Source organism: Mixophyes fleayi, chromosome 2, assembly GCF_038048845.1.
Source record: "Mixophyes fleayi isolate aMixFle1 chromosome 2, aMixFle1.hap1, whole genome shotgun sequence".
Classification (NCBI taxonomy): domain Eukaryota; kingdom Metazoa; phylum Chordata; class Amphibia; order Anura; family Limnodynastidae; genus Mixophyes; species Mixophyes fleayi.
In genome coordinates this window covers 95,516,123-95,660,301 of record NC_134403.1, presented here as the reverse complement: position 1 = coordinate 95,660,301, position 144,179 = coordinate 95,516,123, and the positions used below count along the sequence as shown (strand labels likewise).

The 144,179-nt window shown below is 38.9% G+C and overlaps 1 protein-coding gene across 1 annotated transcript; it reads right to left on the bottom strand.

Annotated features, from left to right (window-relative positions):
- Positions 1-34,066: 34,066 nt before the first annotated feature.
- SIAH3 (siah E3 ubiquitin protein ligase family member 3) lies at positions 34,067-98,639 on the bottom strand. Its single transcript, XM_075199730.1, has 2 exons — positions 97,988-98,639; positions 34,067-35,811 (listed from the first exon to the last, which is right to left on the bottom strand). Exons 1-2 carry the CDS (start codon positions 98,120-98,122, stop codon positions 35,224-35,226), a joined length of 723 nt encoding a protein of 240 aa, XP_075055831.1. The 5' UTR covers positions 98,123-98,639; the 3' UTR covers positions 34,067-35,223.
- Between the last annotated feature and the right edge of the window lie 45,540 nt (positions 98,640-144,179).

Below are 144,179 nucleotides of genomic sequence, written 5' to 3'. Positions count from 1 at the left end.
CGGCAGAGTTTGAAATCCCAGCAAATCGCAAGAGATGAAGGTGATTCTTAAGGTCAGAGTAAAAAAATGCAGCTTACTACATTTATGATTTGGGACTAAAATCGCAGCGATTTTTAATAGCGTGATACATTTACCCCTAAATGTTTATTCCATCTAGACTATGGTGCATTTTTAGTCTGGCGCCCCCAATTTGATTATATTCTCTTATGTTTAAATAGGTGAGATGGAATATTCTCCCTTTTGGGGAGCGACTTCCTTTAGATGCACACTTGGCTTTTATGTTTAATTCATTTTATATTATTTCTATTAGCGCCTAGAAGTATATCATGTTTTGTTATTAGATTTGGATAGATTGGGCACTAGACTACATCTTACTCCTGGATTGACATGATTTTAGGCTGTAGCTATTTAATTCTTCTCTCTAAGATGGACATATTTCCCAATCCTTGGTCAAATCATTTAGTTATTTGTGCCTCATTTGAGATTTTGAAAAATAGAAGGAGGTGTCTTTTTGAGTTAATGAAGCACTACTTAAAAAATCACACAATTGAAAGAAAAAATATCTGCCCAAATATGAGAATACTTTTGATTTAAACTTAAAACCTGATACCCAACTTTAGTAAGTTCACAAACCAGTTACTAGAGATGCAATAATTAAATACACTGTATATCGTTAAAAACAGCAGATAATAACGTTAGACTTTATAAACTCCAGATTACAGCAATTGAGCAGATTCACAAAAGTAATCATTCTGAGCATGTTTATAAACACATTTTGAACCTAAGAGTAAAGTCAATCAATTTGGCAGAAAAATTGAGCTTGCTGGCTCAATCAGAAATTCTATGAAAAAAGTAACAAAGCAAAAACAATGCTAGTGAATAAACTAAAAGTGGTCGTGAGGAATAAAAAGGGGAATTTTAGTTATGACATATCTGTAATAAATAAATTATTTTGTCAACGTTACAATTCTCTTAAATAATGATAGTTCCACTTTGCCTTCTTTGTTGTCAAGCAGCACCTTGATAGCTGTGACTTAAAACTAAATAAAGATTTTGCTCATAAACTAACTGTGGATATAACAGAAGAGGAGATAAAAGTGACAATTAAAACTCAGAATCCTCCAAAGCCCCTTGCCCTGATGGCTTCCCCATTTCATTTTACAAAGACTTCTTTCACATCCTAACATCACATTTGGCCTTGACCTTCAATCATATTATGAAAGGATAGAAATTTCACTCTGATACTACCCGTTTGTAACATTATAGTTATTTCCATGCCCAAAAACAGATGCTACTTGGTGTGCCAGTTATAAACCTATTCCTCTACTAAACACAAATATTAAGTTTTTTGCAATCGTTTTCGATAACAAACTCAACACGCATTTAACATAGTTGATTGTTCCGTACCAAGTTGTCTTTGTTCCTACAAGACAAGCCCATGACAATACTAAGAGAACAGTATATCTTTTTTCTCAATCGTTAAACTAACATTTTTCTGTCCGTAGATGCATAGAAAGGTTATTAACATTTATGTTTCAAATCTTTAAAAATGTTTAATTCTACTGTAAACTTTTACAGGCTATCTGTGTTTGGTTTGAGCAATGATACAAGACAAGGCTGCACCCTTTACCCATAGTATATGCCCTCTGCACTGAGCCATTGATTGGCAATATTACCTTGAAACCCAGAAGTAATATCTTCATGAAACCTGGGGCCCTTGGTATTTATACAATAATAAAACCCTTACAGGAACTTCATAAATATCTTTTTGTAAGACTTGGTAAGTTCCAAATAGTTTTCTTCAATGTGTACTTTAACCACTTCTACACCCCAGCTTATCAGTATTACTAAGAATTAGAGCACTATCCCTCTGACCATTCTTGACTGCAAACAGATGTCCTAGCTTACATACTCAGTTGTCATTACTAGTCAGCGGCACTTAGACTAAGCCTGTAGCTGGAGCAAGAGATACGACTGAAAAACAAGTACCTGAGAGAAGCCCAAGGCTTGAATCGTACACTGCTGTGTTTGCTCAAGCTTGGCACACTCTTACTGTACATTGACTATGGGCATATGCCCCTTCCCCACCCCTTTCCCTCCCTGAAATCGTAGGTGATTGTAAGTGCCCTTTGTGCTGAATTAAACATTGCTGCTTTCTGTGGCATATGGTCCGGTTCTGGGTATGCGCAGGGTAATTGGGCGTACTATACGCACAAACTCACCGGTTACATTTTTTAATGAATCAGGCCCTATGTATCATGAATATTAGTACCTTTTGACACTTTGTTTATGTGTTGTTTCTTTGGTTTGAATGTTAATGATAAATGCTATTGTATGGCGACCATAAAAGTGGAGATATTTTCATATTTGCTCTAGATGGCATATTTTTGTTGCCCGATTTACATCTTTGTGTGTAATAAACAATCAAGTTACTTATAAATTAGCTTTGTTAGCTAACGTAGATTAATTGAAGGTTCTGAATTTGTTTCTATTGCTAATTAGTAGAATTTGATCTCAGATGGGTTTATTTTGTACACAGGCTGTTTTTTTTTTTTATAAGGACATAAAAAGTGCGGTCTTTTAAATAGGGCCATGGTTTTGACGGTTAGTATTAATTGGGTATCTGCTTCTACACAATTTTCTTGAAGCCCGAAGGATGTTACTTACAAGTTAGCTTTATTAGCTAACAGATTAATTGAAGGTTTCAAATTAGTGTTTTGGTGGGAATTTTTTTAGTGCTCCAATGTTCTGGATTTTTTTTTATATATATTAATAACAAGTTTTATTTTTATTTTTTTAACATATATAAAGTTGAGCCCCATTTTCGTGTAGGTAGAAAATATTTTAATATAGTCATATGACCTGTTTATTAAAATCCCTTATAGGGGGGTAATTAATATTGTATTGTACTATATCAGGAGGCTTCATAAGCGTCATGTTGTTTACATTTCTGATTCACAGAATTTTATTGATCTGCATCTTGGATCATGTAGAGATGCCATTTTCTGGTTCCAGTAATAAGTGTTTGAGGAGTAAGAGCATCCAGATACTTGTAGTTGTAGGCAGCAACAAGTAGATCCAACTTATTCAAGTAGCATTACTTCTCTTGGCAACTATGGATTGCTCTACAGATCAGGAGCACCCCAGTACCAGTACTGGCAGTAATAGTACTTTTATTGTTATGACCTCTACTAGTGAAAAAGGTCATGCGTGAGAAAAGTATAAGAAAGCATCCACAAAATCCAAAGACTTTTCATCAAAGTCAAATTCAATCTCAAAGAAAACATAAGCTCTTGATGTAAGGAGGATTAAGAGAGAAGACCTTATAGCACTGAGTGACTCATCTATATAGATTTCTATCACCTTTTGACTGATAATATAAATACTTTTTTTAGGCTGATAATCATCAGCCGAATTTATATAAAAACAAGATATTGGAATACATAGAACTACAGCCACTGTGGATATTTCCTTGATATTATTGAACATACTTTGGCTAGACTGGAGTAAGCACAATGGATACAAGATACTAGGAGATACAACAATATTTGGGAATGTTCCTTGTTCAGATTAAATACTAACTATTTATGTTAAAGAACCCACACCAACATATACAACATATATATGATACATCTGTACTCCTATATATAAGATTAACCGGCTTCCCTAAAGGGTCTATTTTTATATCTCTGACACTGATTATTCACAACTTTATCACTTTCTTTATTTTTAATATTTTGTCGATCTTTTGGAACCTGGTTATTAGATTTTAATATGATCATTAATAAAATGTTGTTTTTATATTTGGACCGGAGTGCCTCATTAAACAACGTTGTTTGGGTGATTTCTGTCACCATTTGTCTCTTTTATTCATGTTTACATAATTGTGAGAGCACCCCCTCATAGTATACCTCTTATTTATTTGGTTAGATATATATTATTGAGGATAGTCCTATCCCTGGAGTGGATTAGGGTTTTTTTCTCTTTACCAGTTTTATTTAGTCACAGAGAAGCTGCAGAGTTGGCCACTCAGAGAAAACTTAAGTTGCTTGGTCTCACTGCTCCACATTTGAGACAAGAATGAATGGTGTGGACTGTGGAATTATACCCTTCTGTATGTTTTACTTGTAAAGCAATCAGTCTAGTTATTCAGTAGAACTTTTTGAGAATTGCAAAGTTTTTCACCACTGAACCACAAGTCTTGGTGAATGGAATCACAAGAGTTTACAATATATGAAACGTCAACATTTTCAAATAAAGCTTGGTGCACCTATGTATTATTTATTACCTGGGTAAAATAGAACACCTGGGGGTAAATGTATCAAGATGAGAGTTTTTTGGCGGGTTTGAAAAACCAATCACTTTCTAGCTATCATTTATTTAGTACATTCTACATAATGACAGCTAGAATTCGATTGGTTGCTATAGGCAACATCTCCACTTTTGAAACTTGCCGGAAAACTCTCAGCTTGATACATTTATCCCCTAGTGTCAGGTATGGTCCTTAATGACATCAGGGGCAAGATCATAAATACAGTATAATAAAAAGAACATTCTTTAAAAAATTATGTGTTTATGTTATGCTAGTAAAAGGTCATCAACATTTGTCCAGGGGACAAACAGTTTAGTTTTTGTAGACCTCAGAGAAATCATTCTCACCGATCTCTTGACACTGGCATAATATTTCAAATGACTTTTATTGATTGACACATTTTACACAGCTAGTTATGTGCTGTGGGAACAAACAAAGTGCGCACAGAAGCAGCTGTGCTTTGAGCTGAAACCTGTGTTTTTCTAACTCCAGGTTTGACTGCCTCAATAACTTTTCCAGGTTCTGTCAGGCAGAAGTGGTGTAATTGTTATACTGCAATATTACTGGATGTAACTTAGCTATGAACCTTTCATGTGAGGGGAGAAAACACCTAAAGATCAGGTACGGGACAAGTCATCCACCAGCTGTTGTTGAACTACAAGGCTCAGTATACTCTGTCAACTAATACTCCATCCACAGCCATGGAGCGCTGCTTGTTGGTCGGGGTAAGATTAAAAATAAATCACTGAGTGGTGAGTGATAGCATTCTGTAGATGTATTAAATAGAGAATAAGATTGGATGGGGTTAATGAGAAAAGGGATGAGTCATAGTATATAATAGGGCAGATATGTAGGTTGTACAGCTAGACACCCAAAAATAATTAATACATGAACAACAGCTAAAAACCAAATTAACTCAAAAACTAGATATCATAAAACAATACACAAGCTAACTTCAACTTCATAGGTATAATCACACTTACCACCCCTAAACGCAAAGGCAACATACAAAAAAATACTTTCAAGACTGGACACTAAATTGACAGGGAACTTAAAACACTTACACCAAACAGTATCAACACAGGCAAACTACTTCATTCCTACTGACATATATATACCACCATTATCCCCATCACTACCCTAAACATCTGATTATTATTGTGTCACAAAGCAATACCATTTGCCAAAAAGTACCCCACCATTAATATCCCAACATGCAACCATAACTCCCACAAAATATGTTCACACCATTAATACAGAAGTTATTCCATTGTCTTTATTAACACACTATCCAAACCACCTTTCTTCATCACCCATTGTTTTATTACGTTCCGACTATTACCCCTGTACATCTCAGAAAAGTATAATCTATAACCCAAAACATCACCCAGAAATTAAAACAATACAATTTCATATATTGGCCTATTCACATAAATATTCTTACTTTCCACAACCATATACTTTACCTTCATGCAGTTATTAGCTAGCTATCATTACATTCTATTATATATTTTACAGAAAAACAATTACCTCCCACCGATAATAAACCATATAGATATATGCAATTATTATTTTATTAACCGCCCTACCATCCAGTTTAATTTATAACCCAGCCTCTCCTGTTCTGCGACCCACCCATCAACATACGCATCCACTTGCCACATGTGTACTTCAACATTAACACCCTCATGGATGCTCATAATTCCACTATACATCCTAGCATCAAAGAGATATGTGCATATACCCCTCATACATGTTCTTTACAGAACAACCATGGATGCCCTTATATCCATTACATTGAGCAGAGTTGCGCATACAGGGCCTGATTCAAATTGGAACACAACTGTAACACTCCTAAAGATAGGTGTTATTAGACCATAGTACAGATCGTACCTGATATCTGGATACTCTTCTCTTGGTCACGGCACGGTAGTGGGACAGAGAACCCCTGAGTTCCTAATACAAATAAAACACTAAGGGCTAGATTTACTAAGCTGCGGGTTTGAAAAAGTGGGGATGTTGCCTATAGCAACCAATCAGATTCTAGCTGTCATTTTGTGGAATGTAGTAAATAAATGAAAGCTAGAATTTGATTGGTTGCGATAGGCAACATCCCCACTTTTTCAAACCCGCAGCTTAGTAAATTTAGCCCTCAATGTGTGAAGTGACATCAGATTTATTATACAGGAACAATGCGTCACTAAAATATTTCTTAACAAAGAATGATTAGCAATAAGTAAAATCTAAATACAGTATTCACAGGCCTGAGCTAATATAGGTGTCAGTCACTTTACCTTATAATGCATTAACTTGGCCGTTACTATGGACAACACTATCAGGCCTTAATTCAGAATAACAAAAGCAATAATAATATTCCTATATGTTATTACTTCTATAACGTAAAAATTTGGTTGCATATACTGTCTAAGAATTCAGTAATACAGTTCTAGTCCCTAATAACATATAGAAGAATAATTTCAAACAATATACCATTTAATATAACTTTTGTAAAGGTGCATGTTAGAACTGTATAGGAGGCACTATTATTAACATGGAGGCACACAATTATAATGGCAGTCTTGTAACTTCAACTATCAAAAATAGCAGTAACAGTCTCAGGTATGTACTGGGAGTTAGGATAATGTACTCCACATGTTAAGTAAATGTAGCTGTAAATCTAGCTCACAGCTCTTAAAATGCAGAATATACAGTGTAGTGTGTGAGAATACACAGTCAGTTTGATTACACAGATCTGTGTCCTGTTGTGTAGATAGTTGTCTGCTCCAATCTGACTGACTGGTATCAGCCCTTGTCTTCAAGTCTTTACAAATACAGGGTTCTGGCTGGCAAACACATCAGCCCTCTGCAGCAGTCTATCTCTTACTTTTACTCACCACTGTATAGCAGAAAAAGGTGTCTCTTTTCTCAAAATGTCTCCTCAGACTTTAATCACTCTCAGGGGTCTCCTCTCACCAGTCCCTGTCACAAAACTCTGGAGTTTTCCAGCAACCTTGGCTTTCCATGGGTCCTAGTATCTTTCCTGTTTTATGCTATGACAAAGTCCTGGCCCTGCAGTTTTCTGGGTATTACACAACTTGCACGAAAGTTTTTACAAAGAGCGATGAACTAGTGCACATTTACACAAGTAATTCACAACATGTAATTGTAGCATGAACACAATTGCAAATGAGGTTTTTTTGTTTTGTTTGGAGCAATTGCATTGTTTTTCCTACAGGGATATTTACTACTAATTCTCTGAATACATTTCCCTAATTGCACTTATAAGTCCTAAAACACTACTGGGCTTGAGTCATTAAGGAGAGCAAAGCATAAAAAAGGAGTAACTTTGCAACTGGGAAAAACTATGTTGCATATGTTTCATTGGAGGGGGAGGTAAATTTAAAATGTGAGGACAGATTTAAAGTTGGGATAGGGCATGGTCTATATCTACTTTAAATTTCAGTGTAAAAATAAAGCTATCACGTATTTGTGTGCTAGATGAAAAAACAGCCAGTATTTAACTTATGTGCAAAATAATAAACTAATCTGCACCCCTTACATTGTAACATGGTTTGTGCGGGAGTAAACTAACTCCTTTGTTGCTTTGCTCTCCTTAATGACTCAGGCCCTACTGTGTATTGACAATTAACTAATATTAACCCATTCACTGCATTAGCTCATTAACCTGCACAATTCCATGCTAACAATTACCTCTTTATCACATCTTTTATTAACAAATATGTCTCTTTAATATAAATTTGCTTTTCATGAATAAAACACACACAAATGATATTTTAAAACATATACAGTTCCTATAAACAAAAAACAACATTTAAACATTGAACACATTTTAATTACAAATAAAATGTATATATAATGCTATCTGATTAGTTCAACATATTTTGTTATTTTTTTTCTATTTTTTGAAGTAACATGTGCAGCACCAGCATTTTTTTTTTAAATACTATATTTAAATATTATTGCATGTTAGCACAATATCTTTCCTATATGGGTGTAGTTTGGTCCCATAATTCTGTAGATCTTCAGAGTTGATATGTGCTACATTATTATTAGCGATGTTCACTGACCCCCGTGTTCTGGTTTTGGTTTTGGATTTGGATTAACTTCGTGTTTTAGTTTTTGTTTTGACAAAACTGCCCTCACGTGTTTTGGTTTTGATTTTGGATCTGTATTTTTTTCCCAAATCCCTATTTTGTTTTGCTAAAATCACATAATTTTGGTCTGTTTTTCTCCTACATTATTATTAACCTCAATAACACTAATTTCAAGTCATTTGCTGTCAATTTTGACCATCTCCAGGTCACAATATTACTTTAATACACTTTTGGACAAAGACTGCAGCGAGCTGGTTGGATGGTAAGCAACAGAGCAATGGCACAAACACACGGCAGTTCATAGCACATCTAGGAAACATTACCACACAGCAGTGGCAGAAAAGAAAAGTGGTGCAAGATGGAATTGTCCTTGGGCCCTCCCAAACACCCTTATGTAAGATATTGAAAAGGACATGTACAGTTTAACAAATCAAGCACTCAAGCGACAAGCAGTGCCACTTTTGTGGCTGAAATGCTTGGTTTGTTTGGGCCCCCACAAAACAATCTAACAATAGCTTAGCTGCCTTAAGCCTAACAGTGCTGTCAATGAACTCTACATTATTAAACCATGTCTGATCGTGCTGCATGTTTAGTCTCCTTTTCCAATGTGGATACCTCCCTGTCATCCATGAAGAACTGCCAAACTTATGTAGACAGAGGAATGGATATTACAACTGGAGTGGTAATAGATCTGCTTCAGACAGACTGTGACACGGAACATGTGAGCAGCATGGAATCTGTCATGTTGGAATACGCGGCATTGAACAGAGATTTAAACCAATATACAGACGCAGTTGAGGAGGCCGTACTTGAATTAAAACGTGACCCACTGGCTGAAATCCTGGACTTAAGAGAGCTTGTACACGAGAAATACACTGCGCTTCAGAAGAATAATACAGAGGAGGCCCTGAGGCAGGACGACACATTTTAAAATTTAAAGAACAGCTAAGAGACCTGAGAAAACAAATGGGTCTGTCACTGACCCCTGCAGACTAAGCTTTGAAAGATGATGGCGAGGAGATCGCTGTCACCCTGAGCACATGGCAGCTACAGTGAAACTGAGAATGAATCATGAAATCAGTTATGGTTCATCTGATCGCTCCACCCATTACTTGGATAACTGTGGTAATTTTACAGCTAATACATGGACAGAGTGAAGCGGGCGATCATGTACAAGGAGCTTTTCAAAGGTGGGAAAGGGATCCCGGATATACCCAACATGCTGCGAGCCTTCTTTGTCTACAACTGCATCCGCAGAACTCTTATTGAAAAGAACATTTGTTCTGCTGGGAAGTCCATGTCTCACTTTTTCCTGCTGCCTCTTCGGAGAACCCTTGGTTGGGACAAGTGGGATAGCTCCTTCCCTTACAACTGGACTACACCTTTGTTTTTCCTGAATGTTGGACAATTTGTGAGGGAGCAGCATCTGGAGGGACTTAAACCAGACTTGTGTAAGCCAAAAACTGTCCACTATCCAGATATAGACCAAAACTGCCAGCCCTATTATTTGTATTATTATTTGTATTTCAGCAATGACAATTAGCAATGCAGTTCTCCTCTTTGTGTGTTACCTATATAACACAGTACAATGTGACTGCAGATTTAGAAGACCACGCCTGCCAGCCCTATTATTTCTATTTCAGCAATGACAATTAGCAATGGAGCAATGTAGCTCTTCTCTTTGTGTGTTACCTATATAACGCCGTACAATTTGACTGCAGATTAAGACCAAGACTGCCAGCCCTTTTATTTGTATTTCAGCAATGACAATTAGCGATGGAGCAAAGGAGCTCTCCTCTTTGTGTGTTACCTATATAACATAATACAATGTGACTGCAGATTTAGAAGACCAAGCCTGACAGCCCTATTATTTCTATTTCAGCAATGACAATTACCAATGGAGCAATGGAGCTCTCCTGAATGTTACTGGAGAACACTGCTACCCCTCCTCTTTCTTTTCTATCTATGACGCTCCCCAACTGCACTAGAGACTGCCAAGAACTGTGATACCCCTTCTGTGTCCCTCTGTAAAATGGCGCTGGATCGCCGTGGAGGGCGGTACTTATAGAATCCAAAACTCGCAAGATCCAACGACCTTACAATGATGTTTTGCCTTGTTTTCAATTCCAAGAGTGCGCAAAAGTACCGAGCCGACTCGGCTCGGTACTCGGATCTACTAACTTCGGGTGTGTTTGGTTCTCGGGGAACCTAGCCTGAGCATCTCTAATTATTATAGAGTTTTATATGAAATCATCTTTTTGTTAACAGAGTACTAGCCAGAGGACTGCATTTTGGAGGCACATGCAGATATAGTTTTGGTAGGGTTGTTTTACTTAAAGGCAGTTATTATTTCCATTAATTTATTAATTAAGGAATCAATAACAATAAACTTTTTGAGGCGTATACTTTTTTACACAAATAACAGTAAAATATACTAATGTATTCTGAAATCAAGATACTTACTTTCTTCTTCAGGGGCTGGGTATATGCTCCCCTCCTCCTCCTAGGTCTCATCATGGACCTCCTGGGGTTCCTCCAAGGCCTTCTCCTGGGGATCTTTCAGGGCCTCCTCCTGTTGTTTCTCCAGGGTCTCCTCCTCCCTGGCTTCTTCCCTCACCTCCAGTTGTTGGTGGCACTAGCAGTGTTCTGTAACAAAAAATAGTTACATATTATTATTGTAAGAAATATTATCTCATCTATCTATCTATCTATCTATCTATTTATCTATCTATCTATAGAAAATATCACATTTCTGGCAGCTCCCACGAAGGAACCACTTGACTGGGGTAGCTATCGGATACACTCCAAATCCGCCCAAGTTGATTAGTCTTAAGAAGACTGGTCATAAGATACAAGCTGAAGTGAAAGGATTTTAGAAGTTAGAATAGTGATAGATGAAGCCAAAGTCAGGGGATTGGAGAATACAGAATAGTGATGGATGAAACCAATGTCAAGGGATTGGAGAAAGCAGAATTCTGATGTACCACTCAGCAAAACAAGTATTGTTCAAAGCACAAGCAGAGAAATCCAAAACAAAACTTTTCTCCTGCAAAGGTGTGGTAGAACTGAGGGACAGGTGAGATAAATTGTTCTAATTGACTTGAATTTTTCACTGAAGGGCTGATTGCAGAGTAAAGAAAGCTGTACAGTAAGTGACAATCTAGATTGCTGTTCTTAGCAGTGTTTGTGGACTTAATCCAAGAGTACTCTTCAAGACCGGAGTCCTTCCAGTGCACCAGGTACTGTACTCCTCTCTCAGATCAGTGAGAGTTAAGGATCGACTAAAAAATATATATTTGGTGGCCCTCTACCTCCTCTGTGAGGAGAATCCACCACTCATCTAGGAAACTGATCCTTCACCGCCAGTTTCAGAAGGGGAAATGGGGAACACCGGATGGAGCCAAAAGGTAGCAATAGACTGTACGCTACTTACCTTCACGCTGATAAGGTATGGACCGATGTACCTAGGCCCCAATTAACCAACTTCAGGGCAATGTTTTGTGTGGAGATTCACACTTTATCACCCACTGAGAACACTGACCCATCCTGTCACTTCTGGTATGCAAATCTTTTTTTGTTAGCTACCACCAACTTTAATTGCTCTTGCAGCCTTTTCCACAGACCCGGAAATCCTGCACATGTTTGTCTGCTGAAGGAACCCCAGGGGTGGCATGTAAAAATGGAATGACTACCAGATGGAACTCATGGTTGACATATAGGGCACATAATCTCATGGAGTACTCATCTAGTTAGTTCTGTGAGAAGTCTGCCCAAACAAGCGATTGGGACCAGTCATCCTGGGCATCCAAGGCAAAACAATGCAGGAACTGTTTAAGGGATTGGTTAGCATGCTCTGTCTGTCCATTCAACTGGGGGTGGTACTGAAACAGCAATTCCCAGGCCATTGCAGAGGACCCTTCCAAACCTTGCCACAAAGTGACCACCTGTGTCTGATACTATCTCCATGATAAGTCCATGCAACTGGAAGACACTCTTGGTGATGATTTGGGAGAGTTGGAGTGCTGATGACAGATGCTCCAAGGCTGTGAAGTAGACTTGCTTGGAGAATCTTCCCATCTGGTGCCTTGGGTATATTGGTCAGTGCTGCCATTGTGACCTGGATCCTGTCCAGCAACTGCAAAGAAGTAGCTGCTCCCAGAATCAAGTCTGGAGCCAGGATGATGACTAGCAGCTCATAATTAATCACATCATAGTTGACCTCAGCAGAGGTGAACCTTTTAGAAAAAAAGAGCAGGGGCGGAAGATTGTCTTGTCTTAAGTCTGGGAGTGCAACTGAGGTCAGGATACTGGAGGATGAGAGCTGAGTTGAAGAGGTTATTTTAGGTTTTTATTTATCAAAATCCTGTTGAGCCTGGGGCGTCCATGTGCCCTTATTTAGTCAAAGCCGGGACTAGACTAATTTCTCTTGAAAATTTTGGATAAAATGTCTATAGTATATGCTAAACCCCATGAACCTCTGAATAGCCTTGCTCTCTCTGAGCACTGGACAAGAGTGTCTCCGGTTTCATTATTATGCCCTTTGCTGAGATAATGTGTCCCAGGATGCTCACTGTGGACTGGTTGAAGGAACATTTCTCCATTTTGACAAATAATTGACTGTGTAGTAGCCTTTGTAATTCCTCACGTGATTGTGATGTCCCTTAAGCGTACTAAAGAAGATAAGTATATCATCCATGTAGATCAAGAATGATGTTTCAGTAGGTCCATAAAGAAGGAATTCACATGGGTTTGGAAGACAGTTGGGGCATTACACAGGCGGAAAGGCATGACCTGGTATTCGTAGTGCCCATCCTTAGTGTTAAGTATTATCTTCCATTCATCTCCCACTCTAATGTGGATCAGTTTGCAAGGATCCATGCAGGTCCAGTTTGGTAAAGACAATGGCCTGTGAGAGCATCTCGAAGAGGTCTGAGATCAGTGGTGGGGGATACTAATTCTTGATTGCTATTTCATTGAGCCCCCGATAATCGATACAGGGTCTTGAGGATACATCCTTCTTTGCTATGAAAAAGAATCCTGGCTGATGATCTGAATTCCATAAAGGATTCTTACTCTAAGTTCTCCTATATATATATATGTGGTCATGGCTCTTGTTTTAGGTTCAGACAGCAGGTATTTCCTACCCCTCAGGGGCATTGTGTCAGACTGCAGGTCGATCGGGCAGTCCCATTCTCTAGGAGGTGTAAGTGCCTCTGCCTACTCTTAGCTGAAGACCCTGATGAAGAATTGGTACTAGTCTGGCAGCAACTTTGGTCCAGACTTAGTCTCCTCATCTAGTTTATACATTCCCTTGCCATTCTCTCTGGTTGTATACAAGTGTTCTGGCATGAGTCTTCCCACCCTTGTACCCTTTTGTCCTCAAATTGATCACTGGGTTGTAAATATAGAACCTGGGTTAACTCATGAGGATTGGGCTCCCAGGGGTGTAAATTGTGCTGAACGAGATCAAGTCCCGGTGATCAGAATTCACATACATCAGCACCTGGCTGGTCTTCTGGTTTACTGAAGCTGGGATTACCTGTCCATTTCTAATTGGATTCCTATTGGTTCCTGTGTTGGCTCCAGACTTGAAAAGGCAAACAAACAATGATCAGCCATGAACAGACCAAGATACAGGAATATAAAGCAGGGATGCAGATGCGGGAGGTGATTAAACCCCCACAAGTAAAAACTCCAGCATTTGCACAGATGAGGTACGCTAGGCCCAGGCATCTCATCTTGAGGCTGGGAATGCTCCTAATCACTTTTGTACAACCCTAATGGCGTTGATACGGTCCACTACTATCATTAAAGGGCATATGACAGTATAAACAAGAGAAATGAAAGTATATCCACCATTTTAGATCAGGTCTTGAAGAGATTATAGGAACTGTTAGAAGCTCTTCATCTAAGGTTCAAAGTGAGTGATTGGAAGTATAGAAAATTAGACGCTGCTTCAAGTTCCCAGGACCTGGTTGTGTAGAGCTTGGAATGTCAATAAGCCAACCTTCAAACAGATCACCATTTTACAGGCAGCCAGTGAAGGGAACAGGTGTTATTTATCAAAAATCGGTCTGTTTCGTTAACAGCCTGGCTGCTGCATTTTATTCCAGATGTAAGCGGTGCAATTATTTTCTGGGAGACCCAAGTACAGTGCATTACAGTTGTTCAAGTGTAAGGAAACAAAAGCATGTATAAGTGTAGCGAGATCTTCTTGCAAACTTATATGCTTGATTCTAGCTATGTTCTTCCAATGAAAGAATGAGGATTTGATCATGGCTGAAGCCTGATGTTCAAAAGCCACCATCAAGTACAACACCAAGATTCTGCACATAATCAGTTTTGCAATTCTTAACCCCCCTAGCTTAAGCCCAGTTGGGTGACCCAGCTGCAATCTTGTTATTTGGCATTGAGCTCCTAACATAAGAACCTTTGTGTTATCAGGATTCAATTTCATCCAACTGCCACTTATCCACTCCTGGAGCTCAGCTAAACATCCATATTGGAGGGTATTGGCTCCTCCTTACCATGAGAAAGGACAGGAATAGTTGAGCACAAGTTTTATCTTGGAGTCCTAATTGCTTTAAGAATTGTCTTTCCCGTGTTCATCCCCTGGCCTCTACTAGCATCTCGTCTGAGTCTCAATCCAGCTGCCTTCCCAGTCAGTATCTGTCATTTCGGGATGTGTTTGATAAGGCCAGATCTGAACATCTTCCTCCTCACCGAACATGGGATTGCTCAATTGACCTGTTACCTGATCAAGTCCCTCCGCGAGGTCGTGTGTATCCTTTATCCTTGCCAGAAACTCAAGCCATGTCCGAATATGTCCAAGAGAATCTTCTCCTTGGATTTATTAGACCTTCATCTTCTCCTGCTGGGGCCGGTTTCTTTTTTGTTAAAAAGAAGGATGGGTACCTTCGCCCATGTATTGACTACAGAGGTCTTAATGCCATCCCCATTAAGAACCGGTACCCTATTCCTCTCATCACTGAATTATTCGACCGTATAAAGGGGGCGAAGATTTTTACTAAACTAGACCTCAGGGGGAGCCTATAATCTCATCCGAATTAAAGCCGGCTATGAATGGAAAACAGCTTTCAACACTCGCGACGGTCACTATGAATGCCTAGTGATGCCCTTCGGTTTGTGTAACGCCCCTACGGTGTTTCAAAGTTCTGTTAATGAAATCTTCAGAGACCTCCTTTACGATTGTGTTGTTGCATATTTAGATGACATTTTGATTTTTTCTCAGGACATTCATTCTCATCGTCTTCATGTGGCAGAAGTTCTCTCACGTCTTCGCAAGAATCAACTTTTTTGCAAATTAGAGAAATGCTTATTCGAAAAGTCCCAAATGTCATTCCTGGGCTATATTGTGTCAGGCTCAAGATTGGAGATGGACCCCGAGAAGGTTCGAGCTATACTCGAGCGGCCTCTTCCCTTAGGATTGAAGCCTGTGCAACGCTTTTTAGGATTCTCTAATTATTATAGACGTTTCATCAAAGGATATTCCACTATCGTGGCACCTATTGTGGCTCTCACCCGGAAGGGTAGCAATCCCAAATCATGGCCGCCAGAGGCCTTAAAGGCTTTTGAATTTCTAAAAGAAGTATTCTCCTCGGCATCTATTCTTCAACAACCTAATATGTCTTTGCCATTTTTCCTCGAGATTGATGCTTCAAGTGTGGGAGTAGGGGATTTGTTATCACAAAAGTCTCATCTTAACCAGTTCCATCCCTGTGCATTTTTCTCCAGAAGATTTTTGCCCGCAGAGAAGAATTACGCCATTGGCGATAAAGAATTACTGGCCATTAAAATAGCATTGGAAGAGTGGCGCTATCGTCTAGAGAGAGCCAAATTCCCGGTTACCATCTTTACGGATCATAAAAATCTATTATATTTGTAATCCGCTCAATGCCTAAATCCAAGACAGGCTAGATGGTCTCTCTTCTTTTCTCGCTTCAACATTCGAATTACATTTAAACCTGGTGAGAAGAATAAATGTGCTGATGCTCTCTCTCGAACTTTTTCTTGTGATTCCAAGACCGAAGAGGTGAAACCTCATCCCATACTGGATCCCAAGTGTATATTTACTTCTATGTTGTCTCCTGCTCCTGCCTGTATTCCTCCTCCTGTGAAGACCTTTGTACCTCCAGATCTACAAAAGAAACTTCTGACTTGGTTCCACTCTACTTGTTTTGCTGGTCATACTGGTGTATGTAAAACCATTGAGTTGGTCTCCCGCAATTATTGGTGGCCAAAATTTCATCGTGACATTAAGGACTTTGTTGCTTCCTGTGAAATCTGTAGTCAGCACAAGTCATCTCATCAATCTCCTGCTGGACAACTGATTCCACTCCCTATTCCGGACAAGCCATGGACCCATTTGAGCATGGACTTTATCACAGATCTACCCCCTAACAAAAAATATAATACTATCTGGGTAGTGATAGATCGGTTCTCAAAAATGGCTCATTTTGTTCCACTTATTGGCCTACCATCCTCATCTGTCCTTGCTACATGCTTCGTCAAGGAGATATTCCGGTTGCATGGTTGTCCTGCAGAAATTGTGTCAGATCGTGTAGTTCTATTTGTGTCCAAATTTTGGCGAGCCTTATGTAAAATTCTTGGTATCCAGTTAAACTTTTCATCATCTTACCATCCCCAGTCTAATGGACAGACTGAACAGGTAAACCAAGATTTAGAGACTTTTATTAGAATGTTTTCTACTGCCAATCAGGACGATTGGGTGGATCTTCTACTGTGGCCAGAGTTTGTGCATAATAATGCCCTTCATGAGTCAACTTCTGCATCACCATTTTCTATCGTGTATGGGGCTCATCCATCCTTTCCCAAGTTTACCTCCCTCCCACCTACCCAGGTTCCTGCTGTTGATCTCATTTGACGAAGATTTGTTTCTATCTGGAATCAAGTAAGGAGCTGTCTTAAGAAATCTTCCAAACGCTACAAGTTTGCGGCGGATAGAAAACGTCGAGCCGTACCTGTCTTCAAGATAGGTGATAGAGTATGGCTTTCCACAAAGAATATCCATCTCAAGACTCCTTGTATGAATTTTGCTCCCCTCTTTATTGGTCCTTATACTATTTCTAAAATAAATAATCCAGCTTCTGTGAAATTGTCTTTACCAGCTGCTCTTCGGATCTCCAATTCGTTCCATGTCTCTTTGTTGAAACCATTAATCATCAACCGTTTTTCATCTACTCATACTTCTTCGACAACACCTAAAATTCATTTGGACCAGGAATTCAAGGTCAAACAAATCTTGGATTCAAAAATATCTAAAGGAAGTTTGAAGTAGTTAGTGGACTGGAAAGTCTTTGGTCTTGAGGAACGTTCCTGGATCCGCGCTGCGGATGTTCATGCTCCAGTTCTGGTTAAGAAGTTTCACAAGAACTTTCCATCCAAGCCGAATCCTAGGTGTGCGGTGCCTACCTTTAAAAGGGGGGGTACTGTCACACGCTGCTCATTCGGCTTCCATAGACCAAGACTGAGACACCCACAGGTGTCTCATTAACAGACTTCAAACCTCTAGTACTGATCTGCGCAAGTGCAGACTGATTACCTTTCCATTTCTAATCGGATTCCTATTGGTTCCTGTGTTGGCTCCAGACTTGAAAAGGCACTTCCTCCCTTTACTCTGGGCCTGTTGATCAAGTTACCTGTCTGGTTAGGTCTTTACCTATTCTATGAGCTCTCATCTGGATCGTCAGTGCCTCTGCTGTATCGTTACTCCGCGGTCTGTACCGCTCAAGCTGCACCTGTTTCCACTGTGTTGCTACTCCACGGATGATACCACTCAGCTGCACCTGTCTCTACTGTGTTGCCATTCCACGGGCTATACCGCTCAAGCTGCAACCACCTTTGCTGTGTGCTACACCATGGACTAACTCGCTTCAGCTGCACCCGTCTCTGCTGTGTTACTACGCTACTGGTTGTACCACTTAAGCCGCATCTATCTCTGCTGTGTTGCTATATCTCGGGCTATACTGCTCCAGCTGCACTTGTTTCTACTGTGTTGCTACTCTACGGGCTATACCGCTCAAGCTGCAACTACCTCCGCTGTGTGCTACTCTGTGAGTTATACCGCTCAAGCTGCAACCACCGTCGCTGTGTGCTACATCACGGGCTATATCACTCAAGCTACAACTACCTCCGCTGTGTGCAACTTCACGGGCTATACCGCTCAAGCTGCAAACCATCTCTACTGTGTGTGACGCCTCGGGCTATACTGCTCCAGCTGCATCTGCCCTTGATGTATTGTTGACCCTGGAACGGGACTGTTTAAACCACACCTGACTCTGTCAGGTTGCTCCTTCAAGTCATCTCTCGGAGCCGTTCTATCCAGCTTCATCTGTTCCGCATTGGTCACTCCGGCTCAGTGGCATTACAGGTCATATAACCAAGCTGCTTGTTGTCATCTTTCCTGGCTGAACTGTTCAAGTATCATTGAAAGTATTAAGGCACTATTGGTATCGGGCCTCTGCCGCATCTACTGTGTATCTACGGCTACCTGGACTGTTAATCTCTCCTTTGATGTGTGCTGTTCTATTGTGATACCATACACTTGTGCCTCATTCTTTCCACCCTATTGCTGGACTGTTCATTCAAAGCCATATCCATTTACTCATTGATTATTGATATTGTCTATGACATTTCCGGTGGCTCTGCCCACCTTGTACCACGTTTCTAGTGTATATACATCTACCAAGACTTTCCTGTATTTTCAGTCATCATTAAACCGCTGATTGTACTTTTATCCTGCATCTGTCATCTGTTTGAACCTCTGGGTACCATTACCACTTACCAGTGTATAGTTAGACTCTCCCTGAGGATCCGTTCTCACAACATCACTGAACGGATCGAGAGTCCAGAATACCAAACCGTGACACTTTGTGAATAATAATATATGTGTCATTCTCAAAACTTTTGGCTAGGACAGTATGTTTTGGAGTAAGAAGTGGATTTAATAGTATTCTCCCTCTGCATGGAAATCAGTGGGTGCCTTTATTCCCCATTGAATGTTTTTATGATGGTAGAGGGCAGAATACATTGTGAATGTACTCTGTATACTCTGGAGTGGAGAACTATTGCCAGTTGGCATGATGCCTACTGTTTCAGGGTGATGTCCTTACCACCATAATGTCAGTAGTTTATTTTCTGATGATCCCTTCTATTTGCTGCTCATCACCCACATGATATCTTTTCTATTTTGCAAAGAGTAGTTAATCAATACAATACAAGCAAATAATTAATCTTATTGAATGAAATGTAGATGTTTTGGATGTCGCTCCAGGCTAATATTTTTGTGCACTGTTTAAGTATGTGTTATTGACTTAGCATACAAAGCGACAGCAGTACATTTACAGCATAAATGTTATAATAGAGGTTGGCCTGAAGGACCCTATTACCACCCTTTACACAAAGCACAAAAAACAACAACCCCTGACCAACATTGCTGTGTGACTGGATCATCATCATCATTTATTTATATAGCGCCACTAATTCTGCAGCGCTGTACAGAGAACTCACTCACATCAGTCCCTGCCCCATTGGGGCTTACAGTCTAAATTCCCTAACATACACACACACATACACAGACGGAGACAGACTAAAGTCAATTTATTAGCAGCCAATTAACCTATCAGTATGTTTTTTTGGGAGTGTGGGAGGAAACCGGAGCACCCGCAAACATGGGGAGAACATACAATCTTCTTACAGATAAGGCCATGGTCGGGAATTGAACTCAAGACCCCAGTGCTGTAAGACAGAAGTGCTAACCACTACACCACCATGCTGATCACATAGCTTATTAATTACTTTTTACCTTAGCAATATGGCTGGACCAATATGCAATATGTAGATTAAACCTCATGTATCAGACTCCCATTGACCCATAGATTATAAGCTTGCAGGCAGGGCCCTATTACCTATCTGTCTGTTTTACCCAGTATTGTTTATTTATTGTGTTTGACCTCAGTTGTAAAGCAGTATGGAATTTGCTGGCGCTACATAAATAAATGATGGTGATGATGATGATGACATACTTACATATTACTTTAAATACATTGGTTAGAGATTTTCAGGTTTTCAGGTTAGACATAGATCGCTCCAGCCCACAGACCTAACATGAGTCCCACCCCCAGCCTGAATCGTGAATCATAAATGTAAACCCTTTAACAAATCATAATCCAAGCTCTACACCAAACCCTAACCCTAGTCAATTAATATAAAGGCAACATTATGTGCAAAGTAACATCAGATGCCATTTCTACAAGAAATTATTGAGAAAGCGGTGAGGATGGAACCCATAGCTAATATGGGTTGAGCACAGCTGTTATGGTTCGCCAATCTTATTAATTTGATTTTTTTGTTACAAAATAAGATTATACTATTCCAAATTTAAATGTCTACACAATATTGAGAAATAGGACAAATATACAATTATATTTTACATTTTAAATCAATGTGTATTTTAAAAAAAAAGTAAGCGAAGAGTGTAGCTATATTAATTACATTTACAAAACAATATTAGACTATTATAATAATATTCGCCATTTTAACTTGTTTTCCTCTAAGCCCTTTTGATAAGTTGAACTGAACACGACATAAACTGTATTTTCATCTACACAGATTCACAACCTAGATATTTATCAGACTCGACAGGAATCTCTTGAGAACAGACATTAGATTTGGTAGATTTAGCACCTTTATTGAATGCTGACATCTTGAAGTGATGTTGAGCTAGTTGTATCTGTTTTACTGATTCCTCACTCCATTAGCTACAGCACTCAGTGGCACAATACAACATAAAATCAAGATGCTATAATGTAAAAACACAAAATCATTTAGCTAAATTCCAAAAATGCTGAAGACGTGGGCAACAATCCAATTAATGTGTTATATGTCAGTTATGTTCCCTGTGGTGTCCAAACCATATTGTCCTTTCTCAATTTCAAAGGCATGCACAAATACAGTATGTATCAGGGGCGGATTGGCCATAGACCTTACAGGGAAGTTTCCCGGTAGGCCGATGGCCTAACGAGGCCACCTGGAGGCCACCTCAGATTTTCCCGGGGGGCGCGTTTGGATGTGGCGGGGGGAAGCACGTACAGGAAAGCAATCTAAAATATTGGTGTTCAGTGGGCAGCAACAGGCAGCCAATTGCTAGGCTCCCACAGTGCTGTTCGGCAGACAGGAAGTGTGACTTCACTTCCTGTCTGCCTGATGTGAGAAGAGACGCTGCTCAGAGCAACTGAAGGTAAGTGAGGGGGGCTTAGTATACTATACTATACTAAGAGGGGGAATCCTATACTATACTAAGGGGGACTACCTATACTATGCTATACTAAGGGGGGCTGCCTATACTATACTAAGGGGGGCTACCTATACTATACTAAGGGGGGCTACCTATACTATACTATTGGGGGGCTACCTATACTATACTAAGAGGGGGCTGCCTATAGTATACTATACATTTGCCCTGCATGGCTTTAGAGATGACCCACTGTGTGTAAAGTCATCACATCTAGGTTTTCGTAAATGTTACTACAACCAAATTCCTGTAGTTCTAAATCCCGCCTACTTTTGTGTTGGCTCCACCTACAGTTATTTTGGTCCCGCCGACATGAGGCCACTTCAATAATTTTTTACAGGGCCACTTTAAGTTCCCAATCCGCCCCTGGTATGTATATATGTGTGAATGTTCACTAAAAGTTCAACAACTAAAGAGATAAAAGAAGGGTAGTCCTATGATCAGACAGGCTACGGCAGTAACTGGAGGTAGATGAATTAATAGGGCAGGAAATTGGAGACAATCAATTTAGAGTGAATATTTTCTTCCATACTTTTTTGAATTGTTGTTTTGTCTCTAAGGGCCCTATTTATAAAGAATCTAAAAAGTATATTTTATTAAATTATTTTGTCTATTTAAGACCCACTGAAAAAATTTTCAGCAAAAACAAATGAAATGGTAAAAGTCCTTGAAGTCCTATGTGAATTAACGTTTCAACGTTCAGTGTAGTGTTAAGTCAAATCTTGATGGTGCATGGGTTTACAGAGAAAGATGAGAACACTTGCAGCGGAGTAGAAGTTTGCACAGGCTGAAGAGAGGAGTTAGGTGGAGTGATGTGAGCGAGAATGGAGTGAGTGGGCCTAGCATAGAGCACCAATGTCTTTTGTTTTGAAGAGTAGTGCAGGAGAATGAGATTATTATAATGTACTAAAGAGCTGAAGAAGGTACATGCTCTGGAACATTCCTTGTTATGTGCCCTCCAAACGGGCAATTGCAAAAATACTTCACTTTTCACTAACTCAGACGGTTGATCCTTTTCTATGCTTTTAATGGGACCCATGTTGTTGCACTTCAGCAAAGAAGCAATTTCCAGTTACAATCACAGCAAAGTAATAAACAACTTAATACACACACAACTGCTACATGTAATATTAGGCATGTTATTCTGATCTTGTCATAGGAAGTATACCATCAACAGAAGCTGTGATGCTGAATATTACTAGACCCTTTGACATCAACTGAGTTGATACCACAATTGGTTTTATTGCATGGGCAGCACAGTGGTCTAGTGGTATCACACAGCACTGGGGTCATGAGTTCGATTCCCGACCATAGCCTTATCTGTATGGAGTTTGTATGTTCTCCCTGTGTTTGCATGGGTTTCCTCCGGGTGCTCCGGTTTCCTCCCACACTCCAAAAACATACTGGTAGGTTAATTGACTGCTATCAAAATTTACCCTAGTCTCTTCCTTTCTGTCTTTCTGTCTCTCTGTCTGTCTGTCTGTCTGTGTGAGTGTGTGTCTATATTAGGGAATTTAGACTGTAAGCTCTAATGGGGCAGGGACTGAAGGGAATGAGTTCTCCGTTCAGTGCTGCGGAATTAGTGGCGCTATATGAAATAAATGATGATGATGATGATTCATCAGGTTACTGTTCTTTCTAGCAGTCCACACCTATGTGCCCCTTAGTGACTGCACTCCCTGCAGTGCCAGTAGTTACACCACTAGTGGCCATAATTAACAAAAACTACTGCAAAGTAAAGGTGAGTTCTGCAATAAAACCTGTTGGAGTAAAATTATAGTGTTTTGTTCTTATGCTGTAGGATCCACACACATAATGAGCTCCTCAATAAACTAAGACAGAATTGGCTAAATGAAAAGTTAATAGCCATGTTGGATCCAAATTATGTGGTCATGTGGTCATGTGCTTCTCCAGACAACCACTAGCTGGTTAAGTAGCCCAGACACTCTGAGATGCCAGGGAGAATCCTCTTCTCGTGCTCATTTTGAACAGGTTTGATATACTGTTATGACCTGGCACCCCTTTGGTAACTGTTGACATGTTTGCATTGCTTATGTTTTAATCCAATTTATGTTTGATACTTATTTGCAAGATAATACATGTATGATGGATGTAATTATGTATCCTGGAATTGCTCTAACCTGATTTCAAAGATACACTGTGATATCATCTCTGTTTTTCTCTATTTGTTGTTTTTAATTATATTTATTTGTTATAAGATTTTTCATTGTTAAGTTGGCTTAAAAAAATAAACAATTCGGAATTAAAGTAATTAACCCTTCTTTTCCTCTAGTCATCTTTTAAGCCAAGTTGTTGCCTGTTTCTTGTTCAGTAACTGCACTTCAAATCCATTTTCCAGAGTTTTGGGACTAAATACCAAAATAAATATTTTGTAAAATAACCTTTGATTCATGTAAGGATTTACACAATAATAAAGTGGACCTGTTAGGGCCCAGCTACTTACACAAGGGTCTGTGTATATGTAGGTAACAATTCTGGTAAAAATATAAAAAAGGGGAACTAAATGGCAATTTAGTGACAATTTTATGCTATAGATGAAAAATATGATTATGAGAAAGTGATGGGTTTAGCTTGTGTGGAAATCTACCAAGTAAATGTAAACGGTAAAATGTATTCATTATGGAGTCATTTACTGGTTGTACTGTGTCATTCATGTCACAGCGTGAATTTAAACAACATTTCTCAAATGCTCAAATGAAACCTGCCCAACTGAAATCCCAAACTGGTGAGAAGATCATTCTTATTCAGTGTTGTCTGTAGCTATGAAGAGACAGCAGCATGACCTGTAATTATATGCTGTTTATGTCCAAGGAAAGTCCAGCAGAATTTGAACTCCATTATCAAATTACAAAGCATGTCCTGAGTTCTGGAGTCAAAGGGCATCAGCTCCTGATTTCAAGAGGGTATCAGAAGCACATTAAACATGTGTTTGCATGTTTGCTGCCTGTGTGTGTTACCAAAGATGCTGCCATGCAGACAATAGATGTGGTGGGGGGGGGGGGGGGTAGGGTACCTCTTGTGTCAATGTCTCACATGTATATGTGTTTTTATTTATTCTTGTGCACTACATGGAGTCCTTACAACACTTTGCTGTGGGCACAATAATGGTTAGTTATGCCCCTGTGTTAATACAACACAATAGCATGCTCATGTATGCGACCTTTTATGTAAGCCATTTGGTGCAATGCTGATGTGGAAATGTCAGAGTAACACTTACTTAAGGGTATAGTGAACTTATGATGGGTCTGGATTGTACTCACTGTCTTTCGATTGCAACTTGACTTCGCTAGTATGTGTAGAGAATAAGATTACACAATACTATCCAGCCTACTGCCCCAATAATCCTAAACCTTTCCTTTATTAATAATGATAACTAATCCAGTGTAAGCTACATGGACAAAGGAAAACATTTAAAAATAACAACTACAATGGGTTGTAAAAAGATATCTTACTATTGCTCCACTGAAGTCAGACTCACCTCTTTCTGCTAACCTATGACCTCAAGATGATGATGAGCAGATTACTAAATATGCATAAGACCAGCGGTAAAAGTACCACCACTGGTTGGGGTGTGGCCACTTCAAAGCCCAGATGTGAGGGGGACCCAGTAATGCCCAGTCACCCTCCTGAGGCCCCTGCTCTGTGAAGAGTCGAGTGGGGGCATCTTCTGGACATATGTGCATCAGGACATGTTCAGTGAACCCCTAATCTCAGAAGAGCAAAACAGGTAACTGAGAGGATGGAGCAGCATCACCGGCCCGCCCCCAAATTGTGCCTTGGAGTCTGGCGATGCATCATGTTCTGCCACACCATAAGAGATAAACATATTTGTTATGTCCTCCTTCCCTGCTTCCATTAGAACTAGTTTTGTTTTATATTTGTAATCAGGGACAAACACAGGATTTCTAGATGCTGGTTATGTCCACCATAGTGGACATAACCAGCATGCTATGTTGGTTTCCAAACCTTTACCATACACTTCAAATACACGGACAATGCACTATTATTAGGTGCATGCAGATCCTATTTCATGAGCAAAGCAGGACAAAATCGGGACTGTCCCACCAGAGTCAGGACAACTAGTGGACTGTCCTGCTCTCTCCTACCTCTTCTTGCAGTTTTCACTGCTGCTTTTGTCTTAAGCTAAGTTGCTGCTTGCTTGGATCCTGGAATGTTGAGGCCCTGTTTGATAAATGAATTGAAGCATGAAATATGGACAGGCATCGTAGCAATGAGTGAACATTCTATGTCTCCCTTCCCCCAATCTGCCCTGCCAATAAATCAATAGCACTCACATTTAATACTTAGGTTCCAGCACCAACATAAAATATTGTTTACATTTAATAAGTAGCCCTCCATCTCTCCAAATTCAGCCCCACATTCAATTAATAACCCCCAAACCACATTAAATTAATAGTCCTGTCACCCCACTTAAAATAGTAGAGACAACACTATTGAATTAAATAGCTCCCACCATCAGAAACAGGTATGTATGCAGGTATGTAGATTCATTCCCATAGGCAGGGTCTTTTGCCGTAAACTTCAAAAGGTACAAGGAGGGAGCTTCCAAAACAACCATGACTGCTACGCTTGCTGGCATATCTTTCATGTCGCGCCTTAAGGGTGTAGCTGATGTCACTAAGAGCTTTGTAATTTTAAAAGCCTTAAAGGGATGGGATCAGGATAGGCCAGTACCAGAAGACTCTAGGCAACCAATTACAGTTCAAATCTTACATCAATTAGTCCAGGTGCTTCAAGTTGTAGCACATGACCAATACGAACGTCTGTTATTTCAAACTGCTTTTGCACTTGTGTTTTTTGGAGCTTTTAGGATTCCTGAATTGGTAGCTCAGTCTAAAGTTAGATGTCCACCATATTTCTGGGAATGAGGAGGTCTCTGGGCAATTTGAAACCCCCACTAAGTGCTCACCTGTGTATGTATATGCATATCATTCTTCTGTGTGTGTGTGTGTGTGTGTGTGTGTGTGTGTGTGTGTATATGTATGTATGTATGAATGTATGTATGTGCATATCATTCTCCCCTTTGTGTGTCTGTTTGTATGTGAATATATATATGTCCTCTTTGTGTGTGTGTGTGTGTGTGAGTGTGTGTTTGTGTTTGTTGTTGGTTATACCTTTTGATAAATAAATAAAGGTGTTCAGCGGTATTAATGTGGATGTTAAGCCACAACGCTTTTGCAACTTAAACAGGTTTCTGTTTATTAAAGATGATAACAACAGATGAATAAATGCAGCTACTCTCAGTTGGTAACTTGCAGTGCAGCAGTAGTTCAATAGTAGTAACAGTTGAATACAGTTGAAGTTTCATACTTGTATATACAGTATACAGATGTGGATGGAAATGCAGACGGGTTGGTAATATACTTGGTGGTTCTCTATCTGCACGTCTGTGTAAGCTATTGTGGGCATACAGACACCTCCCTTATATATATAAGTAGTGGGGAGCCTCCAGTCACCCTCTACCAGACTTTGAGGGATAAATATATATATATATATATATATATATATATATATATATATATATATATATATATAGATAGATAGATAGATAGATATACATGTATATATTGTGACAGAGTCACTGGAAGGAGCCTAGATACAGAGATATGTGTCCCAGGCTTCCAGCATTGTATACATAAGGCCCAGTCCGGGTCTTCTGTTCTATCAGTCTCTAACAGACTGATCAAGGGATGCACCTGTGAGGTGTTTGTAATAAGGCAGCTTTGCAGCCATATGCAGCCAGTGTCTCAGACCTGGGGGAGGTGAGTGCCTCCCAAGACACTCTGTTGAATATATATATATATATATATATATATATATATATATATATATACACACACACAGAGCGCAGCTAACAGTACTGCTTTAGTTATTTATACTTTTCAGACAGGAAGTGCCCCCCACTTCCTGTTTCTTCACTAGACCACAGGGGATCATGCTGCGGTTACCATAGCAACACAGCAGGGGAGATGGAGCAAAAGCGCTCCTACATACCAATACCCCCCCTCGCTTAGCAACGTCTCCTGTCACAAAGAAAAACAATTTAACTTTATCAAGCATTACATTTTTCCTGTAACAAGAAATCAAATGTTAATAAACAATACAAGTCATCAATTCTTGGAATTCTTTTGACTTTAGTCCAATGTCTCTTCTCAAGATTGATTGTAGATTGACTCACACGATTTACATCATATGTGACGTCTGGTTGAGTCTTAATACTTGCAAACATTAAGCTTCCAACAGCATTTCTGTAAGGGATTTTACTCATCTCCTCTATCTCTTCACTGCTTGTTGGTGACGTTTCCTTTGTCATTTTTAAGCTTTTATGCACAGGTGTACATTAGTTAGTTTTGCTTTAATCATTCCATACTTGGCAAGTTTATTTTCAATGTATGTCTGTTGATCATTTGTAACAATTCCATCATTTAAATTTTGCACGATCCTCATGCCTAACAGCTTGTTTGCAGGACTTAGATCTTTTAATTTGAATTTCTGTTTCAACAGGTACTTGGTACGTGAGATGTGTCTCTCTTGGCCTGCTAGTAACAGATCATCTACATACACAACGAAGAACATCTTTTCTTCTATGGTTTTGTGATATAAGTAATAATCAGTCTCTGACCTATTAAAGTCCATGTCTAGCAGTACAGCATCAAGTTTAATGTACCAACATTGGCCACTTTGTTTAAGACATTGAAGTGACTTCTTTACAGACACCGTTTACCTTAACACGCGATGCAGACTTTACCTTCTTGGTAGACACCCTTGCTGTAGTGTTCAGGTGGCTTCATGTAAATCTCCTCTAACAATTCTCCATTTAAGAATGCAGAGTCAATGTCAAGCTGATACAACAACAAATCATGGATAATGAAGATGGAAATCACTAACCTCGGGGGTGCTATATCTGGCAACAGGCGAGAATATCTCTCGGTAATTGTTCCCGGACCTTTGTGTGTAGCACTTGGCAGCAAGGTGGGCTTTATAGCGTGTAATGGTAGCATCTGCATTCACTTTCTTACAAAAGACCCATTTGTTCCTGATCGTTTTGCTGATACCATGACTTCAGAAAGTAGCAAGAAGGCTTTTGTGTAGAGGTTCATGTGTGTGTGTGTGGGGGGGGGGGGGGGGGCAAAACACAATGTTTGCCCACTCAACGGAAATCATGGGGGACAACTGCCCCCTGATTCCTATACCCCTGTGTGTGTGTATGTATGTATGTATATCATTCTCCCCTTTATGTATGTTTGTATGTGAATATATTACCCCTTTGTGTGTGTATAAATGTATGTGCATATCATTCTCCCCTTTGTGTTTGTATGTATGTATGTATGTGCATATCATTATCCCCTTGGTGTGTGTGTGTGTGTGTGTTTATGTATGTGAATATATATGCCCCCTTTGTGTGTGTATGTATGTATGTATATGCATACAGGGGCAAACGCAGGATTTGTAGAGGGGGGTTTCCACACCATTCCACCAGTGGGCGTGACCAGCATACATGGTGGTGTGGCTATAATATTAGACAGTGCTTGGCTGCTCTCCAACTCTTCCTATTCCTATAATATACATGGGCAATGCTGCGTGCACTACTGTTAGGTGCACGCAGCTCTCCCTTTTCAAGCAGAGCCGTGTGAAGCCGGAGCAGGGTCCAGCCACCTCAATTATACAGTGCCCCAGGCTTGGAGGGGGGTTTCCAGGCACTAGGAAACCTCCCTCCGGTTTGCCTATGGCATATAATTCTCCCCTTGGTGTGCATATGTTTGTATGTGCATATCATTCTCCAAAATTTAGACAGATTGTGCCGTTCTCTCTTATCTGTTCTTGTTGTTCTCTTTTGCTTGTTCCTAAAGCTTTGTTGTCATCTAGTTTCTGAAAAAGTTTGGGTCCTGTTTTAAAAATATGCAAAAATTGTATTATTGTAATATAAATTTTAAATGTTAAGAAACCCTGAATTCAGGGCCGTCTTTCCCATTGGGCACAATGGGCAGGTGCCCGGGGGCCCTGCAGCAAAGGGGGACCCGTTGGAGGCAGCAAAAAAAAAAAAAAAAAACCTGAAAAAAAAGAAGCAAATACTTACCTTGCGGTCAGCTGGCGATACGGCGCCCTCCCTGGTCTCCTCCTCCGTGCGGCGCTCGCAGTGCATGTCGGGCGTGACGTCATCATGCCCGCCAGACATCCATTGCGGAGCGTGACTGCAAGGTAAGTATTTTCTTCTTTTTTTTCAGTTTTTTTTTTTTTTTTTTTTTTTTGCTGCCTCCGACGGGCCCCCCTGGGCTGCAGGGCCCATATATATAATCATTTTTTATTTTTTTTGTATATATAGGGGCCCAAGATGTTCTTAAGAGGGCCCTGCCTGAATGATTAGACTCTTCAGTTCAAACACAACACTCCATTATGGCCAGATAAATCTATCCCATAGCACAGACATATATAAGCCATATTTGAACATTTGTGGAGCTATAATCAAATGCAAACAACTACATTGGCTGCTTGTGAGCAACTGCCTAATTCACTTCCCACTCTCTTCTGTTTGTAACAGTGCAATCACACTCCTCTTAAAGAAGAGGGAAAAGGGTGCTCTAACTGAGAGTAATAGGATAAATAGTGTTGGATCCACAGCCAGGAATTCAATCATGTATATGTAATAACAGGAAATGTTTTTTTGACAAACACATAATCAAGAAAACTGGTAAAATTCAATAAAAAGTCCTAGGATGTGCTGATAAATAATGAAGCAATGTTAGATCAAATTGTAATTCATATTTTATGGTCAACGATTCCAATTATCATGATTCTTGACCAGTGTAGACAGTTAAATGCCTGCCGGCTTAGTTATTAGATTATAACAATGTAGCACACATCCATACACAGTGAAATCAGCTCAACAGTGCTTCTCAAGAGCGAAAAACATTGAAGAATACCACAGGAATGGTGGATTATAATAAGCCTTTGTAGCGCTTCTTAGAAGCAATGAGAAATAAATCAATTTGACTGCTTTGTTTGCCACAGCACAGTCACCGCTAATAAAAATAGTTACTGTGCTCTGCAGAAAACATTTTCACAAGGCCTGGGACTTGTATTTACCACACGAATCCAAAGTGTGCACCACTCTCCTGTTATATACGCATGTTTAATGAAAGGTCACCAGTACAACACTTGCTTAATTAATGCAGGTTGCTGATTGGCAAGAAGCCCATTGAAACCAGCAGTTTGGACTATGGGAAATTAGCTTCTGAAGAAATCGCTATAGGTGATGAAACGCGTCAAGCTACTATATGAATATCCAAGGATTTTTGCACTATCCTTAAGAGACAATCAGGGAGAGAGAAAACTGTGCACGGTTATAAATAACTGTTTTCAGACTACTGCACGATCATACTGGGTTCTCATTACAGATGGGCTGATGAACCTTCACACTGGTGAGCATATGTAATAGACTTCTGGATATCAGGTAGTTACATTCTAAAGAGGAAGGATTAAAAGATGCTCATGTCAACACAATTATGTCTGTATAGGAAACAATATATCCAACAATATATCCAGATCCTTTATGTGCTGGATGATTAACAAATCTGAATAACAGCTCAATCTATATTATTATCTAGACTGACTTTTTCTGATATGAACTGGTGGTTTCATTTTGGCAGGGTAATTAACTTTTTCTCTTGATGACATTTGATACATAGTGTGAACCTACTGCTATATATTTTAGGAATGTTATCTTTTTATTCAGGTTTATAATTTATTTAATAAAATAGTATTTAGATTGTCTTATCTGATTTGAATTTAATGTTGTGAGTATACAGCGCCCAGAGTTATTTCTACTGTATGTTTAATGAATGGTCTCTCAGAACCCTAAGTCAGAAGTTTATTCACACATAATTTATTTATTTATTACATTTGTTTGACAGTACAGCACCATATTAGGGTTTTTTGTCTTTATAATAACAACTCTCCTGGATAACTGAATCAATAACATCTATGTTCTTACGCCTTTCTCCACATAGTAATATAGAGGGTTCTTCAAAGAGGTGCAGGGTGGTCAGCCCCATAATGGCCCACTACATAGTAGGGTGGTCAGTCCCCTTATGACCCAGTGCATATTAGGGTGGTTAGCCCTTAATGGTCCACTGCATACTAGGATGGTTAGCACCTTATTGCCCTATAGTCTGGTAAGGTAGTCAAACTTGAGTTTCTTACTACATACTAAGGTGGTCAGACCCCTGTGTTCCCCAATGCATACTAATGTGGTCAGATTGCTGGGTCACCTACTCATAATAAGGTGGTCAGACCTCTGTGTTCCCCAAAGCATACTAATGTGGTCAGATTGTTGGGTCACCTACTCATAATAAGGTGGTCAGACCTCTGTGTTCCCCAAAGCATACTAATGTGGTCAGACTCTTTGTGCCTTAATATATACTAAGGTAGTCAGACACCTTTCCCTCATGTAGAATAGAACATGTCAATGCTCCTGATATTAGGGCGGTCAGAAATACACATCTTAGCTCTTCCACAATGGGATAATGGAATGGTCAGTGTCATAGCATCAGATGGCAGGGGATCAGAGCCGAGCTGAAGGAAGGGTCTATTTCAACCTGTTGTGCCTCTCTAGAGGTAGCTCAGCAACATGTTGTTGATCTGCTGATTAGAGGCTCCAGATAACATGATGTGGCTCAACGATGCATTTTGGAGCTGATATTCAATATGATTTGCTGGACTAATACCTGCATTGTGGGAATGTCCCAATCACTTTACTGCACACCAGCTATAATTATAGTTGCTTTAGATTCTAACCGTGCACCCAGCCAATTCCCTCACTGTTCTCATGTCCCCCAGGAAGATCAATCCATTCTACTCCCTATCATGGTTCTCTTGGTACTTATCTTAGGGCTCCTATTTTTCTTTGTCTCTCTATTTGCAGTTGGCTTGGCTTCTCCAGTCTATTTTTAACAGGCAGCATCATAACATCATTTGTTTAAAAAGGCAGGGAACTGGGTACATCTCAATATTGTAAATGTATTGCATTGTCTTGGCTCCACCCCTCTATGGTATGGGGCAGGATCCTCAGGCAATGGGTTCAACCAGGGATTTCCCCAGTACCTCGGTGGGCTAGTCCGACTGCCCATAATCTTCATTACTACCTCCCTTTGTCTCATACATGTTGCTGGTTTTGTTTGTTTCATAAGTAACCTGTCCCCTTTATACATAACTTCGTCCAAAATAACTACTTCACCTCTTTTGGACCGCTCTACCTTTATGTCTTTGTATAGCGCTCTCTCTCTCTCTCCCTTTATGTCTTTTTATAACTCCCTCTCTGCCTTTATGTCTTTGTATAACTTGCTCTTTCCCTTTATGTCTTTGTAGAACTCTCTCTCCCCCCTTTATGTCTTTGTATATTGTATAACTCTCTCTCTCTCTCTCTTCCTTTATGTCATTGTATAACTTTCTCTCCCCCTTTATGTCTTTATCTAACTTTCTCTCCCTTTTATGTATGCGTATAACTCTTTCTCTCCCTTTATGTCTTTGTATAACTCTCTCCCCCCTTTATGTCTTTGTATATTGTATAACTCTCTCTCCCTCTCCCTCTCCCTCTCTCTCTTTCTCTCTCCCTTTATGTCTTTGTATATTGTATAACTCTCTCTCCCTCTCCCTCTCTCTCTTTCTCTCTCCCTTTATGTCTTTGTATAACTCTCCCTCCCCCTTTATGATTTTGTATAACTCTGCTTCCCTCTATATGTATGTCTATGTATAACACTCCCTCTCTGAGTATGTATATGTATATGTGTGTATATATATATATATATATATATATATATATATATATATATAATGTGTATGTGTGTGTGTGTGTGTGTGTATATATATATATATATATATATATATATATATATATATATATATATATATATATATATATATAACAGGGTGGTCCATTCCATAAGTGAGAAAATGAGAAAACACCCTTTTGTAACGGAAATGAGTAAGAAAATATTAATCCAGTGTTTACACATATGATCTGAGTGTGGTGGAAAACTTTTTAGGGTATGTGGTCAATATGGCGGCCTTCTTGGATGCAACTTTAATTTGTAATTTTTGTGAAAGGGTGTTTGCACTTTGATGAACCACCCTGTGTATGTTTGTATGTATATTTGTGTATATAGATAGATAGAACAATAAATAGATAGATGTGTGTGTAGAAATGTTACATTAAAAAACAAATTAAAATACTTTACTTCATTTCAAAATACAAAATGCAATTATTTATTGTGTTTTTTAGTTCTCTTTCTTTTGAATTCTCTGTATTCTCTTTATTTAATTAAGCTTCTCTATACAGAATGCATAAAAAAAACTAATGTTGACATTAGCTTGTAATATTGACATTATCCTAAACCAGTGAATAAATCATATGGTAATCTTAACACTATAGATATCCCAGCTAAATTATTGCCTAGTAATGTTGACTCTGGGCTGGTTCTTATATTACAGATGTTCATTTAACATTTACCATAATTAATATCCTATTGCTTAAAGACATATTTATACACCAACATAAAACAAGCTTACTCGAAAACACACATTTAATATTTATACTTATTATATTTTATCAGGTCTGTTTTTTTAGTATTTTTGTGTCTGTCAATCTGGGATGTGTCAAAAGGGTTGGTAAGTAAGAGAAAGAATGGTAAATAAGAGGGAGGGGAATATTTTTTTACTTCTTTGCCCACCAGTTATTAAAATAAAAATATATGTCCAGACAACATGGGAGAAGAATTACATTTTTAAACTCCTATGGGCATATTCAATCAGGTGCGGCATCATTGCAACGTACAGAGTGCGCATTACCGAGGGTAATACGGTACCGCAATAATGCGGATTTTACTTCGCAACCCTTTGAGGCGCTAAGAAAAATCTGCCTTATTGTGATTCTGCGGATTACCTCTGTGGGTCATTCCAATGCGTAGCCGCGATGACCACACCTAATTGATTATGCCTCTTAATCTCATATCTCTGAACTGTAGTAAAAAACAAACTAAAAAAACAATCTTAATTTCAACACTAGTCAGTGTATACAAGAAAATAAGCTGGTAAAAGTTCAACCTCCAATTGGCATTATCAACTGAATAGGGATAATGTTATTATTACATTTCTATCTGTAGAGATAACTACAGGCAAACATATATGTTTATGTATAAATATATACATAGGTACACGTGGAACATACAAATCTCAGCACAGGATATCATAATGCTGTTAGTTTCTTTTGAGTGAAAAAGTTGTCACCGAAATCTAAATACATGTAAAAAGATTGTTGCTCATAAATTTCTGCCTGAACAACACTTCTCCTATGTACAAGTGCTAGAAAGCCGAGGGAGCATAGAAAGACCAATAGTTTGGTTTTCCATACATAGATGTCCAAAATATTACATTTCAGGGTGAGTAGCACAAAGTTTGCTCGCAGTTATTGCTATTCCAATGGCCAGACTTCCATTATCAGCAAAGAGCTGAGCCACCGAGGCATTAAGCACAAGGCAATCACCATCTGTAATTACAGAGTCAACACAGTCTAAGACTGAGCGGGGACTGGATTCCCATGTCAGTCTTCTACGATTTCTGTTCAACTCCAGTTTATAGTTGAAATTCTCTGCCTGTGCCGGCGTGCCAATAAGCATCATTGTAGCAAAAAATTGTGGATATCCCTTATATTTTTCTTTCTTTCTGAGCACAAGTAAAAAGTGGTGGCCCAGACATGAATGTGCAATTATCCAATCCACCGGTGCTGGAAGATGCATGTCAGTAGCAAGAAAGACAATTTCTGTTCCATGCAGTATGTTAATTGTATGAGCTTGTGTCAAATGAGCAATAACCACCTCCAAATGACCTTTCCATTTACAGGCAAACAAAGGGCAAGTACAAGAAATCAGCTGTGGATCATGGATGGTTTCATGGTAATGATGATGTGTGGTTTGTTGAGAGGAATCTTCAGGGACTGCACATCTGTTTGAAGCATTCTGAAAGAGAAAGAAATTACTGTAGAAAATAGGCTATAGTACTCATCTTTTATGGAATCCCTGAGCACAGGAGCAATCGAACATAAAACATAACATGAACATAAAATGAATGATAATTGTTACATAAAGAGGTATAAAAGCAATAGTTGCAAGAAAACCAGCTCCTAGATCCCACAAAGGATGTAGTAAACTTGAATTTGTGCAATAAAGTCTCTGCTAATAATACTTTATATTTGGCTGTAGATATTTTAATTTATTTGTAACTGTATCTATTAGGAAATCATATGATGCATGACATAGCAATCAGTTTAATTGCACACTACAGCAGTATAGTCACACAAAGAACACATTAAACTGATGTTACAAAAACTTTCTAAAAAACAGATTGCAATCGTTTTTAAGGTTTTATTTCCTCCTTGTAAAGAAAAGCTTTATATTAAGTGGTATTTAACCCCTTAACAACTAAAAGTATTTTATACCTTGGTCATAAAACCAATGTTTACAATGTTAATATAGTGCTCCATTATGCCGGTGCTGCACCTCTTATTAGCCGTACTACCTCTCTCCTCAAGCTATAATTAGAGGCTATGCTCCTATTTGGCTATTTGTTGCCGTACATTGTCCTGTTTTGTCTATATCGTATTGGACTGTATTGTAATGTTAGGTTTTACACTTTTACTGCATGCTCTGTGTACGCTGCTGCGGGCCCTTTATGGCGCATGATAAAGAAAAGATAATAATAAGAATATATGGCAGTTAAAGTGGAAATAACTTTTTAACCACCTTGAGTACCCAAGTGAACAGTTGAAAACAATCTACACCTCTATAAATATATGTAATCCTAACGTAGTCCGGACAGGTAAGCTTACTGGTATCTCCCTGGTTTTCTTGTATCTGCTATTGTAGCAGTGTTTGGAAAAAATAAATGTGGATACCTCTTGTGAAAGTGCTTAATAATATGCAGTATAAAGGAAAGATTAATTTAAAATAGTAGTTGCATTATATTTCAAATATCTTCAATTGTGACAAAGTACAGATAGAGATGTACCTACTCATAATGCTAATTCCTTAAACCATAAACATCTGTACAGTAGTTATTTGCACTTGAAAAGACAAGTATTGCATATTTTAAGAAATAATTTATTATTAGACCTACCAACAAGGTTAATGCCACTAATTTAAATTATGCAGCAAGAATATTAACTCCATGCACTTTGCTGCCCACTAAAACTTGCTGCTGGATGTTGCCTCATTATAAGGTACAGGGTTATAGGTCATTTATAAACATAAATAAATGCAGTCTTGTTGTATTTCTAAAAATGTGCTACTTTAATACAAGCACATAATACAGTTAGGAGCACATCCAAAGCATATTGCAATGCAAGGGTTGCAAACGCACTGTGATTTTTAGTTCAGCAAGGATACCCCCCTCTCAACTCTAAATCTGTCAGCACATTTTTTATTTGTTCCCCCACCCCAGGTTTTGCCAAAGTGTAAAATTTCAAGTAGGAATTAGTCCTAACTCTAAATGAGGTCCTATGGTTTTTGCAACTGTCCCCATAAAAAAGCACTATGCAGCTTTTTGTTGGCAGCATGCACATGGGCACAAGTGCATGCTGTCACATGTAGTGCCACAAATATGTACTTTAAATGGTGCCCCCACCTGGAGATATTAAGTGTTGCCACATCAGAAAAAAAATATTATTGCCCCACTGGTAATGAAACAGTATGACACTATAATATAATAACAATTTTAAAAAAACTCCCTTACATATAATCATCAATTAAATTTGCCCCACTAATTTAATCATAATATAATTTGGCCTCCATAAGATAATTAATCATATTTTTTGCCCACATAAACAAGAAATTATGATTAAAACTTGTATTGTTCCTCCTGTTATGTTAACATTGGCCAGCAGTGGAAAGCAGATGTGTTTGCTAATCTCGCCTATCCAAAGCAGTGTGTTGATTCTGGCAATTTTCACAGCAATCTCAGGCGAGTTTGCAAAATCGCAACTTCATACATATGGCGACTTGTATTCTTAGAATGGCCAAAAGTAGGGACAGCGATTTGTAGCGTGTCAATTTTGGTTCCATCACTTTATTGGTGATATACTATCAACTTGCACATTCATACATCAGCGGGTTCAAACTTGTCCGCCCAAGAAAATCGCTGATAAAGACAATCGCAGCTTGATACATTTTGCCCCAGATATCTGATTCTGCAAAATTACATTTTGGTTTTGCTCATAGACCCAATACAGGATGTAGCTCTCAGCAAGTAATCCATCCAGCTTGTATCTTCAGAAGGAGCAACATTTTATCCCGATCTGCAGTCTCGCCCATCTTCACCTGCTAAGTATTATATTCTTCTATTCATAAAAAAATAAGTTTTAGGGGTCCCATGTTTTCCGAGGAGAGTCCCCTTTATCTACCCCTGAAAGTCTTACCCCAGAATTGGTTCCTACAACTGCACCTTATATGGGACTCAAAGAGATTTATGGAGCAAAATGCAAGTCACATGGGAATCACTGTTTCTCATGTCATCATTATAGGACACAAACATAACAGAATTTATGGTTCGTGCTGCTTCAGGATGTTGAGAATGAAGCATCCCACATCATTCCATATGGTCAAATAGAAACCCTGTCACTTCTAATTCACCTTCACAACTTCTCTTCTCTCTATTTCTAGCACAGAAACTAGCTAGGTTTATCCTTGTGGATATGTACAGTATGTCTGATCCATTGTACAAAACAAGTAATTGTGCATTTTGTTCATTTCATTCCCTGCATCCCTCCGCTTACCTTCTGCTTCATTGAATGTTCCTGTATTGTTAATAAAGTGGGCTTCATTTAGAGTTAAACATAAAAATGTGACTGCCTACACACACATAAATACACCAGTACATGTACATTTCTATGGCTGTATTGTGAGTTTCTCATATTTTAGGAGACATGCATTTTTAAATCTAGTGTATAGATGCACCCTGTGCAAACGCCTATCATCATCATCATCAACTAGGAAGCTTGTACCAGGGTTATGGGACATGCAAAGATGCGCCTCTAAATAGGCATATCTTAAAGTTACATAGAAGAATAAATGTGACTAATATCTAAGGGATGTGTTTGACTTGCATCTTGACACCCCTACTGCTATGAACTTCCATGTGAACGTCCCTGACCCACCTCTTCAAGCGCAAGGGACTGCAAGTATAAAATGCACTTAATTCAAAATACAGGATTAAGTTGCATTTGCAGTGCGACAAATTTTATGCAAGTCACATTTTTACGGCCAACTCTAAATCAGCCCCTATATATTAGTTTATAGTACAGGTACAGCGCTGAGGAACAAGCTGGTTAATAAAGGTAATAATAAAATGACATACTGATACCCCTGAACTGTGTTGTCAGAAGCCTGTGCCTTTCTAGTATGCTAAACAACATTTTAAAAGCGTAAGCGTAATTTGAATTTACATATACCTTTACCTCTAGCTTTTCACATATATAGCTATTATATAGCTATGCAATATAAACACAATCAACATGCACTTTCTTATAATAATGAGCTAGATTATTAACTACTTATTGGAATTTTAGAACTTCTTAGTTTACTTAAACCATATTAATGAATGTCTATGACTAAGCACATTGTCCAGTATTCAGAGCATAGAGTACCTGCTTTCACAATATAGAATTACTCATTTTATTAATCAACGCTGTTAAATACACACACCTCAACACAGCTAAATAACACCATCCAAGACATTCCCTAGATAAGAAAAACTTGCTGAAAATAAATTACTCTTTGCCTTCTTGGTGGGCATTGACAATATGATTAATTTAACACCCTTTGGTAAACAATGTAGTGTCTGCAAACCACCAGGGATATTTTCATCTCTGAAATTTGAATAATGTCAAAAGATGAATGCCAATACTCACATCTAATACACTTACTGTAATTACTTCCACTAACCAAACTCTTAATGCAACATTAGCAATTATACTAATTAAAAATAATGAACTTTCTCTTGCATTCTACTAAACCTCTTGGCATGAGTCAAGGTACTTAAGTTCTCTACGACTATAAATGTTTCTATTAGGAAGCTGATTTTAAAATACCCTTTAAAATGAATTTGAAAATTAGAATTGGAAATGTTAACTTCAATAGATTAGTTCTTTGGAGAAATGGAGATGATTCAACATTCACATTTAGTGAACCATTAAATCTGGTAATTACTTTAGCATAATTCATTAACCTTTAACAGGGGAGATAATAGCAAATAATGACAAGGTAAGACTTGTTTATCATTATTTTCTTAATGTCGAAAACTTCAAGCATGTGCTTATCTAGAGAAATATCTAGAGAACTGAAAACTAACACATGAAATATTGTAATATATGTAGCTAAGTACTTGCTTGATGCTACCAAAAAAGTAAAATAAATAATTCAATACATATGCTGAAAAAATATAATATATACTATAGGTCAGTGGCAATGCTTGATTTAAGTTGTAGTTGCCCTTTACAAGAAACTTTTGATTTCCCCGGCAATACTTTCACTAGTGGCCATGCTCGCAATGAGTGGAGTTATTCGTAAAATCAAGAGGAGATATAACCAAAATGAGTGTGTTGTTTTCAGAAAATTCAGGACATATTTATAAACTAAATGGATGGATGGAGTTATATACAAAGCTGAAAGATTTATTTATGACTGTGTGGAACATTTGATATGTGGATAGCAGGACTCAATTTCAGAGGTGGCTGATCTCTTTATTAAGGGTCCTAGGTTATATGATTGGGCTTAACACTCCTGGCATAAACAATCAAGATTAATAAAATGTCTGAATTCAGCTATCCCCTCACCCCTGGGGGGAGGAATAATCAATAGTCTGCCAGCCACATGTAGTCTAGCTCATATAGAGGATATATCCAAAAAATATGCGGTTTCACAAACTTAAAGTATATAAAAAATAAATGGAAAAGTAAAGATAAAAAATGAGTATAAATCACTACAACACATAACGTGAAAGCACTTCAAGAAAAGGCAAAACTCCTTAAGAATGCGCAGGGATTCCAATTTTGATCATTAAAAATAGATCCTAAGGTCTACAGCTAACCCTTTGAAAAGTCCAGTCGTTTGGGTAAATATAATAGTTGGGAGCCCTACATAGTGCAGTACACTTATTTTATTCAAACTTCTTATGACATAATCTAAATTCATACCTACTAAAATAAAATAAAATGCTTATCATTCCACTTTACAGTATCTGGTGGAAACCATACTGCTGGCATCACTATGCAGACGAGGATTAATGAGTCAGAACTTGTGCCAAGCCATGGCCCAATGCGTTTCATCCCAGAAGAACTTTGTCAGTGTGGTGTCCTGATGCTACTGGCAGTAAACATATACAAGAAGCAATAAGAGTTAATTCTCTCTACTGACCAGAGGGATGGGGTCATGAATTTCTAAGCCATAATCAAAGACATCCATTATCCAAGCAGAATCAAATCAGAGTGGCCATTTAAGCTTATCAGGGCATTGGAGTCCCACTGCAATATAATCTAACATAACTGTTCTATACACAATGCATAATGCAAACTGCCGATAAGAAGGTAATTTTTCGAAAAACAGAACCTCCAAAGAAATATAACACAAATTGCAGAGTTAAACTTTACTCACGGAGCTGAATAATGATGAGAAAGGAATGTGACACTTACAAAGTGAAGTCTCAGCTTAATAATATTCAAATAATTAATACAGATTGTTACATTTCATGATTATAAACCATTATAATCAATTTTAACCCTTTCAGTACAAAAACTCCCTCTATGTCAAGGAGAGAGAAATATGAACAACACTTATACCAATCTGAAAATGTAATGGCAAATGCACAACAATCTATTTTATATAGCTTATTTTAATATTCATATGGTAGCTGCAATCTAACTGTCCTTACACAGGTAAGCGTGTTGTGGCTGTTCATGTCACAAGCTATATAAAGACGTGACTGCCCTACAATAGGCTCAGCAGATGGAATAAAGGCTTTAAAGTCTGCAGCTGCTGCTTGAAATAAGTGTGTAAATACATGATTTTAGCCAAGTACTATAACTATAAGTAGAGCTTTCTGGCTCCCACCAGCCTTAATTCCAAATATATTCAATATATCTTCAGCTATATTAATCAGCTCCATTTTTCACCCTAGAACAGGCCTGTCCAACCTGCGGCCCTCCAGATGTGGTGAAACTACAAGTCCCAGCATGCCCTTCCAGCTATCAACTGGTTGTCTACTGGCAAAGCATGCTGGGGCTTGTAGTTTCACAACATCTGGAGGGCCGCAGGTTGGACAGGCCTGCCCTAGAATGTAGCTGAGAAACAATGGTTCTATATTTAAGCTGGTCACATAAGCTGCAATGTCACAGGGTATATCAGAGAATTGGTCCAATATGACTACATTATTATTCTGATTAAAAATGAATCAGAAGATTATTAGACCATTTCAGTCATGTGTGCATCTTAAATGCTAAGTCTGTCCAGTATAGTAGGTGAGGAAGATGTAAAAACCATACTAAACTAAACTATACAAACAACTATACAAAACAATTTAGCTCTCATGGTGTGTTTGTTAGAAAGGAGCACTACACTCCATTTCCTGTACTTGTTTCCCTGGTAATCTAATGTAGGAGGAAGTGGGGCAGGACGTCTATGTCTGATATGCACTACTGCACATGCACAGTCAGCACAAACCAGAAATTCAGCTTTCAAGACTAGTTTTCCGTCATAGACTTTAATAGAGAGGACACAGGTGAAGCTGCTGCGTACCTAATATCAGTAAAAGCCCTCAAACCATCAATAGAGTGACCGGAGGCTCCCACTGTGTACCCACATATTATAGGAAAGCTATGTTTCACCACAATAAGTGCTGCACAGACATGCAGAGTATATACACCAAACCTGCATCTGCATATAAGTGTATACTGCATACAACTGTTATTGCCTGTTGCTACTACAAGCTACAATTCTTAGTATCAGCATAAACTGTTTGTTACCAAGTTCAATAAAGGGCAACCAGGTAAGGTTAAAAGCATCTTTGTCTTCACATCCACCGATCACAGCTGACACCTTTCACAAACATCAAAAGGTATAACTAATAGTTTTTTGCATTTCAGACATTTTCACTATGAATCAGTGTTGGATGTATTTAACTTTTGACTTTTATGTAAATACCTGCCCAAGAATAATGAATAACAAATGTACCTGAAAGGCAGGTCTTCATTTAATCATTCTTTTAATTTATTTAAAACAAGCATTTGTTATTTATCTCCCCCAACCTTCAGTCCTTCAAATGCTCACTCAAAACTCACCTTGTCAAGCGCTCCTATCCTACCACCTCCTAACCATTCCATTCATCATCTCCTCTTCCTTTGCCTGCCAACTGTCTCTCACCACCCCTCCCTCTAGGATGTAAGCTCCCGTGGGCAGGGTCCTCTCTACCTATTGTCCTTTGACTGTCTACTGTCTGACTCCATTGTACGCCCTGTCACGTCTTTTGCTGCACTCTGTGTGAGTCCCCATAGCATTGCTCACACTTATGTGTGCTACTTATATGTATTACCTCATCTATTTGTTACTTGCTTCTGTACATGGCGCTACAGAATCTGTTGTGCCTTATAAATAAATAAATTAATTAATAATAATCATAATAATTAAAGTTTAAACATAAAAAATGAGTATGAGTATAGTTGTAAATCAGAGTATACGAAGGCACAAAAACAGAAAGAATGACCAGAGGTTTTTGTATTTCAAGTAGAAGGTAAAGTGAAGAGAAGGTGTGAAGGAAGAAAGACAGGATCGGAGTCAAACGGAAAGAGAAGAGGGAGAGAAGGAAAGAGCAGCTAAAACTGAAGGCCAATGCTCTCTGCTAATTCTCCTGGATCTCTCTGCTGCATTTGACACTATTGACAGCTCTCTCTTTATACAGACCTTACAATCCCTAGGTGTTCAAGACACTGTCCTATCCTGGTTCTCATCCTACCTTACTAATCACTCAGTGTTAATTTCTCTGGAACAACCTCCATTCTGCTTCCTTTATCAGTTGGAGTACCACAAGGCTCAGTCCTAGGTCCTCTGCTATTCTCTATCTATATCACTTCTCCTGGAAAACTAATAAGATCCTTTGGATTTCAGTATTATCTCAATGCGGATGAAACACAAATTTATCTATCCTCTCCTGATCTATCACCATCTGTGTTATCTCATGTTACTGACTGTCTTTCTGCCATTTCGTCTAGAATGTCCTCTCACCAACTCAAATTCAATCTTTCAAAAACAGAATTAATAATATTCCCACCCAAGAACAGAAACTTCCTGCCTGACATTTCTTTTTCTGTTGGCAACATGACCATAAATCCCACCCTGCAAGCTCGCTGCCTAAGAGTAATCCTTGACTCACAACTATCCTTTGTTCCCCACATCAACTCTATAATTACATCATGCTGCATACATCTAAAAAATATTTCCAGAATACGTACATATCTCACACAAGACACTGCAAAAACAGTAATTCATGCACTCATCATCTCCCACATTGACTATTGCAATTCCCACCTTACTGGTCTTCCCAAAATCAGACTCGAGCCCCTACAATCTATTTTGCACATAGCGGCTAGATTGATTTGTCTTGCAAATCGTTTTACTTCTGTTGTCTGAGTCACTCTGTCAGTCTCTACATTGGTTGCCTGTTTTCCAATGAATCCAATATAAAATTCTTCTACTAACCTACAAGGCTATCAACAAAATTGCACCAACATACATCTCCTCACTTGTCTCAAAATATCTCCAAAATCGACACCTCCATTCCCATAAGATCTGCGTCTCTGTTCTACTCTCATCACTTCCTACCGTTCTCGGTTACAGGACTTTTTTCGGGCTGCACCCACTTATAGAATTCACTCCCTCACACCACAAGACTTTCCTCTAGTCTTCAAACCTTCAAGCGCTCTCTGAAAACTAACCTCTTCAGACAAGCTTATAATATTCCTCTACCATCATCTTAATCTCCCTAGGTTACCCTATTACCACTCTCTACACAGCTAACACAAGACAACAACACTCTGACCAACATAGTTGTGTGACTGAGCACACAGCCCACTAAATACTTTGCAACCTTTGCATTCTAACTGGACAAATATTCAATATGATGTAGCACTTACCCTTGTGTATCAAAGCATTGTCCCATAGATGGTAAGCTTGCGAGCAGGGCCCCCTTACCTCTCTGTATGATGTATTACCCAGAATTGTTTGATTAATGTTTGTTACGAATTGTAAAGCACTACAGAATCTGCAGGTGCTATATAAATAAATGTTGATTATGATGATGATGAAGGAGAAGAGGCAAAAAAATGGGGAGAGAGGGCTGTGTGGCAGGAACTGCCATGGGAGAGAAGGGGGCTTAAGGATGGAGGAGGAGAGGGGGGTGTTTGCGCTAAGTGAAAGGGGAGCGGTATTGAAGGTTGGACATCCAGGGGTCCCACATCTTGTTGAAAGCTTTAGTGGAGCTGTTAATAATGCTGGTCATGAATTCCATGCGGTGGATATGCCATATTCAAGCAAAAACAGTGAAGAGAGAGATATTCTTTTTTATCATTCTTATACTGGAAACTGCCGTAAAACAACCCAAACCTATTTTTATTCTCATATATATTAGCCAAAAAATAAATTAACATATAATTAAACTAAATTAAGTAAAAATATCTTCTCTATTAAGTATGAACCAATTATATCAAGGAGTGCAAAAAATATCAAATAAAATAAAGGGAATACAATTAAAAGGAATTCTCCTTGCATTCCATCCGATTTAAAGGTCACAGCACCTGTAATAAGATATCACTAGTATAACAACCTTCTCCATTGTTCTACTTTAAGAAGAAAAATAAACTGTATCCCATATATTTATATAAACCATTTACCACACATGGTTCATGGAAACCTACTCTAAAGTATTCCTCTTTTTCATTCAATTTTCCAGAATTTCTAGAAACAGGCACATGTTAAACTGCATATTGTAACTATTAAACTTCAACAGCCATATTATAAATAATGAAATGAGAATGACAGGGCAATACATAGAAATCTTTAAAGAGAAATCCATTATTTTTTTTATGATCCTCGCCAGGTCCTGCAGTCTAATGATGGTCAAATGGTCACAGTTTATGTGTAAGAGAATCCCAATCCTGCAGTAGCTGGTCCGTGTGAGTTTCCGCTAATTCTAGAAATTCTATGGTGGAGATGGGGGAGGGAGGTTTTGTCCAAAAAAATTTTTTTATTCATGTACTTTTCCTGAAAAGATAACTGCAATCTTAAAGACAAAATTCAACTGCCAAGAAGTCTCCTTGTCGTTTCAAAAAAAAATATTTCTTTGATGTCTGGATTGACCACATGTGCTATGCAATTAAGATAATAATATGCTTTGGAATAGCATAGTAATACATTTATCACCATGAAGTGTAAAACTATAAACCTTTACAGATTGATTCTGCGATGCTACTGTGCTTTGGTTTTGCTAAATACATTCTAAATTGCTTTTAAAAGATTCCATTAGAGAGAAAAAAAAAACAACACAAATATAGGCTGTAGTTATTATTTGTAATAGATGACCTAAAACATTTTACGGTTAGTGTGGATGGGAGCAGAATACAGAGGTCCAGAGGGATACAAATAATTTGTAAGTTGATGTTAAAACTAAATGGTGGGTTGTACTGCTGTCAATACAAAGTAAATACAAGATCTACAGATCTTATTATTCAGCAAATATTAGTCCTAAGCTTCCAATATATAACATGGTGGAAGTCAAGAGAACTTTGAGAAACAGGAAACATGTTTATTAGCTACATTTATATTTCTTCATGTTGGAGTTTTGAGGAACAGCAGCGGACTCCCTAATATCTTGAATAGATACCATGTGACTTGCACAGTATAGGAAAGTATATTTGAAAGATTTTATTAGCTTGGACATTTCACTATATTGTAAAATAATCATCTACCATTTGCTATATTATGAAAATAGTGTATGTATAGGTTTCCTTCCATACAGAGCTACAGTATATATAACACCGCAATCTGACTGCCTCAATTCGAGAGGAGTTTCCCATTCTTACTCTGTGTTGTTATTAACATTATGGTGATTGGATTGCCTGAAATGCACGCATAGGAGTTGGCTATGCTACTGTTGTTCACAATCTACTCTTCTGATTGGCTCCCAGTTGTTTTATCCACTCCCACTTAATCTCCTGCATGACTGTGTGTCCCTAGTTGAAGATCAGGTGCTCTGATCCTGGTGAAACACCTAAAAGTTCTAAAGAACTGCTAAATATACTTTTACTAATTCTAACTGAGTTGACTGTAATATAACAAATTTAATGCATGTGCATAATCAATCAATTTTACTGAACCCATTACCTTCCCAGTAATATTAATTTGGTGGAAGTTCCTCCCCTGGGGATTTTAGTTGTATAAAAAATGTAGATCGTTTATGAAGTGCCAAAATAGAGCACAAAATAAGCCTTGGTCCTGTTGTGCACCTCAATTTATTATTATTATTATTATTATTATTAGTAGTAGTAGTAGTAGTAGTAGTAGTAGTAGTAGTAGTAGTAGTAGTAGGAGTATAGTAGTATAGTTGATTTGCTGTGCAGAGTGGCTTATGGCCATGAGAAAAAAACTCATCTGATACACTTAATGGAAACTATTTTGTACCTTTGTGTTGCACTTTGAGGGATTAAGGGTTATATTTACTAAGCTGCGGCTTTGAAAATGTGGGGATGTTGCCTATAGCAACCAATCAGATTCTAGCTTTCATTTTGTAGAAGGTACTAAATAAATGAAAGCTAGAATCTGATTGGTTGCTATAGGCAACATCCCCACTTTTTCAAACCTGCAGCTTAGTAAATCTAGCCCTAAGTGTATTTCTAAAAACAAAATCAAAAAGTAATAAAAAGCTTCACACAAAAAAAAATACAAGTAACAGCCCAATTGTCGACTCACATTCATAATTAATTTAATAAGGCAGAATTTTAGAAGAAAAGAGAAAAGTTTGGCTAATGATGTGATCTTACCCAATTTTTTGCATAGCACTCCTCTTCAGATTTTTCCACCTCTTTGCGACTTGGAACACTTCTAGTTTGTGGGAGAGTAGCTATGCATTTTACTATGCGCTGGACAGACCTCAAAGTGAAGAAATGCATAGCCAATGAGTTTTGCAGTATGCAATCAGTGCACTGTATCTGAGGCCCATGCAGCTGAAACAAAATCTTTGATTGGCTGATTGCAACTGCACCTCTCAAGCTGATAGGTGCTTCTTCCATTGATCATGCATATATTATAGATTTTATGGGCATAAATACATTTTCTACTGCTTTCATTTGTATGTGAGAAGGTGTATTATATCTGCTGTATTATATCATCCATATCAAATGTTTTCAATTTCACTATCAAAAGGAATGTAAACAATAGTTTCTTGTATTTGTTACTTGGCTGTGTTTATGGGTATAAGAATGTCTGATGTAAACCTGGTGCATATGCTACAGGTGCAGTGTTGAAATGGATCCGACTTGTTCATGTAAATACGTTATTTTTGCAAGTGGCTTTTTTGAAAGTAAACTATGACCAACATGCATCCAGCTCAGCATCAGGCCCTTTATATGTATTTTTCTAGTTGAATTGCAATATAATAAAATGAAGATATTCTCATCCTCACTGTGAAATGCTATGGTGATATTGTGGATATAAAACACTTACTTTCATATAGGCAATAAAACCTTTCTGTAAAGGCACACATTCATCATTGCATGCCAAATTCTGTTGTGTGTTATATTATTACCAAGCTGTGAAAAGTATCTTTCTGAAATCATTTGCATTATAGATACAGGATCTATTGCCGACAGTTGCATAACTTCCAGCAAGAACAAACCACATTTCATGCATAGAAGCCATATGCCCCATATCTAAAGCCAAATTCCTGCTAACACTTAATACAGCTCCCTGTTATAAATTCAAAGACAAGAAATATTAGTCCTTTTAATCTTTGCATTCATGTCTCACTTAGTATCTGTCCTGCAAATACTAATGAGACTTTGTGAAATCTCCTGGATTAAGAAAATCTCCTTGGCATAGAGTCAGTATCCACATCTGAAATTAAGTTATCAAAATGAAGCCACAGTGTGAGAGATTTACTAACACCAGGATCACAGGAATCGTTTTAATTATGTAGAGTGATTCTGAGGCTTAATTTAACAACATGTGAAAAATGGCATGATATTTCGGAAAAAGGGATGTGGGACACCGCTGTTAATCACAGCTTGTGACCAAATATTCAATTTTCATTGTTCTAACATTTACATGTATTTTCACTAATGAACTACACAAATATACTGGCTTAGAGAGACAATGGAGCAGATGGCAAGTATTTGTATTAGCTTCATCAGTGGTGTACTGAAAAATGATATTTACAGTCAGATATTATTATTATGGAAGTTCAGTTACATCAATATACTGTGTGTGTATATATATATATATATATATATATATATATATATATATATATATTCAATTTTGCTTTTGCTGTATCACAATATTTTGCTTTTTCTGTATCACAATAGTGTAAACGCACATAAATGTGTCCCTATATCTGAAGGGAAAGAGACGGCAGTGAGATGTCTAAGGCTGGGAACACACTACAGGGTTTTCAGCCAATTTTTGGGCTAATCACACAATAAATGACCGTTCAGCTCAATATCACATTAGTCTGTATACTCCAACGATGAACAATTATCGTTCCAAAGCACATCATATTGTTTCATTTTATTTTTAAACCAAACTAAAAATCTCATTCAACCATGGAACGATGACGTTCCAATCCAGCAGTGTGTGTGCACTCAGGGCCAGCAGTGTCTATAGATCTATATGGAATATGCAGAGTCATGATCTTCTCAGCCAATGGTTATGACAGATGAAGATCACAGATCTTAAGGTAAATCTTGTAATACGTGTATAGTGTGTACACATAAATTTGCATGCTGATCAGGACTAGTGTGTACCCAGCCCAAGTGCGAACTCCTGACCTCCAAACCTATAGGTTGGGTTTTGTTCTTAAGTGTGACAACATATTACTTGTGGATAAAATGGTATCCAGTGCACAGACCTAAACTAATCTGTCCTCATATCCAGAGATAAGCCTGGTAGATAAAGTTGATTGAATGTGGAGTTTTCCTCTAGGTAGGAGCATCATATTTCAAATATTTCAGGTAGCTCTTAGAACAAAAATGTTGCAACACAAATTCTCCATATTGCCTTAATATTTGTATTCTTTGCTGATTATTATATTTCTTGCCTTTTCCTTCTTTATGGAATATTCAAAAATAGTGTTCAATTCTTCATTCCGTACACTTGTAAAGTATAATTAAGGAAGTTAAACAGGGAACTTGGGTTTGTTTTAATGGTCTTATGCTAGGTGCACACTGAAGAATTTTCCGACCGATGTGTTATGTACAACGATTTTATTCTCGACTGAAGGTCCGATCGCTTGGGCTATTCATGCGTACACATTGACGCGATTTACCTTCAGATCTTTGCTCTTCATCTGGTCCTCTAGTCGTTGAGAGAATGACGGAACAATAGTCACTTATTCATTCATTCAAGTCACATGGATTAAAACTGCCTTGTTATATTCACATGTCCTTACGAATTCTATTAGCTTCTGTGACTCTGAAACAAAATTTTCAGTCTCAGAACGAACAAACAAACTATTCCATCTACAGCACTCTCTACATTTAAGTCACCGGGACATGTTCACTGCCGGCATCGGCTGAAAAGACCATTACTCTGTAAACTCTATGGAGATCGTGATCGCATACACACTGCATGGTCGATAGGTCATTGGAACAAGATTATTAAACAGTACGACCAACCAAATGAAATGACATCGGCACTTTGGAACGATTGTCGCTCATTGTGTGATTATACACACTAACACGATATGTGGCTGAGCTGTTGTTTATTTGGTGATTGACCCGATGATCAGCTGAAAAACCTTCAGGGTGTACCTAGCCCAAGGAAGGTATGAAAACGTTTACTGAAATGTGCACTAAAAACAAGCCTTTTTGTCATCTTATTTTTCCGCATTTTCTTTTATATTTGAGCTTTCTCCCAAAATCTCTGTAAACCAGCCAATGTATGACATACTTTACCAATAAACGTTATCAATTTCTGAGGCTTATCGGCCAGTCTGGCTTCATGCCAAAGAAGATACAACAGACACCGGTAACATTTATCAAAAATACATTTGATTTACCAAGACAAATATTGTATTACTTTGCAATTCTTCCATTACAAACAACCAGAAAATGCATTTGCTCCTATATTAAGCTATGGATATACTTCTATTTGCCGGGCATGTTACATTTTTCAGCTGCCGCCTTACAGACTTGTAGAGAAATTAAAATGATTTAGAGATTTTGCTTGTTATTGAAATTCACTTCCATCCCTTCTGCCGCATGAATGATTACTGACCTGTGATACTTATTACAGATTGCACAGGGGTCACCTCATTTGTTTTCTTAACACCAAAAATTAAAGGATGTTATAGTCCTGTCATTGGAACAGAATTTATAAGGAGGTAGTGTGTCATCTTTATTAGAAATGTTAGCACAGTGTGAGAGAATGGTGGCTGCTGTGATTAATGCCAACAACTGTTTCTGGAGATGAAATGCAGAGAACCAGAATTGACTAGGATCATAATTCAGTATACTCATTCTTTACTCATAATTACACAGTTTGATGCTATAAAATAAAATGTACAAACACTCAGGTGATTAAAAGAGGCTGCATATTATCATAGTGCAAACTATTAAGTAGTTTCCGTTATTAAAGGAGAATTAAATCTAATTTTTATTTATGCAAAAAATGCCTACTGCATTCATCTTATACATCTGCCTGTCAATATGTACAACTTACCTTGCCCACAAGCTGCATGACATAACGTCACCTGTAGATGGCATATTCTGGGGGCTTGTGCTTGAGTACTGTGGGGTTTTTAGATACAAACCAGAAGGTAAATACATGTTGTGCTAATTGCACTGCAGTTTTGTTAAGTTATAGAGAGATGAATAAAATAAAAGCTGAAACTGCAGTGATTATAACTATTGTAACATTGGACCTGCTACTTCGTATCAATCAACCAAGGGGATGGCTGGCAAATGTTAGCCCAGGGGCCAAGACTTGACTCAGCAGGCTATTAGGAACATTTTAAGAAAAAAAATGCATTTGGCCCAGTGACCCAGCCCAAGGTAGCCCAGTATGAGACTGACCCGGGGGGCATTTGCCCCCCTGGCCCCCAACCCAATCAGCTCCTGCAATTAACCAAGTCACACAGTGCATTTCAAGTCACTGTTGACCTGTCAAGTTAGAGAAACTCCTATTTCCTAACATGGCAACCTGTCTCGGAGCAGTGGAAGAGCATGGCGGCCATATTATGCATAGAAACACTCACATTATTTCAGGTACATTATTCAGCTGAATGATACAACACCTTTGATATTTTTTAATTTCAAATACTTTACTTCTCTTTAATGGAACACTATCAGAAAAACTGCATATTACATAACTGAATATTTAAACTTTTAATATATCCTTTAAAAGTATATAGTTATAGTTATTTTCTACCGATAAAACTTTGCTGAGGTTGATTCAGTGGTCTGCTACTATTCATAATGCTGCAAACAGCATGAGCTAATTAACACACACAGGGCCTGATTCAATTCCAGACATATGACCATTTGCTTAACATATCTTACTTGATTTCACACTGCGCATGTCCAGAAACTAAACTTATGTAGATAAACACAACACGCAACTGACACTTACGACCACATATAATCTGAGAGGTGAAACAGCAGAGAGAAGGCACAATAACGTAGCTCATGTACAGTAAGGGCGAGTTCATACACATGCAGCTAATTCAAATCCTGAGTTTATCATCAGTATACTTGTTTTAAGCTGTATCTTTTATACCTGCTTCAATAAAGGACAGATAATAGTGATGACTGACACGGGATAGTCTTTAAAAAGTTAGATGTATGCATATCGGTAGCTATCACTGAACAACTGAATGCAATTGAAAAGTATTTTAAGAACTCATTGTATGCACTGTATCCATTGAATAGTTAATTATTTAGTTATTTTAAAATCATCTATAAAACAAAAAAAGGATCTTATTTGAAATTTATTATATTATATGGTTAGCAGATACTATTTTGATTTACAATTAAATGAAAGTTATGTGCGTTCTAATGTTAAAATATTGTACATACAAATGTGTGTATATTTCAGTCTGTTATGAGTGTCTAGGAAAGTACTGTTTATACAGAGTGTATATCAACCTCTATGTTTTTACATGAATTTTTACAGGTTAGGACATGGATTTTCACAGGGCCAGCGGAACGCGGTAAGCAGGGTAAGCAAGGCGGGGGTGCGCTATGCTGGAGAGGCGCATCCCCCACCTGCATTCTCTACTGTCCACCGGCCCAGCTTAAAAAGTAAAAGGGCACAGCTCCCGGCGCCCCCCTCTCTTCTCCTGGATCCCTGCTTACTGACAGTGTCAGGAGTGATGTCATCACTGAGGAGGAGCTGCACAGGGAGCTGCACAGAAGATAAGAAGATAGAAGAGGAAGAAAAGGAGAAGATCATAGCAAGGTAAGTAAAAACGGACGGGACAGCGCAGTAATGAAGGGAGTGAGACAGTGCCGTAATAAAGGGGGTGAAAGAGTGCAGTAACAAAGGGAGTAAAAGAGTGCAGTAATGAAGGGGGTGAAAGAGGGCAGTAATGAAGGGGGTGAGACAGTGCAGTAATGAAGGGGGTGAGACAGTGCAGTAATTAAGGGGGTGAGAGAGTGCAGTAATGAAGGGGGTGAAAGAGGGCAGTAATGAAAGTGGGGTGAGACAGTACAGTAATGAAGTGGGTGAAAGAGGGCAATAATGAAAGTGGGGTGAGACAGTACAGTAATGAAGTGGGTGAAAGAGGGCAATAATGAAGGTGGGGTGAGACAGTATGATAATGAAGGGGGAAGGGGTGTGACAATGCGATAATGAATGGGGTGAAATAGTGTGATAATGAAGGGGGTGAAACTGTGATGATGAAGGGCAGAGAGTGATGATGAAGGTGGTGAAACAGTATGATGATGGAGATAACAGTGAAAAGACACAGTGTAATGAAAGAGTGGGCTACAGTGTGATGAAGGGACAAAAGTGTAATGAAGGAGGAGGGCACAGTGTGACTAAAGAGGTGACACAGTGTGATGATAGAGGAGGGCACAGTGTGACGAAAGAGGAGGCACAGTGTGATGATAGAGGAGGGCACAGTGTGACGAAAGAGGAGGCACAGTGGGACCAAGGGGGTGAGTGTGATGAAGAAAGGGGATTTTTTTTCTCTTCTATACTTCTTACCAAATTAATTTGCCAAAAATGTAAAATTTTATTACAAAGAATATATATTCTTCATTTATATTATTCATATAAAAATAAATGTTCACTGTTTAATGTATTTATTTCAATTATTCTCTTTATTAAACTTTATTCTATGATTTGTATTAAAAGAAAAGCATTGTTGAATGAACAAATAATTTATAAAGGAGGATGGCGCAAAATTTATTTTGTTAAAGGAGGCGCCAGACATGCTAGCAGCGGCCCTGATTTTCAGGTAGATGAGGTCTGCATCTGAGGTGCAAAAGTTCATACCACCTTATGGGTGGTATTTGGCAGTTTAGAGGGATTCATTGATAAGTAATGATTAGGCACATGAGTGTTCCTACTTTCTCCTGCACATGGAAAAATTGAGACAAGATTATTTAAATTAGATAAAAGAATGGGGAGCAGATGGCTTCTTATCCTGTACTTTCAATGGGATTCATTGTGTGCCTTCCAGTTGAATGTTTGTGGAAAAGACCATTCCTAGATGAAATTCAACAAATGTAATATAATCTTCAAATACACAGTGACATGTAATAAAGACTGTCATTATGTCCTCTGATTTTCAAAAAGTTGAACTTATACAGCTTTTACAGTGGTAAGAAGTTGGATTTTAAGTGACTTTTCACTCTTTCTGTGTGTGTATTTTTAGGTGGATCCACAAACCTGAAACTAAGTGCAGTTTGTAGTCATGGTGATTTCAACACGATGCTCAGGCTCGGTTCTCCAAGAACTGAAAGCAAAATTGTAATAATAGGGCTGGCAGTGGAATTAAGTCTCCAGTGACATTGTACTGTGCCATAGCTCACCCAAAAACAGAAGAGGTGGCAGTTTTCAGTGCTAAAAGGAAAATTGTAATAATAGGGCAGGCAGTGTTTTTAAAAGTTTCCAGTGATATTCTACTGTGCCATAGCTCATACAGAAACAGGAGGGGTGGCAGCATCCTTGTCACTCTCCAGTCACATTGCTCTGTGCCATAGCTCATACAGAAACAGGAGGGGTGGCAGCATCCTTGTCACTCTCCAGTCACATTGCTCTGTGCCATTGCTCATACAGAAACAGGAGGGGTGGCAGTGTTCTTGTCACTCTCCAGTCTTCAGTCACATTGTTCTTGTCACTCTCCAGTGTCAGTCATGATTATACTAATCTTTCTACGTCATGTGCTAAAGCCTATGTTAAAGTGCATAGTGGTTTTAAGTCAGGGAAACAAAAATGTAAAAAAGCATCTTTAATCCTGGCAAAGTTAAGTGCTGAAAAAAATAAAATTGTCAACATGCCATTCTACACACGCAGTGGCAAGGAAAGAATGAGGCCTTCGCCTTTCTATATGAGAGATAGTTCTACAACTATCAGTGAGCCATCTTCTTGTAAGGTCAGTCAAGTCCTTGTCATTCTGACTCAAAAAGTGATGCCCAAATACTTTTATGTGTAAAAGTCATGCTGGAAGAAAACAGTAAGGCAGTCAACAATTCATATTTCAACAGTATTATTAGGTCGCTAATTCATATGGTGCACAGTATGATTAGGTAGATTATTCAAATGTGGACAGTATTATTATAGGGCTAGGGATATGGTTAAGGACAGGCCTAGGGAAAGGGATAAGGACAGGTTTAGGAATAGGGATAGGGACAGGTCTAGGATAGGGACAGGGTTAGAGTTAGGGACAATACTGTCTACATTTGAATTATCAACCTAATAAATACTGACTACATTGCAATTGATGCTCTAATAATACTGATGATGTCATTATATTGTCGACTTTATAACCTCGTCTACTATGCTGCCCATCAATCATATTATGTCATTCCAACATAAAGGTGGATGGAAGTTTCAAAGGACAATTCCATCTTGCACCACTTTTCTTTTCTAACCCTGCTGTGTTGCAATGTTTCCTAAATGTGCTATGAACTGCCATGAGTTTGTGCTGATACTAATCGACAGAGCAACCAGGCAGCTTGCTGCAATCTTAGAGTTCATTGACAGCACTGTTAGCTTAGCTGACTTAAGCCCATTATTAGCTTGTTTTGTGGAGGCCCAAACAAACCAAGCACTTCAGCCAAAACAGTGCCACTGATTGTCGCTGGAGTGCTTGGTTGGTTAAACTGTACATATCCTTTTCAATATCTTACATAAGGGTGGGTGGGAGGGCCCAAGGACAATTTCATCTTGCACCACTTTTCTTTTTTTTCTGCCACTGCTGTGTTCAATGTTTCCTAGATGTGCAATGAACTGCCGTGTGTTTGTGTGCCACTAAGCATCCAGTTTGCTGCAGTCTTTGTCCGAAAGTGTATGAAAATAATATTGTGACCTCTGAGGTGGTCAGAAATGACTGTAAATTGGTGTTATTGTGGTTAATAATAATGTAGGAGCAAAAAAGAGCAAAATTATGTGATTTTAGCATATTTTAGCAATTTTTTAAAAAAATACAGATCCAAAACCAAAACACGCAAGGGCGGCTTTGCCAAAACCAAAACTAAAGCACAAAGTTAATCCAGATCTAAAACCAATACCAAAACATGGTGGTTAGTGAGCATCTCTAGTTTGGAGCTGCATAAAAATTAATGTACAACCGCGTGAATTTAGTGATCCTCAAAATATAACATATTTGCGCCTGTTTGTGTCTAATAATAGCAACACAAATTTATGTCATCATAAGACAAAAACTTAAGTAACTTAAGTTACCCAATTACTGAACCCATGCAACACGGCACTGCAAAAACTTTCTAACACCAGTTGCAGAGACCGTGGGACTGATGCACCGTGTGTAGTACGTCAGTTTGCATAGCGTTTCTTGTGCGAAATAGCTCTGTGGATGTCCAGAAAGTTGCGCACACGTGATTCTGCCACTTATGCCAGATGCAGGACATGCTATTCTTATTCAGGCTGAGTACAATACGCGTTTTTATGTATATATAATTATATATATATATATATATATATATATATATATATATATATATATATTGTAACAAAACCGCACCCTTCTCATGGTACTTTTGTCACCTTCTGTTGCAAGAACACCCAGCAGATATCAGCAACACAAAACTTCTTCTTTTAAATCAAATATATTTATTGCTTGCATCACAATAAATAACACTTCTTCTGTCAGGATGACACCAGCAAGCAACTACCTTTGCTTGCACCTCCTGGTGACCCTACTGCTTACTAGACACAGTTCAGCTCACTACTGACTGGCCAACTAGATCAGCATCAGTCACCTCTAACAATAGCACAACTCAGGATTAAATACACATGTCTCCTCCCACAGGCTTGGATGACTGACAGGCGACACTCCCACCTTGTCTTTAAAGGATGGCTCCTCGGGTGTTCTGTAACGCCTAATCAGCACAGCCACCCCTATCGGCTCTGTGGATACAAACACGTTAAAGCATGCAAGTAAATCTCTTTTTTATATTTACTTTACCACATGTCTCTGACCTGTACATTACTGAACTTAAGTACAGTGCTACACCTGTATATAACTTGGTCTGCAGCCTTTTACCTGCAGACAGTTAGCACCATAGCTAATTCCACTATTAGAGGCCTGTGGCACACCACTCCCATTGCCACAATATATATATATGTATATATATATATATATATATATATATATATATATATGTGTGTGTATATGAATGTTGTATTAGCAGTGGGTGTTCAGAAACAGGTGATGATAGCACATGATGATTGTGCTAGTCTCTGGCACTGGTGAACTGCTTATGCTACGCTGTTTGCGATTGCATGGCTGAAGCTGATAGGTGCTTTCTTTGACACTTTTGCATATATTATGCCTTTGTGCGCACTTTTAAGCAAAAACATTTTTTATCTACACAAGATGGGAAGTTCCTGCTGTATTAGAGAGTTTTAATAATGCTTAATAGCGAATGTATTTGTTGCACATAACACAAATGAATAAAAACATGGGCACAAGTGTTTGAGACGTGTGTAAACTGATTGTGTGTGCTACCCGTGTCAAGCTACATGGATCTTAAATAACTGCATGACATTGCTAATTGCATGCCACTTCTGAACAAGACTCTTCTCACTGTAACAGAACATAGCAATAATTGCTTTTCTTACAAACGCATGGTAAGTTTCCTGCAAAGTTCTGTTTTTAATGAAATATATGTCTCATGTATTTGCATTCCACAAAAACAAGATTGCGCATTAGAATAAAATCACATTTTTGTCTTCTCATTCAGCAGCTCATCAATCATAATATAACTGTAATGCATTTTAGTCCATATTTCTGTCATTTTGCTTTTTAAAGTCAGAATGTACTTATCTGTACTGCTGTCACTCCACATAGATGGACAGCTCTCTGTTGTGCTAGTTCCACACTGCCAGCCAAGAGATGTAGCTTAAGATGAACCGACGAGGCAGAACGAAAATATCAGCCTCAGCAGTGCCAAGATCTAAAGTCTTTCTCAAAAGTTATTCTGATTACATCCAAGGTTGTGATGGCTGGTACCATCTCCTCCTAAATGGAACTGGCAGAGCAAAGAGGGGGCAGGGTTGGACTTGTAAACAAACTGTCATGCCTCAAGTCATCCATAAAGCAAAGCAGCCATTAATATGAATGCCATATTTTATAGTAGGTCAATACAGAAAACATATTTATTGCAAATATATCTAGTGGAAAATTTGTGCAAATCTAAACTACATAATAATGCTTAGTAACTGTTAGTGCACCTTATTTTCCTTATTTTCCTTTCTGTATAAATGAATTTTAATTTCACAAATATAGACAGATGAGTAGGTTCACACTATTCCTATGAACATGCAGAAATAGAAGCTTGCTAAATAAACGTACATATAGATATAACCATACTGTTAGGAAAATTCACAGAGAAGGTGCATCCAGAATATTTCCATGTTTTCTGGTGCCTGCTGGATCATTGCAATGCCAGAAGGAAGATAAGTAGACCTTTTGTATTTTAGTGGGGTTGACTAAGCTAAGGGGCATATTCAATGAGGTCCCGGGATCGCGGTAACACGCCGGAACAGGGCGCAAAGTTAGTCCGCGGCACTGCAATTACTTTGATTTTCCTTCGCACCCCATAGGGATGTGAAGGAAAATCTGTGTACCGTATTACCTTCAGTAATGCGCACTCCACGCATTACAGCGATCACGGATATGCCCCTAAGGGGTATATTCAATTAGGGTTCCGGTCCGCGGTAACGCGCGTTACCATGGAAAGTGCGCATTATTGCCGGTAATACGGTACCGCAATAGCGCGGATTTTGTTACGCAGCGAACGAAAACCCACGTTATTGTGGTACCGTGGATTAAGTATGCGGACCGTGCCGGCGCGATCCCGCGGACAGGATTTGAATGGAAGTCTTCCGTAATTTCCAACAAAATAACATTTATAAGCCTTTAATTTCAAGAGACTGTATATAATGTATAAATGTCAATGTGTTAATGAGTGCTATGTGAAATGATTTAACACTCTGTGAAAAGTGTTACTACTGCCACAGTCTTATTTTTGCCGAAAGGTTCAGTAACTTAAATTAACTTGTTTTGCATTTTTGGAACTCGGATAGCACAAAATCAGAAATTACCTAGTGTACTTTCTTCTTCATTACATTCAGTTTTGTACGAAGGGCAATTTTTTACTGGAAGCTTTTTATTATGTGCACAATTGATTTTGTTCTGCCCTAAGCATAAATATCAATAAACTGAGCCTTTGCTTGAGCCTAAAAGCAAACTGTGATTTATGGCGACAATCACTTTCAGTTATAGTTAATTAATCTTAAGTATACTGAAGCAGCCCTTGTGATTTTTTAGGTCTGTTTAAAGTCATCAGATAGGGCAGGGGTCAGTATATAAAACCATTTACTGTAGAATAGAATTAAAGACTGCACTCATGAAGGTTATAGGGATCTTGACATTAAATAGTACTAGATTCTAGATCATTTACACTAGACTTTGTTGGTCTACTTATTTATTCCTCTTTGTTATTGTTAGATTCTCTTTGCTTCATTTAGGCTGGGTACACACTACAGGGTTTTTAGAGATTATCGGGCCAATGAAACGCTAAACAACCATGGGGTAAATGTATCAAGCTGAGAGTTTTCCGGCGAGTTTGAAAAGTGGAGATGTTGCCTATAGCAACCAATCAGATTCTAGCTATCATTTTGTACAATGTACTAAATAAATGATATCTAAAATATGACTGGTTTTTCAAACTCACCGGAAAACTCTCAGCTTGATACATTTACCCCCATGTGCGTTACAGCGATGAATGATTATCGCTCCAAAGCACATTGTATTGTTTCATTTGATTTTTTAAACCTGATTAAAAATGTCATTCAGCGATGGAACGATGTTCCAATTCTACAGTGTGTATGCACTCACGACCGACAGTGTCCATAGATCTCTATGGAGTGTGCAGAATCATGATGATTATGACATACTTGAAGGTAAATCGAGCACAAATCTGAAGGTAAATTGTGTAAAATGTGTTTAGTGTGTACGCATGAATCAGCATGCTGATCAGGACTATTTGTTTGTAATCGTTGGTAAAATTGTTAAGATGCGATATCGCATTGGGAGAAAATATGTATATTGTGCACCCAGCCTTAGATATAAAGAGTCTCATTTACAGTGGGGCACATTTTGCACACTGAGCATGCACATAAAAATGATGCCTTCAAAAAATGCTTTTTTATGTCTATATGTTGAGTGACATTCATTTTAAGATATGTCTAACTCAAAGCACAGCAGTATTTCTGCAGCAGGTATATATCAGGTGTAAAAGTGTGCGTACTTGTGTCCCACATTAGTGTCAGGGTGTGATGACTCACAGCTCATGCACTGGGAGTGCAGGGTTATAGTTAGGGGACCAAGTGTCCCCTAACTGTAAAAGTAATTGTAAAATCTTTATCATTCTGGAGGGAGGCTGGCTATATACTCCATTTTGGAGATGAACCAGATGTGATTTATGACTTCTTGCTGTCTTGGGAGGTTACTTGTTTTAAAATTTGGCATTTCAAAGGACAGGATATATGTAGAATTAGGTTGTCCAGAGATCTATGTATTATGGGGATGCAAAGGACCAATTAGTGACTGACTGCCTAAGGGTTGGTCCACTGACATTAGCACAAAGGTTTGTTTTGTGTTCCAGAATAAAATGATGTTTGGACATGTATTAATTAAACAAGATAAACTGGTGGAGAGGGTACATTACAATGTAATCTCTGCTTTACAGGAAGGCACACAGTTTCTTTATCCCACAAAAGGACTTGGATTCTCCGTCATCTCTGAGGTACTGGAGCTAGCTTCTTGTCCCTATACTAATAATGCAATGCACTTAGCACCTTCCACTTATTGAGGAAAGTGCATATGTAGCCACACTTTGACATATGTATTAAAAAGTGTCAAACACAGAAGTGACACATGTAAGGGTTGAAGAAATATTATTTTAGTTCACTCATTTCTTTCTATTTTTTCACTTTTTTATACATTTTAATAATATTTCACCATATTAAAAATAAATGTAAAAAAAATGTCCTGATACCTTATAATCAGGGGCGGGCTGGACGCGGCCGCATCGTGTGTCATGTGATGCGGCCGTCTGTGCGCCCCCCGGGCTGATACCTCCCAGCCCGCGCTTGCTTATAATTTAATTGATACTTAATAAAGATTGTGTTTTTAATTATTATTTCCCTCATATGGAACTGGAGTGCCTTCCTATAGTACTAACTTTTGTTTCTGTCCACATGTAATTACGACAGTTTCAATGTCACTTCAATTGTCAACTAACCCCACTCCCAATGGTCAGCACCAGGCCGTGACACCAAGGTCCGGTAATCAGAATACAGGTAAGCTGTATGTAGTGGACGGGAGTTAACTTCAAAGACATTGGCGTGTTTTCATTTGTTTTTCTACAGGTAATGCTAAAGTATATGTGATTTTTTTTATTTTAGGACAGTGTGGGCTTTCATACCGTAGACTATATTAACCAATGTGTTTCTAATTATTTTAAAATATATATGTTTTTCTTGAGTTCACAATAATTCACAATAATTTTAAAAATAACTAGTGCTACTCTATAAATTCACCCCAACATATTATTTGCTATTTATTTGCTATTCCAAAGACACAAAAAAAGATACAACATTATGGGGGTATTCAATTGACCGCAAGTTGGGGGTTTTTTCCCACAGCGTTCAAAAAAAAAAAATCAAACGCAGGTTTTTAACTGCTATAGTGACCGTTTTTAGTTAACGCAGCGTGAAAACTCATGCAATTCAATTGAAAAAGAGGGAACGCTGCATTAATCATTGTGTTTGTGAGTTTTTAGGGGAGTGAAGGGGAGTGTTTAACGCGGTCATGTACAACACAATAAAAGGATTGGCAAACATTTTTATACATTAGATTGCATTACACAACGATTCTATATTGATAATATCTACATTACAGTACTTCCTTTAGCATATTTCTTTATTTAACTATTTTTTACTATAGAATCATGTATACCATGTCAAAACACATTAGTACACACATATTTGTACCAAAAGCATACATAAATATATTTAATTAGTGATTTTTATTTTTATTTTTTTATGGGTTTTTTTTCCATTATTTTTTCATAAGAAAATCAACTTTTACATGTTATGCATTACTAATAAACATAGTTTATCTTTTTTTTTTCATTATTACATGATATAAAAGAGTTTTCTTAGGTTTTTTATTTTTATCACATCCCAAAGAGGTGCGAGATAAAACAGCATATTGGCCTGTTTAGCGCGCCGCGTTAAAAAGCAATTGAATAGCTTTTAACGTGGCTGCCTCTCACACACCCTATACTTTCAATAGACTTTCTACTGGAGCGTGAGAGGACCATTTCATGAAAAAAACCGGAGCATTAAAAATGGGATTGAATCGCGGGTAAAGTTAACCCACTCAAAAATGATAAAAAAAAGCGTTAAAATGACAAAGCGGGCTTAAAAAAAAACTTGCGGTCAATTGAATACCCCCGTATATGGCCTAGAAACAAAGGTGTATATTTTAGCTTTGAAAGTCTAATATTTTCTACTAAATAGAAGATATTCCAAGGATTTACTCTATGGATAGTTTGATAAGGGGGCACAGCGTGGTGATGATGAAAGGGCATAGTAATGTGTGTGTGATGACAGAGGGCGCTTGTGACAATGTAGTGTGTGTGATGGCACATGGGGTTTGTGGCAATGGAGTGTGTGTGAGGCAGGTGGTGGCTAATTAATAAGTGCTATTTTGTTTGTGGGGTGATGTTGGGGCAATTTAATAGTGGGGACTATTAATTTAAGATGGGGCGGTTTGGGGGCTATTGAATGTGGGGATGAGTTTGGAGAATTATGTCTCTTTATTAAATGTGACTATGAATTATTTAACGGCAGTGATGGTTGCGGTAAATAGGTATATTTATGAAATGAAAATACTATTAATTTATTGCTGGGGCTGTTTGGAGGGAGGGAAATTTTATTTTTTAATTGGAAATACTATTATTTTAATGTTGGGGCTGGTGGAAGGCCTAATTATTAATCATGGGTGCTATTGATTTAATGCCGGAGCTGGTTGGAATTTTCTAAATGTACCCATTTTGTTTCCAAATAGAGCCCCCAACATTCCAGGACACAGATAAGCCACAACTAAAGAAACCTGCAGCCACAGGTGGTGAAAGTGACAAGAACAGGTAGGAGAGAGCAGGGCAGTCTGTCAAATGTTCTGATTCTGGTGGGACAATCCCAATTTTTGGTGACTGTTCTGCCCAATGTAAGGGGCAGGCCAAATCTGTGAACACTTTATGTACACACTGCATTCTTTATATACTACACTATAGTGCTAGATGTCCTTCGTGGGCTTACCACACCCCCTCTGTTGGTTGGTTATGCTTCTCTAGTGGCTGGTCACACCCCCTCTGTTGGGCCTCTACTATTGTATTCCCCCCAGTGAATGTAAATTGGGGGCACTTATGTGAGGCATAATGTGATTTTGGGCACTTATGTGAGGCATAATATGAATTGGGGCACTTGTGTGTGGCATAAAATGAATTGGGGGCATTACTGTGGTATAATATGAACTGGGGACTCTACTATGTGGTATGCTATGAATTGTGGGCAGGACTATTTACCACAGTATTAACTGAGCCTTTACTATGAGGGCACAACTAAGAGGCACTATGAGGTCACTGTCCTGCTGTCGTGAAAGTCAGGACTGCTGGGACATACAGTATGTCACGTGCCGGTGAGCGGGCACTGCACACTTCTGCCAATGGTGTACACAGCAATGCAGGTTTTTTTCTGTAGGAGGATGGCCTAGCGATTTTCACCTGCTAGACATGCCCCAATGATGCACAGCCATGCCCTCCAATTATATGACCACTCCTACTTTTGCGCCGCCGCTGCAAAGTTTTTTGCCATGCTCAACTATAAGGGGGGGCCCCATGAAGTTGATGTATTGGGGCCCTGAATTCCTCTTGGTAGCCCTGATTGTGGCAAATACTTTATGTCCAATGCAAGCAGCGTATCAGTTGTTTTTGTTATACATTGATTGTGACAATAATATTCTTGACTGTGAGATCTTAGAACTGCACACTCTGGACAAACTGTTAAGGTTCCACCATGTCGACGATCCCAAGGGCAGGCTTCTGGCATGTATGTTGTAAACAAAACGAGGATAAGTGAATAATGAAATAACACATATATGTGGCTGCAAATAAATGTCTCAGTTTCCAGACCACCCACCAGGTCACATGTCCCAGGTCACCCAGCAGGGCTGCAAATAACTGTCACAGTTTCCAGACCACCCAGGAGGTCACATGTTCCAGGTCACCCAGCAGATGCACAGAGAGAGTTCACTGTGACAGTTTCCAGAGCGACCAGCAGGTGGACAGGTGTATTGCCAACTGTCACATTTTCCAAATTACAATGGTAATGCATAGTTGTAAATCACGGGTGAACGTTTTGCAAAATAACAATGCAATCAATTACAATGTCAATATTTTTCTGCAACTCTACAGACCAAGACCTTTAATATGATGTACCCTGCTCAGACATCATAGTCATAATTATGCTAATAATATACAGATGCATTTTTGTCTATTTTTGCTAATTTTCATAATATCCAAATAAAAATGTATTTTATCCCAATATGCTGCCAAAATAAAGTTAAAAGACTAGTCCAGAAAAAAAAAGTTATTACCGGTGAAAAAGACTTATAGAGAAAATGTAAAAATTGGTCTGGTCATATGGGCCAAAACAGACATATTAGTTTAGGGGTTAAGCAGAATAATCCTTATTTCTTGACCTGTATGTGCATTTTTTAGTAATAACTCTTGTCTCATGCATTAATATTGCATTAAAAATTGGATTTGAATGTAAATGAACAAATACTAAGGTTCAGCAAAACCAGAATTGTTAAAAGCCCACAGGATTTAGCTGTACCCCTAATGAAATTCTGAATTTTTTGTAGTATCAAATCTAAACAAATGTAACATTTAAAAATGTCAAATGTCATTTTGTTTAATTTCCAAAGCATTTCCTCTTACTATTATTACAATTTCTTAGCTCACTTTGTAGCTGAACAGTGTCCTTAAATGCTCTTAACAGGCCAAGTCTAGTAGATTTCCAAGTGAATTAGTCCAAATAGTAAACAAAGCAATTACACCAATTGTGCTCATGCATTCTTGTCATTAGCTCTGCTATAATCACAGATTAGATTAATAAAACCTGATATAATACTGTAACTACTCACAACTCTGTCATTTATTTTAATAAAACAATGTGCTATGTCAAGCAATGATACCGCATTTACATCTGGATTACACAGATATGGGTTAAAATCAGATTACACAAAATTGGATTGAAGTTAAAGGAAGTGTAACTAGTGCTATTAATGTTCGAAAATCCATCACTGACTAAAACAGGACATTTTATTAGGTTTACCTAAGTGCTAATATTTGTGGATAGTCTACAGCTATTGTACAAACTGGATTCAATGCAACTCGAGAGAAACATTCATTTTCTGAATGACAATACAATCACATTTATGAACAGTTATGCTTTTAGACTAATTCAATCACCATTGTTCAATCTTTCACCTATTTCAAAGAGTAAGAAATGGGATTTAGATTCCATAAGGGAATATTAATCTGTCAGACTGTAGAAGACAGTAACATCACTCCATCTCATCCTACTAATAGGTATGTGAAAAGCCCTTCCACCGTAAAATGACTATTGTTTTTTCACCTGCTAGATATCAATAGGGATTTCTGTGTATGTTCAATATAACAGTAATATGATGATAAGTAAAATAAGCAAAAATATACTGCTTCATTAGTATACAATAATTGTAGAGTGTTTTTTGCCTAAAAAAAGTTGACATAAGATGCATCCCAAAATGACACAATTATGTTTGCATTGCGGGCTGCACGTTGCATCTTGAGATACAACTCAGCACAATGTGTTAAATGCATCTGCTACATGATATAAATTTAAAGCATGAATCTTCATGCTGTAGAGACAGCAGTGATCATCATCATCATCATAATCATCATCAACAAGGTGATGATCGCCGTACTTTACACAAAAATGTAAATAAAATAATTATTTCCACACGCCCAACAGTACCAGCATCAACATTCATAGCCTGGCCTGGGGGTAGAAATTACGGGAGGGGTGTGGGTATGTAAACAGCAGGGGGAGTCCCCCTGCCAGTATATGGGTTTTCATTTCCTTCTCCCAATTGGACAGGAAAGGACTCTATCCATTAATTTAGGTGTGTTGCAAACTGGAAAAAGAGTATGTGGAGGAGTGTTTATTTTAATATAAAATGTGAACACTACACTATGTGTGTGTTTTCATTTAACAGTATTTTTTTTATGGTGCTTTACAGATCCCAGCATGCCCTGTATACCAGGGCATGCTGGCACTTGTAGTTCTTCAGAAATACTAGGAACAGCCCCAGGAAATGTAGCACACCCCAGTGTAACATACCCACTTTTTACACAACCTGTCCCACTTTTCACTCAGCAAACCATGATTCACACAGAGCATCTTATATCTGTTACTCTTTTAATATTGATGCACAGTAAGTTGTGTGTCATGAGAAGTGTCATCCTGCTGAGGTGAGGCCATGTGAAATGTTTGGCGGCCTGGATGATGGGATGAATGTTTCATTAACAAATGATGTAATAAAGCATTGCTGATTAGTGAATAATGTATCAGTGTGAATACTGAATGCAGTTTATTTATGAATACACAGAATGTAGTTAATCCTTATATTACAAATGAGCTTACAGTTGTAGTATTGATATTTCACAGTTGATTTAGAGTTCAGCATGCTGTGTTTACTTTGCTTATGGTAAGGCAAATATAGATTATAAATGAAGCACATTCAGATGAGCCATCCATCAGTTGGATGATCCACTTTATACAAGACCTGTCACTGTTTCTTTTCTGTCACAGTTATTACCTCAGTCGGGGTGATTTATACACACTAGAAATGGACTTTATTTTGGAAATGCAGTAAACGTACTTTGTGAATCTGCTTTTCTATCAGTATTTTTGTGCTGAAATTGATCTGGACTGGATTTTATTTAATTAAATTCTGTAGCGTTTTATTTTTTAAGCAGTAAATTATTAGATTACACATTCAAAATTGAAAAACATGGTCACACTTTACGTGTTATTCATACATAATAATACCCCTTCTTGTATTTGATATAAACAGTAACTGCAAGAAACAGGAGATCATTTATGATGCAGAAAAATATGGGTGTCCAGTAGTCATGATCATCATGCACAGTGGTGTGGGTATAATCCTGTTAGGCCCAACTCTAAGTACTTCCCATCCACTTTAATACTGCATACACTACTGTTAGTTGCACACAGATCCTCCTTCCCAAGCAGAACAATGTGAAGTAGGACATATATCCTGATTGTTCCTTCAGATTCAGATTGAATAATGTCCTGACTGAGCAGAACATCACCCAAAATCAGTCCCACCAGAAACAGGACAGATAGCAGACTGACCTGTTTTCTCCTACCTGTTTAGCTGTCGCAGTGGCTGCTGGAGTCATAAGATATATATATATATATATATATATATATATATATATATATATCAGAAGAAAATCCAGCAAACGTCAAACATATCACCTATCTAATGTCCCGTTCTGAAATCTTAAAAAAAAATCTTGCAAAGCAGAGTGGCACTGGCATAAATCTCATAATTATAATGATTTCCTCACCAACACTGCCTCTACCACTTCCAATCTCTCATCTCTGTTCAGGCTTCTAACACCAAATGCCTTTTTAACATATTTAAAGCTTTCCTCAACCATCCCACCCCAAACCCTTCTACAGCTATCAGTGCCCAGGATCTTGCTTCAAGAACAAGATTGATAAGAAATGGTATCCTAGAAATGGTATCCTCGTCCTCGACAAGAAATCAGCGCAATTCCTTCTCAGCACCCTCTGACAACCTCTCTTCATTTAATCCCACAAACGAAAAATAAATATTTACTCTCTTCTTATCTTCCTACACTAACTCCTGTCCTCTTGATCCTTTTCCTTCACAAATCGGTAAATCCCTGTCTCCTGTGCTTACTCCACCACTAACTAAAATCTGTTTCGTGTTCTCTCTCTACTGGTAATTTTCCATCATTATACAAGCATGCAGCGATTACTCCTATTCTGAAAAAACTAAATTGTTGCCCAAACTCTCTCTCAAACTACCGTCCCATCTCTCAGCTCCCATGCTCCTCCAGGCATCTAAAGAGAATTGCCTACACTGTCCTCACATGCTTTCTTTCTGCAAGCAACCCTTTGGATCCTCTTCAGTCTTTCATTCTCATCTCCACAGAGACTGTGTTGACTAAAGTTGTCAGTCATTTGGTCACTGCTAAAACTAAAAGCCATTACTCTCTTCTAATTCTGCTGCATTTGACACTCATACATATGCTACATATATATGCCTCATACATATGCTAGAACCCCTAGGCCTTCAAAACACTGTCCTATCTTGGTTCTCATCCTACCAATCTAATCGCTCTTTTAGTATAAATTTTTCTGGATCCACCTGTGCTTCTCTTCCTTTATCATTTGTAGTACCACAAGGCTCAGTCCTAGGTCTTCTGCTATTAGCTATCTACACCACTTTTCTTGGAAAACTAAGAAGCTACCTTGGATTTCAGTATCATCTCTATGCGGATGATACACAAATTTATTTGTCCTCATTTGGTCTCTCACCATCTGTGTTGTCCCGTATTACTGACTGTCTTTCTGCCATTTCATCTTGGATGTCCTCTCGTCAACTCAAACTCAGTCTTTAAAAAACAGAGTTAATAATATTCCCACCCACCAACAGAAGTTACTTATCTGACATTTCTATTTCTGTTGACTCAGATTTATCCTTTGTTCCCCACGTCTACTCTATATTTTAATCATACTGCATACATCTAAAAAACTTTTTTCAGAATATGCAGATATCTCATACAAGACACTGTAAAATTTTTATTCATGCACTTATCTTCCGCAATGACTATTGCAATTCCCTGATCACTGGTCTTCCCCGAATCAGATTCTCATCCCTACAATCTATTTTGCATGCAGCAGCCATACAAAATACTTCTACTAATACAAGGCTATCAACACAACTGCACCAACATACATCTCCTCACTGTCTCAAAATATCTTCCAACTTGACATCTCCATTCTGCACAAGAACTGCATCTCTCATCCATTCTCATTACAAGGTTCCATTCCCAGCTACAGGACGTTTTTCCGGCTGCACCCAGATTGTGAGGTTCCCTCCCTCACACAGTAAAACTTTTCATTAGTCATCAAATCTTCAAGCGCTATCTGAAAACCCACCTCTTCAGGCAAGCTTATAATATTATTCTACCACATTGCGAACGCTAGTTATAAATAATATCATTTTTCATATAACAAATAGCAACTCCAGAAAGTTCATAAAATAACCAGTTTATACAGGTTCAGGGGCGGGAGCATGAGGAAGGACACCTGGCTTTCTCAAGAAACAATGACCAGAAGAATCAACCATTGGCACGTTGAGTTCTTGGAAGGTCATGACCCATTGACCAATGAATATGGACCTTAATACTGTAACTGTGTATCTTTTTATGTCACTGCTTTTTACAACTGTACTGTGTATAAATTGTTAACCTCTGGCTTTGGAAACCAGAGCATTCTGATAGGCGCTTCTGTTAGTGGTAACAGTGCAGGCGTATGCATGCCAAATTTTGCCTTGTAAAACGCTGCAAATAAAACCTATGTGCTTTGGAACCACAGCGATCGCATCGGAGAATCTTTATTTTATACGATACAAAGGACATGGCAACATACTATGCACTTTTAACCCTTGCACTCTGGCTGGACCAATATGCAATATGTAGCACTTAACCAAATGTATCAAACTCCCATTGTCCCATAGATTGTACACTTGCGAGCAGTACCCTCTCTGTCTATCTGTATTACTCAGCATTATTTTATTACTGTGTCTGTTCCCAATTGTAAAGTGCTAAGGAAATTGCTGGCACTATATAAATAAATGTTGATGATGATGCTGCTGCTTGTCTGGATCCTGGAATGTTGGAGCCCTGTTTGGAAAAAGGATAGGTACATGATATATGAAAACCCTAGCAATTAATGCAAATTCTAGGCCTCACATCGGTCATCCAGCACAAACGTTAAATAAATAGCATCCATGCTTAATAACTAGACCTCCCTACCTGCAACTAGCCATGACATAGAAATAATTGCATTCAAACTGCCCCAACATTTAATTAAAAGTATTAAATTAATATATAAATCTATTTTCCCCCAAACAGTCCTTAAATAAAAAAAAGGACCAATTTGAAAATGCCAATTGTGTACTACTGAAATGGAGAAGACCTGAGGAAACAACTGTCCCAAAGTGCAGTGCTAAGGTCTCTGGTGCAGGTCAGTGAATATTTAACTAGTAACCTAGAATGCCACTTTAAAGCAGGGGCGCACGGAGGATTGTCAGGGGGGGTGTTTCTCCCCGCCGACCCACAAAAAAAAAAAAAAAAACAGAGAGAGAGCTGCTGCGCATGCGCTCCGTTTCGCCAGCGCTGTCCTAAACAGCAGCCACGGTGCTGTCTAAGAAGCATCTGCGGCGGTGCTGTATACAATACAGCACCGCCGCGGACGCTTCTTTGACAGCGCCGCGGCTGCTGTATAGGACAGTGGCCACTTAGTTAGCGCAGGGGGGGGGGTTTCTAGAGACTCAGAAACCCCCCCTGCGTGCGCCACTGTAAAGGCAATATACCTTTGTGCCAGATATGTTAGTAAAAGTAAAAAAAGGAGAGGGCCAGTATGTGCTGTGACCACACCTTCTAACATGACCCCTATCTAAGCCATTTCTCAATTTAGACATTTCCAATGTTGGTAAGTATGCTTATGATGAGGTATACATTTTTAATACAAATATATAATTTCATAAATATTTACTAATAAAACCTGTTCTAGAAAATCCCTTTGTAAAGCTAGAGATAAAATGCTTTCTTAATGTTTATATTTGCTAAAATATATAGGAAATTGTTTGCATTTGTTGACAAAATTGAACATTTTACTAGAGCCTTGCACTTGTATGCTTTATGTCAGGAAACTGCCATATTGCTATATTTATGATAATATGCAAACATGCAAGAAGGTTGTCAAAGAAATATAATGTCTCTGATAGATCTGGCCTTAAATCATCAAAAACATTAAATGTAAGAAATTAGATGCAATATGTTGTGCAGTAATAGATTCTATGCCATCTGCCAGTGAAAGCAATCATTCTCAGCAGTAAGGTTTTCTAGAAACCTTGAGTCAACTGAAAACTGGTTCCAGGTCAGTTATTAAACATAAGATGAATAGAGGAACACGCCTTGAAGTCTGTGAAGGCCACCAATCTATGCTATTATAGAGGAATATGAGACATTACTGCAGACTTTGGATGCTTATACCTCCATTCACGTATCGGATATTGTAGTAACAACAATGAGGGAAGTGATGCTGGCTGGTATACTATAAAGAGCAATTATCTTATTGTTCACGTGAAGCCCAGAATTTAAACAAAAAAAATCTTACAGGACAACCCCTTTTGCCTGACTATCCCGGGCCATCCTCAGTTCTGTTACAAGACAGCAAGGCATAGTGTTAATAGCTGGGTGGTGGTAAGCTTTGTATTTATGAAAGATATTGAGACAAAACCGAAGTTTTTTGACAAATGATTACTCTTTTTCTATTACAAACTTAATTTTATTATATGATATAATGTTATGCTGGCCACATACCAGACTACAAAAAAAATTGAAAACTATATGAGGAAATTAATTTACGGGCAAGAGCCGCGGGAGCCTCATGCAATATGCCCCTGTGCACTACTAGTTAAAGCCGTACTGAAATCCTTGCTCATTTTTACTTACACCTCTATGCATGCAAGCAAAAATTATACAAGTTTTCAGGCCGGACTAAACCACGAAGTCTCATCACGCCAAGGTTCAGCGGCACTTTGCTATTAATTGAATTCCCCCATTATGTGGAACTCAGTCTATTGAAAAACTAGCTTTCCCTTCTCCTATGCAAATAAAATGATAATTTTTTTAATTTTTCCTTTCCAGAGCTTTGCATCTTGATTGAAAAAGGGATACTACTCCCTGAACTGTTTCTTAACCTTGCAGTAGCAAATGCACATATTGAAAGTGTATCCTCCAACAAAAACAGCAACAAAAAAAATCTACTGTAAGACATTTCACGTTTCAGAAACCAAGGCAATGTAAAGTAAATATGTACCATTTATATAATTATAAAACGTAAGGGGTCTGCTTATGAAGATACCCCTGATAATTAAAGTTACGATCGCTCCGAATCATGAGACATGTGATGCCGGATGTGATTGACTGCCCGGGCAGAGTGCCAAGGCAAGACCTCATCCAGTTTTGCCACCCACATGTGTAGCATAACTTGACAGTACTAATTGCTAGGCTCTAAGGCCTAGTGGCAGGGTCACTGCATGTGTAACCAGCATGATACTACTGTTGTCGGCAGATTCATACTGAGGGTTTTAGTGCATCTCACCCAGCCACATGGAGCTTTAGTCCAGTCACAGCATAGGAAAGGGACATATCATATATAGTTAAATAAGTGTGATTTACAGTAGTCATGTGTGAAATTATGAAGTTATCCATGTTAGGTAGGTTTGTATTATGGGGTTATATATGCTTTATAGAAATATTTACTTTTACCACATAGAATAAGCAATGGATAAGAAATGTGTGACAGACCCGGGCATTATATTGGAAATATTGAGCCAACCCAGTCTGTCATCAGTGGGCCAATTGAACAACCGTGGTCCACTCTATTATTAAATGCCGCCTGGTGGCCAGATCTGTTATTGCTGTGGTATCCGGAGAGGGAGGGGAGGCAGCTCACAGGAAGTGTGAAACAGCTGTTACCCTGTGATGTCAAACAAGAGTGGAAGGGGTTAAAAACAGGAGGGTCAGAACCTTATCTAAAATCAGGAGGTGGACTCTGCCTATTTGCTAACTATTGTTCCAGCAACTCTTCAACACAGTCTGAATGGCACCATCACCGTAGGTGGGAGACCACTGATATCATGCTCTACTTCCACCCCTGTTACTACCCAAACTTTTCACACCACCAATCACAAGAGGAAAATGAGCGGGGGGTTGACCCAGGGAGGTAGAGAGGATTGTGTGTCTTGTAAGAAGGGACAAAGAGGAGAGGGGGTTGTTGGAGGATCTTGAGAGAACAAGGACTTGGACTGATTGAGAGTAACCGTATTCTCTTTGAGGGCCAGAAAGGAATGCTTGAAGCAGGAGCTTCTTGAGACAGATCGGACAGTGTACCTCTAGGACTGATTTTGTCACCACTCCATCGGGAGACACTTGCAGATTCTGGGAAACTGGTGAGCCTAAATCGGTAGTGAGCCCAGGATCCCACCAAGCTGGTGGAGAGTTGGCCGAACGGCTGGGATCAGCAAGATACACAGACCCACCTTACAGATCAGAACCCCTGGTTCACTTGGATTGTCAGCTGTGGGCTTTATTACCAGGAGTTTGGGCCTGCTAGGACTCTGTGCTGGGAGATAGCCAGCTAGGGAATTTGTTGGGGAGTTTTACTTACACTGGTGATTTTCTGACACTTTATATTTGGTGGGGGAGCAATTTTCTTCTTGGGCAGCACTGTTGTATTTTACTAAGTGTGTGCACTTTGTTTAATAAAATAAATTATTATCTCTTTCCTGTCTCTTTACCTGTGTGACCTGTGAATCTAGAGGACCGGGTATCTAGTGAGCTTTGGTTCCAATCCCGGTGTCCTCACAGAATGTATGTCCCAAAATTTATTATGCTCCTATTATTTAGCCAGTGCTAAGTTATTTAGTAAGTGCAAGACACATATACGTCTTGCACTGGGCACAAAAGCATATGCATTTTGCATCTGTGCATGTTACCCCTTTATCATAAAGGATTCCCATTGCACAACTGTAACCAATGTGGTTTTGGCCCATTTGTCTAGCAGATTTTGCGCTCTCAAAGACTTACAAATCATGGAGCTAGTGGACCCGCCAAAATGCATCTTTATATGTACAAATGTACCTATTTGTCCACCCAATGAATTTCAAGATGCATATTAACTTCACGGTTTTTGAAAATCAATCTGTGTACTAAGTGTAAACTTAGAAGTGACAGTGTGGAAATTAGAAGTGGCGATATAGAAATTTAGAATTGGCAGTATGGAAAATGTAAGTGAATGGTCTTTGATAGTCTTACAATGAAGAAATGGCGGTAAAGCATAACACCATATACCAGCCCACTTTCACTGGTGGAAACAGTAAAAACATCAAATTAAAGCCCAACTTACTTCCAATTTAGGACCATTCCCTTTGTTAATTTTTATAATTTTCTCTTAAAATGCTGCATGGCTTATCCTCATTTGTGTATTAATCATGAGAGTGAGGGGACATTGGGACTGTTTTTATTATGTGTCACTTTTGTGAGTTTTATACTTCTTATTACATTGGTCTTAGTGCACCCTGAAATTTCCTTCCTGTAAAAGTGTAACTAAAAGGTGTAAAATGACTCCTGTTAAAAGTATAGGTACAAGAAGCAATATCTGGCACTTTGGAGGTGCTGGTAAGTCAAGGCACTGAGCCATCATCCAAAAGTGCCCTTTCCACCCCTTTACCTTATTTAAATAAACTTGCCTTACAAACAAAATCTATTTTTCTGCATGTGGGTATAAGGAGGCACATTCATGCTCCAAATCCCTACTCTGCAATCATTGCCCCCAAATTGTCCAACTCCTTCCATTTTGCCAATGCACTCTTTTGTACCCCTGCAGATGCTGCTATCTTGGCCGGCAAATCCAAGCAAAAAAGAGCAATTTTACTGCATTTTTTTTTAGTTTGTAAATGACCTTATTATGTCTTTTACACATGGGTAGAATGACACAAAGTAAAGTTAAAGCATTGCATTCCACCGTCATTAAATAGAACTCTTCCTGATTTCTTTCAATGAACTGCTCCTTTGACCCTCATTGGTAATAATTTATTCTGAAAAATAAAGGAAAAATGGTTCTGCATTTGTTTCAAGCGTCATATGTGTGGAGATTCTAATATTAAATGTCTTGGTTTATTCCCTCTAAGCTGCGTGCAAAAATGATCTTAAGAGGTTGTGACGTGTAAATGCCACACCATTCATCATCATCATCAACATTTATTTATATAGCGCCAGCAAATTCCGTAGCGCTTTACAATTGGGACAAACATTAATAAGACAATACTGGGTAATACATACAGACAGAGAGGTAAGAGAACCCTGCTCGAAAGCTTACAATCTATAGGACAATGGGAGTTAGAAACACAAGGGCATGTGCTACATCATATTGCACAATGGACCTGCCAGACTGCAAAGATAAAAGTACTGAGTGGGCTATGTGTGTTGCAATGTTGGTCAGAAGGTTGTTGTCTTGCGTTAGCAGTGTAGAGGATGGTATAGGGTAATCTAGGGAAATTAAGATGGTGGTTAAGGAATATCATAACCTTGTCTGAAGAGGTGGGTTTTCAGTGAACGCTTGAAGGTTTGAAGACTAGAGGAAAGTCTTACTGTGCGTGGGAGGGAATTCCACAAAGTAGGTGCAGCCCGGAAAAAATCCTGTAACCGAGAATGGGAGGATGCGATGAGAGTGGAGGAGAGACGTAGATCTTGTGCAGAACGGAGGTGTCGAGTAGGGAGATATTTCGAGACAAGTGAGGAAATGTATGTCGGTGCAATTTTGTTGATGGCCTTGTATGTAAGTAGAAGAATTTTATATTGGATTCGTTGAAATACAGGCAGCCAATGTAGAGACTGACAGAGTGGCTCAGCAGAGGAATAACGGTTTGTAAGGAAAATCAGTCTAGCCGCTGCGTGCAAAATAGATTGTAGGGGTTCAAGTCTGACTTTGGGAAGACCAGTAAGGATAGAATTGCAATAGTCGATGCGGGAGATGATGAATGCATGAATTAATGTTTTTGCGGTGTCTTGTGTCAGATATGTGCGTATTCTGGAAAAGCAAGCATTAAAATAAATGAATTTTACCCAGCACATGGTATGCCTTCAAGTTTGCCCTGCCTCCGCAACATGTAAATGCTTTGATTATATAGTACTCAAAAATAATTCGTTTTCTGCACTTTTTGCTGGTAACCTGGTGCACAATTGTGACTGGAGACAGAATGCCCCGATCAGCCACCCATCACACAGAGCAAATAATTGCCCCTTTAGAAAAGCTGTTGCATGATGACACAAAAGAGCAGAGAATGGCTTTTACTCTCCTTTATACTTTACTGTCTGGTAGTAAATGATCCACAATGAATGGGGGAGCACATGGAGTGATATGATTTTGAATTAGACATTTAATTCAAGGAAATACTTAAGACTACTCTTATTATATGACACTAGTTTTAGATGACAGAGTGAATGCTATAGCAAATGTGACATCCATTTGCTCATTTGCATTTGCTCTTTCTTCTTTAATAAATCTATTTGCATTCCAATTTGCATGATGTCTAAATATACCACATGATATAAGAAATCGTGACCTTTATGTCAAGATATTTGCTTTCACTGATACAATTTTAAAATGGAATGATTTAAGTGATGTCCATGCATATGAATAGGTGGTTTAAATCAGGGGTTCAAAACGAACCACATGTGCCCTGATGGTGACTTACCATATCAACTTTACTTGCCCACTGGACCAAACCAATAAAACATATGGTATGGCCTGCCGGAACATCTACTGGCCTACTATGACCAGCAACCACAAGGTTGAGCAAGAGAGATTGTAGATAACAAGTGTATGAAATCTCTATGACTATTACTCATTTAGTGCTGTTTAGTGCTTACTACTCATCAGTGCTAGTTGGAAGCTAGTGATTAGTAGTAAGCAGATGGTGCGTCCTGCCAGAAATTAGTGTAAACGTTCCTGCTGTGAACCAATCACATGAACTGCTATGAACTGGAGCAACAGGACCTGGTGGAAGAAAGAAGTGTCTCTCTCTGAGTGGGGGAATGGAAGTCCTTACCATTTTTTTCTATTTGGCTAAGTATTTTATTAATACTGTGAAAATATTCTTATTTTTTGTAGAGGTAAGATCCTAGCACTTTTCTCGATAAGATTGAAAGAGGAGACTTTCCTTTGTGAGCCATCCCTTGTCTGAAGTGCTAGCCCAAGATTTGTTGGAATGTAATAATGCATGTATGTAATTTGTGAGTGTACACCAGATATGGTTCAGCAAATTATTGTTTAGACCCATGGGGCTGGCTCGCAACATTTGGCCTGGGGGGTAAATACAAGTAAATAACCCAGGCTCTTCTACCTGCATGCTGCAATGGAACCAATGGAAAAATAGGCAAAACAAATAATCTACAGGCCTGGTTTGCCTAATGTGGTCTTGAATGAATATGTGCCTACAATGCAGACTATCAGCTTTAAATTGAGGGTATTCACATTCCCAAATATATGAGACCATCGGGTTTTTTAAGGATTTCAAGCCCATGTGAAACAGTTCATGAACTTTCCTAAATGTAGACTCTTTTGAAATATGCTGCCGTGCATTGGACATACCTTGGTTCAATATATTGCTCTATGGATTGGTAGTGCCATATAAGTACCTGATGTATGTGTTTCACTGCGCCTGAGATATACACGATTTTCTTTTATATATATATATATATATATATATATATATATATATATATATATATATACACAGACAGTAGTTAGGTAACTATTTATTTGGACACTGACATCATTTTTGTTATTTTAGCCATATTCAAGTTAGAGTTCTAGAATGAACATGGGCCTACAGTGCAGACTATCAACTTTAAATTGAGGGTATTCACATCCAAATTGGAGTAAGACTTTAGGATTTATAGCTGCTTGGTATGTACCGCCCTCTTTATCAAGGGATCAAAAGCAATTGGACATTTGGCTCAAAATCTGTTCCATGGGCAGGTGTTGGCTTTTCCTTCATTATTTATTTAGCAATTAAGCAGGCAAAGGGTCTGGAGTTTATTCCAAGTGTGACATTTGCATTTGGAAGCTGTTGCTGTGAACCCACAACATGTGGTCAAATGCAATCTCAATGCAAGTGAAACACGCCATCCTTAAGCTGCACAAACAAAAAAAATCCATCAGAGACGTAGTGAGAACCTCAGAAATTGCCAAATTAACAGTTTGCTACATTCTGAGAGAAAATGAATGCACTGGTGAGCTCGACAACACAAAAAAGGCCTGGACGTCAATGGAAGACAACAGTGGTTGATGATCGCAGGATCCTTTCCAGGGTAACCAAGTGAAGAACACTCTCCAGGAGGTAGGCATACCATTATCCAAGTCTACCATAAAGAGAAGACTTCATGAGAACAAACACAGAGGGTTCACCGCAAGTTATAAACCACACGTAAGTATCAAGAATAGAAAGTCTAGATTAAACTGTCAAAAAAACATCTAAAAAAGGCAGTGTCATGGCATCAGCATGCATGGCTTCCAATGGCACTGGGTCACTAGTACTTATTGATGATGACATTGATGGTGACAGAAGCAGGCAGATGAATATTAAAGTGTATAGGGATATACTGTATGCTCAGATTCAGACAAATTCAGCAAAGTTCATTGAACAGTGCTTCACAGTAGAGAGGCCCTAAAACATACTGTGAAAGCAGCCCAGGAGTGTTTAAAGGCAAAGAAGTGGAACATTCTGCAATAGCCGCATCAATCACCTGATCCCAACTGACCGAGCAAGCATTTCACTTGCTGAAGACCAAACTTAAGGCAGAAAGACCCATGAACAAACAACAACTGAAGACAGCTGCAGTAAAAGCCTGGCAAAGCATAACAAAGGAGGAAACCCAGCATTTGATGATGTCCATAGGTTCGATACTTCAGGGAGTCATTGTCTGCAAAGGATTCACAATAAAGTATTAAAAATAAAAATCTTATTTATGATTATATTAATTTCATACAATATTTGTTTCAACCCCTTGAATTAAATCTATATGTAGGCAGTTCATTTTTTAATTTCAATCCATTTTCGTGACGTACAGAGCAAAAATTATGAAAATTGTGTAACTGCCCAAATATTTCCAGACCTATCTTTATATATACAGTGATCAGCCACAACATTATAACCACCTGGCTAATATTATGTAGGCCCCCCTCATGCCACCAAAACAGCTCTGACCCATTGAGGCATGAACTCCACAAGACCTATGAAGGTGTCCTGTGGTATCTGACACCAAGTCGTTAGCAGCAGATTCTTTAAGTCCTGTAAGCTGCAATGTGGTGCCTCCATGGCTCGGGGTGGGGTACGTTATTCCGATGCTGTTAAGACAGACAATGAGGACATAGACAAAACAATTCTGATTCCAAAAACATAGATATGGTTTAAAATCAGACTTACAGTAACATACACAGAGAACATTTATGAAAACACTGTAATGCAGATTGGTATGAATTCGAACATACTGAAAGGCGGCACTTAACTTTGACGTCCCTAAAGAGAATGACATTGAGATTTCGAAATTATTAAAACGGCAATGTCAGGACCCGGCAACTGGACAATTTATTCTAAGGTTCATGGTTGGGGTGATGGTTAGGCTTCGGGTACTGCCATTGGCACTTTAAAATTTTGAGATCTCAATAAATGAGAATAAGAGATTTTGCCATCAAAAAACTGATATTATGTTGTCTGATAAATTTTGACACCATGTCTAGTCCCTACAATACGAGTGATTGCACTACTGCCTGGTTAATTGTACTCGCATGAGTATGAGCGGACCACACATGCGCAGAAAGTACAGTAGAGTGCGCATGCGCAAAATGGCCACCGCGTATAGTATAAATAAAGCCATTATTGAAATGTCTGTAATATCCTCCTGAAGAAGTCTTTAATAGACAAGCCCGTCGAGGAGGAAAGACTTATACTAGTACCCTCATTTGTGAAATATCTGTATCCAGTTATTCCTCTGTTGAGGTTTCCTGAAATCTTACCCATGGGTGTGACAATGGAGGACTCTCTTGGGATTACAGATAAGTCTATTATATGTTTTTACATTGTGAACATGCATTATTTATTTCCTTGTCAATAAATTGTTATTGGTTTTAAAATACTACACTATATGTGATTATTTTGGTTCCTATAAACAGACGGAATTAACCGGATGTGAGCAGTAATAACCAGGCGAGACCATACAGATAAGCAAGATATTTATTTTTTCTGTAACGCATATAATAAGGTGGCGGGGTCTATATTGGATTTACCACTGGTCTGATAATACTACACTATTCTGGTAATTCTCCTTTTTCTCTATATGAGTGCACGAGACTGGAGTAAATATACATGACCCAAGTGAAACAAACCAGAATCTTGTTTTGATGAGCACTTTACAGTATATTTCCGGTACGCCTTTACCTACACCTATGTTTTTTTTGCATTACATTCTTTAAAATACTACACCAGGCCTGTCCAACCTGCGGCCCTCCAGGTGTTGTGAAACTACAAGTCCCAGCATGCCCTTCCAGCTATTAACTGGTTGTCTACCGGCAAAGCATGCTGGGGTTTGTAGTTTCATAACACCTGGAGGGCCGCAGGTTGGACAGGCCTGTACTACACCATTAGGTGCCCCTGTGTCCTGTTTTGTTTCCCAAGTGTGTGTGTGTGTATTTATATATATATATATATATATATATATATATATACAAAAGAATAAGATTAACTGAAACGAACTCTTGTGCTGTTGGAAAAGGGAGGCTTGAACATTCTGAATCATATGGTATGCCAGTTGTGCATGGTAGTAGTTGGGTATTGATTGTGGCCCTCCAGTATGCAGTCATCTCCCACTATAGCCCTCACACAGATCTAATTTGGCAAACCTGGTTTAAGCTAACACAATAGTGGGTTCTTGCCTTTGCTTTGTACACCCACAAATAATGTTCATACGAGCATTCCAACAAATCTTGAGCTAGCATCATAATACACATTATATCTACCCCTTTGTAAAAAGGCGTATTTGGCCCTGGTGTATAATAGCCCCACAATGACAATGGGCCAAATGTTAGATTTTGTCATTGTGTAGCCTGGACAAGTAAAGACTCTATCTCATGCTGTGGTATCCTTGGCATGAGGCAGCTCACAGCCCTTTTAAACGTATCTGGAAAAGTGCTCAGATGTTGCCTCCACAAATTCATAAAGTCTCCTCTCATTATTAATTGTACTAGGGAAAATACATTACAAACTTTGTGTTTGCATTTGTGTTACACAGCAGACTTATAGACATCGGACATTCTTGCTTTGGGATTCAGTTGCAAGTTACCACTTGTGTGGTTGTGAGAGGACCACATGTTATTTCCTCCAGGACCACTAATGCCTTAAAGGAACCCATATAGTAAAAACATTAGTTCTAAATTTAATTCAACATGTGAGTCAAATAAAATGAGCGAAAACGGGATATATTTGAACTTTCGTCATACCAATTTGCAACTTTTGCAATGTGTACCTGCCTGTCCATGTAGAGATGACAGGTTTGGGCATGAGAAGGGTGGCTTTGTAGGCAATACAATAGAGAAAATGTACATATTCTGCTCTAGGAACAAAGCAAAAACATAATAGAGATGACAGCTTTGCAAGCCATGCATTTAAATAGGTAGGGGTGATAATATGGTAAGCATAGTGACCTGTCCTTTGTTAGCGAGGGGCCACAAAGCTCTGCCAGAATGCAAATAGATTGGATGTTTACACCTGCTCAAAGGATGTGTAAATTAAGATGTTCAAGGCACAAGCAACATGGTCAGTGTGCAGATGAAATTAAAATCCTAAAAGTGATAGACTAGACTCATGAGTGGCATACAGGCAATGTTTAATCACAATATTACAGTCAACAAACAGTTAAGCACCAGTAATATGATAAAGTTGCTTCAGACCACTGAAACATTGGGCACATTAGTGAACTGTGTGGCACACACCTATGCACGTGGTACACAAGCAGCCACAGAAGCATAAAACTGGTGCACATTTCTGTGCTGCCCAATTTTTTGTTGTGCAGTCTAAATTGCACCAAATGTCTTTTCTAAAGATACAATTTGTTGGGTATTTGACAAGATCCTTGAATATATGTTCATGACAAAAAGGATGTATAAAACATGGGCTGTTTGACTGAGAAACATTTTCCATAGTGAGCTATAGTTGGAAGATTGCTACTATAAGGACTAAGACAATGATTAAGCAATAAATCTTTTTCATATTGATTACAAGCTTAATATATACTTTCCATCTTCAGCATTGATGCCAGATTTGTCTACGTGCTTTTAAACTATCTAATTACACTGAACAGAGCCCTAAGAATTAAGGGCTAATTAATGATAACAGATTTCAGAACTGTAACCGGGATGTATGATAAAGACGATGGATATTGATTATTCTTTGCAGATGCATTTACACTAACAGCATTTATGTAGACAGAGATGTAACTGACACACATTATGTATAGCTCAAGTATTAGCTGTCTATGCTCACTCTCCAACCAGGAACTGTATTTACTGAAGTATCGTAATGGGTTTGTATCAACCTAGTAACATTCTCTTTAATATGTACTTAACTTACTAACCAAAGCAGAAGCCAACAGCTATGTTTTCTAACTCTACTCTCCTGGCATAATATTTAGTATTTTTCCTGTTTTGGTAATCAAATTAATATATAGTTAACTTAATTGGTCTTTTATGTTGAAGAATGAAGATAAGTGTACAGATATGCAGTACTTTACTTGAGAATAGCAGAAATGATCAGAAAGTAATGTTTATTCCTCTTCTGGAGGAGCGAAAATAAGAAACTACAGATTAGGTTACTATGACTAGTAAGTACTGACATTAATAAGAACTTTCCCATTATAATCATTTAAAAATCGAGCAAAGCAACAGAAAAATTGATCTGTCATCATCTCCAGACAAATACAATTTGGCAATCTTGACTGCCCTGACTGGCCACCATTGATAGTACATTTCTACACACAGTTTTTCCTGCATAGCCTTTGCTTTATAAACCAATAAAACCAGTATTTGTTCTGTATTATGAGCATACGCCTGATGATTTTTATTATCTATATTTTTCTACCTGTTATAAGTATTTTTTGAATTAAACAAAGCAGCAGTGGTCCAAACAGTAGCACTCCGAGAGGTAGAGCATCGAAGCTCAACGAAAGCAAACTTCTGAATAAAACGGCATGTCGACGATATCAGTTATACATATGGAGACTCACTGCTCTGCGAGAAAAAGCAAATCCTCTTTTATTAGCCTTTATTTGTAATGTGTCAACAAGTTACACTGAGTTGTATGTTCACGGTGTTATATTATGAGCAAATGACATACAATGATTACGGTAAAGGGGGCTCTGGGGTCTTGAAGTCATGCATGGACTGAGGTCATGATGATCACAGAAGAAGTCCACTAGCAGAGTGCAGAGGGCAGCTGGGAAAGTATTAATCATAGAGGTAAACAAAGATACAGTAGGTGGGACAGGAGATGTGCGGAGACTCGGTGAAGGTCAGGAAACATTTTGTGGGTAGAGATATAATTCAACAATTTAATGCAGTGGCCGGAGTTAAAATGACACATGTCCTACTGACTCTTCCTCTTTTATAGAGCTTTTAAATAATAACAATGAATTCACAGAACCAAATATTTCCTAGAAATTAAAGTGTACCTGCTGCCTACATATACCAAAGGGCATTTATGTGCGCAGAACCAATATTCAGCTAACAGTTCACTAAGAACTAAAGATTTCACTGAGACGAGAGGCACAAAGTATCTCAAAATACCTGCGTCCACTATGAACAGGCAACAGTATATGTGATTCTTGTGTTGAGATGTACCAACTCTTCTATAGTCTATTTTTTATACATCTTTCTTAGCAAGGTTAATTCTAATGTGAGAAACTGTTTACAGATGGGGAACCAGGTGATTATACTAATAAGAATTCAATTACATATACTGATTGTATTTCAAATGCATTAGTGGATTGGAATGGGATTTTGCTTTGTACATAATACTAATGTGAAGATTCTATTGCTTTATACAGAAATAGATGAGTTGTCAAAGAATGTATGGAGAGAATTTAATTATTTTGAGCGATGTTTACAGTTTCTGTTCCTTGAGGCCACTAAAACTTAATGTGCCATAAATTAGTAATTGTGTACCCCCTTTACTTATAATGCACTCGCTCTAACAGTGCTTTAATTGCAGAAAAAAATGAACTTCAGTGCATTTGGCTGCTGTCTTCTGCATAGTGCTGTGCCTATGTCTCACTAGGACAGTACAGCATAGTTGCCTACTCTCCCGGAATGTCCGGGAGACTCCCGAATTTTTGGGAGTTCTCCCGGACTACCGAGAGAGCAGGAAAAAATCCCGGATCCACCTGTCTCCGTTGCCCCGCCCCCTGCTGCGATTGACTGAAATGACCTAGGATTGACAGGGGCGGAGTCTAACGGCACACCACGTGTGGCCACGCCCCCTCGACGGACCCCCTCCCGGACAGCTGCCTCTAAAAGTTGGCAAGTATGCAGTACAATAGGTAACATATTCAGGATATTCCAGGAGCTGCGTTTTAAATTGCAATCTACAAGCAACAAATTTATGAAAATTAGACTGTATGAGATTAAATTCAGAGGGGTGTCTTAGAAGAACTGGAATTGTGATAGAAATACAATGCAGCACAGGCTGGGTTGTAACAACACTTACTAATGAAAATCACATTCCATATAAGTAAGCATAACAAATGTAAAAAGCAATTTAGTCACATGATCTGTAGTAATGCAGCCAGTGTGTCTAGCAGCACTGCAGGCAAAACACACATACCTTCCTTATTAATAAAGCAAAGGGTGACATAAAATCTTTCAAGAAGCAGTTCACTTGGGTACAATGCTGATAAATAATATATAATATGTATAGGGATAATGGAATTGCCCATTAAAGAAAGCAATGTACTTTATTTAAATTAGCTGATATTTCTTTTATATGTTCTTTTAATAACCTGCACTGATTGCTGATAGAGATGAAAAGGGACACAGACTATGTGCATGTAGATTTTAATGAAATCTTGCAGTTACAGTTTGGATGTGGTATAGATGATTGACTTATTTTTCTTCAATATGGTAAATAAATGCCAAACAAGTTGCCAACCCAAGCAAAATCATGTAGGAAATCATTTGAGACAATAGGTTGAACAACATATAATTACTGTGCACCTGCAGATCTGGTCAATTATCTTCCAATATCTTAAGCCAAGTCAGTTTATCTGTTTTTTTATTGCAGCCACCACTTTCTCTGACACCTCTTTTGTATAGTGTTTGGGCAGCAACCATGTAGTAATAACATATACTATAGTTAAGATAGAAACTCTGCACACAGTGTGATTTGTAATAGTAGAAAATCAAAAGTGATCTAGGTGCTTTCCGGATTGATGGAGAAGAGACTGACTAATGCATTAAAGCAGTATTAGCGCAGATTGTACACATGTCGTACCAGTACACAAGACTGTGACGCAACTATTCACATATACAGGGAGGATTGTGACCTACCCACATATATGTACAGGAAGGACTGTGACATACCAGTACATACATAAATAGGAAAGACTTAGATGTATCATTATATATGTACAAGTAGGACTGTGGCTTACAAGCACAAATTTACTGGATGAACTACAGTAACGTATCCGCACACATGAACAGGAAGGTTTATGATGTACCAGTACACATGTACAAGAAGGACTGTGATGTACCAATACATATGTACAGGAAGGACTGTGGTGCACCAGTACATATGTACAGGGAGGACTGTAATGTGTCACGGTTCTTACGAGGAGACTCGGTAGATGTAGCGAAACCAGGAGATTTGAACAGTTTGGCACTACTCCAACAGGGCGCGGAGTCTAACGAGGAGACGGTGTTCACCAGGAACCGCCGCAAAGCGGTATGGGCTTAGCGGCCTCACCTTGCAGGTCGCGGTCCCTACTAGAGTACTGTACGGAAGTCCCTGGGAAGACTACAGGCAGTAGTACCGTAGGAAGGATGATCGATACACTAAGTAATGGTAATGAAGATAATGCAGATCGGTGTAACTCTGTAAACCACTGTGTGGTGTAAAGTTCAGGAGAATGAGCGTCAGCTCTGAAGACAACTGTAGGGGAGATGTCCAAAGATGAGCGTCAGCTCTGCAGACCACTATGTGGTAAAAGTTCAGGAGAATGAGCGTCAGCTCTAAAGACAAAATGTAGTAAAGATGTCCGAAGATGAGCATCAGCTCTGCAGGCCACTATGTGGCGGAGAGTTCCGTAGAGTGAGCGTCAGCTCTGCAGGCCACTATGTGGCGGAGAGTTCCGTAGAGTGAGCGTCAGCTCTGCAGACCACTATGTGGTAAAAGTTCAGGAGGATGAGCGTCAGCTCTGAAGACAAACGTAATGAAGATGTCCGAAGATGAGTGCCAGCTCTGCAGTCCAGAAAGGAGGTAGATAACTGGAAAGCAACAGGAAGCCACTTCAATCACCAGGAGGTAACACAAAGAACAGGCACTGAAGATAGAGAGGAGGTACCTTTTAAACTTGCCACCAGGACCAATCAGCAGGGAGCATGAGAATTGGAGTCATCGCCGGGTCTGCGCATGCACAGACCCGAATCCAAGATGGCAGAGCCCAGCGGGGAGCGGAGCACCGATGAGAGGTGAGTTTTGCCGGGTGTCAGGTGCGCTGCCTGAACACCCGGCGTGTGATAGTACCCCCCCCTTTAAAGACGGGCACTGCACGTCTACTGCAAGGTTTCAGAGGAAACTTCTTGTGGAATTTATCCAGCAGGTAGGGAGCGTGGATGTCGGAGGCACGAACCCAAGAGCGCTCTTCGGGGCCGAAGCCCTTCCAATCAACGAGGCATTTCACGCCGCCTTTACAATTTTTCGAGTCCAAGATTTGTTTGAGTTCGAACTCCTCCTCTTGATGGACTCCAGGAGTGGTGGAAGGAGCTACCGAAGTAAATCGATTAATCTTCAGAGGTTTTAATAAAGACACATGGAAAGAGTTAACAATACGAAGAGATGCTGGTAATCGTAATTTAAAGCAGACTGGGTTAATAACTTCAGAGATGCTGTATGGGCCATAAAATCGCGGAGCCAATTTCATGCAGGGGACTCTGAGGTGTATATTCTCTATCACCAACCTTGAAGATGGGAAGAAATCGTCGTTTTTTATCCGTGGCCAGTTTGTAGCGTGTAGAAGTTTTCTTAAGGCAAAACCTTACTTGTCTCCAAATGGTGAGGAATTTGCTATATAGAGAATTGGCTGCAGGCACCTGGGTGGGTGGGAGGGACACAAATTCAGGAAGGGACGGATGATGTCCATAGACCACTAAGAAAGGAGATTTAGAAGAGGACTCGTGGAAGGCATTATTGTGGGCAAACTCCGCCCATGGTAGAAGATCAACCCAGTTGTCCTGGTTGGCAGAAGAGAACATCCTGAGGTAAGTCTCCAGATCCTGGTTCACCCTTTCGGTCTGTCCATTGGATTGAGGATGATATCCAGATGATAAACTCAGTTTGATACCCAATAATTTGCAGAGAGCTCTCCAAAACTTTGAAACGAATTGGACACCTCGATCGGAAACTATGTTGAGCGGACAACCATGTAGGCGAAATATCTCCTTAACAAAGTGGACCGCCAGGACTGGAGAGGATGGAAGACCCGGAAGTGCCGTGAAATGGGCCATTTTAGAAAATCGATCCACTACCACCCATATAACAGTACAATTTTTACTAGGTGGGAGATCTGTAATAAAATCCATGCTTATATGGGTCCATGGTTCACGAGGTATGGGTAATGGAAGTAATAAGCCCGCAGGAGACTGGTGTGTGGATTTGTTCTGAGAACAAACGTTACAGGAGGAGACGAAGTCCTTAACGTCCGTATGAAGACTGGGCCACCAATAGTTCCTGGAGATTAATTCAATGGTTTTGCGGGAAACGGTATGTCCAGCGAAGACGGTGGAGTGATAATGTTTCAGCAGCTTGTGGCGAAGACTAGGAGAGACAAAACTTTTCCCAGGTGGAGGTTTAGCGGATTTGAGCTGAGTTGCTAAGACTAGGCATTTAGGGTCTAAAATGGGGTGAACAGAATCCTCCTCTGTGCCTTCATGAGTGGAAAATGCACGAGAAAGGGCATCAGCTCTTTTATTCTTAATGCCAGGTTTGAAAGTAATGCGAAGTTCGAAGCGAGAAAAGAATAATGACCAGCGTGCTTGTCTGGGATTCAAGCACTGAGCGGTTTGAAGGTAGAGTAAGTTTTTGTGGTCCGTGAAGATAGTCACTGGATGCAGGGCTCCCTCGAGAAGATATCGCCATTCAGCTAGTGCCGCTTTGATTGCCAATAACTCTTTATCTCCTATGGTGTAATTTTTCTCAGCCGGGAGGAATTTTCTAGAAAAAAAAGCACACGGATGGAATTGGGCCAGAGGAGATTTCTGTGAGAGAACAGCCCCGATGCCCACATTGCAGGCGTCAATCTCTAGAAAGAACGGAGAGGAGACGTCCGGTTGTTGGAGAATAGGTGCAGAGACAAAAGCTTGTTTCAAGAAGTCAAAGGCCTCGAGAGGAGCTGAAGACCACGATTTAGGGTTGGAACCTTTTCGAGTTAGAGCCACAATAGGTGCCACGATGGCTCTACACGGTTGAGCAAGTGCTGAAGCATGTCCTTAGCAGATGGTTCCACGTTAGATTCCGACATATTAATGACAATGTTTTTTGGCCTGTTTTTACTGTCACGGTTCTTACGAGGAGACTCGGTAGATGTAGCGAAACAAGGAGATTCGAACAGTTTGGCACTACTCCAACAGGGCACGGAGTCTAACGAGGAGACGGTGTTCACCAGGAACCGCCGCAAAGCGGTATGGGCTTAGCGGCGTCACCTTGCAGGTCGCGGTCCCTACTAGAGTACTGTACGGAAGTCCCTGGGAAGACTACAGGCAGTAGTACCGTAGGAAGGATGATCGATACACTAAGTAATGGTAATGAAGATAATGCAGATCGGTGTAACTCTGTAAACCACTGTGTGGTGTAAAGTTCAGGAGAATGAGCGTCAGCTCTGAAGACAACTGTAGGGGAGATGTCCAAAGATGAGCGTCAGCTCTGCAGACCACTATGTGGTAAAAGTTCAGGAGAATGAGCGTCAGCTCTAAAGACAAAATGTAGTAAAGATGTCCGAAGATGAGCGTCAGCTCTGCAGGCCACTATGTGGCGGAGAGTTCCGTAGAGTGAGCATCAGCTCTGCAGGCCACTATGTGGCGAGAGTTTCGTAGAGTGAGCGTCAGCTCTGCAGACCACTATGTGGTAAAAGTTCAGGAGGATGAGCGTCAGCTCTGAAGACAAATGTAGTGAAGATGTCCGAAGATAAGCGTCAGCTCTGCAGGCCACTATGTTGCGGAGAGTTCCGTAGAGTGAGCGTCAGCTCTGCAGGCCACTATGTGGCGGAGAGTTCCGTAGAGTGAGCGTCAGCTCTGCAGACCACTATGTGGTAAAAGTTCAGGAGGATGAGCGTCAGCTCTGAAGACAAACGTAATGAAGATGTCCGAAGATGAGCGTCAGCTCTGCAGTCCAGAAAGGAGGTAGATAACTGGAAAGTAACAGGAAGCCACTTCAATCACCAGGAGGTAACACAAAGAACAGGCACTGAAGATAGAGAGGAGGTGCCTTTTAAACTTGCCGCCAGTGAGAAAGACCAATCAGCAGGGAGCATGAGAATTGGAGTCATCGCCGGGTCTGCGCATGCACAGACCCGAATCCAAGATGGCGGCGCCCAGCGGGGAGCGGAGCGCCGATGAGAGGTGAGCTTTGCTGGGTGTCAGGTGCGCTGCCTGAACACCCGGCGCGTGATATAATGTACTAGTATGCAAGTTCAGGAAGGACTGTTACGTACTGTTAGGAACCCCTCTAGCCGGTACAGCACAACCCGGAGTCTGCTCTGCCAGTCAGGTGTTCACTGGAGCCCCTAGTGGTGGGGACAGACTTGGCCGCAGACTAGCAGAGGGTCGTGAAGTGCATACCGACTAGGGAGAACCCAGGAAAGCGGAGTAAAGTCCAGGCAAGGGTCGAGGGCCGGCAGCAGACAGAGAATCCAATACACAAGCTGGGGTCAAGGGTCACAGGCACGGTAGCTAGGTCCAGTTACAGGCAAGAAGGTCAGGGTCACGAGAAACACGAGCAAGGTCCAAATCCAGGCAAGGGGTCATACACGAGCAATCCAACACGATATCCAAAAGACAGAACAAGGCACGGAGCAGGTCAGCACACTGGCAACAGAAACTATAACCGGCAGTGAGGCTGCAGACCTCACTGCCTTAAATAGAGACAAGGACCAATCAGAGCTTGCCCCCGGGAAACACACAGTTGCAGGCTAATTGCCTGCTATACAGACAGGCCAATCAGGGCTTATCCCTGATGTATACAGGTGCAGGCTAATGCCTGTTAATACAAAGCAGGCTGAACTAAATTTCCTAAAGGCGTGTGCGCGCCCGGCTTCCTAGACTGCCGGGACGACCGCACTACAGAAGCGTCCGACCATTGCCTTGGCAACGGTCAGGAGTTGGGCGGAAGTGACGTCCCGGTTGTCATGGTGATGCCGGGACGTCGGGAAGCACAGTAAGCGAGCCGCGGCGGATGTGAGTATCATACCAGTACATATACAAAGTAAGGACTGTGACGTACCAGTACATATACAGAGGAAGGACTGTGACGTACCAGTACATATACAGAGGAAGGACTGTGATGTACTGGTACATATACAGAGGAAGGACTGTGACGTACCAGTACATATACAGAGGAAGGACTGTGACGTACCAGTACATATACAGAGGAAGGACTGTGACGTACCAGTACATATACAGAGGAAGGACTGTGATGTACTGGTACATATACAGAGGAAGGACTGTGATGTACTGGTACATATACAGAGGAAGGACTGTAAGGTATTGCTACATATTTACAGGAAGGGTTGTGATCTACCAGTACATATATACAGGAAGGATTATGATGTACCAGTACACATGTACAGGAAGGATTATGATGTACCAGTACACATGTACAGGAAGGATTATGATGTACCAGTACACATGTACAGGAAGGATTATGATGTACCAGTACACATGTACAGGAAGGATTATGATGTACCAGTACACATGTACAGGAAGGATTATGATGTACCAGTACACATGTACAGGAAGGATCGCGCCCCTAAATTTATTTTTGTCCTACGTGTAAAATTACAATTCTGTATAATGTAGGTGGACTTTCAAACATACATTTACAGAGATTGTAGATGTTATCTATTGTCACAAATAAATGAATTACACAAGTTTAATATGCTACAGTTTTATTAAATGATCACATGTCATTCCTTGGTAGATCATGAAGCTGTATTTGTTACTTATTTGTCTTTTCATTCATAACTTTGATGGCTTGTCACTTGTCACATTGTCCTTTAAAACAATTAGCAGCAGCCACTTATATCACCAGGTAGGATTGGTGTGTAAGGCTTATATAGAGCCACATTGGCTTAATAGCATCCATTAGCTTATATTAAAATGGATACATTTTATTTCAAAATAATGTTACTCTAAGTTGTTGATGTGCATAATTTAGATTTATTTTTTTTTAAATCAAAATGAGTATTAGCTTTCTAGGCCATTGTTTATAGATCATCTATGGATTGACAACTTTATACGGTTAATACATGATCACAAACCAATCTATCATAGCTTGTCCCTTTGTTTTTTATGTGCACCAGACACGTTTCATTTTACCTGGTAGCTAAAATATGTCAGGTCATTCCTTAAACATAATGATCCAAAGCATGAATAAAGAGTACTGCATTTTGGCCCCAGTAAATTTATATGAGATAAGTACTTTCTGACTATGAATTGAACACTGATTACAGTTTATTTGTAACATCTACTTAGACAAATTAAACTTTGCATCATGCTGTATCAGCACTTATCATACAGTTTTCCAATGGAACATGTTCCTATACTATAGAAAGTGATACTCAATGTAGAAATTCAATAAATGAATTGATGTCATTAGTAATACCGAAATATTGTATTTGTTTCTTATGGGAAATGAGAACAAAAACACATAATAACCAAAATATGATGATGAATGTGGGAAATTGAGCCTGGCCTATTAAACTTACTTTCCAACATTGAATCAATATTTGCAGCGTTGGCTGAATTCTTCTAAAAGTCACAATGTTTAAAGGTTCTGTTCTAAAGTTGACTCCAGAGCCTTTAAACTATATTCTTGAGTTTTCACAGAGTATCCGAATAAAATAATGTAGTATTTACTCTCCTGGAATGTTCACCATCAGTGTTTAGGAAACAACATTTTAAAACATTACATATTTTAACCTTTGTGTTTGCATTATACAGCAATCATTACAGTAAAGTAAAATTAAATATATTCCTGGTTTGAACAACCTAAAAAATACATTATATAATGTATATGTACTGTATAATTTGTATAATAGATGAGTGCTTGGAAAGCAATATAAATGAATTATTACAAATTAAATACTTCACATATAAGTTTTATGTAGAGTTGGACGTATGTCAGTTTTAGTTGCATAAAATATGAATTTTATACTGGGTATGCGCACCAGAAATATGTATGCATGCATCCGTAAGTAGATTTTGTTGCATCTTACAACTACGGCTTCTTAGGCTTGGAGGAGCAGAAAGGGGGAAGAGAGGGACAGGCAGGAATAGGCCAGGTACAGTAAAGGCTTGTTTATGTAAATGCGACTGAAGTAGACCTGGACATTTTGTGTGTGCTGGATGGCTAGTGCAACTAGACGCCATGATGATGATGATGATGATGATAATCAGCAACACTAGCTAGCCGCTTCTGATTGGCTGATTTTGGATTTAAATCTCCTGCTGCTACTACTTATATCATTAGTGTGACTGCTGTAATGTATGAAGTTGTGCCCGTCTATTTACATTACTTTATTGACATTTCCATTTGGACTGTGGCAAGAAATAAGATTCACATTTGATTTTTAAAGCGGGAAAACAGATGTTTAGGTTTAATTTGTATTTGCATTTTGTGTTTGTGTTTAACAATATTTTATATTTACCATGTGACTTTTGCATTTAGTAATAATAGGGTCAAGACACTATTATCCCTTGTGTATATGACACTTCATCACATTATAATATTGTGTACACGTAGGGGAATACGACATTAGCATTTACTACTAGCACCGTCGAGCCATGCCTTAATGCTATCTTTACACTAGCATGGGCATAAGCATACACATTTGTTACTTGATATACACCAGGCGCAAATGCTAGTGACGTACAGTTGGAGGTGCATCCAACTAAGCAAAGGCTCATAAGTGTACTAAACATATACACGTAATTGCATATGTCTTTTCCTGTTAACATTTGCAAAGGAGCCCGCAAATGTAAAGGAAATAGAAACCCCAGTCTGAATCCTTATATGTATTACAATTGTCTGAGATGCTTGGCTGCTATGGGACATATGTGTACGAAGAGACTATCCAAGGATCATGTGATCAGCTCACCTGAGGCACCCTCTTCTGTCAGGTATGCCTGACTTTAAAAGTTTATTTAATTGTAAAGGGTGGTCGGGGATGGACTAAGATGTAACGTTTACACTTTTGCACAGTGACCTTCTATAGATTTTTTGCCTCACAGAGGCACCCTTTTAGTTTTTGGAGGCTGAGTGCGGAAAGGAGGCTGGGTGGACCATCAAGGTGCAATAGTGCAAAATCAATGATATTTTATGGTGTGCTTTGTCAATTACTTAATTTTTTCTTTTATGTGTTTCTCAATGGAGTGATAGTCTCTATCTCCATACTATGATTGCAACGATTAATGTAGTTGTTTTTTAATTTGGCCCCTATGCTCCTTCAGATCACCACATCTTCCTGTGTTTGTCCAGGAAAACCTGTGTTTGTATACAGATATCTGAAAACTTAATAATCAATAACTGTCTACCTGCACAAACTTGCAAGGTGTGGAAAGTGGTTTCTACAAAGGCAAATACAATGATGTTTTCCAAGTAACTGGTGAGCTGCCTTCTGTCACTGACACCACTGCAAAAGGTATGGCAAATCATGCAGTAGGAATACTATAAGTGTATTTCTACATAACTCCATTACAGAGATCCATAGGGAAAATGTATAATACAGAATTACCAGTTGAAGTGACTTGTACACATTGGATGTCTCCAAAACTAAATTCAATATCAATGCTCTAATAAACCTCAGAGCACATAATTAAAGTAAGGAAAATATGATTTATTTATATGATCAAATCTAGCTCTGGTAGCCTGGATATACTGAAGGACACTTGGTGAAACTTAATTGTCTAAGTTAATAGATGTTTAATATGGTATTATCTTGACATTATGAAATATAAATGTGATTTCAAGGTACAGTGTATGCTTCCAAACATGTAAATCACACATAATTAAATTTCAGTAAATGCTGTATGTGACTCTTACTAAACACACACAAACATGCATCCATGCGCCTCCACAAACCTGTTGCATGCAGCCTATATTAAGAGGTAATTGATTGATTTCCCTCTAAAAGGCTGTTCACACTGATACCAGTGCTCATATATCATACACTGATACACTTCAAGGATATTACTGATCACAAGCATACTTGCTTTTGTTAGCATATCTTGCACCAGATTGATCAAAGTTAAAGTCTGACTGTTTGCTTTGGGTTCCATTCTTTATATAATCATAGATATTTTTTTTTATATGCACCTCTTGACAGTGTTTATACTCTACATTAGACTTTGTCCACCAGACAATTAGATGTTTATGAAGAGTCTTGTCTGTGAGAGTCTGTGCATAATTATGATTATGATAAAATGTGTAGTAATATCATATATGTAGTAACATAATATAATGTAAACTGTTTGGTACCTGAAACAAACTTCTTATAGAATATTTTGAGGTTTAAAATGAAAGATGTTGTCAATGCTATTATTTTTATTCATATATAAAGTCTACCATGCTTGTTCATCTCAAATCTCTTTATTTACCTGCTTCCCATGCATTGGTGGTTTTTGCTAAGCAACAGAATTAACAATATTGCTGCCATGTTACTTAAATGGATTTTACTAACATTTTCATAACAGTACATCACTCCAATACAATGAAACAAAAAAAGGATAATGGAATGCAATGTGATGTTTTGTATTATTATGTATATATGTTTTCTTAATGGTTTTTCTGTTATGGTGTTTATAAATACCCTTAAAAAATAAAATGTTTAAACATATACTCTTACAACAGCATGGACACCTATTAAAAGATGCTTAAAATCAACTGTGGCAAAGATAGATAGATAGATAGATAGATAGATAGATAGATAGATAGATAGATAGATAGATAGATAAAATGGTCAAAGTGGAACATTAGAAGTGGCGGTATAGAAAATGTACGTGAATCAAACTTGATAATTTTACAACTAAGGCAGTATGAGAAGTGGCGGTATAGCATACCACCAGATGCCAGCCCACTGTGACCACTGTGTGTGTGTGTGTATGTGTATGTGTGTGTGTGTGTGTGTGTTGATATATAGATATATATTTACAGTGTGTGTATATATATATATATATATATATATATATATATATATACACTCTTGTATGCATATGTTGTGCAATGTGATTGAAGATTATATACATCTCACTTCAACCACCAATGTGTGGAACAGCTCAATGCAAAGTTAGAAGATGTGTGCCTGTTGTCATGTACAATATAATAATAATCATTTCTCCTTTACAATGCATTAAGGGGATATTCAAAGTCTCTGTACATACAGGTGCATTTAATCCTGAACCATACTAAAATTAGCTGTGTAATCTTATCTGACAACTTTTACACTATACAATATTAAGGAAACTAGGTAACATTGTGTTTTACAATCAGTATTCAGGACTAATACGTATGGATTATAATCTTGCTGTCTTCAGAAGAGCGCAGGTAATTGTGCAGCAGTAAAGATATACTAACTGCTACTATTGAGAGATAAATCTAGAGCTCAATCTATTCCTCACAACAGCTATGTACAGATAATCCATCAACGCGACACCTACACACAGGCACTACACAGGAGCACGCCGTAAACAGTATATTTCTCCTGACAACAGTGGAGGAATTTCACCAGCATCTACACTTCACATTGGTACAGTGTTTCAGCACCATCCGTCAGGGACAGCAGCAATTAAATGCACGCGATCCTTCAGACATACCAGACTTCCAAGTATACACAAATATTGTACACGGGCACTATGTACAGCTACTGTAAGTACTCAGCATCTATGCACAGGCACTTTCAATAGTCAAACATAAATATCTTCCATGTACTCTTGTCTCTACTCTATTACAGATAGCAATAGACAGGAGCTACACAAACATCACCTAAAATCAGATACTCAAAGTTCTCTTTCGCTACCTAACTCCAATACGGACATCAGAAACCGTATTTGTGTGTGTCTGTATGTGTATGTGTATATACATACATACATATATATATATATATATATATATATATATATACAAATACATATATATATATATATATATATATATATATATATATATATATATACATATTTATTCATGGTACAGGTGACTTTAACATACTGCCTATGCCCCCCAGCGCTAACAATAGTAAAATGCATCTATCGTGCCAATGTAAACAAATCCTCTCTCCACCACCACATCAAGAAAACTTAATGTAATTGCTTTCCAGATTAAAGCACATTTGCCCCGCAGTTTTGTTTTGCATGCAAATTAAATTATGAATCCCATTATGAATGCTCTGAAAATCACATCTTACATAACAAGCTAAAGCTAGCAGAGTACCAGGGCAGCCAGATAAGCAATGAATCAATAGTACAGTCGAGCAAAAAACAAGAGAGAAGGAAGACAATCCGTTTGTTTAGATGTATATTATGAATATAACATTATGTTCTCTTGGCTCGCACTGCTGTCCAAACTCACCTTTGAGTTTTGTGTCGGGTTAACCACGCAGACCAATTGTCCAGCTGAGGAGAAGACTCTTTTTGCCTGATAATGCTGAAACCTCAGGTGGATAAGATCTAACACTGCCCCAAAACACTGAGTAAAGAAAAGCATCACAACTTTCTTCCTCTTCCCCTGTGTTATTCAGGGCTATGGAAACAGCCTGTCAGTCCTGTAGACGTAGAGAGGAGTGTAGCGGTGTGTGAGCACTACACTCCTGCACAGCCTAGCATGCCTTCATATTTATCATCAAAATAAGATGGTTAGAATCTTGCAGCAGTCGGCTGACCAATCAAAAGAGCAGGAATGTTATCCTTGAGGACCACCGCCAGCCAATAACAAATGCCTCCCCCTACTGAAGCTCCCTGATGAATAGAGGTAGTGCTAGGGAATGTACTATTGCACATTACCATACATCAGCGCATCACATTAATCTTTCCATTACAGACCCAGCGTTACAAGAGAAGCCTGCAACAAATGTGATTGCCTAATGTCTTCATTTAATAATTGACTCACTTCATTCTGTAAGGTCTCTTTAGCATCAGGGGGGGGGGGGGGAATCCAGGCATTAAAAAATAAAGCAAGTAAAAGTTAAGCGATTCGGCTGTGGTTTACACTTCTTAAAAGCAGCTGTGGGGGAATTATAACATTTATGATGGGAATTTTATAGCACTACTGAATTAGATTTATATTTCCTATTATACTTGCTGTGATCTTCATGATGACCTGCCACTCTTATTTCAAACGGCTCTGGAGAAAATTGCAGCCCATGCAAACAGAGAGTATTCACTGTACACCGACAAGGGCACAGGGATAATATGCAGAGAGCGTAGCAACATCTAACGTACAGTTTTGCATCTAAAAATATCCCTCGCATGATATGTGATTAATGCATGAACGCAGAGCACTGAAAGTCACGGAGAGGGGTCTTACGGATGAAATACAAACACCACTGATTTGCATACTGGCAAGCAACAAATCGCTTTTTAAATACTGCATTGTTCTAGTTGTTAAGACAGGTTCGTGGGTGGAGACAATACAATTTGCTTTAATTTATTACTAATAAACTCTAACTGGAAATAGCTGCACTGGAGATAAAACACTTAATACAGGGACAAGCTCAGGATGTTGATGGTCGAGATTCCAACTTTGCCTGTCACCCACATATTTATATTCTTTGTGCATGCGCCTACTCTAATAGATAGGGAGATAGGGCATATTCTGCTCTGGAAAACCATACAGATTACATTGCCTGCCAAATGGGAGCTGTGCTTTATTGTTGTACCACAACTAACACAAATAGACATTTGAAACTACATAAGTAAGATTGCTTTCATTGTGCTGAAAGCAATGTGGTGTTTATGGTGGGAGAATGAAATTATGTAAGAACTGTATTGGACAAGTGTTGCAGACACAGAAAGCCCTTGATATAGAATGTTCCTAATGTCACTCTGTGCTATAGGCTTAGAAAAACAAGTGGAATATCTGTAGCTATTGAGCAGTTTTATGTTTACACTTTACTGTTCATCTAATTATTAATGCAGTAAATGTAATCTATGCAGATAATCATGCACGTTACGGAGCACACCCCTTGTAATTCATTTTAATATCCGATGACTGTAATTAAATATCATTTTTGTGATCTAGGCATGATTACACTTTTATATTAGTACATGTAGGCAGATATGTAAAGCAATGCCCATGCACTGATCAACACATCACCCACAGCAAAAAATAATTCTCAGCATCATCATCATCATCATCGTTTATTTATGTGGAGCCACAAATTCTGGAGCACTTTACAAACAACATGCAGAAAAGACTGGGCTTCACGCAAACAATTGCAGGTATGAGCATGAATCCAGGACATGTACGTGTATAAACAGCAAAGAACCAACACAAATTTCAGCAATAAACCTGGGGGTAAATTTATTAAGCTGCGAGTTTGAAAAAGTGGAGATATTGCCTATAGCAACCAATCAGATTCTAGTTATTTATTTATTACAATCTACAAAATGGCAGTGAGAATCTGATTGGTTGCTATAGGCAACATCTCCACTTATTCAAACACACAGCATGGTAAATTTACCCCCTGGTGTGTACAAGGTAGTTGGACAGTGAGGACCTCATTTAGAGTCGGACGCAAAGTCCATCTAAGACGTGTAGGAGTGGGAGTGTGCCGCAGCTTGGTAGGGTATTACGAGTAGCATGCAAACCCAGTTGCATCCCACTCATAATACCCTACCAAGCTTCGAGCAGTCTGTGCAGCTTGATAACTACTTGCGACACCTAATTTCTGCCGCACAGTTTTAGCCCTTTTTTGATGCATGTTGCATCTGCGCCTTATTGCGTCTAGGAGATTTACTTACAGGTCCCACCTTCACAATTCTGTGCTCCGCCCTTTGCTTCGTAGCAAGCAGCAAGCTGTCGCAAGTGTTAATTGCGTCCAAGATGCAGGCTGATATAGTGCTTGCTGCACATGCGTGATAGTGGTTTTTTGGTCCTTGCGCCTAAAACGGACTTTGCGTCCGACTCTAAATGAGGCCCTGAATGAACAAGAAATATAAGGTAGACAAAACTGCTCCTTCGACAAAGTTGTCATCTTGCTGCTCAATAAAATAGGTAACCTTTTGAAACTAGATTTGTTGGGTGCAAAATCACTCACATTACATGACATTGGATAAAGGCAGCTTTTCCTTAGCACTCCTCTACTTTACTGCTTTGGAAATAACACTCAGTGAAAGTTTTCAGAGAAATGAGTGCAGCAACTCTAAATATATAACCTTATATTAATGGGATTACTTCAAGCAACTTTGTGCTTTTTATTAAACCAACCAAGTATTTTAATGATATGCCAGAAGTGGCACTTTTCCGACAAATGAGCTAGATGTAATTTGCAGAGTGCTGTAATACATTTTCCTTCATTACTGTTACTTATATTTCAGAAGAGCCAATTACAAAAATGGAGCATAGCCATTTAACCAGAGTAACCTGATTAATCCTGAGCAGAGGACAATCTAGGGCAAATCAGGTCAGTTTTCATGTATGCTTTGCTTTGCTTTGCTGTGCTATGATTCCCGCACGACTAGACTATCAGCAAGGCCATTTACGTATACTAACTTAGCAGTTGGTTACTGTGGAATTACAGAAAAGTCTATTTATAAGGCATATTTTGTCTCTCGGAGTAAACACATTTAATGTACTTTAGGCTGTATCTAAAATACAAGCCTCTTATAAGCATTTAGATGTTCATGGTATACTCAATAAATCAAAGTCTACTTCCTCTGATGTAATTGTCTGTACCTAGGAATTTGAATGGAAAAATGTATGTTTCTAGTGTTTTGGTAAAATAGAATATTCTGAGTTCATCTTAAGAGATACATCCACTTATTGCTTGCTACATAAATATATGTAATTGTTCAAGTTTTATATTTTTACCAATGTGCGCAGCATATACTATATATTACTATATATTATCAATACCACACAGATCACCATGTAAATCTTAAAGGCTTATCCATGCATTTCAGAGCCAAAAATATGGCAGGTGGAAGCAGTGGAGTGGCTAAATGTTCCTGGACAATGGTTCAAATTCTAAGCAGAGGCCCCTGTATAATCTCCTCCTCCTCATCATCATCACCATTTATTTATAGTGCCACTAATTCTGCAGCACTGTACAGAGAACTCACTCACATCAGTCCCTGCCCCATTGGGGCTTACAGTCTAAATTCCCTAACAGACATACAGACAGAGAGACACACAGACTAGGGTCAATTTGTTAGCAGCCTACCAGTATGTTTTTGGAGTGTGGGAGGAACCCGGAGCACCCGGAGGAAACCCATGCAAACACGGGGAGAACATACAAACTCCACACAGATAAGGCCATGGTCGGGAATTGAACTCTTGACCCCAGTGCTGTAAGGCAGAAGTGCTAACCACTACGCCACCATGCTGCCTCATTATTAATAGCACCTACTACACATATAGAAACACCACACATTGCATTTTTGCTCCAGTTGCCTGTATGCCTTTCTAGAAATATGTCTTTTGTTTGTCTCAGCTCATACCTATATCCAAGTCAACAAGAATTCCTCTCCATTATCCTTCTTGTCCCTTGCTTGTCACCTTTATGTGTTCCCCCATTGGGGTCTATTTATGAAGCAGTACAATGGTCCAAAAGTACCCTTACCGTGACTCCACCGTAAATATAAGTATACTTCAAACTTATGAACGTTGCATCGTAGTAGATATTGTGGATATCTGCTGCTTTGCATTTCATTTTGTTTTTCTGTGCAGTCCCCCTAAAAGTGTGTGGGGACTGCTCCTTAATGTGATTCAAAAAGACAAATTTTCTGAATCTTGTTATGTTAATGTACGCGCGTACATAATCGTATGTGAAGCTTTTCATACCTTTTCATTACTGTCCAGCTCTGCTCAGAAGGGCAGAGCTGGACAGCGCATGTGTGGAGGGATCATGTGATCCCTCCCTGTCTCACTGACTGTACTATTCTCTGTGCGCGTACCGGGTGGCTTCGATCGACGCATGCGCACAGAAAGGGAAAGGAGAAACGCAGAGGACACGCAGGATCGCATTACGAAGACGCTGTGGTAAGTCCATTTTTTTTTAACAGGAACAGCAGTTTATCAGAACTGCTGTTCCTGTGTAGGTTTATTCATAAATATGAGAAAGAGTTCAATCTTTATTAATGCGATAAGGATTAAAAACCTTTTTTCATGTTTTGTGGTCCTTGCTAAATAAGCTCCATTGATTCTTGCCTGCCAGTCTCATACCTGTCCTCATTTGAGTCTTGACCTTCTTGTTTGTCTCGTCTTTTTCTTCCCCTGTCCCCCACATACACGTTTGCCCCCTCCTTATTCATTATTTTCCCCTTGTCTTCCATATCTTATTTCAGCTTTATTTTTCTTTGCCGGGACACCATAACCACCAGTGCAGCCTGGTACACATGGAAGACTTTTTAGTTCTCAGTTTCAGAGGGAGCTCTTTGTGGTGATACCATCGCACATTATGCCTGATCTAAAGAGCCTCTTATAACTGAGGAGCAATTTGTGCTCATGCTACCAGGGTGAAAAGGAGGATTAAAAAGAAAGCAACCCTGATATTTGTCACAGGATGACTTAATGGCCCTTGGACCCAACTAATGTCACCAGGGGCGCAGAGAGGGGAGCGGGTACTAATTACCTGGGCTCAGACATGCCAGTATGCCCGGTGCCCGCACTGCAGACCAGTGGTTTTTTTCTTTTTGCTTCAGAATTTTTTCACTTTATTGTCTCCTGGTAGGGGGCGCCGGCTGCCACGGTCGGGCATGGGGGGCTTTGAGCTGTGAGTCACAGTCTGTGATCACACCTATAAGGACCAACAGTCATCAGGCTGTTAACCTCCAAGTGCAGACTCATTGCTCTCTGTAAGAAATTACACAGCTATACTGGGAATTGTAAGGTAATTTGGCCAGCCTACCAATGATCTTATATTGTAGTTAAATGGTCCCGAGTCTAGCATTGTAAGGGCAATTCATTTCTTAAGAAAATTGGTGGTTACTTGGTTTAATTAAATGATTAATTAGACCTGAGTAGGAGCACATAAACTTGCAGCAGATGTTGGGTTATTGATGTCTGGATATAAATATTACTAGGGACATTAAATAATATGAGACTCTTATTTGTTGCCTAGCAGATTTAATCTATGTAAAATGATATTGATGTCTAAGACACTCTGTATATTGCTAAATGCTCCTATCTGGATTATGAGTATAAATTTGAAAAATTGGACCAGCTTGTTTGAACCTCAATAAGGAGATGTGGAGCTTCAAGAATATACTATGGTCAGTCACTTTAGAATTGCAGTCTCTGGGCCCGATTAAAGCAAGCAAAGCAAAAAAAAACTTAAATTTGCTCCCGGACAAACCATGTTACAATGCAAGGGGTGCAAATTAGTTTATTATTTTGCATGTAAGGAAAATATTGTCTGGTTTTTCATGTAGCACAAAAATAGTTTTATTTTTACACTGAAATTTAAAGTTGATCTAGGACATACCCTCCCCCAACTATAAATCTGATCCCACATTTTAGATTTATCTTCCCCTCCAATTTGGCTGTTTCATTTTAACATCTACATATGTTCCACTGCTGCTTATAGGTCACTGTCCCGCTGTCCTGAAAGTCAAGACTGCTGGGACATATGTCATCCTTCGGTGAGCCGGCGCTGCACACTTCCGCCAATGGTATTCGCAGCAATGCAGGGTTTTTTCTGTAGGGGGGGTGGCCTAGTACTTCTCACCTGCTAGGCATGCCCCCAATGAAGCAAAGCCATGTCCCCAATGGTATGGCCACACCCCCTCTCGCCGCGTACCGCCGCTGTCAACTGTAATGGGGGCCCCGTGAAGTTGCTGTACCAGGACCGAGAATTTATCTTGGCGGCCCTGATTGTTACTACAAGTACTGTGCAGGTTGCTAGGCCACTTGGTGTTTTTGATTAATTAAAGAAAAAAAAACAAGTCAGATATGTCTGTGGCGTTTGACATATATATCCAGTAATCAAATGGTCCTGTAAATACAAGCTTATCAGATTGTATGTATAAATTATGTCTTTGATGTGTAGGCGCATTCCAAATAATTTCATGTTATAAAGGGGTAAAACAGAATCAAAACAATTCATTTCATCAATATGGCTAAAAACAGACTCCATACCAACACTTAATAAAATAACTATCATGTGTTTTGAACACTCAAGTGTTCAAAAAGTATATACAGTTTACTGTAAACTAAAAATATTAAAATCAGAAGTTCAACACCCATCATTTTATAGCCACTTACCATGTACATATTCAGCTATACTTATTACTGAAATTATAGCTTCCTAGCATGTTCTATTGTAACTAGCAGTAGGGCGGACAGCCCTTTCCATCAGGCACCAACTGAAACCAAAAATGAACTATATTTATTTTTAAAAGAATAGAAAAACTACAGTCGAGTATGGCAGAAAGTATTTTCATTGCAATGAAGTGAATGTGTTCATTTCCTTTAGTCCTCTTCTTTTTGTTAGCCATGTTAATATTTAATAAGTAATAGCAGGGTTTCTAATATACATATAGCAATGCTTAAACATTTCTGCATCTCAGCCAGTGGGTGTAGTCTTCTCTAATGCTCAAGGCTAAATATAGAGGAAGGGCATATTATGCTCTATGGGGATACAGTGGAATGTTCCACTCACTGTGTCAGATTTTAGGTTGACAATCCAAGGTTAGTATTTAATGCTGGATAAGCTAGTGATTCCTTGATGTAGGATAAGTCGAGGCTTGCAGTGGAAGCCTACGGTACCTACCTGTAAGTTTTGCTTTCATTTTAGTATTTATACATATGATCCAATTTTTGTATTCTCATTGATTAGAGGGAGGACCTGCCTATTAGCAGGAGCACCTAGTAAGTGATGGATGGCTCACACATATATTTGCAAATATATGCAATCAAGACTTCTTCTTTTATTACTATTTAGGAGACAATGCAGGGGAATCCTGTTGTATGTTTCTGTCTAATTAATTGCCCTTTCCCTTAATTGCACTTTTTGCTAGTTATAAATTGATTGAGCACATTTTCTTTTTTCTTTTTGCATCTTCCAATGTTCTGTGACATTCTGTGTATCAAAAACAGTGCAAAATGGTTTTATATGATGATTACTAGAGATGTGTGAAATCCCAGAAAAAATTTGCACTAATCAAGTTTCGTGGTTGAACAGGGCTCGTCACAGAGGTGCAGAGTTCTGGTGATAAAATCTTCTGGGCCTGCTTTTGTTTGTTATTATCCTCAATGCCATTACGCATCACATTTCACTGAATTTATAGTCTTTGAATAGAGCTGATATAATGCCAGTTAATTCATTCTGCTGAGTGGTGTAGTTGGGATAGGGGAACATTTAAGAGAAAATTTTGCCTGCGAAATGTGCAAAATTTATTCAAATATGGAATTGGTTAAATATTTTAAGGATCAGTCTTCAAAATTTCCCTAATCTCAACATGAGGAGGAGGACAACAACTGTTTAATCCATCTTCAGGGCTCTTGCTGGTTGGAAGCTTCTTGTGAAAAATGCAGTAGATCCAGACAATATTCTATCTGGTGTTCTATACCCTTGTCCCACACAGGGGGGTATATTTACTAAACTGTGGGTTTGATAAAGGGGAGATGTTACCTATAGCAACCAGTCAGATTCTAGCTATCATTTATTTACTACATTCTACAAAATGACAGCGAGAATCTGATTGGTTGCTATAGGCAACATCTCCACTTTTTCAAACCCGCATTTTAGTATATCTAGTCCATGCTGTCTGTGTCACCCCAAGACAAGCTAATCCAATTGCAAAGTAAAATTAAACTATCTTTATTGGAATTTCACCAATGGGTGTCTGTTATCTATTCTTATAGAGTTCCTTCCCTAGTGGCCACTCCATCAAGTAAATAGTTATTAAAAGTTACACATCATATATAAGAAAAGCAAGCATACAAGTTTATTTATTAATATTATTGTTGATTTGAATGCACTTTGTGGCACAGTGCGGCTTGCTTAAAATAGGAACATACAAGGTACAAAATGAATGCAGATGTGAAAACAAAGAGTAGAGAGGTAGAAAGGGCCCTGCTTGTGAGAGAGCTTAGCAATCTAGTGGGAAAACAGCACAGATGAGACAAGTGGAGGGAATGTAGAGATTGTAACAGTGACAAGGGTGTACCAGTAGTATGGGTGGGAGTAAGGCAGGCTCCAGTAAAAAGGTTGGTTTTCAGAAAACATTGAATGATTTAAAGGCTGGGGAGAGTCTGATTGGGCATGTTAGGGTATTTCATGGTGGTTAGCAGCATTGGAGAAGTCTTGTAGGTGGTAATGAGAAATGGCGAGGCACAAGTCAGGGCAGATGTAAGATAGCATTTTTTGAGATGACATTTGGGACATTTAAAGTAGTGATGTTGTTGTGGGCTTTGAAGGTGTGGTTGGGTAACTTGAATTGTAGCCTGGATGATGTAAGGAGCCGATGTACGGATTTGCCGATTAGTGCACTGAATGTGGAGTGGCGAGTGAGGAAGATTAGTGTTACTGCCATATTTACAGGTTGAAGCAGAGACAATTGGTTGGGTTGAATGTCAGAAAGAAGGAGGTTGCAGACTTGTGAATGACAACAACAAGTGTGAATTTAAAAATAAACAGTTTGTGAATTATTAACACAGAAGCTGACTGCACAGAGCTGAGATACCTTCTCTCCCCCGTTTTGGGATTGTGGAGAGAGAATCTGGTGCTGCTTTGTTGGGAGGTTTTATTCTAGAGTTGCAGGAGCCCATGGAGTAACACCACCACAATTTTGCTGGTTGGGTTGGGAGGCTAGTAAGTAAATATACTTGTAAATGAACATATTCTTTATGAGTAAAGATTATTTACACATGTAAATAGGATTTATTAAACAAAAAAGAATGTATTTCATATTGTTAGGCTGCCGGTCTAGTAATAAACTTACAGAACTAGCTGTAGAGGTCATTTGTACTAAGCCCACTCTCTCACCAGAGTGTTAATATATGACCTGGATCACTATGATTTCGGCACAAGCACATACACCGATTAGTCACAACATTAAAACCACCAGCCTAATATTGTGTAGGTCGTCCTCCTGCTACCACAACAGCTCTGACCCGTAGAGGCATGGACTCCACAAGACCTCTGAAGGTGTCCTGTGGTATCTGGCACCAAGACATTAGCAGCAGATCTTTAAGTCCTGTAAGTTGTGAGGTGGGGCCTCCATGGCTCAGACATATTTTTGATCAAGTGAACACCTTGAACTCTTTCTCATGTTCCTCAAACCATTCATGAACAAGTTTTGCAGTGTGGCAGGGTGCATTATCCTGCTCAAAGAGGCCACTGCCATCAAGGAATAACGTTGCCATGAAGAGGTATACTTGGTCTGCAACAATGTTTTGGTAGGTGGTATGTGTCAAAGTAACATCCACATGAATGCCAGGACCCAAGGTTTCCCAGCAGCACATTGCCCAGAGCATCTGCCTCCACCAGCTTGCCTTCTTTCCTTAGTGCATCCTGGTGCCATCATTTTCCCAGGTAAATGATGCTCATGCACCCACACATCCACATGATGTAAAAGAAAATGTGATTCATCAGACCAGGCCACCTTCTTCCATTGCTCCATTGTCCAGTTCTGACTCTTTCGCTGATAGACAGGGGCCAGCATGGCCACTCTGACGGGTCTGTGGCTACGCAGCAACTGTGCGTTCTGACACCTTTCTATTATATCCAGCACTAGCTTTTACAGCAATTTGTGCTGCAATAGCAGTTCTGTGGGATTGGGCCAGACGGGCTAGTTGTCGCTCCTCACACGCATCAATGAGCTTTGGGCGCACATAATCCTGTCACCGGTTGACTGCTTGTCCTACTTTGGGCCATTTTTGGTAGGTATTAACCACGGCAGCTTTTGCATTCTTGTTTGTACTATCTGGGCATCCGTCCATACAGGAAGTGACAGAAGGAATTGTGCGGTTCACCTGCGTTCCACCTCAGACGGCACGAGCTGTACTCACAGCCGAATACCATCTGGAACTACTTGTATTCACTTCTACACATCGCGCCTCAGATTGGGAAGTCAGCATTCCGCTGACACCGTGGAGAGGAAATTTCGAGTGCATACAGGGAAAGAGCAGGGTAAGACCATATTGGAAATTACTGACTCGTTATTTTTACTATATTGTCTCAAAAGGGCTATAAACATCTTCACATACATTTCAGTGCCATATTATATGCTTTAGTTCTCCGTGCGCTGATCACTTTTTTGTATTGAATGTATATATTTTTTCAGCAGCAGGAGTTCTCGCATTAGGAGAAGCGCCGATAATCCCACTTTGCATTAACCACTGCATACCAGGAAAACCCTATGGGACCTGCCGTACCTGTCTAGCCTTTGCAATTTTGACCTTGTAAAAGTCGCTCAGATCCTTATGCTAGCCTATTTTTCCTGCTTCCAACAAATCAACTTCAAGAACTGACTGGTTACTTGCTGCCTAATAATAACTTCTAGACAGGTGTCATTGTAACAAGATAATCAATGTTATTCACTTCCCTTGTCATTGGTTTTAATGTTGTGGCTGCTCAGTGTACGTTTACTGCCAGTTTGAATCCAACATGCTGCTCAGGAATCCACATGCACAGAAATTGGGTTGTCACCAGTAAGCCCTGTTTTTTGTTACATGCAGCAATAGGTCTTACTGGTCAGGCTGTCATGGATTAAAGAGATTTCTATAAGTGTAGCGACAACGTTTATACTTATGTCTGTAAGAAATTATGCAACCCTCTAAGGCATTAACATTTGATCTTATTGTAGTAACCTTAAATGCATAGAATAGAGAACATGGCAATTATATCCAAGTTCAACTCTGGATAAACATAAGTGAGACTTAATGTAATTAACAAGAAGACATTTATGTGTACTGATAAGAGAACTGATTTCTCAGATAAATGTTATATTTGCATAAGTTAAAGTTATTCTATTTAAGCTACAACTATATATACAACTCTGTCACAATATATATATATATATATATTGTGACAGAAGCTCTGGGCAAGAGGTAAATGACAGGTACATAAGTCCCAGGTTCCTGTCATTTGTATTTTAAACACCAGGGAGATTGTTTCTGAGGAAAAGCTTCTCATTTGGTTTCTCAGCTTCAGGACTAGCTGGCAACGGGTCCCTTGTGTTTTGTATGGAGAGAGTAGGATGGGCTCCATACCAAAGGCTCAGTCTGGGTCTTTGGCTCTGCAGACTCCCAGCAGAGTAATCAGGAGACACACCTGTGAGGGAGTTATAATAGGCTCCAGCCCTGATCTCTCACTGTCTGGGGAGGAGATCAGGGGCCTCCTGAGAAAAGCTGCAGTTTATGCTGTGAGTTCCACTTGTTTGATTTAAAGTGGGGGACATTAGACCCCTCATTCTAGAGAGTGTACTACACTGTGTTAGCTAGCAGCCAGACGGGCTGTTTTGTTTTGTTATGTGTTGCAAGTTGGTGAATAAAACTAGCTGAGGTTATTAACCTGAAACGTTGGACTTATGTGATTTCTCTGGCTGAAGTGCAACCGTCCACCCCAGAGGACAGCGACCCAGATACAATTTTACTACAATATATATATAGAGTACAGTACAAAAGTTGTATGCAGGTGTTGAAAAAATGCTGCAAAGTAATAATGCTTTCAAAAATAGAAATGTTAATGGCTTATTTTTTATCAATTAACAAAATGCAAAGTGAATGATCAGAAAAAAAACTGAAATCAAATCAATAATTGGTGTGACCACCCTTTGGCTTCAAAACAGCTTCAATGCATCAATTCCCCTAGGTATACTTGCACACAGTTTTTGAAGGAACTTGACAGGGAGGTTGTTCCAAACACTTCTGTGGATGTAGGCCTACTCAAATCTTTCTGTCTCTACATGCAACCCCAGACAGACTAGATGATATTGAGATCAGGGTTCTGTGGGGACCAGATCATCACTTTAGGACTTCTTGTTCTTTACGCGGAAGACAGTTCTTAATGACATTGGCTGTATGTTTGGTTGTCTTGCTGCAGAATAATCAGATGCCTCCCTGATGGTATTACATGATGAATAAGTACCTGCCTGAATTTCTCAGCATTGAGGACACCATTAATCCTGACCAAATCCTGACCAAATACCCAACTCCATTTGCTAAAATGCAGCCCCAAACTTGTACCTCCACTTGTACCTCCACCATGCTTCACTGTTGCCTGCAGACACTCATTATTGTACCGCTCTCCAGCCCTTCAGCTCCAAAATGAAAAAAAAAAACAGTGGGACCCAGGTACACCCATCTACTGTTCAGAGACGTCTGGCCAAATGTGGTCTACATGGAAGATTTGCGGCCAAAAATCCAACCTTCTATGTAGAAACAAGGCCAGTCGACTCAATGATGCATGAAAACATAAAAACTGGGGTGCAGAAAAATGGCAGCAAGTGCTCTGAAGTGATGAGTCAAAATTTGCAACATTTGGCTATAACAGAAGGCAGATTTCTTGTCTGTTCATTCACTTTGCTTCTTATTAATTGCTAAAAATGAACTATTAACACTTCCATTTTTGAAAGCATTCTCACTGAGCAGCCTTTTTTCCATACCTACCTAAAACTTTTGCACAGTATTGCATATATATATATATATATATATATATATATATATACACATGTAATTCATGAGGAAGTGGACTTTGCCCTGTATTTTGCATGTTCAATCTATGCTGGTGTGTGTACTCTTCCTTCTGTGCACCTGATTCCTACATAAATGTGACTCTAGTCATTCTCACTCTAGAGAAGCTTTTACATCCCGATTTCTTCCCAACATGACATGGTGTTAGAAGTAGTGGTATGTAGACGCCTAGAGAAGTAGAGCCAGATTGTTCCTGATGTGACCCCTGCACCACAAAAGAAATGAGGGACTTGTTGAAATCCCTATTTAGGGTTTTTCATCTAGTGACTGACCTGTGATTTCCACTTACTGGCAAAGCTAATGTATATGACCTTTATTTTTACTTATTGTCCAGATTCATGTTGAGGACAAATTTATGAATTCTAATACTTTACTCTTAATTTATATTTCTGATAGTAATTATTGGTATTTTTTTAGTCCGTTATAAATACTATTGTTATACAGGCAATGTAGTACTATGAAGAAATAGATGGTAACGGAAAGTTTATGTGAGTGACGGAAAGTTTATGTGAGGTCCTGAGTGAAAGAAGTGATCTTACTGTACTGGTCTGGTAGTTAAACTGGAGAAACTCAGTGGAAGTCTGTGAGCCTCAGGGAGGAGTGTATTTACCCCTCTTAAAAATATTTTTTCTTTGTATGCATGCTGTCTCTAGACCATGAGGCTGTGTGAATTAAGGGCATTGAAATTTTATATCGATGCCCTGAAGTCCTGGGGTTAAATTTATCATGTTGTGGGTTTGAAAAAGTGGAGATGTTGCCTATAATAACCAATCAGATTCTAGTTATCATTTATTTAGTATCCTCGGCTCCACTGCTAGACTCTATTGGCTATCCAAGAAATTCTGGATCCTCATTTATGGAATGCTGATTCTCAGTCCATTTAAAACTAGGGGTCAAAGAAAAGCATCAAATAGACAATGTATTGCTACACTAAGACAAGTTTCCAAAAGAACAAGTATGGTCATAAATTGTGCATGTTTCCAGGACTCCTATAAACCTTAGGATTCTGGTAAAGGATCTCCGTGATATTACAGCCTCCATACATTTTGGGAAGAGTTACCATGATAACTTGTAATAATGTGAACTGGAATGATAACTTACCCTGAAGGGAAGAATACTCAGGGAAAGTAGAATAAGATTGGATGACAAGGAGTGATGGCCTAATACAGCACCCATATATGATCAGTTATCTAACCATAGATGAAATCTTTTGAATGGTATTCCAGATGTGTGTTCTAGGAAAACTGATTTGTATAAAATCCATAGCTGTAAACAAAACTACATGAAATTTACTATAGATAGTCTTGAACAGACAGCAGGTATTCAGAATACTGAATTGTTAGTAATACGATGGCAGGAAGAATTAGGTTGTGTTGCAGTAAAATATGGTTTGTTGAGACTCTGTACCAGACAGGGAATAACGGCAGAGTCACAGTACTGAACTGGCAACAATGTCAGAATAATAGCTGAAGCACAACATACACAATGATGATTGAAAAGGAAATGCCTTGGCTAGCTCCCCCAACAAACCTGCCGCTCTGCCTCATACCACACCAGGTAATCCACAAGTGCTTTTACTGGAACAACCATTCTCTAGTCCTGTTACATTAAATGAACTTGTTAGACTCCAAGACTGAAGCATGTGAGTCTAAAAGGCTATAAGGAGGTATTAAGGTTGTATGTTATTTATACTCGGATCACTTGTGGCACACACCTGATGGCTGGTTGGTGGTACCAATGGTTCACTCATACTTGCACTCATGAGCATGAGATTCACCATTAACAAACTGACTGGACTTGAAAATATTGAAATATTAATGGAAATACAAAAGTGATTACCATTTTAACCCCCGGGACTTCTATCCAGCCTTGACTTACAGTTAACTGATTAATTCTTTCTGAAATATTGAATAACCCAAATCAGATGCAAGTTTCCATTCACAGGTCCAATCTGCATTGCCTAAAGAACAGTGCAATAGTGTAATTCAATTCAGCCATGTGACTAGGTATATGTGAAGGTGCATTAGAGGAATTCCTCCTTGGAATCCAGGTGGAAAGGACTATATTGCCTAATGCTGATAACTCATATAGCTGTCAATAACCAATGGTTGAATACCTAGATCCACGCATCACAGCTACACTTCACTAAGACAAGAGCCCTGTGCCTGTGCTTAGCTGACTCTATGACAAAGATCCCAATGAAAAATTTCATGTCTAAAACTCTATCTCTATATGAGAGAGAGGCATTTTCTTTGGATACACTTGTAAAAATAAAGAGACAGTGTTTTGTGTGTGGTAGGCCGCACATTTCACAGGAAACACAATAATATACTTACTCTACCTCCACGCAAGCTGCTGAAGCCTTTGTTACCTACAAGACTTAAAGGATTTCCCACAATGCATCAAGAGAATTTGCCACACAATGAACTTGCTTTTAAATGTTTGCCCCCATGGGTTTTGTAACCTATTAAAAATGTTGTCTCCTTCCCATTCCTAGCATGAATATTCCAAAAAGCTTAGTAAAGCTAGCTATAGTATATGTATTCACATGCCTTTTAATTGTATTTACTTGAACAGTCTTTTGTCAGTGCTCTTCAAGGGAAAGCAAACTGACAGTTTTCAGTAAGATGTGAGAAACAGCAGGTTGGCTGTAAAAGTGATCATGGACTACAGCCAAAGGTTTTAACAAAACTCTTTATCTACAAATACTCACATTAATTTCAGTCTTAATTCACTTTGTAAACATTGGAGCCCTCCCAGTGGCAAATAATCAATAAAATATCTCTATAAAATAAATGCTAAAATTTAAGCCTGCAAGGCCATAAGCTGATTTGTATGCTTCTGTGACAGTATGGGTTAATGCAGAGCTGGATTACGGGGCAGGGCACAAGGGACACATTCCTCGGGCCCCCCTCTCTCATGGAACCAAGGGTGCACCATACGGCAGCGCCTGTCGGGAACAGGTGCCAGCGGCTTTGTAAAGGCAGCAGCTACTACTGTCCTAACAGCCCCGGTGGTAACTGGTTCCGACCGCGACTGTATGAGGAGGCTGCAGACTTCCTTAAGTATTGCAGTGTTATTACTTCATGTCTGTGACACTTAAGGGAGTCGAGATCCTTTCTGCATACAGCACAGGGACAGAAGAGAGGAAAGAAGATACAACTTACCTAGTCCAGCTTGAAGAGATAAAATTGCACTCCTTTTTCTAGTCCAGTGCTCCTTTACCTGGTGTCCTTTTTGCAAATAAAGATCTATTATGTGCAGATAATGGTACAATGTAGTATTATATATTGCAAATAAATTTTGCATCTAGCCTTTAGCTTCCTCAGTGTGAATAGTATTTGACCAAAGGGTTAACTATAGCCACAACAGTTCATGTGGCTGCCATGCGACCAAGCAGTACAGGGCGCCCTGTTCCAGAAGAGACAAGTAATGAATTTGCATGGTCACTTTAATGAAAGAAAAATAATGAGGGTAAAATGACTGTATATGTTATTCAAAATAAAAAAATTTTGCAAGATTGCTACAAATGCAATTATCACTCTTCCGTATTGGACACTGACTGGGGATGTAGCAGCCATCATGGTGGGTATGGCTTTATGATGGTGCTTAGAGGGCCCCACCACAATTGTGATATGAGGCCCAAACATTTGTAAGTATACCCTGAGTTTGGTTGCTGTCTGTCTTCCCTCTAGATTTTTTTTCCAATTTCTTCTGGCTTTCTGACCAAGAGAGACGACAGTGTTTCTCTATATCAAGTCATATTTAACACTAAATATTGAGGTTTTATTGTATTTTTTAAAGGTTGCTTACAATACATTTAAACACAATGTGGTGTTCTTTAATTATACCTATATGTATTTTCCTATTGATTATAAGATGGTGATGTCACTTTCGATTTAAAAAAAAGTGTAAAATTATTTATATTTTAGTTATTTTTTCATATGCCTTTTGATGGGCTAGTCACTGTATCCCCTAAGTTATACAGCGTATGCATGCTTCCATCAGTTGAATGAAACCTAGTAGGCTAGTGTTGTGTGTGGGTGCATGCAAGTCTAGGTTGCTTGCTGCTGGCTGATCCAGGCCTATTGTTGTACTGTCTATTTTATTACTCCAGTCTTGTGGTTTAATGGAAGTTCCATAGTTATATAGGTTTATTTCTGAATAAAAATTGGGAGCCAAGGTCTTCAATTGTAGGTCCAATTTGTTCCTAGTCACTTTGTATAAGAACCTCTACATTTAACCTCTACAACTTGGTGCTTGCTGCATGACAATTCCCAAAAAACTATTTTGAAATTTTTTTAAGTGTTTGATCAAGTTTTGTGAGTGCCTATTCCTCTGTATGCGGTTTAGGTGTTCCAGGATCCTTGTTTTTGAGTGATCTTGCTGTTCTTCATATGTATGGTAGTCAACATTTGTTGTGTTGTGGGTGGTGGTGATTTTTTTGATTGTGACATCTCGTGCTGTGGTTGACTTAATAGATTTAATCTTTGTTATTATGTTGGTATTGCACTTGGAGCAAATGTACTATTTGTTTGTTTTAATTTTCCTGGTTCCCTAGATGTTTATAGTGTTCAAGAAGATTGGTACAGGCTTTCTTTTTTTTGCCCCTTGCTTTTGTATGGATGATGCTTGGTTTTTCAGATAGAAGTTCTCCTATATGTTCTTCACTGTTTAGAATATTTCTGTGTCATTCAATTACTTTCTTTATTTGTATTGTGTGATAAACCATACCATGTATTCCATTTCTCTGTACCACATGTTTTTGTGCTTTGCTATTAGAAGTAGGTCTCAATAAGTATAGTCTACTCTTTATTGGGGTTCCAGTCAATGTCTTGGGTTTGTAACCCCTTTCTTTGAAACACAGGACAATCTCTTCTACATGTCCTCTGTATGTTGTTTCAATACAGTTGCTCTTAATCCTTCCATGCATCTTTTTGCCAATTGTTTCTAAGCTTGTAATTATTACTGCTCGTTGATTTATGGTATGTTTTTGAATGTATTTTGAGGTCGCAAGTGTGCGGAGAAAGGTCAAAGAAGTTGAGAGGTCATGATTTTGTGTAAGGAATAAGCACTAACCATGGATAATATTTTATTTGTGGAGCAGGAAACCACCAATGATTACAAATAGACTGGTCAGGAGGCTGCTATTGACGATATATACTTCTTGCAATTTGGCATGTTAATGAGTAACATTTCTGAAACTGATTTTGGCACCTTATTTCTCCTGTAAGTAGGGCTATCAAGGAAGTAAGATTATCAAGAGTACTACTGTTAACAGTGACTACTAAAATATAATTGTAGACATTTCTGCCACTGCCACTGTGACCCTACAGAGCAGAATGACATTTGAATTTATGCTGGCCAGTAAAGGGAGAGTATATGGCCCAAATCAGTGGATCTTAATCAGTTGTGTGTGGAGCCCTGGGGTGCAAATCAACAGTTCTGGGGGTGTGAATCTTCAAACTAGCTTTATAACAGAACATTTTTAATATATAGATTTGTAGATAATATATGAAATTAATTAAAACAATGTCCGAAAAGATTGGTGTAAACATCTACCAATTTGAGATGGGATTTCCATCCTGTATGCATATAATAACGACCTAAATGTGAATGATGACGTGTATAGTTATTTCTAAAAGAGAGCCCCGCTTCAAGAATATTATTAATAAGCAATAATAAAATAGTCACCGCTATGAGTCTATGTTTAAATTTGATGTTGAAGTGTAATTAACATGTATGTACAACTATTTTGCAATAGATGTATGTTTAGCTGATATATAAATCTGAACATATTTTTAAGTGGGTGCAAAAAACTTATTTGGGGAATTAAAAGGATGCCAGCCACCAAAAGGGTAAGAGCTTCTACCTTAAATGGAAAGGAATCATGTGTCTGTATTCCTGATAATTCACAGGCAGTATTCGATAATACTGAACACATTAGAATGGAAGTAAAAAAATTGCATCAAGATCAATCATGCTTTGTTTGGTTGTTTATGAGCTCTGGGGTCACAAATATTTATGGCATCTTGATATTTGTGCTTCTTTTCTCATATATTTACTTGTCATGATTTTCCTGTTTTTGAAGTGCTCTATTACTTATAAATGTAGTAAAATGTGTAGTACAGCAATTGAAAATGCTGTACTTAATTTTAAGCAAAGAAAGCAAGTTGAAACTATATAGTTTGATATAAAGAGTAATTAAAAAATACAGTGACATATAGTTTAGTTTTACATTGAAAGACTCAAAAAATGGGAATGTGGAAGTAGGTCTTAATAGCCAGTGGGATTAGAACATTAGTACTTATAATTGTAAAAATATATGTCTGCTAAGAATTATACTTATTAAGATATTTTAAGTATAGACAATCCTGAATAGGGATATTATATATTACTGTTCTCAGCTAAATGTTATTGGGTACTTTGCATGTGCCATAAAGTTATTTTCTTTTGTTTCAGGCTATAAAGATATCTGTAATAAATAAAGATGGGAAGAGTGTCCTATAGTGAATCTACAATGGTTCTCACTTGTGTGAACCTAGATAAACATGACTCTGGTCATTCTCACTTTTTAGAAGCCTCTAAATTTTTATTTTATTCATACTCTTCACCAGTTGTAAGCAAGTACAAGCTGTTCTACATGTTACGTGCTAGCAATATATTTATGGGGTTGCACAATCTGCATGGCAAATCAAGAAGGGAAACCATAATATTGTTAATAGTCGGATGAGCTATTATTAATTTAAGATAATGGGCACAAATCTAGTCATATATATGGATGGGGGATAAAAGGGATTTAACATGAAAATATTATTATTATTATTATTATTATTATTATTATTATTATTATTAATAATAATAATAATAATAATAATATTTTTTATTTATTTATAAGGTGCCACAGATTCCGTAACCGCCGGATACAAAAGCAAGTAACAAATAGATGAGGTAATACATATAAATAGCACAGATGAGTATGAACAATTCTAATGGGACTCAATCAGAGTGCAGAAGAAGATGTGGCAGGACATACAGGGAAGTCATAAAGTAGACAGACGTAGAGAGGACCCTGCCCGTGAGATCATACATTCTGGAGGATATACCCTAAATAATGACATTTGCTAGGTACACAAATGTAAATATGAGAGTGCGCTTAGCAATATATATATTGTTCTTCAAGGAACTGAACTTGATAATATTTAAAGGGGTTCTGTTTTAGTGACACAACTTTTACCTCACTCAAATGATAAGATTTAATATCGCCTCAAAATGTAAAATTTAGCAGGTGAAAGATAGGCCCCATTGCCCTATGGTTTACAAGCTGTACAATTTATACCAAAAACAAAGGTCAAATAAGAAATATTTTAAGAAAAATGCAAAATAAATTAAAAGAGGTAAGAGACTGGCTGCACTGTTAGGTAAGGCTTTTCTAATAGCTGGCCACGTAATAGTCTTAAAGTATATAGTCAGATATCTATCACCCTCTATTTTATTCTTATTTTAAAGTTATGACTTGACATTGAAATAAAGAGTTTACGGTCAACTACTTCTAACATTTAATAGCAAGTCAAACATTGCTTCTGTCTAAATTAAATAAATATTCTCATATGTGTACATCAGACCAATGCTTGTCTAATTCCCTCCATCTCTTGACATATCCACTTAAACTGGAGTTGTTAATTTCAGCTTACTGTGTTTATTCAAGCATCACATATGCATGTCTAAAATCACAGGTCAAATGGGGAATTGCATTCGGTTTATGTGACAGTAAGCAAGAGCTCCCAAGTAAGAACCAATAATTAGCTTGTTAGCTGCCTGTGGCAACATCTAATTATTTAATTGTCATTTCAGACAGATTAATACATATATTCCTTTTATGATTTGCATAGCAATCAAAATGTTTTATTTTCAATTAATAGTCATTTATTTCTAGGAATTTACAAATGCATAGTACATTGCAGTTACCATTCATAGTTCTGCACCATTCCACATTTTTCCACCAAGGAAAACTGTTGTTTTACGCCAACTCTTGGAACTGGAGAGAAGTAGCATTCCCTGATATTCTGTTATAATTAGTGGTCAAAGTGGAAATTTAGCAGTGACTCATGTGCCAAATATCAGAAAGCTAGAAACATTCTTCCATCTGCCATTACATAAAACATTACAACTCCTGTCACTTTAAATGAGTATCTTGTGCCAACATAGTTTTGTTTATGTGTATCATTGTTTTTTTATTTTGATATTAAACACAGTGCATTTGTAATTGGTTGTTCTGTGTTAATTACTTTATTGTTTACTCTGTACAGATAGGAATTCTTTCATGTACAGTATGGTGGACTTTTTAGATTTTGTTGCCTTTATTGGTAATTTCCTGCTCTTTGTGAATATTTTTAAATCAACTTTTGTTTGGTGAATAAAATCAATTATATTCTGAACTCACACATACCTCTACCTTCCCTTTTCACTACAACTGAATTTGCAACATAGCTATTGTCAGTTTCTTTACTGCTGCACTCTGCAAAACAGATGAACCTTAGTATCAAGTTGAGGTTTAAATGTCCAGTTGGAAATATATGTGTGAATTTCTCTTACAAATATCATCTCTTTTTTATTCATTCTCCCCTAGTAATTTAAAACTGTCATTTTTATTATCCCATGTGAGGGTAGTACATAATAAAATTAACTTTACCTTAAATATACTAGTATTGACACCTTAAATAAGCATAAATTTACAATGAATATTAAAAATAAATAACAAAATGTAATTTATCTTTAGACTTGGATGTAGATATTGTAGCCAATGAAGTCTATATAGGATAATTCAAGTTCACCAAGTGTCTCCGTTCCAAGAAAATAAACATTTTCAAATTACAAATTTCTGGTCCCATCCTGAAAACAACAGGACACGTATGAGCCGTCCGACATGTTCACCACGTGTTGCTAAACATGTCTGTGTTACTGAAGTTTTTAAGTTCTACTAATATTACACATTCTCCCAGAAGAAGCTGCAATTATGCAATTATGCGACAGCAATTATTATTCCCATTTATACATCAGCAACATATTTCACGGTGTTGTACAACGGATGGGCGTGGTAGGATTTTCCGATAGTCATATCCAGGACACTGTTTAGCGCGTTATAAAAAATTAAAAGGCAATGCATGGACCCGTCGTATGATCCTAACGTTAACCCTAATCCTAACCCTAACCCTAGCCCTAACCGTACACCTACCCCTAGATTAGATTACACTGCGCCGTGCATTGCTGCTTTAATGCCGGAAATGTCAGAGTTGTGTTTTGAACTGACATCAATTTCAACTGTTGTCCTTAGGTGTAGTTGCAATTTATTGTAGTCAGGTCAGAAATGTGGTGTCTGCATGATGGTAAGTCAGTATTTCTGCCATGTTGCCCTATTAGCCTTCGATTTTTTTTATGTTGCACTAAACAGTGTCAGGGACTAGTGACTATCACCCCAATAGATATTTTTATTCAACGGCATCAGTCCCTGCCTCAATCAAGTTTACAATATAATATCCCTACCACAGTACACATATGATCAAATCAGGGCAGATTTGGTTAGAAGCCAAATAACCTACCAGTAGAATTTTAGGCTTTGATAGGAGCACCCAGGGGAAAATCACTGAGAAAATGTACAAACACCACACGCCTTGCTTCGGAATGAAACCTAATGCTTCAGTGAGGCCATAAGTCTGATTATGATTGCTAAACCCTAAGCCAACATACCAATACATAGCTTTCATTAAATACAGAAGAATCCAGATCAAAACATTTTATTTAGAAACATTTTTGCATCATAAGATAGATGTTTTCAGAGAATTGTTCATGTTTGCTCCCAGTTTCTAAAGGTATTTATGACACTGGTCAACACTCAATTTATTGGCAATCATAGCATAGTGAGTTTGTGGTGCTGATTCCAAATATGACATTGGTTTGCTAGATCGGCACTAAATTGTGAGATAATTGGTATCCCATTGAAAAACATAAAAATGCAAAAAATGTAACGGTCAGGTCGAGCCTACTTACAAATCATATTGAAATTGTCTCACATCATACAAACGTAAATACATGAAATACATAATGGCATTTTATTCCGTATAATAACAGATAAACATAGTAAGCTGATTCAGATAATTACAAGTTACGCATAGTAAAATGCTATTCTTTTTCTTTTATGCTATTCAATTTTCTTTTATGTGGGTTATGAGGACAATCACGTTGCAGGCTTCAATAGTTAGCCATTATGTGACTGTCCCATCTGCCTTCATACCTTTCCTTCATCACCTTTATATCTTGATGAAACCTCTACCTTTTAGCCTCACTAAAATCACCAAGATTATCCGGACATCTGTGTAAGCAGCTATGGAGAAAGTAAACATGCTCATATTAGTACTCATATTTTTAAGTTTGTGAGCATGTTTTGCACCAGTTCTTCATAATTGTCTGCTTTGTGGTTATCCAAGAAGTTCTTGTCAACTGACACATAACTGCACAAGGCAGAAGCTTCAACACCATCTATAAATTTGGTAAAATTAGAATTCTTGATAAGTTTATGAATTTGAGAGCCATCAAAGAATCCAGCTTTTAGTTTTTCCACACTTAGTCCTGGGAACGATCTACAAATGTTTTTGAAGCAATCGCCATCTTTATCCAAGGCAAATAAAGTTTATTTAATATGATATTGACAAGTGCGCATTGTAGATAAAGCAAGTTTTATCATTAAGTGGTTTTATTCTTCCTTGAAACACTCTATATACAAATTGTCACTACAACCACTTCATATGCAACTTGACTTGTTTGCACTAATTACATGTATATAAATATATTACACAGATGAGAAACAAGAAAGACACAATAGACAATGCGAACCACCCAACTGTCAGTAAACTGACTGTTCCATCGGTGACCAATCACTTATATAGGGAGCCGAAATATTCTAGAATGATCAGGGAGTGAATACCTAGAATATTCCCATATCTCACCTTCTAGAATGTTATGGTAGATTCCCATATGCACTAGAGATGAGCGGGCTCGGATATCTGAAATCCGAGCCCACCCGAACGTTGCCGATCCGAGCCGGATCCGAGACAGATCCGGGTATCCGAGACAGGTCCCGCCAATTGCAAAACTGAAACCGAGGCTCTGAGTCATAATCCCGCTGTCGGATCTCGCGATACTCGTATTCTATAAATTCCCCGCTAGCCGCCACCATCTTCACTCGGGCATTGATCAGGGTAGAGGGAGGTTGTGTTAGGTGGTCCTCTGTCCTGCTATATCTCGTGCTGTGCTGTGCTGTGCTGTGCCCTTCTAAGGGCATTATTTCCCCATTATTCCCAAGTTATAAAAAATGAAAAAAAATAAATAATAATTATAAAAAAAAGAAATTAAAAAAAAATATCCAAAAACAATCCTGCAGTATAAGTCCATTGGTCCTGCAATATTACAAAGTTCACTGATTCTGCAGTATAAGTCCATTGGTACTGCTATATTACAAAGTTCACTGATTCAGCAGTATAAGTCCATTGGTACTGCTATATTACAAAGTTCACTGATTCAGCAGTATAAGTCCAGTTGGACTAAAAACAATATTGTGAGGTGTTCAGAATAGACTGGGAATTCGTGGAAATGATTGTTATTGAATGTTATTGAGGTTAATAATAGCGTAGGAGTGAAAATAAACCAAAAAACTTGATTTTAACACTTTTTATGTTTTTTTCAAAATAAATCCGAATCCAAAACTTTAAATCCGAACCAAAACCTTTCGTCAGGTGTTTTGCGAAACAAATCCGAACCCAAAACCTCAAGCAAATCCGAATCCAATACATAAAATACGAGACACCAAAAGTGTCCGGTGCACATCCCTAATATGCACACATTATTACTAAGTTCCCTATCAATTTAAGGTATCCATTACCTCAAGAACGAGAGCCAATTAAAAAAAATACTTTAATTTTTGATGTCAGCAACCACAAAATACTCTAAATTTGTTCAAATATTCTTAGCAACTAAAAAATAGTTTTTTTTGTTGGGCTATAAAAGATGGAAATTGGTATGTAGGACTAGTTTAAGATATTTAACCTATTCAGTGCTAAAGACAAATGGGACTCATCCTGCACATATACTCCAAAAGTGCTAAGGACAAGTCCCAATCCTCCTCCGCACTGAAGGAGTTCAATAGGGTAAAAAAAAAACTACATTTACTGCTGGTTGGGGCTGTGGGAGAAGGCAGCTGAATGATGATGCAATCACAGGTGCTCAATGATGTCATGGAAGGGGCAGAGTTAGGTCACTGCATTACAGAAAATAATCTGCAGTGCAGTGTGATCACCAGACAATAACACCCTATACTAGAGAAATAAGATGTCCACAGATGGGATGTGTCCTAATGTCCAGATATATGTCCATCCTGGCTTCAATAATCACAGGGGTACTCGCATTTTATGTGGTAGGTTATCTGTTTTTAAGATTGGACTACCCATATTATTCCTGCATTTCATTCACCACTGTGCAAACTAGCAAGAAATAAAAGTAAACAATGCATAATCATTTTCAAGTGTAGATTTTATTATGAAAAAATGCTGATTCTTCCTTATTTGGAATGGTGGATTGATGCCAAGGCAAGAACTACAAAGTATTTCTTGGTGGTGTTTAGAAAACAAAACAATTTGCTTTACTTCACTTACAAATTGAAACGAAAAAACCCTTTTTTGCCCATTTTGGGTAAATTTTCTTTGCCATTACACTATGTATAAACAGAAAAGTGGTATTTTCTGAAAACTCAAAGTCTTATGAACAAAAAGCAAGGTAAAATTTGTATGTATCTGATAAACTCATCTAAGGTCTGTTTTTCACCTTACCAGATAAAAATATATCATCTATATATCTCTTCCGCACTATTAAGTGTTCACAATATGGATCTTCTGCCCATATATGGTCATCTTTTCATTTTGCTACAAAAAGATTAGCATAACTGGGCGCAAATCGTGTGCCCATAGCAGTGCCTTATTACTTGATTATAGAAAATTCCTTCATGCCAGAAATAGTTATGCTCCAGTATAAGTTCAATCCCACTCACAATGAAATTCACCTGGGCTGTTTCTAACGTTGTATTGTTGCAGAGATAAAATATGTATGTTCACATCCTTCTGCGTGTCTAATACATGTGTATAACGATTTGACGTCGCATGTCACACGGTAATATCAATTGCTTCCAATGTTTGTAAAATGGCAGTAGTATCTCGCAAATAACTGCATTTTTGCATCATAATTTTTTGTAGGAAATGATGCAAATATCATGACAAGTTGAACGTGACAGAATGAATACTTGAGACTTTGGGTTGGCCTGGAGGGTTGACTTTATCCTTATGTATTTTTGGAGATAATAGAACACCGGTGTCAGGATACTGAGGCTATCTGCTGAGTTTGATGCTACCCTGTCTGGAGCAGTGGAGTTTAAGTGCCCCTGGTCTTCACCAAGGCCTCTCGCAATGGAGTTTGGATTTAGATGAGAGGAATGAAGTAATCGGATTGTCTGGAAAGCCAACATCAAACTGTGCGGACAGCGTAGTACACAGGAGGGATGCGGTAGACTAGTCAGCCAAGCCGAAGTCAGATGCCAGGAGAATCTTTGCACAGGGAGGATCCAGAGAAGAGTCATCATCATCATCATCGTCATCATCATCACCATTTATTTATATAGCGCCACTAATTCTGCAGCGCTGTACAGAGAACTCATTCACATCAGTCCCTGCCCCATTGGAGCTTACAGTCTAAATTCCCTAACATACATACACACACACACACACACACAGACAGAGAGAGGGAGGTGGTGGTGGTCATTTTTTTTTGATAGCAGCCAATTTACCTACAGGTATATTTTTGGAGTCATGAAATGCTGAGTCAGAAACCGTGGAGTCAAGCAGGAGAAACAGAACCATAAGTGACTGGAGCTAGGGGACCTAATACTCTGGCACCCTAGTGGTTCTAGAGCCTTCTTTATAAAGGGGATGAGAAGGAAATGCCAGGTTGGCAGGGCTGACATCAGCAGCTGCCGCAATGAGCCGAATAGTGTCCCGTTGCCTGGCACAGAAGACAATGCCCTCTATCCGGATCTAGCGCCTCTTGTTGCCTGGCAACCAGACACGACTTCCGGAGGTAGTGTAAGCCAAATCCCTGTGCTGCTGGGAAGTCACAGGGAAGGTGCCTAACAAGCGGAACTCTTGGGTGTTCTGTATAAATATGGGTATATTCTCTTTTGTTTAATATTCCTAGTAATAGTCCTTCTTCCAACAGTTCTTTCAAATATTGTTGATACTTTACTGTGGGATCTTTCATCAATTTTGTATATGTCGACTCATCTGATAACAATCTTATACATCCTGTTAGGTATTGACTTTCATCAAGAATAACTATGCATTCCCATTTATCCACTGGCCTGATAATTATTTCAGTATATCTCTTAAGTTGTTCCAGAGCAATATTTTCTCCTTTTGAAATGTTCTGTTTCGTGTGGATCTTTTCAGACAGATCTTCTAAGTCTTTTTCGACCAGTTTTTGAAATGTTTCTACATAGACGCCCTTCATAAAATGACAATAGAACTTGTTGGGTGGTTTGAGGCTGGTATGTGTATATCTAGTGGCAGTCGGATTTTCTGTCTGGGAGAGGATTTGTTTCATATAGTATTTCTTTAGGCATATTTTCCTCACAAATTCCTGGAGATCCAGATAGATATCAAATTTTGTTGGTGCTGATTGTGGTGCAAACTTCAGGCCTTTTCTCAATAATGACATTTGGTAATCAGTGATGACAGTATTGCTTAAATTGAAGACTCCACTTCCTTTTAGATCATTTTCAGGGCTAGGCAAATTTATGTTTCTTTTGTATTTGCCTTCTCTTGTGCCTCTTGTGTGTTGAGCATTTTCTTTCTTTTTACTTGGGGAGTATCGTTTTTCTTTCTTTTTCTTTCTTTTTATTTGGGGAGTATCGTTATCGTTATCGGTATAGTTAATTTAATGTAAAATTGTGACTTTATCCTACAAACAAAAATGCGTCCATACACTTACTTTTCTGCAGTGGTGTGTATCTTTAAATAAGCACAACTTTAAATCTAGCATATGGATATGTCTGGTGCAAAAATGCCATCATCATCAACTTGGAAACTTGCACCAGGTCTATAGGCATATCTTAACGATATGTGTAAGTGAAAACTAGACACACCACTAAGGGGTGTGGTTGACTTGCGCATCCATGACCCTACCGTACTGAACTTACACGTGAACACCGCTAACCCCGTCTCTCCCAGAGCAAGTATAACATACACGTAAATCAGGCCCTTAGTGTTCCAAAGGTAGTTTAGTAGAAATTGCTCATTTCACTTGTTGAATCTAAGCTTTCAGTTAATTTACGGCAGTGGGATTAGAGGCTCTATCATAACCTCACCTAGTCCATAGTTTTCTAGCAGCTATCCTAACACCACATAAACCAACACACATAGTAAAATGTGTTAGTAGTGAAACAAATAATTCAGTAGTAAATCAGTGACACAAAATACAATGTACACCACTACCTACTAACTAATGACAAGTTGTCAAGAATCTAGGGCAGCACCACTACCCACTCTAGCCCAGACATCTTATTTATTAAGACACTGATATATTTTAGGCTTCCAAGAAATCCCTGTTGCCTATAATGGGCCTTTTTTTTGTTGAAGATCACTTACACTACTCCCTACAGATGAATGATGATACATTTCAACAATGGTTCAGACTACACACTAAGCACTCCGATACTATACAGTGGTAATTAAGTGGATATACAGCAAAGCCCTTTTAAGTTCCTAATGCCACAGAGCTATCCCTCATGTTAGAAGCCTGCTAACATCATGGCAGTGAGTCTTCTGTTGATTATTTGAAAGCTGCTCCAAAGAGAAAGATAACCCTATCAGTGCCAGGCCGTATAGCATAGGAGTCCACTTTCTTTATTCTATTGGCTGGCTTCATGATGATGCTCTGTATCACATAACTGTTATGTAAATTGTGGTTTGCATCAAGTGAAACTGTCAAACAGTTAACAAGCAAGATCTGTACCTGAGCCCTGTGGCTAGCCGAAACACTTCCAAGGTAAACTGGGATAAAGGCACCTCGTCACATATGTAACATTATCTCTGGTCTGCCATACAAAGATCTTGCTTGTCTAATAGAAACACTCTCATTAGCATTCAAGGATGCAAAAGTACAGTGTTAACAGGAGTTAATGCAAGACAATGCAACCAATGCAAGCAAATATCTATTCAGCACGATGTGCAAGATACAGCACCTCTACAAAATGATTATAAAACTCAATCGTCCTTGATTCTAAAACTACTCGTCAGGCACATCTTCATGCTGGCAGCTCTCAGACACATTACCATTTTCAGGCTTTAGCAAATTATTTACGCTGGCTGGTCAAATTAATTTTATCAGTGTATATCATCCTTACACTCTCTGGAAACTTTTCATAGCATGACAAAAATTAATAACTAGAACTAAGAGCAAAGATTTAAAGGGTTTCACTAAATAGTTGACTTGATATTTCTATCTGTTTATTTTGAATGCTTTCCTATACAAGAAGAATCTACTACACCTATAATGATCTTTTTTTACCACTTATATTGTCAGTTTATTTTACATTTCAGTTGTGTTTCTGTTTACTTACATATTTATAGGATTTAAATGAAAATCATATGAAGCCTGATAATCTAGGGGGAATTGTAAACAGTAAGAGTCATTTAGAAATTGCAAAATATATGGGTGATGCCCTCTATCCCTGAGGGTGTACCGCTGCGTGGGTAGGTACCAAGCAGATGAAGAAATCAATGCTTTTATTTAGTACTACTCACAACTCATTAATAACCAATAAACTGGCTAGCATAAAAAAAACACAGGGAAAATACAGTGGGCAAACACACAAACTTTCACAGACAAGTGTTGATAAATATATAAAGACATATCATACATACACTAAGTCAGTGATGGACAAAAGGTGACCCTTACCTGCAGCCCCCAGCTCCTTCTTGCTTTGTTGTCTTATTTGTTTGTTATAGCTTGTTACACTTGTTTAAAATGTTTATTATGTTATTACAGATAGATGTATTTTTCTTTGACTAAATGTGATGTTTTAACTTATTACTGACATTAAGAGTAAAGTGCTGCCCTTTTGGAGGTTAAAGGCCTGCATATATGGCCCCGATGTATCGGTCTGCCCATCACTGCACTAAAACTATGGGGATGATATAGGTAACATTTGGGGAATATCTGGGGGGCATAAGAGCTAAAATTAATAGTGGGTACATCTTTGGCCTTTGTGCACACTGAGAAATAGGGCATTAGGTGGGCTTGTATTTCATTATTGTTTCCTGTGTAGCCCATTTTGTCACATTCCTCCACCTTATAGTCCCTGCTCCCTTTGGGTAGCCCACAGAGTAGGGGTTTTCCATGATTTAATGATGTTCAATGCTGGCTTGTAATCCTCCTGCCATGAATGACCTGGTACTGTCCATGGAAGGACACCTCCCCTGTCATTGGTTATGCAAGTTCATGGATCCTTTGCCTGATCAAACAGCCAGCTGGCCACCAAGTAGGATGTAGATGCATCTGATCTGACAGCCATTTTAGGTGGCTCGTGTCTTGCAGTTGATTACCCTGTATCCGGGAGCTTCACAAACTGGTGAACAGTCCCTTGAGGTCACTACTACCAGTATTCCATAAGGTTGGACACAGCAGTCAACAGGCCAAGAGCATTAGTTATTTGGTTGCCATGTGTTAAAAAAATGTTGCAGTCAAGCCCCTGGACTAAGTTCTATGGGTCACCCCCCCCCCCCCTCTCCTCGTATTCTAAGGCCCTTAGTTTTCCATCAGTTACTCAGACTGTCAGTTCGTTTGTCAGGATTCCCAATATGGAAACCACTGAGAGAATGTAAGTGGAATGAAGTGGTTTATTATTACACAGGTTACAGAGGTTAGGGATGAGAAGGCATCAAATACAAGTCAGCAGAGTATGGCAGTTATAGCAAGGGTTACTCAGGAAGCCACAGATGAAGAGGAATATCAATGGTAAAACATCAGCCAGGAGATTGGATCAGACACAGATGTGTAACAGCTGCAGACACAGTGGGCCTGAGTCATTAAGGAAAGCAAAGCATAAAAAAGGAATAACATTTGCACCTGGGCAAAACCTTGTTGCATTGGAGGGGGCGGTAAATTTAAAATGTGGGGACAGATTTATAGTTGGGGCAGGGCATGTCCTAGATCAACTTTAAATTTCAATGTAATAATAACGCTAGCAAGTATTTGTGTGCTAGATGAAAAAACAGCCAGTATTTAACTTATGTGCAAAATAATAAACTTATTTGCACCCCTTGCATTATAACATGGTTTGTCCAGAAAACATTTACACCTTTTTTGCCCTAATGACTCAGGCCCAGTATCTGTAGATGCTGGATTGCTTATGGTGCACTAGAATGCAGACACAGGAGCAGGATAAGCCACATAGTATAGATAATGGATTGCTAGTGGTGTCATGGAATGCAGACACAGTAAAGCAGGAGGGTCAAACAAGCCAGGGGACAAAGTCACATGGTCCACTACGATACAAGGGAGAAGGCAGAAGAGAAATTACAACAAAGTCGGGGCTGGGTCATAAGATGAGGAGCAAAACAAGAGCCAAGTAGAGGTCAAATCCAGAAAATCAATCAGGATTAATACACAGGAAAACCAGCAGCATTAAAGACAACAGGTGAACTGGCAAAGGGTGCTGGGACAGGCAGGCTTTTATAGGCCAAGGATAGGTTCTAAGATCCCATAGACTGTAGTCAAGATACTGTTTTGGGGCCCACCTCCTCCAATTAGTCCATACCACTCTAATTATCCTACTTACTCTCTTTACTTGTACATATTGATCACTATTCACACTCACTCTGACATCACACACCTGATAACCTCTGAGCACTATACATAGATCACACCAATATCATATACCTAGTACACTGACATAATTCTGCCCACCTGCTTTTCTCTCACATGCCCCTCTGTCCATAAGCATTTATCTCACATACCCCCTGCCCACCATCTTTTCTCACATATATCCCTCTGTCTATAAGCTTTTTACTCACATGACCCTCTGTCCACAAGCTTTTCCCTCACATGTCCCCTGCTGCCCACCAGCCTTTCACTCACATGCCACTCCCTGTCCACCAGCTTTTCTCACATATGCCCCTCTACCCTCAAGTATTGAGGGCAGAGGGGCATGTGTGAGAAAAGCTGGTGGACAGGGCATGTGTTGAGTTCCTCCAATCAGGGGTCAACGCATGCCCCTCTGAACCCTGGTGCTCAGCCATACGTGAAGCTAAGTCACCAGAGTGACAAAGCAGCAGGAAGGACATTCCATAGCCACCAGACTAGTGCTGTATTGCACAACTATTAACATTCAGACACCGGCCTGGCGGCACAATCATTAAGACTCAAATGAACCCCCCATACGGCATCAGAGACCCATTCAGTTCATTATAAATGAAGAATAATAATGAATTTAAATGACAAATAATCTGGCCCTGATTACACCATTTCCCAGGAAGCTAACCTTTGACTGCAAAGTGGTAGTGAAATGTGATTGTGTAGAAGTTCTTGGGGACTGTCAGAGATCCATCTGCCTCAGCCTAAATTGATACCTTAGCATTTGTCTGCCTCAATCTCCAGGGTTTCACAGGCCAGACTAGGCATGGGTGGCAAAAATTTGTCTGTTATACTGGGAAACTTTTATTCTAACCTATACTGTTGACTCTCTGCATTCAGGGCATCCTCTCCTTCTTCTGAATAAGCTATATATACTGTGGGGCAGTGCTAGGCTTAGGAGGCATGGTACAGCTATTTAGTCTACACCTGAAGGAACCTGGCTGGGTGTCCTGTACACTGAATTCCTAGCAGTGTTTTTTTTTCTTTAAAGATAGCTCATTCTTGCTTTTAGGAAGAGCTTCATACCAACACTAAGTAAAGCTTCAACCTCCTGCCTTCTAACTACAGCTCCTAGACCCATTTTGTATTGAACATTACAGCCTTGGGGGCAAAATGTATCAAGCTGCCAGTTTCTGGCGGGTTTAGAAAGTGGAGATGTTTCCTATAGCAACCAATCAAATTTGAACTGTTATTTTTCAGAATATACTAATTAATTGATAACTAGAATCTGATTGGTTGCTATAGGCAACTTCTCCACTATGCAAAACCGTCAGAAACTCAAAGCTTGATACATTTACCCCTTGGAGTTTCTTTTTACTTTAGCCTCTGGCAGATTCACGTGAAGTGATTCAGTCTATCAATGACAGATTCTCAATAACACTTCTACTTTCTGAGACCGAGCTGAGCAGTCCTTTAAAAGCAAGAACATGTAATTCTGGTGGAGGCTACACAAGAGAGAACAATATTGATGCTGTAGGCCTAAGCTCTGCAGTGTGCCATCCACTAAAGATCCACCCTTTCAGCCAGTCAACCCAATGTATACTATCCAACTTCCCACTCAGCTAATCCTACTTATATGTGAGCCACCCTGCCTCCTGATGTATATAAATCCATGCAGACTCACTAATATATCTACAGCTTGAGCCACCCCGATGTATATAGACATACCCAGGGTCGCCGAGAGGGGGGGGGGGCGGGTACATTTCACCCGGGCCCGGGCCCTCGCTTGCTTATCTTTAATCTTTAATTTTTTTACATTTTTTTATATTTGTTGATTCTTCTTTTTTTTTTCTTTTTTTTGCCGCGGTGGGGGGGGGGGGGGGGGGCAACGTTGGTGGGGGGAGCTGGAAAGAAGAAAAAAAATCAAGTCACGCCCGCCAGTCAGTGAGTAGCGCCAGACAAGACCAGAAGAAAGAAGAGGAGATAGAAGAAAGAAGAGAAGAAAAGAAGGATAAAAGCTGACAAAAGGTAAGTAAAGAAATGGAGAGGGAAGGGGAGGAAAACAGAAAGGGACAGTGCTATAAAGAAGAGGGAGTAAAAAAAGGGGAGAGAGGCTGAGAGTAAAAAAAAAAAAAGGGGAGAGAGGCACTAATTAAAAAAAAAGGGAGAGAAGCACTAATTAAAAAAAAAAGGGAGAGAGAAGCACTAATTGAAAAAAAAAGGAGACAGAAGCACTAATTAAAAAAAGGGGAGAGAAGCACTAATTAAAAAAAAGGAGAGAGAAGCACTAATTAAAAAAAGGGAGAGAAGCACTAACTAAAAAAAAAGGAGAGAGAATCACTAATTAAAAAAAAGGAGAGAAAACCACTAATTAAAAAAAAGGGGAGAGAAGTACTGATTAAAAAAAAAGGGGAGAGGCACAGAGTGAAAAAGAAGGTGGGAAAGCAGCATGGAGGGCGCAGTGTGAGCATAAGGGGGCACAGTGTAGTTGTGAAGAAGGGGCACAGTATTGTGTGTGTAATGGCACAGAGGGCTTGTTGCAATGTAGTGTGTGTGAGGTAGGTGGTGGCTAATTAATGGGCGCTATTTTGTTTGTAGGGTGATGGTGGGGCAATTTAATAGTGGGGACTTTTAATTTAAGATGGGGTGGTTTGGGGGCTATTGAATATGGGGGTGAGTTTAGGGAGAATGAGGTCTATTTATTAAATGTGACTATGAGTTATTTAATGGCAGTGAGGATTGCGGGAAATAGGTATTGCTGTTTGCAGGAAGGGAATAGGTTTATTTATTAAATGTGAAAACTATTATTTTAATGTTGGGGCTGGAGGAAGGCCTAATTATTAATCGTGGGTGCTATTGATTTAACGCCGGGGTTGGCTGTAATTTTCCTAAATGTAGCCATTTTTTTTTCAAATATGACCTTCAACATTCCAGGATCCGGACAAACCGCAACTAAAGAAAGACACAGTTGGAGAAAGCCACAGGTGGAGAAAGTGAGAAGAACAGGTAGGAGAGAGCAGCACAGTGTGTGAAATGTTGTGATTCTAGTAGGGACAATACCAATTTTTGGTGAATGTTGTGCCCAATGTAAGGTGCAGGCCAAGACTGAACTCTCTGTGTACACACTGCATTGTTTCTATACTACACTGTGGTGCTAGATGTCCTGAAAGTCAGGAGTGCTTGGACATATGTGACGCTCCGGTGAATTGAGAGCCTAGTGATTTTGATGTTAGCCACACCCCAATGGTGCATTTGCCACGCCCCCAAATTCATGACCACACCCCCAAACAATTTTTTTGCATGCTCGACTATAAGGGGGACACCATGAATTTGTTGTACCGGGGCCCTGAATTCCTCTTGGCAGCCCTGGACATACCATACCACACTGCATGTCCTATATTATTGTGTCTGGACTGAGAATTGATTAATACCCTTCATGGAAAAGCTGTGTGCATTTGATCAGAAAAAGGTTAGGCCATTAGGTGGTGCTTAAGACTGAGAAGATGTTGTGCCTACTGGATCATTGTAAACTGGATTTGTAAATCTGGCCTTGATTAGGCATATTACAGCAGATATTTCACATTTAGCATGTAATGCCCCAATCCCAGCTCCACCCATCAAAAGATTTTGAGACCCAGCAGCTGCTACCTTCTTGACTCACTAAAGAAGGCACCTATCCATAAAAATGGGCGGAGTAATGCAAAAATAAGTGCACAATGTTACAAAATTATAACCAAAAAACAATTTAAGCTGTGTGGGTTATTTTTGAAGTGCATCCCCTGGTTTTGCACTAGTGCACGTGGATAGTGTGCTCAGTGTACTACAAGGAGCATGCTTATTCCCCATTCCCACATCAAGCTTCCTGCCACTTTATTACCAACCCACTCATTAAAATAAATGTTTTTCTCCTATAATTATGCTCTAGTCATCACATTTATGGCTTAATTGAAATTGGTGCTATCTTCATTACAGGTGTCAAATTTGTGGGTGTGAAGCTTTTTATTACATTGCTCAGAGTGCATCTTGAAATGTACTTCTTCACTGAATGGGAAGGTGGAGGTGCCAAATGGGTTCTGCTAAAAGTTTAAGACAAGACCCGAATACCATCAATTCTGAGCGGATGCAAAATTTGTCCTTGTGTGTAGTTGAAAAGGCTTATGCACCCCTTCACACAGCCAAAAAAAATCCCCTCTTAATTTCTCCACACCCTCCTCATTATAAAAAAAAAGTTAATAGCAAACATAAAATAATTTTTATGCTGTCCCTAAACTATACTGCCCTATGCACGCACCTAATTCACCTATATAATAAATATAGCTGTGAATCTATAGTATTTTATTACTTCACAGTTGAAATGAAGTGAATGATATTATAAATTGTCCATGACTACTGAAGCTAATGACTCTGACAGTCTGCCATTATGTAACTGTGCATGCACAATAAACTCCGTTGTTGCAGATTCTGCAGGATCATTTTCTCAGACATATGTAAGCTGACAGGCTGATGGCCTGCCTCTGGTTTGTTATTTTGGTTTGCCTACATGAAGCAGTAATGTCATACATTTTGTGTATCCTTTCAGCATAAGTAATAACTGCCTCGCAACCATCTGTCACAAAAAATGGAAATTGTCCTCATTTGGTGTGACACAGTCTTCAAGACCTGATGTTTATTAACATAACTGCATATGATAACATCTCATGCAAATTTTATTGAAATTCTTTATATGAAGTGTGGACAGTTTTACAAATAGTTCAAGCACAATTATTACACAGGTCCCAAGAGTCATTAATGAGATTTCACCAAGTCCCCGGCAACTATCATATTCTTCAGTATGTACATGTACGTGCAGAAAAAAGGTATTAATGTGAACACAATCATATAGAGACAACTATGATGTTGTATCTATATTATATCTTGAAAATATTCTTTATTTATATTACTGTAAATATTTAAAGTTTAATAAAATATATAGCTAGTATCCAAAATGGATGTTTTCCTCTGTATAATAATATATGGACATTATAATGAAATTAGGAGATCACAGATGATAAACAATTAACTTAATTTATACTTCGACATAGGAATACCCTTTTAGGGTTTAGAAAAAAGAGCCAATCACATTTGTTCTCAACGTAATATCCAGCTACCAATTTGTCTTCAGTTTAACTTATATTCTGCTTTTTTTTTCTTTAAATGTATTTGTGTTTACGTTCTGTCAAATTACCTTGACAGATATGCTTGTGAAAAGCAAAGTATTTACACTGAATAAAAACAAGTAACATTTAATTGGTCAGCACTCAACAAATGTTCAACTAGTAAGTTTAGTTAATGAATGTTTTTATTATTTTTTTTTATTTAAAACCTGATACATGGGAAAGGGTTTCTAACAATACCTACCATGTACCAACAAACTCCTGGGAACCTGGTTCTTATATATCTGAACACAAATCAAAGTCAAAGGAAATTCTATTAGATGGCTATTTTTATTAATTAATTTAAGCCCGAAAGAAGTGGATCATTTTGTATTTACTTTCTTTGTTATGATTTTTCTCACCAATATGAAAATTCTAAATATCCAACAGACACCATGCAAAGAGCTACCCAGTCAAGTGGAAAAACACATACTGTAATGGTGTCTTTTTTAGCTATCGATGGAGACAGTAGCTCTTCCTACTTGTGTTCATTTGTAACATTTTAACGTTAATAAATAGTCTTCACCATGTTAATGTGCATTGATAATTTGTAGTTTGGGATTACAACATTGAAGCAGTGGGAGCCTACAAGGGGAGGCTGGGAGAATACAAGGATTGGTGTACTGTATTCACCTGCTAGCTGTTATGATTCCTAGTGAATTCAGGAAGCGGCAACAGAAGTATAAAAAACAAGTGTCTTTATTTAGGCAAAATGTGTGAAGAAGTATTCAGTTCATGGTATATGCAGATTTCAGGTAGTAGAATAAACAGGCATACTCCAATACACAAATATGACCAGCTGTGAGGAATGGCAGGAATAGTCCACAGAAACAACAGGTTCAAAGCAATGACAAATACAGTTTAAATGCAGGAACAAATAGATTGAGTTACCCAATTGCCAGGAGGCACAAGGCTCCAGACCAAGGAGGCAGGGATCAGGATTCCAGATTGCCAGAGACACGAGGCAGTCCAGGGAAGCAGACAGACTAGCTGAGTCCAGTGACCAGGTAGAGGTCACTGGACTCAGGGTCACAAGCGAACAAGCATAATCCGGTAATCAGGCAGAGGTCAGGGCAACAGGCAAACAAGCAGGGTTCGGTAATCAAGCAGATGTTCACAACGAGAGTTCAGACAGCAATAAAGCAAACTGGAAAAGGGTATAAACAGGCGACAAGCAGCAGCCAGTTACAAACGATGAACTGCACAGAAGACAGATTGAGACAGGTATATGAAGCTGTTAGACAGGTGCTGGTACTAATCAGGTAAGGAAATTAACTCTTACAGGAGAGGTGCAAAGTTCATGGGCAACAGCAGCACCTTTGGTGGAATTGAGGTACTGCAGCCACATACAAAATACAGGTAGAGTCATCATCATCATCTATTTATATAGCGTCACTAATTCCACAGCGCTGTACAGAGAACTCATTCACATCAGTCCCTGCCTCATTACAGCTTACAATCTAAATCCCCTAACACACACACACAGACTGAGAGAGACTAAGGGCAATTTAACAGCAGCCAATTAAACTACCAGTATGTTTTTGGAGTGTGGGAGGAAACCCACGCAAAGATGGGAAGAACATACATTCTCCACACAGATAAGGCCATGGTCGGGAATCAAACTCATGACTCCAGTGATGTGAGGCAGAAGTGCTAACCACTAAGCCACAGTAGTGCCCACAGAGTCCTAACACAAGAGGTTTTGTTTGTTTACTTTTCATTTGACAATTTATACACCCAGCAATTGGGTTAAGTGAGAATTGTTATTCCTTTTTTTCCAGTGTCTTAACGGTGATTGGCGTTCCAGTTGGACTTGCAATCCCGTAAAATGTAGACCCAGATTGATTTTTGGGAGTATTTACAAACACCTTATAAATGCACTAAGCAGACAATTGCACTTTTCTAAATGACCCTTGAAGACAATTGTAATATTTGCATAAAATAAACAAATAAAAAAGAAACTAAACTGATCAGTATTTTAGGATTAAAATTTAAATGATTAAAGAAGATGGTTATTATAAGTGTTAATAGGCCAGACTCTGAAGTGAAGTTATCACTTTTTCCACCATGCACATTTCCAGACAGCAATCCTGCAAGTTAGACACACTGGGATTTGGCACTTATGAATGCACTAGGCAGACAATCAGGCACATATGAGCAATAAGAAAAGTTGCATCATATGAATAAAATAAAAGTAGCCCCAGATATATGTGAACTGTATATTTTTTTTTTAAATCCAGTATTTTTATTGAAATTTTTTAAGATATAAACATACTAAACAACAAAAAGAAAAGAAAAACAATCGCATACATATCAGAATTAAATGACGGAATTTACAAGATTACATTAAAGCATAATAATAATAAATGTGCAATATTCATTCAGGATCACACATCGTAAATGCTTATACATAAGTATGTTACACATGCAGGGTTTATTACATGGACTCAGATACTTATTATAAGAACTGCGGTAGCCATACATTTAAGTAGATAGAGCATCTGTACTAGATGACATAGGATAGAATGGAGACTCTAACCATCTGTACCATATATTCTCAAATTCCTTCAGAGCCTGTCTGCTAGTATAAACAAATCTCTCGTGCCTTATGGTGGTATTGACCAGTGCCTTCCAATTTTTAACCGTGGGACTCGTCGGGGCCAACCACAGCCTCGCTATACAGACCTTAGCCAACATCAATAACTGTGAAATGTACATTTTTGTCAGTTTATTAACTTTCCCCTTCAATCGGAGCCCAAAGAGACAAGTGGCCGGTGAACTAAGAGACACTTCAATTCCAGTAACCTGAATACATCTCCTGATCCTTCGCCAGAAGATTTGTATGCATGAACACTCCCATAGAAGGTGCCAAAAGTTAGCATTGATCGTATTGCATTTCGGACAGTTAGGGGTAGCATCCGGGCGAAATTTTGCCAATCTAATAGGGGTAAAGTAGGACCTGTGTAAGATAAACACCTGTATCTGTTGAAATTTTAATGATGAAGTATAACCTTTAGTACTGTCTGTAACCATTTCCCACTCCTTGTCTGATAAAGGGCCAATATCTATTTCCCACTGATTCCTCAAACCATCCAAATCATCTGCAGTGGATTCATACAGAAGACATGAATACATTCGAGAGATCAGACCTCTATAACCCAAGGCCTGTAATTGTTTCCTCAGTGGATCCACCCCAAACACCAAAGTCTTCCCTTTAAATTGTGTGTCTAGGGCGTGTCGTAACTGAAGGTAAGAATAAAACATTGTTCTGGGTACAGAGAATTCCCCAACCAACTGTTCGAAGGATTTAAATACATTTGTATCATAAAGCTGACCTACCGACACCACACCCAACCGAGACCACTCCCTGGCCCTCTTCACTGTATTCAACTTCTCAAATTTCTTTGCCCCCCAGATAGGAGCATATGGATCAATGTCAGTTTGTTTCATTATTTTATTACAGATTGTCCAAATCTTAACTGCCTGAATCACGAGCGGAGGAGCCCGCATACCAAGCCGCCCCGCCAGCAGGGACTGTAAGGGAGTGTGATTAGAATTAAATTGGTGTACCAACACCCAATGTAGCTCATGGTAATCGGGGTCCGAAACCCATGCCTTAAGGTGGACCAATTGAGAGGCAAAATAATATAATTTCAAGTTAGGAAGTGCAAATCCACCAGAAGATCTGGATCTATACAGCGAGCTGAGCTTGACCTTAGCCCTTCCCCCTCCCCAAACCAATGAAATCAAATAGCTATCAATGCATCGGAAAATGGAGGGTGGAATATATACAGGTGACTGCTGGAGTATATATAAAAACTTTGGCTGCACCATCATCTTAATTAAATTTATCCTACCGGAGACAGAAAGTGGGAGCTTCTTCCATACATGAGTTTTTTCTTTAATGTATTTGATCTGGGGCCGCAAATTAAGTTCTACATATTCAGCGGGGGTATTAGAGATCCATATTCCCAAGTATTTGAATTTCGATGCCCATTTTAACTGTAAGCCTTCTGGCATTGTCACGGGACACTCCCATCCCAGAGGGAACACGCTAGATTTATCCCAATTAATTTTTAGGCCGGAAAAAACCCCGAATCTATCAACCACCCGCAGCAAATGTTTTAGGGAAGTGTCGTGATCTGAAAGGAACAACAGCATATCATCTGCATATAATGCCACCTTATCCTCTCTGTGCTCTGATCTAAGTCCCACAATTTCTCTATCATGCCGGATCTTACAGGCCAGCGGCTCTATTGCTAATGCAAACAGGGCCGGAGACAACGGGCATCCCTGTCTAGTACCCCGCTCTAATTGAAATTGTTGAGAAAGATGCCCATTAACACAGACCCGCGCCACTGGATGTGAATACAAAAGTTTAACCCATTTTATAAATTCCGGGCCCACTCCAAATCGGGACAATACCTCCCACAGGTATGGCCACTCCACCGAGTCAAACGCCTTGGCTGCATCCAAGGACACCACAACTTCGCTCTCAGAAGAGGGTGACCGCGCCTGCAGGAGAGTATACAGCCTTCTAAGATTGATAGACGTGGACTTGCCCGGCATAAATCCCGTCTGATCCGGATGAATTAATTCCAGCACCACTCTACTTAACCTCAAAGCCAGTAATTTTGCTAGAATCTTAACATCATTTGACAAAAGTGAAATCGGGCGGTAGGACTCAGGGTACAACAAATCTTTCCCTGACTTAGGCAGCACCACCACTATTGCCTCTGCCATTGAAGGGGAAAGAGCGCCAATCTCACCCAGCTCGCTGAATGTATCCAACAACCTAGACACAAAAAAGGGCCGGTGTTTTTTATATAATTCAATTGGGATTCCATCTACTCCAGGGGCTTTACCATTAGGGAATGACATAATAGCTATATCAATCTCTTCAAGAGTAAAGGGTGAGTCCAAAAACTCCCTGCTATCATCGGAGAGGACAGGAAGGGAGATACCATTCAAATACTGCTGTAACGTATCCATGTCATATCTGACCTGTGACTTATATGTATTCGTGTAATATTTATGAAATACCTCAACAATATCAGGCATCAGATACTTCTTAACCCCACTGTCATCACAGATAACCGGTACTACTGCATCTGCCCTCTCCGCCCTTGTCAGATAAGCCAGGAAGCTACCATTTCTATCGTCCTCTGCATATCGTACATGCTTAGAAAACAGAAATTTACGTTTGGATTTCTCAAATACATACTCTACCCACTCTCTCTGGGCCAACTGCCATGTTCCCCTTGCAACCTCAGTTTTGTCCGCAATGTATTGTGCTTCTAAGGATTTACACTTTTTCTCTGTTCTTTTTGTCTGGACGACTTTTTAATTTCAGCTATGCCAGCAATTAATGTCCCCCTTAGGAAAGCCTTAAAAGCGTCCCAAACTATAGGTGGCCTTGCTGTTACCAGATTATCTTCAAAGAAGCCTTCCCACTGTGTCACCAAGGTCGCTCCTGTACCCATCAAGGAGAGCCAGAAGGGATTTAATTTCCAAAAGGACTGGCCTCTATCAATTGCAAAATCAATAGATAGGCAGAGGGGCGAGTGGTCAGAGATTCCCCTAGCCCTATATTCCACGCTCCTCACCAGCGGTACCAGAGAGTGTGACAGCAGAGCCAGATCAATTCTTGAAAATGCATTATGTGATGTAGAAAAGCAGGAGAATTGGACATCTTCTGAGTGCCTCAAACGCCATACATCTACTAACCCCATTTCCTCAACCAGAGCAGAAAAAGCCGACTTAGAGTTGCCAACTACAGCATTTTTCTCTCGCCATCTGTCCACCTCTCCATTTATCACATTATTAAAATCCCCTATACAAATGGCTGGAACATGTGGGAACAATGCCATGAATTCTCCACATTTCCTTAACACCGCACCATTATACGGTGGGGGTATATATACAGCTAACAGAATCACCGGAACCCAATTAATGACAGCCTTCATCAGTATATACCTTCCCCCTGCATCCACTTGAATTTTTTCCAAGGAGAAGCAGAGACATTTATGTACTAATATAGAGACCCCTCGAGAATTAGTCGTGTACGTAGAGTGGTATGCCCTACCTACCCATGCTTTTTTAAGGGCGAGTATTCTATCACCGTGTAAGTGAGTCTCCAATAGACAAACAATATCAGGATCATTTTTTCTAATTTGTCTTAGTACAAGAGAACGTTTCACAGCATTATTTAGGCCCCGCACATTCCAGGAGAGAATTTTCAGCTCCTTATCAGATGTACCAGAATACATATAATAGTAATAGTGAGATATAATATAATATAATAGTGAGATAAGAGGGACTACTATTATGTGAACTGTATATTTAAATTACAAGCCAGTGCCCTAAACCTTTTAAACTGGGGACTGTCTATTGCACTTTGCCTATCTGGCATGGCCTGTTGCCAGCAACACGCCACATCACTGGAATATTACAGTGAAGCCAATCAGTCATCAATCTCCAAAATCAAAACAGCTACTGGTTTTATTAGTTAAGCTGGTAGTTAAGTTAGGAAGGCTTATTGTATGTGACTGTGGTGTGCTTGATGCTAAACACAGAGCTACTTTGGTAGAAATGGCTCTCCTATGCACAGTATTTACTTACGTTTTTATTCTTTAAAAGTGTACCATGCATGGCTCTTTGGTGGTCATTGGCTAGACTTGGCATAAGAAGTGCGTAATGAAGCTTATAGTGGCCATGGGATTGCGGGAGCTAAAAAGATTGTACACTTTGCACAGACAGTATAAGTTGGGCATACAATTGTGTCCAGAATGAGGGTTGTTACTATGGGCACAAAAGATTGTTAAGCTGGCCATAGTATGTGGACATAGGGCAGCGCTAGACATGAAGTCATCCTGCATATGGGCAGTATATACAAGTTTATTGTTTGCAGTGTATAGATAATTTGGGGCCTAGGACTTGTAAGTGTGAAGGCTATTATAATTGTCACAGGTTGTTGTATGATTAACTCTGTACTGTGGTGGGTCTGCGGCTTTTTAGACTGGACATAGGTCAGGACACTGTGGGCATAAAAATGTGGTGGCTTTATGCTCGACACATTTGAGCATAAATTCTGGACTCAGAGTTGCACATTGGCATAAGATTGTGTGGGACATAGCAATATTATCCTGATCAATGAGCTGTATATAGTGGACATAAGAATGTGATGGACATTGGAGTGTTCTCTGGGCGCAAGAAGTGTATGGTGATAAAGGCATATTGTTCTGCACAAATGTGGTCTGCCACTGGAGAACAGTGCTCTAGACAGCCACAGACATTCAACTTACAATCTAAGATGCTCTCCATATGAAGATCTCATACAAGACAAACCTTTGGGAGCACAAATGTCAATAAATACTATAACACTCATTTGTTTAATTGACTGATAAGGGGCTTAGGGCCAGTAAGTGGTCATAGCGTTAACACGCGGTTTCTCAACTTCTATCCCTAGGGACTGCTAGCAAGGTAGGATTTTGGGTAGGAAACTGAACCACTAATTAACTTGGCTGTGCTTAAGCAGGGATGGACTAAAATATCTACTGTTAGCGGTCTTCAAGGATTAGGTTTGAGAAATATTGCTCTAAGATCTCTATTGTACTCAAGGGAAATCAGCACAGATTTTATGCACATATGTTTGACAGAATAATGTGAATTGGGGCATTACTTGGGTTCACATTTAGCTACTAAAGTGAAAGACATTGCAACTTTGTATCTAGATATTAGCATGTACATTTCAATCAGGCATAGAATGGCTGTGTCACATCGTCATTTCGGAATGTCTTAGGCCTCCAGGTAAAAAAAAAACTTCTGCTGCTTTAAACCTCTCTTGATACTTATTATTGATTATCCATTTATCCCTGTCAGACAAGATGTAGTAGTGTTTGGCTTGTAGAACTGTGGATTTTACTTTCCTCCAGATGCATATATTAGCAGGGACTTCCATAAAATAGTTAACAACAACTAGGCAGGAATACATATTAGTTACTTTAGTGCTCATTCACGGCCTGAGTCATTAAGGAAAGTAAGGCAAAAAAAGGAGTAAATGCTTTCCGGGACAAACCACGGTACAATGCAAGGGGTGCAAATTAGTTTATTATTTTGCACATACGTTGAATACTGGCTATTTTTTCATCTAGCACACAAATACTTTCTAGCTTTAGTTTTACACTGAAATTTAAAGTTGATCTAGGACATGCCCTACCCCAACTATAAATCTGTCCCCACATTTTAAATTATCCTCCCCCTTCAATGCAATATGGTTTTGCCCAGGTGTAAAGTTAATTCTTTTTTTTATGCTTTGTTCTCCTTAATGACTGTTAGGAGTAAATCCATGAAGAGGGTGCAATTTTGTACAGTGGTAAAACATGTTTCACTATGGTATGAGGGCAAATTTAAAATGTGCGAACAGATATAGATTTTAGATTTGGGGTGGAAGTACAGATCCTAGCCCAGCTCTAAATTGCAGTGTCAAAGTAAAGCTGTACAGTGTTTGTGTGTTACATGCAAAAGCAATACTTTATATCTTCCTTGCCACAGCTTTCTCACCCACTAATAATTTATTTTGAACAAACGTGCTGATCCTCTTCTGGGGCCTGATTCATTAAGGATCTTAACTTGAGAAATGTCTTATTTCAGTCTCCTGGACAAAAACCATGTTACAATGCAAGGGGTGCTAATTAGTATTTTGTTTTGCACATAAGTTAAATACTGCCTGTTTTTTCATGTAACACACAAATACTTGATAGCTT

What these genes read in the sequence shown, in the direction of transcription:
- SIAH3 (XM_075199730.1), bottom strand. Translation starts at nt 98,122, where the DNA reads ATGCTTTTCTTTACTCAGTGTTTTGGGGCAGTGTTAGATCTTATCCAC. An exon ending in ACCCGACACAAAACTCAAAG is followed by an intron (nt 35,812 to 97,987) that starts GTGAGTTTGGAC and finishes TTTCTCTTTCAG; the next exon opens with AATGCTTCAAACAGATGTGC.